At 44.4% G+C, this 121,896-nt stretch overlaps 1 protein-coding gene across 4 annotated transcripts; it reads right to left on the reverse strand.

Annotated features, from left to right (window-relative positions):
* Nucleotides 1-40,821: 40,821 nt before the first annotated feature.
* Nucleotides 40,822-113,059, reverse strand: CBLC (Cbl proto-oncogene C). Of its 4 annotated transcripts, none has more exons than XM_088450911.1 (10): nt 112,439-113,059; nt 78,951-79,097; nt 71,370-71,526; nt 64,530-64,651; nt 52,184-52,321; nt 51,330-51,417; nt 49,854-49,985; nt 45,558-45,644; nt 44,385-44,435; nt 40,822-44,211 (listed from the first exon to the last, which is right to left on the reverse strand). In XM_088450911.1, the coding sequence occupies exons 1-10, from the start codon at nt 112,723-112,725 to the stop codon at nt 43,918-43,920; spliced, it is 1,503 nt and encodes a 500-aa protein (XP_088307037.1). In that variant the 5' UTR covers nt 112,726-113,059; the 3' UTR covers nt 40,822-43,917. The 4 variants fall into 4 exon arrangements, with proteins under 4 accessions (XP_088307037.1, XP_088307036.1, XP_088307035.1 ...); XM_088450910.1 differs by having other exon boundaries at nt 40,822-44,214; XM_088450909.1 differs by having other exon boundaries at nt 44,385-44,438.
* Nucleotides 113,060-121,896: the final 8,837 nt, after the last annotated feature.

Raw genomic sequence — 121,896 nt, forward strand, 5'->3', positions numbered from 1 at the left:
GTGTTCAGTCTCAGAGCCAGGTACAGTTTTAAAATATGAGATATGGTAAGAACTTACCTTTGTTATCTCTATTTCTACGAAGTCCATAGGGTTCCACAGGACACCTTGGGGTATAGGTGATGACGTCAAGCATCGGGCACCATAGAGTTAAGTTTTCAGCCTCCCAGGATGCACTAGGGTCCCCCTCCTATATCCCGCCCCCGAGCCAAGGCATCTCAGTTATGTACCAAGCCATAGGCCGGAGGAGGAGAAGGAAGAGAGAGAAAAAAGATCTGGACACACACAAGAATCACATTCTCACCAGAGGGAGACGGAAAAACCTGTGACCAGAGCAAAGCCCATCTGCAGCACAGGTGCGACAGGGCGGGAGTCCTGTGGAACCCTATGGATTTTGTAGAAATAGAGATAACAAAGGTAAGTTCTTACCATATCTCATATTTTCTATATCAGGGTCCATAGGGTATCCACAGGATACCTTGGGGATGTCCCAAAGCAGTATCCTTCAAGGGTGGGGATACTCCTGTGCTGATAGGAGAATCCGCTGCCCGAAGGAAGCATCCTGAGAGGCAAAGGTGTCAAACGTGTAATACCTCACAAAGGTATGGACCGAGGACCAAGTGGCAGCCTTGCAGATCTGGACTGCAGAGGCACCACGACGAGTAGCCCATGAAGGACCCACAGACCTAGTGGAATGAGCCCTCACAGAGGAAGGAACCAAAAGGCCTTCATGAAGATAAGCTTCTGAAATGGCCATACGAATCCAGCCTGCCAAAGTTTGCTTTGAAGCAGGCCAACCCTTTTTACGGAAGCCATAGAGGATAAACAAGGCGTCCGACTTCCTAAATGAAGAAGTGCGGTTAACATAAACCCTTAAGGCCCGCACAACGTCCAAATGGCCTCACCCACTGACAGATCAGGTGAGTTAAAAGCCGGAACAACAATTTCCTCGTTGATGTGGAAACTTGAAACAACTTTCGGAAGGAATCCAGGACGAGTGCGCAGCACCGCCCTGTTCCTATGAAAAATCAGAAAAGGGGGTCTACAGGAGAGAGCCCCTAAGTCAGACACACATCTGGCCGAAGCAATGGCCAGAAGGAAAATTGTCTTAGCTGTCAGCCATTTGAGATCCACTGATCCCAGTGGTTCAAACGGCGGTCCCTGGAGAGCCCTCAGGACCACAGCTAAATCCCAAGGCGCCACCGATGGAACAAAAGGTGGCTGAATTCTGAGAACACCTTGCATAAAGGTGCGCACATCAGGGATTGCAGCAATCCTACGATGGAACCAGACAGACAGGGCAGATACCTGCACCTTCAGGGACACAAGGCGAAGCCAATGGTCCAGTCCCCCCTGTAGGAAAGCTAACACTCTAGACAGATGGAACTCCCGAGGAGCATAACCTCTTGGCCGACACCACTGGAAGAACGTATGCCACACACGATGGTATATCCTTGCAGAAGATGGTTTACGAGCTCTTAACATAGTTTGCACTACAGAGCTTGAAAACCCCCTGGACCTTAACATGGCCATCTCAACAGCCACGCCATCAAAGACAGCCGAGTCAGGTCCAGGTGAAGACAAGGACCCTGTGACAGGAGGTCCGGGAGTAACGGCCACCGCAGAGGAATGTCCACGGACAGTCCATGGAGGTCTGAGAACCAGTGCCTCCGGGGCCATGCGGGAGCTATCAACAGGAGCGTTCCTCAGTCCTGTTTGAATTTCCGGATTACCTGAGGAAGAAGGGAAAACAGAGGAAACAGATAAGCAAACCGGAACGTCCACCGGACAGACAGAGCATCCACCAGAGATGCCTTTTCGTCTCTTGTGCGAGACCCGTACACCGGCAACTTGCTGTTGTCGTGACGCCATGAGGTCGATCTCTGGAAGACCCCACCTGTCCACCAGCAGTTGAAAGACGTCCTTGTGCAGAGACCATTCCCCCGAATGAACGTCCTGGCGACTGAGAAAGTCGGCCTCCTAGTTGAGGACTCCCGTGATGAATACTGCTGATATGGCTGTGAGATTGCGCTCCGCCCAAACCAGGATTCGGGACACCTCTACGAGAGCTGCCCGACTTCGGGTTCCTCCTTGCCGATTTATGTAGGCCACGGTGGTAGCGTTGTCCGACTGTACCTGCACTGGGTGACCTTGGAGAACCCGATGTGCCTGCTGGAGAGCATTGAACACCGCACGGAGCTCCAAGATGTTTATCGGAAGCTCCGTTTCCGCCCGAGTCCACCTGCCCTGGAACGAGTGTGGACCCGTGACTGCTCCCCAGCCGCGAAGACTGGCGTCTGTTGTCAACAGGACCCAATTCGCCACCCAGAACGGATGACCCTTGTTGAGATGGGTCGTCTGCAACCACCAGGCTAGGGACAGGCGAACCTCCGGCATGTGTACCATGGTCTGGGACCGTAGACTCTGAGGCAATCCATTCCATTTGGACAGGATCAAGTGCTGCAGAGGTCTGGAGTGAAACTGGGCATATTCCACCATGTCGAATACTGACACTATGGAGCCCAGTAACCTCATTGCCGAGTGCAGAGACACCCGGCGGTTCTGCAGACAACTGCGCACCCTCAACTGCAAGGCAGAGATCTTTTCCCCCGTCACAAAGATCCTTTGCTGTCCGGAGTCCAATAAGGCTCCGAGGTGCAGAATCCACTGAGACGGGATTAGGTTGGACTTCTGCCAGTTTATCAACCAGCTGTGCCGTTGCAGTACCGCAGTGGTCAGGTCCAAGTGGCGTAGAAGGAGCTCTGGAGATCCTGCCACCAACAGAAGGTCGTCCAAGTACGGTAACATGCGGACTCCCTGCAGCCGTAGGGAAGCTGTCATGACCGCCATCACCTTGGTGAAAACACGTGGTGCTGTCGCCAGCCCAAAAGGTAACGCCCGGAACTGAAAGTGGTCGTTGCGGATTGCAAACCTGAGAAACTGTTGATGGCATAAAAGAATAGGGACATGCAGGTAAGCGTCCTGTATGTCCAATGACACCATGTAATCCCCAGGTTCCAGCGCCAGAATGATGGACCGTAGGGTCTCCATCCGAAACCTCAGCACCCGCAAAGACTTGTTGAGTGCTTTGAGGTTGAGGATCGGACGATACGACCCATTGGGTTTCTGCACCAAAAACAGATTGGAATAGAAACCCTGGCCCTTCTGGGAGAATGGAACAGGCACTAAAACTACAGCCTGGAGCATAGTGTGCAAAACCTTCCAATGCTTTGTTCCGGTCTGATGGAAGACCCGTGGTGAAGAATCGAGACGGGGGCCTGTGCCAAAAGGAGAGGGCATACCCGTGAGAAACCACCTCGAGAACCCAAGTGTCTGTCGTGGTGACTGACCAACACTGGGCGAACTGCAGCAGGCGGCCTCCCACTTTGGGATCCCCCAAAGGGAGGCCCGGACTGTCAGGCCGCAGGCTTGACATCTGGCTTAGGGTCCGGACGTCTGGTACTCCAGGCCTGCTTCCGGGGCTTGGCCGATTTTTTGGGGCCAGCCTGTCGGGGAAAGGACTGTGCTTTAGGCCTACCCTGGGCCCTGTAAGGCCGAAAGGACGACGTACCTGAACTGGAAGGAACTGCAGCAGACGGGAGACATGCCGATTTGGCTGCCGCCAGTGTGGCTACAATTTTGTCCAGCTCCGGACCAAATAGGACTTCTCCATTAAAAGGCAAAGCTTCCAAGCCCTTTTTGGAATCAGCGTCCGCCTTCCAAGATCGCAACCATAAGGTGCGAGACGCCAGGGTACTGATATCCAAGGCCGCTTCATTGATATAAGTGGCCGAATCCCGGAGATTGCCGATCAATTCGGTCTGTTCAGCCGAACAGTCGGAATCGAAAGACGCCTCCAAAGTATCAGCCCAGCGCTCCATAGCTCTGGCAACCCAACAAATGGCCATAGCCGGCCTAGCTGCCCCCCCCCCGCAAGAGAATAAACGGACTTTAGGCAGATCTCCACCTTACGGTCCGTAGCATCCTTCAGGGAAGACATGGAGGGCATAGGCAATGTGGCACTACGGACTAGGCGTGTCAAATGAGAATCCACCTGTGGAGGGGATTCCCACTTAGAAAAATAATTATCCGCAAACGGATAAGCCACCGCCAAACGCCTCTGCGGCTGGTACCGTTTGCCAGGCTGTTTCCACGCTTCCTCTAAATGGTCCACCAACTGACCCGAAAGAGGAAACACTGTGGCGTCACCCTTAATATCCTTAAAAAAGGCATATTTAGATTTGGACACCGGAGGATCCTCGTCCTCAATCACCAAAGCTGTGCGGACTGCCCGAATAAGCCCAGGAATATATACCTTGGACCTAGCGTCCGACTCTTTAGTACGGAGAGGTTCCTGGTCCAAAAGATCCAGAATCTCCCCATCATCAGACGTCACATCGTCATCCTCATAAGGAGCAGACATAGACGCCACCGGCTGCTTATGTGGCCGCAACACAGACTCCCCTTGTAACACATCCGACAAGTGCTGTACAGAACTTGTCAGAGAATTAACCCGCGCAGGCTCCTGAGAGGCCTGGGGGGGGGGGAATAGGGAGACTGTGGGGTACCATCAATTGCCTCGGGAAACCCTGCATGGGTGACGACACCACTGACTGCTGGGACAATCCCTTCTGTGAGAACGCAGGCTGCTGAGCTAACTGGCCCACCAGGGTTGTAAGCGCTTTGGCGAAACAAGCCCAGGGCGGCTCCTGTACCAGTAATTGGCCGCGCCAATAAATAACACTGCCGACATAGCCCCTCCGCGCTACCCATCCCCTCCGCTATTGGTACCTTACACGTAGTACATAGAAGCTGGAGAGGAAAGTCACTCTCAGACATGATGGTAAGTATGTGACCCCTCTCACAAATACTTGTTAGTATAGCGAGAGACCACCCTGCAAGCACCGCACCGCAAGGGCTTTAGCAGAAAGATCAGGGACAGTGAAAAGGCTGACAGAAGAAGTTAAAAGTACAGGCAGCAGCGCTAGCAGCAGTCACATACAATGCAAAGAAAATCAAATCCTGCACTATCAGCGCAGATACTCAACCACTCAGACACGGAGCCTGGTAGGACACAGCGCTGCATACACAGACCTGACCAAGCGGAGGAGAGGTATGCCGGGGGACCCAGACCAGGATGCCTCCGTTTTAAGCTTCCAGCAGCGTTCACCATGCGTTGTGAAAGATGGCCACCGAGGAGCATAGAGGAGGCTGGCCTGGGGGAGTAGCGCTGCCACAGGGCCAGTCAGCGTGTGCAGAGAGGGCTGTGTGCAGCGGGGGAGGCGCCGGCTGTGAGACAGGGAAGGCGCGCTCCCCTGGCATGCATTTAACCCCTGGGACGCCACAGCGCTACCGCTCTGCCGTGGTTCGCTGTTTCAGGGGGGTAGTGGAAGCGCAGGTTAATACCTGGCTCCACGCTGCAGCCAGTCCCTAGGGAGCCCCCTGCCTGGGGACTCTAGACCATGTTCAGCAGGGTCCCACCGCTGCTTACCTTCTTGCCCCCCTTAGATCCTGCCATGGTCCCAAACATCTGGGGTCACCGCTAGCTGTGACCGCAGATGCCTACCAGCATCCCCTGATCGGTACCGGCGTTCTGGTACCAGTGGGGGTGTAGGGAAGACAGCATGGACGTCAGTACTGACTGTCCATGCTGTACTGCCAGATGTGTAGCCACAGCTGCATTGAAGAAAACTTCAGGGGCTCTTCTTAGCCCCCCTCTAACAGGTGCATCCGACTCCGGCCGGGCACCAAACAAAACTGAGATGCCTTGGCTCGGGGGCGGGGTATAGGAGGGGGACCCTAGTGCATCCTGGGAGGCTGAAAACTTAACTCTATGGTGCCTGATGCCTGACGTCATCACCTATACCCCAAGGTGTCCTGTGGATACCCTATGGACCCTGATGTAGAAAAGTTAAGTTTATTTATTAATTTAGAGATTTTTGGAATGATTAATTGAGGTCTTCTTAACTGGCACCTCAATTAATTTGAACTGTATTTTACTTAAACAGATTTCCACCAGCTGGACTTCTGCCATTGTCCCCTTATATCTATACTTGGAGATTGCCTTAACATATTTGAAATGGTGCCGTAGACTGTTTAGAAAAATACTTTTTTTTTTAAATAAAAGAACAATATATCATAGAAAAGTTGGCATTAATTCAAATACCAGGGTGACTGTTCCGGCTGTTTGATGTGGCGCATGCTTGTGAATGGCAGGCCCTGATTTAGCAGACCTCCGTGAAGAACCTGACACGTTCTGGGCATATCTAGGCATGTTTCACATGCACATTCATCATTCTGAATTTTCTCTTTACAGAAAGTGACTTTCTTGTATACAGATATACTCCTCTTTCCTTGTACCTCTTTCCTTTTGCTTTAGCACTATGACTTGGGGGTTTATTTATCAAATAATATTTGTGGGTGTTTTCATGGGGTACCTGCAAATATTAAGGATCTCCTTGATGTGCCATGGATGGACTGCAGCAGAGCAGAAGCAGCTGTCATTAGTTTCTTGGATGGCATTAGCCCGTTGTAGCCTATGGTCTACATTTACAGAATTTACCAGGAGAGGGATCCTTAGGATCCATGCGCAGTGTGGCTCAGAACCCATGCGCAGTGTGACTCAGACCATGCGCAATGTGACTCAGACCCATGCGCAGTGTGACTCAGACCCATGCGCAGTGTGACTCAGACCCATGCGCAGTGTGACTCAGACGCATGCGCAGTGTGACTCAGACCATGCGCAGTGTGACTCAGACCATGCGCAGTGTGACTCAGACCCATGCGCAGTGTGACTCAGACGCATGCCCATCAAGTAGAAGAAACATCACCCAACTTTGGAAACAGTGGCTTTGCATCCACCTCTGAATGGGCCTGATTCAGAGCCGGACGCAATGCCGATATTTTCACAGAACATGCTATTGTTTGCTATTGCGCATGTGCGAATGCCGCGATGTACATGCGCATTGCGATCACTCTTGTGCACAGGAATCACTAGCAATGGAAGTGAGAGGTGGTAATGTGGGGTAGTTAGGAAAACGCAGGCATGTCTGACCGTTTAAATGCTGTTTCATGAGCGTGCATAAATTAGCCATTGCGATCACATTCATGAGAGCTCTCTGCGTGTCAGGAGAGCTGCGCCATTTGCGACTGGTCAGACTTGCCTTACATGCTGCGTGACTGCCCGATGTGCTCCGATAGTACCGATGTTTACGCTGTTGTACGTTGTCGGACGGATATGAGAAGCGCCAGTGGGTGTCCTGTGCTCTGGTGAGCTTTGGAAACATTAGCATATTTTCAGAGATGCGTTCCGTGAGAAATCGCAGCTGCGATTTCATTAGCATAAATCTCTGAATCAGAAGTTATCTAAACTCCGTCATATTTCTAAAAACAATAAAACAATAAAGTCAGTCTAAATAAAATAAACTATCTGCTATAGAATTAAGTTAGTGGTGCAATAACATCAATATTACATGACAAGGACAGGACAGCCACTTTACACTGTAGATTATTTAAACAGTGCAGAATTTAATCAATGTAACAGGATACTTTCCACTGCTGATTCCTGTCCTCTGGGATGATGTATTTCTAATGTAAACATCCATTAAAGTTCTGTGCAGTCAGTGCTTTCATCTAACATCCAACAACTTTCTCTTAAAGTAACCCTATCAAATAAAAATACTGTAAAGTCTGTAATATCTATCTACATTACTTTATACCAAGAACCAGATTTATGATAAAACCTAATCTACTGTACAGCCTGAAAACATTATTATTATTATTATCCTTTATTATCATCCTTTATTTATATGGCGCCACAATGGTTCCGCCGCGCCTTTACAAAGTACATAAACAAATGAGCACACAAGAAAAACAGTTATTAACAGTACAAACAATGCAGGACAAATACATGATTTATAAACACTTAAATAAGCAGCAGGGTGTCAGCAACCAAGTGTTAGGTGGCGATGTGGGGACTTAGCAGTAAATGAAAGTAGTAAGACAAAGAGAAGCACGTGAGGGAAGAGGGCCCTGCTCATGAGAGCTTACATTTTAAAGGAGAGGGGCAGACAGGCAGGGGCGACACAGATGGGGTAGATATAGATATTGAGGAAGGAACATGGAGTAGTGGGTTTGGAATAGTGCTGAAAAGCTTTGAGGAAGAAATGGGTTTTGAGAGCCCATTTGAAGATTAGGAGCCACAAAGCACAGTTATCAAGGAATTTTGAGCTTAGGCCAGGAGGATGAAAGAAGTCAGCTACCCGAAGAAGATGGAAGAGGCAAATATCATGAGCATCTAATGAAAAGAATGAAAGGGAGAGTTCAGAAGGTAAGAGTTGGTAGGAGTGACCAGAGGATAGAAGAACTCCAAATCCACCACCATGGCAACCCCCAGGCCAGGATGTGTGAGTCAATGGCTCTGATTCAGCAAGAAATGCAATTGCATCCTTGCAATAATGCAAATGCAGCAGGAAGTGTATGACACCCCCTGCTGCATTTGCGATCCCAGCACTGCGACGGAGGTCACAGGCTGGGATCAGCATTGCGACCATCAGTGGTCAGTGGTCGCGATGGTGGACAGCGCCGGGTGGCTGGCCAGCTGAGTAAGCCTCAGCTTACTCAGCCTGGCCAGCTTGCAAGCTCAGGATACTGCGTTGATCGATGCAGATCCTGGGCTTGCTACTCCCGGAAAACGAGGCGGATACACCCCCGTTTCCAGGAACGGTGCCCGACCCCACACCACCACTTAAATGCCTCTGCCTGTCAATCGGGTAGAGGCATTCAAGGGCTAGCGTGCGTGTTAGCAGGACCCATTCTGCACATATATTCCTGATAATTGGGAATCTGCGTTAAATTAGCCTTAATGTGAGGCCCCCAAAGGAGATAGCTGCTGGAGAGGTGGGGTCAGATGGGTAAATCCAGGATTTGGTGATGGCTAGGAGATTCAGGGAGTTGGAGATGAAGCTGTCATGGACGGAGACAGATGTGGCTTTCCAGAGGGCATAGAAGTGGGACAGAGTTAAGAGGAGAGAGCAGAATGAGATTATTAGGGTTGCTGTAGTGTGGTGTTGAGATTGATTTGGAGCAGAGGGATAAGTAGAGTGTGGCGATGGGTCGGGCTTCTGAATGAGGAAGGGAGATAGCAGGAGGTAGGTAAGGTGGAGGTTTAGTGTGGTGTGGGTGGGTGACTTGGAGAAAAGGGAGGATGCAAGGCTTAGTGGTGTGTAGCAGGACCATGGTGGAAGAGAAGTGAATAATAATGGAGTTATGAGAGATGCGGTGAGGAGTGCTAGATGGGATGAAGGGAGACAGAGGAGAAGAAGGAGGTGGAGGAGACTATGGAGGGTGGAAAGAAGTGGGAACTGCCGAGCTGCTGAGTGAGTGGGAAGTAGACGAAAAGAGACATGGTGTAGATGAGGGAATTGGGGGGAGGAAAAATGGCGGTAGAAGTGACGAGCGTGAGATACAGGAACAGTACAGGTATAATGTCTAAAAATCAGATAAAAGGAAGAACTGTACTGGTAGATGTAAAGGCAGAACTACAATAGTATATTACAAACAAAAGGAATTTGGAACTGTTAAAGTTGTAGGACTTTAAAATTAGGATAAAGTATTCTTAAAAATGTATTGGTGTGACACAATGGTAGATTCTACAGTGGTATAGAGAATCGACAGTGGTACAGGATCTATTTAAACAGCGTAGAGTAGAAAAACATACAAAAAATAAAAGTGCAGCAAACTAACTGGTAGGTGCTTGCAATGTAGAAACAGGGTGTTGCAAAAGGTGTGTAAAGGTTATAATGAAAGCAGGTGAATGAGTTGCAGGGTATCCAGAAGCTCAGAACATCCTTTTCAATTGTTTCCAAGTTGTAGAAAGTTCTTTTTAAATGTTGTCCTCCTGTGTTCCTCCTGTTTAACTCCTGTCTAACTCATTAAATGATGCTGTACATGTAATACCACTTAGGAAAAAAAACACTTTGAAATAAAAACATCTGCAGCCTTGAAACAGGCCTGCAGCCTGTACCCTACCAAATATATATTGAAATGGATTTCTGGAGCATTTTCTGCATCACTTACAAATCACTATGGGCCTGATATAAAGTTGTACGCCGATGTTGACACAGTTGAGCAGTAATCGGCAATCTGCGCATGCATCTAAGTTGCACTGCGCATGCATACCGTAGATTACCGTAGTCTCTCGCAGCCTCCTTTTACTCACAGTGTGATTGACAGTCAGGGAGCATTTCGGGAAGGTAACAGAGAGGTGCAAAGAACACAAGTGTGTTGCAACCATTTTGGGGGTATGTCACATCCTGCAAACTGTCTCCGGCGGCGTCTCAGTACATGTACCCATTTTGCGGGACCATGGGGCTACTCAGAAGTCCAATAATCAAAGGATCTGCGGCCGATGCTGAGTCTTTGTACGCAGATGCTGGGATTTGCAAGCTGCAGGTGGGAGTCTCAACACACATCCTGGTGTCTGCAGCATTTGCATATTATCGCACATTCATTGTATACATAGACACAGCAGCAACAGCCTTAGCGTACATCTCAGAATCAGACCCTATGTTTGCACTGTGTGATAATAGTGATATCTCAATGAACTGGTGATATAGGGTCCGATGCAGAGTTATACTCTATTGCACAGCTGCTGTGAAATAATCTGCTGATAATGTAAATAGACACCTCCTGCTGGCTTCTGTAATCTGCGGCTGTGTCTGAGGATGCAGCCATCGCATCACTCACGTGGACATCTGCCAGGATGTCCGTGATATTCACACAGCAGTAGCCAGTCATGTCAATTATGCTGTGGCATAAGGGGCATTGCAGACACGGATTGGCACATGCACAGTACAGATCCTTTGCATGCGCCGATCGGCAACCATTGGGTTTGCATATAACTATGGATCAGGCCCATGGTCACACATTGCACTGTAACAGTGTCTGACCCTGAATCTTCCATCCCTGTTATTATTTACTTGATTTCTAAGTTTGGTTCATTTGATGCATACTGAGTACATCTACTGTACATTAGGAGGAAATCATGCAACTCAATAGTGGATCTGGTCCTCCGCTTACATCCCTTATTTTACATCAGTTTCATCTGGCCAGATCTCCATTCAAATATTTAGGCATCCAAATCCCAGGGAACATTGCTAACCTATATAAAACCAATTTTACTTCTGTGATTGACATAGTTTCAAACGTGCTGGTCACTTGGCGTTTCCGTGCTTTATCTCAAATGTGAAGAATCGCCCTTCTCAAGAGTGTCATTGCCCCAAAATGGTTGTACCATATTTAAATGCTCCCCATTTGTCTCTCTAAGGGTGGGATGTACTAAAGGAAAATGTGGTAAAACTCAGTAATTGCTGTTTTCTGGGGTTTTACCTAGAGATGAGCGGGTTCGGTTCCATGAGAACCGGACCCACCCGAATTACTGGGATCCGAGGCAGATACGTGTCGGCTCGGGTTTTCCCGCCTGTCTCGGATCTGAAAGTGAGGCAAAACGTCATCATCCCGCTGTCAGATTCTCGCGGGTTTTGGATTCTATAAAGGTCCCGCGATTAACCACCATTTTTCATTCCGGCTGTGGAGAGTGAAGAGGGAGGGAGCTGGGAGCTGTGCTGTGCTGTTGTGTTAGGAGCTGGCTGTTGCCTTCTATAGAGGGGCTGGCTTTCGTTGTCCTGTCCATATGGGCTGGCTGTCATTGTCCTGTCCATAGGGGCTGGCTGGCTGTCGTTGTCCTGTCCATAGGGGCTGGCTGTTGTACTTGTTCTGTCCATAGAGGCTGGCTGTTGTACTTGATCTGTCCATAGGGGCTGGCTGGCTGTAGTGCTGTGTTGTCCAGGGGGTGCTCTGTCTTTCAGGGGTGCTCTTCACCCAACCCCAGTTTGAAAAAAATAGAAAAAATGAGTGTTAGCCACACATGTCATCAGTGCAGGGGTGCTGTGCTGCTGTCTGTTAAGGGGCTGCTGCCTCTTTTCAGGGGTTCACCCCAGTGTTAAAAAAATAAAAAATAAACAATATTTTTGGTGTGGCGTGTTAGCCACACCTGTCATCAGCGTAGCTGCACAGGGGTGCTGTGATGCTGTCTGTCGAGGGGCTGCTGTCCAAAGAATAAATAAACACTTTTTTTGTGTGCGTGTCAGCCACACCTGGCTGTCACTGTTATCGGCGTAGCTGCACAGGGGTGCTATGCTGCTGTCTGTCAAGGGGCTGCTGCCTCTTTTAGGGGTTCACCCCAGTGTGAAAAAAACAATTAATTTTTTTCTGTGTGTGTGTTAGCCACACCATCAGTAAAAAAATAAAAACAATTTTTTTAATTTTATTTTTTTAACTTTAATAAAAAATTTTATTGCATTTTGTAAACAAAACCAGTAATAAAAAAAAATCTCTTTTTTAAAAAAAACAAACATGAATATTGCAATGAAAACTTTTTTTTTAAGGTTATTGCTTTACAAAAAATTTTATTTTAAATCTTAAACATAGCAGAAATGTTATCCTAACAGCTTATAAAGTTATACAGTATGCTCTAAAAAACTAAAGCCTATATTTACAAACCTATATAGAGTGGACATCCTAAATTCTAAAACTGTTCTATTCAAAAACATAAACAAAAGCAAAGATTATAAGTCTAGTTTGTTATAGTGTGTTATTATGATGTTAGAATGTAGAAGGGCAAAAATTGGGTGGACCACACATGGCTGATTGATCAACCATGGTGACTGGATTAGTGTTATAAGGAAGATGAGGCTGCAAACTGGGTGTCATGTTATGAGTTGGCCATATGGGGTATGTTGCTGTTAAGGGATCAGGCTGGTTATCAGTGGACACATTATTATAGTTGTTGTTATTCTGGGTTGCCATCTCCTGAAGGGTGTCAACCAACAGCCAGAGACTACCTATAATCAGCTCAGGCATAGACACTTCCTGAGGAACAGAGCTCTGCTATCTGGAGGGAAGCCAAATAGGTGGGAGCCCCTGTTTCAACATCTGAAGCTCTTCTCTCTCCACATCAACTATCTATTATAGATGAAAACAAATGTCATCGGGGACATCTAGCTCCTCTTTCTGTACCCTGCTCACCCTTTTTGGACAGGAAGTCCAGGATGGATGGTTTGGAAGAAGAAGGTCTAGCAACAGATGGGGATGGTCATTATCAAGACCTGGTCCCCCCAGTGTGTGTAGTATGGAGGTATTGGTTGGCATGTAGGCAGCGGAAAAACAAAGGCCTCCATGTTGTCTGTGCTCACTATTCCGTATTTCAGTTTGCGATTCAGGTACGAATAAAGTCAGCTACAGAACACAGAATCACTGGATGTCTTAGTGCATTCAGGCCAGATACGATCCATGAATTCCCAGACAGATTCTGGACAGATGAATCCTTTGCTTGTAATAATCTTTGGTAATTCCTGGCAAAGGTGGGTGTTATAGCCAGACACTTTGAAGGCTGTAACTTTGAACTGCTTTATAGAAAACATGTTAATGAAACCTTTCCACACTGCAGAACATGATGGAGAAATCCCTTGAAGCTCAGCACCTAGAGCATCTTTTTTCATGTTCTCTGAGGCCTCTCTTGACTGTGAAGAAAGATTCTCCACACTGTAGTCTTCCATTGTGACTTTTTAATGGTGATTTCAATGTTGTCAGCTGGCTGAGATCCATCTCATCTGAGGGTTGGGTTTTCCCCATGCAAATGAGGCAATTCACATCCAGAAGGTGACTCTTATGTTTACTAGCCGTGGTGTCAGTCTCTCTTTTGGCAGAATTTGCACAATCATTGGTCTTGGGGGCATCATGATGAATCAGACAGATCCTCCAGTAAACATCTGATCTGGTATTGTATCTATTTCTATTAAACCTTTGTGTGTGAGTTTAGTCATCTGCCGCTTGTGGTGGAGCTCTTTTTCTGCTTTCTAAATGATCTCCAGACACAACGTAAAACTTAAACCTTAAACTGAAATGTTGCATTTAATGCTCTGTTCCGCTTGTTCACATAACAACGACAATTTGAAGGCCACTAACTAACTCTGGTTTTTTTTTTAATGTCCCTGTACAGGTTGGGAAATTCCTTTACAGAACAGAAGGTTTGCAAAGGATTATTTAAGGCAATTGTTTATCTATTTTTGGAAAGCACGCTTCCTGTTCCTGGGGCACTTCTGGGATTAAAAATATCGACTCCCAGCACGCAGGCATGGCGCTCAAGAAAGAATTCCCAAGAAAGACACAACATAAGACTTAAACCTTAAATCTGAAATGTTGCATTTATGCTCTGTTCCGCTTGTTCACTTATCTGATATGGTTAAGTGGACAGTGGGAACAATGGCAGTTTGAAGTCCACTAACTAACTGTGTATATTTAATGTCCCTGTACAGGTTGGAAAATGCCTTTACAGAAGTTTTGAAAAGGATTATTTAAGTCAATTGTTTTTTGGAAGCAGTCTTCATGGTCCCCTTCTAGGATGAAATTCCACTCCTAGCCACAGAAGCAGGCACTGGATTCTCAAGAGATACACAACGTAAGGCCTTAAATCAGGGGTAGCCAACCTTGGTCCTTGAGAGCTTATGTTTTCCAGACGGTGCACAGGTGTATTCATTACTCACCAAAACATTTAGAAAGATCCACAGGTGGAGTTAATTATTAGTGTTTATTATTAGTTGTGATTCTGTGAGGAGACCTGGGAAACATGCACTGTTGGTAGCTCTCAAGGACCAGGGTTGGCTACCCCTGCCTTAAATCATAGATCTTACACTTGTCTACATATCTGTGCTGGTTAAGTGGCACTTTGAGGCCACTAACTATCTATGCTTTTTTTATGTCCCTGTACAGGTTGGGAAATGCCTTTATAGAAGGTTTGCAAAGGATTATTTAAGTCAATTGTTTATTTGTTTTTGGAAAGCACTCTTCCTAGTTCCCTTCTGGGATGAGAAAATCAACTCCCAGCAGCAGCAGCCATGCTCAAGGATTCTTCTGTGGCAAGGACTGATGTGAATGTATCACATTTTTTTTTGTAAATGCCTCCTCCTCTCCCCTTCTCCTTCATAAATTTTCTTCGGAATCAAAAAACGTAATTAAATTTACTACCAATCAGCCCTCCCTGTCCCTGCCCTGCCTTCAACTACATACATATTCCAACTCCCTCAGGCCTCTCTTGAATAATAAAAGTGTTTCCTAATGTGCCATGTTTGAAGTTGAACTGTCATGTGCTTGTGCCGCCCACTGCAGCAGTCAGCAAATTTTGGGCCTAAACTAGATGAAAAAATCAATATTGTGAGCTGTGAGATGGTCAAAATTGACTGGAAACGAGTGGAAATAAATATTGTTGAGGTTAATAATACTGTAGGAACAAAAAAAGGCCCATTTTATGTGATTTTAGCTGTTTTTATGATTTTTTAAGAAAAGTCCAGATCCAAAACCAAAACCGAAAAACAAAACACCGGAGGTGAGGTTTTGGCAAAACCAATCCAGATCCAACACCAGGGGAGATCCAACACCAAAACCAAAACATGGGGGTCAGTGCACATCTCTAGTTTTACTGCATTCTCCATATGGTGAAAGAATAAACAAGAAAAAAACAATTTAGATACACAGTGCGCAATAAATACTGAGGTGCAGCAGGTGATGAAGACACAAAAGGAGTAAACACCCACACAACTCCAAAAACATATAAAATAACAATAATATGTGAATCCACCTCTAGCGCTCCTCTGAACCCAAATTCACATCAAACCATGTGGTAGATATATTAAACTAATGATCACCATGAATGAGTCCACTTGATAGTAAGCAAATGTACACCAAGTCCAATAGGAACTTCTTATACACAGATGATTGATGACATCTAAAAAAATTCCTCCGTTTGTGTGTTATTAACACCAATAGGGGGAATAAAAGAGAAGACAAAAAATAGTGCAGATCAAACTTGGACATATAGGTTTTAATGACAAGTTTGCACTTACAACATGCAGGTTTAAACAGGCATTTGTTTAAAAACATCAATGGTGGTAGGCTGACAGCACTCCCAAGGACTCCATCCTTCACCTTCTAGATGACAAATGAGGGAAGGCAATAGCCCAGCTCCGGATACTCGGATATGCCACACAGGAAGGGGTACTCCAGGAAGCGCTCCACCACTTAGCCCACGCTTAACGCGTTTCGGAACATCAGTCCTTCATCAGAAGCGTGTATATGGCTAAACAAACAGGATAGATATACTCTCAATATTGGATCCAACAGCTGCCCTTAATTGCCGCTAATCGGCATTTGCTTCTGCACATGCATCGATTCTCTAAGTCCCGGAAGCAAGATGGCCGTGCGTTCCACGGCTCCCGGAAATGAATTACATCCATGTGTTATGCGTTCCACTCGTCTCTGATCACCGCGACACATGTGACTGCATGTCAGTCACATGCTTCCACCTGCATAATGAATATGCATTCCAGACACCCGGAAGTGTCTCAATCCTGGACAACACTTGCGTTCCATTCTCCATTTATAACTTTCAATAGATCCACATTCTTTGCTGACAAGTCCATTATTTACCTCATATCTTTATATGAATAATAGATGTCACTCAGAGCATCAAGTCCACAAATCAAAGTCCATGAATATTACATAAAAAACAACAACAGAGAAAAACATTTATTAATAAACCAATACATAAAAAGCAATAAATAAGAGTAAAAATATTTCCACATATATATAGATAAAATGTGCCAGGCAAAGCATATTCCCATACAATTCAGGTTAAAAAGCACTTCAATTCAAAATCCCCATTTAGTCCCCTGGGTACAAGTGTCCCCAGTTGATGGATCCACCTCATCTCTGTTTGTGATAAACGTTTGTCTAGATCCCTTGTTCTCCATTTTGGTAAAATTACTTGTATACCTAAAAAGCTTTTTAAAAAACATTCTTTAGAGATATGGTGTTTTTTGAAATGCATTGAGACCACATGTGTCTCTAAACCTTTTCGAATATTATATATATGCTCTGCCCATCTTGTTTTTAAATTTCTAGTGGTTTTACCCACATAGAATAGGCCACATGCACATTCTAAAATATAAATCGCATTTTTTGAGTGACATGTTACAAAATCTTTAATAAAATATGTCACACCATTAATAGTAAATTCTGTAACCTTTTTTTCATTAGATTTAACCGTTTTGCACATTAAACAGCTTCCACAGCGGTGGAAGCCCTTTGTTCTTATACTCTGTCTTTTTTCAACATCAATACTACTACAAACCAATTTATCTTTTAAAGATGGTGCCTTTCTATAAATAAACTTCGGTCTTTCCGGAATAATATTACCAATGACTGGATCTAACCTCAGTAGGTTCCAATTATTTTTAAAGACCTTCTCTATTTGTTTATAGGCTGAGTTAAATTGCGTAATGAAAGCCCACTGATGTAGATCATTTGGACCTGATTTGACTATTCTCTCTTTGATCAAATCAGCTCTATCCACACTTTCTAATTTTTCTCTTGCTCTCTTAAGATTATCTACTGAATAACCTTTTGATATAAAGCGATCCTCTAATTCATCTATTTGTTGCTGGCATACATCCCCCTCAGTACAGTTCCTTTTTATCCTTACGAACTGTCCATAAGGAATTCCACTTAACCAATTTGGATGATGTTCACTCGTTCTTTCAATGAATCCATTTGAATCAGTAATTTTTCTAAAGGTTTTAGTATTAATTGACCCATTTTGAATATAAATCAAAAGGTCTAAAAAAGAAACTTCTAAAGTGCTATGTGCAAACGTAAACTTGATAGCAAAATCATTAATATTTAATAAAGTGCAAAAATTTAAAAGGGCCTCTTCACCTCCCCTCCAAATAAAAAGAACGTTGTCTATAAAACGCTGCCAGGACACCAGGTTTGTCTCCAGGCTACCATCTTTCCATATATATCCATCCTCCCAGTACGCCATAAATAAATTTGCGTAACTGGGAGCAAACCTGGTGCCCATGGCAGTGCCAATGATTTGCAGATAAAACGTTCCATCCAGATAAAAATAATTATTTAATAAAATAAATTTAATACTTTCTAAAATGAAGGACTTAATTTTATCACTATAATCACTCATATTTAAAAAATATTGCACTGCTTCCAAACCTTTTTCTAAGTCAATTATAGTATACAATGTATTCACATCTGCACTACACAGAATATCACCATCTTGCCAATCAAGATCTGAAATTTTCTTAATACATCGCTAGTGTCTTTTAAGTAAGCTTTAGTATTTTGAACAAGTGGTTGCAAGTAAAAATCTATCATCGCTGATAGATTGCTGGTAAGACTATTACAACCAGACACTATAGGTCTGCCAGGAGGGTGGAGGGGATCCTTGTGCACCTTAGGGAGTACATACATGGTGGGTATAGAGGGCTCCTTAATTAACAAAAAATCAGATTCTGTTTTCGTGATCACATTATCATCTAAAGCTCTTTTAACTAAATCTATAAGGGCCTTTTCTATCCTTGATGTGGGGTCACCCTTTAATTTTTTATAAGTTACCCCATCATCCAATTGTTTCCTTATTTCTTCCATGTATGCATCTTTATTCATAAGGACTACCCCTCCACCCTTATCTGCCGGTTTTATGATTAGATTTTCGTCATCTTTCAAAGATTGTAAGGCTTCAAATTCTTTCTTACTTAAATTAAGTCTTTTTTTATATTCTCCTTTCTGTATAACTTTTTCAATGCCTTCATAGACAGTTTTATTAAAGCAGTCTATATAACTTCCTCTGGCCTGTACCGGATTGAATGAAGATGGAGGTTTAAATTTTGACCTAGTTTCCATTGCTTGTATGAGGTCTGTCTCTTCCTCCTTCTCTTTACTCAAAAAGAAACGTTTAATTGTTAATTTCCTGGTGTATTTTTGTACATCCAAAAATAAACCAAATGAATTTGGTTTATTAGAGGGCGCAAATTTGAGTCCTTTTTGTAGGACCTGTTCCTCATGTTTAGTTAAAATTCTATCAGACAGGTTGAAAATTTTTCCTACATTTGCACTAACCGGAACTACATGCTTCTTTTTACCCATTTTTCTTCTTCCATTTCTCTTGCCCGCTCTCTTTCCCCTACGTAATTTTGTCAGGTTAATCTTTTTTGAAATCTGTTTTTCCTTGGTGTTCTCAAATCCCACTTTAAAAAAGACGAGTAATCCGATGTTGATGGACCATCGTTATTAATACCCTCTAATGATGAAAAACGATTAGATAGCATTGTATTTTGATATCTATTCTTATCTCCATTACGTCTGTTTGGAGGCCGATCATTTCTCCATCTGTCCTCATAATGTCTTTTATTTCTATTTGTTACTTTCCTCCAACTTAAATATTTTGTTTGGTAATTATCAGGGGAATGAACAGTTCTAATCAATTCTTTCTCAGGGTGTTTATATCTTAACACAGGTTCCCTGTTAATTAAGTCATAGTTCTGTTTTCTTACATTATCCTTCATAGTAACACCTATTTCATTTTCTCCCTTACTTGGTGATAATAGAAGATTAATATCTCTCACATATTTCTTTTGTTTTTTATCCCTTAATTCCTTTGTATTTTTATTAATTTTTAACATTAACTCTTTCTCTAATGTTCTAAATTCCTCTGATTCTCTATATGGATGTACTAAAGTTTGTAGAGTAGTTATTTCTTCATTTAATTTTATCAATGTATTTCTTCTTTCTCTAATAATTAGATCAATCAGGGAAAAAGAACATTTTTCCAGGATAGTTTCCCATTCTTTTCTAAACTTATCATCTGCAGCATCAAATGAAGGTGGTTTTACAATTTTTAAACCCTTTCGGAATTAATTGTACAGATTGATAACGTTCCATCGTAACCACCTTCCACCACAGTTTGTTCTCTTTCAACATTACAAATTCTAGTTTATTAAATATAGAATATAAATCATCATCGCTAACTTCTATTCCTTCCATTTGATGTAGGAAGGTACTTTCAATTAGTTCTTGTCTACTTTCTCTATATGTGAACATGTTTGCGGCACCAATTTATCAATAGGGTGAAAGAATAAACAAGAAAAAAACAATTTAGATACACAGTGCGCAATAAATACTGAGGTGCAGCAGGTGATGAAGACACAAAAGGAGTAAACACCCACACAACTCCAAAAACATATAAAATAACAATAATATGTGAATCCACCTCTAGCGCTCCTCTGAACCCAAATTCACATCAAACCATGTGGTAGATATATTAAACTAATGATCACCATGAATGAGTCCACTTGATAGTAAGCAAATGTACACCAAGTCCAATAGGAACTTCTTATACACAGATGATTGATGACATCTAAAAAAATTCCTCCGTTTGTGTGTTATTAACACCAATAGGGGGAATAAAAGCGTGGGCTAAGTGGTGGAGCGCTTCCTGGAGTACCCCTTCCTGTGTGGCATATCCGAGTATCCAGAGCTGGGCTATTGCCTTCCCTCATTTGTCATCTAGAAGGTGAAGGATGGAGTCCTTGGGAGTGCTGTCAGCCTACCACCATTGATGTTTTTAAACAAATGCCTGTTTAAACCTGCATGTTGTAAGTGCAAACTTGTCATTAAAACCTATATGTCCAAGTTTGATCTGCACTATTTTTTGTCTTTTATTCCCCCTATTGGTGTTAATAACACACAAACGGAGGAATTTTTTTAGATGTCATCAATCATCTGTGTATAAGAAGTTCCTATTGGACTTGGTGTACATTTGCTTACTATCAAGTGGACTCATTCATGGTGATCATTAGTTTAATATATCTACCACATGGTTTGATGTGAATTTGGGTTCAGAGGAGCGCTAGAGGTGGATTCACATATTATTGTTATTTTATATGTTTTTGGAGTTGTGTGGGTGTTTACTCCTTTTGTGTCTTCATCACCTGCTGCACCTCAGTATTTATTGCGCACTGTGTATCTAAATTGTTTTTTTCTTGTTTATTCTTTCACCCTATTGATAAATTGGTGCCGCAAACATGTTCACATATAGAGAAAGTAGACAAGAACTAATTGAAAGTACCTTCCTACATCAAATGGAAGGAATAGAAGTTAGCGATGATGATTTATATTCTATATTTAATAAACTAGAATTTGTAATGTTGAAAGAGAACAAACTGTGGTGGGAGGTGGTTACGATGGAACGTTATCAATCTGTACAATTAATTCCGAAAGGGTTAAAAATTGTAAAACCACCTTCATTTGATGCTGCAGATGATAAGTTTAGAAAAGAATGGGAAACTATCCTGGAAAAATGTTCTTTTTCCCTGATTGATCTAATTATTAGAGAAAGAAGAAATACATTGATAAAATTAAATGAAGAAATAACTACTCTACAAACTTTAGTACATCCATATAGAGAATCAGAGGAATTTAGAACATTAGAGAAAGAGTTAATGTTAAAAATTAATAAAAATACAAAGGAATTAAGGGATAAAAAACAAAAGAAATATGTGAGAGATATTAATCTTCTATTATCACCAAGTAAGGGAGAAAATGAAATAGGTGTTACTATGAAGGATAATGTAAGAAAACAGAACTATGACTTAATTAACAGGGAACCTGTGTTAAGATATAAACACCCTGAGAAAGAATTGATTAGAACTGTTCATTCCCCTGATAATTACCAAACAAAATATTTAAGTTGGAGGAAAGTAACAAATAGAAATAAAAGACATTATGAGGACAGATGGAGAAATGATCGGCCTCCAAACAGACGTAATGGAGATAAGAATAGATATCAAAATACAATGCTATCTAATCGTTTTTCATCATTAGAGGGTATTAATAACGATGGTCCATCAACATCGGATTACTCGTCTTTTTTAAAGTGGGATTTGAGAACACCAAGGAAAAACAGATTTCAAAAAAGATTAACCTGACAAAATTACGTAGGGGAAAGAGAGCGGGCAAGAGAAATGGAAGAAGAAAAATGGGTAAAAAGAAGCATGTAGTTCCGGTTAGTGCAAATGTAGGAAAAATTTTCAACCTGTCTGATAGAATTTTAACTAAACATGAGGAACAGGTCCTACAAAAAGGACTCAAATTTGCGCCCTCTAATAAACCAAATTCATTTGGTTTATTTTTGGATGTACAAAAATACACCAGGAAATTAACAATTAAACGTTTCTTTTTGAGTAAAGAGAAGGAGGAAGAGACAGACCTCATACAAGCAATGGAAACTAGGTCAAAATTTAAACCTCCATCTTCATTCAATCCGGTACAGGCCAGAGGAAGTTATATAGACTGCTTTAATAAAACTGTCTGTGAAGGCATTGAAAAAGTTATACAGAAAGGAGAATATAAAAAAAGACTTAATTTAAGTAAGAAAGAATTTGAAGCCTTATAATCTTTGAAAGATGACGAAAATCTAATCATAAAACCGGCAGATAAGGGTGGAGGGGTAGTCCTTATGAATAAAGATGCATACATGGAAGAAATAAGGAAACAATTGGATGATGGGGTAACTTATAAAAAATTAAAGGGTGACCCCACATCAAGGATAGAAAAGGCCCTTATAGATTTAGTTAAAAGAGCTTTAGATGATAATGTGATCACGAAAACAGAATCTGATTTTTTGTTAATTAAGGAGCCCTCTATACCCACCATGTATGTACTCCCTAAGGTGCACAAGGATCCCCTCCACCCTCCTGGCAGACCTATAGTGTCTGGTTGTAATAGTCTTACCAGCAATCTATCAGCGATGATAGATTTTTACCTGCGACCACTTGTTCAAAATACTAAAGCTTACTTAAAAGACACTAGCGATGTATTAAGAAAAATTTCAGATCTTGATTGGCAAGATGGTGATATTCTGTGTAGTGCAGATGTGAGTACATTGTATACTATAATTGACTTAGAAAAAGGTTTGGAAGCAGTGCAATATTTTTTAAATATGAGTGATTATAGTGATAAAATTAAGTCCTTCATTTTAGAAAGTATTAAATTTATTTTATTAAATAATTATTTTTATCTGGATGGAACGTTTTATCTGCAAATCATTGGCACTGCCATGGGCACCAGGTTTGCTCCCAGTTACGCAAATTTATTTATGGCGTACTGGGAGGATGGATATATATGGAAAGATGGTAGCCTGGAGACAAACCTGGTGTCCTGGCAGCGTTTTATAGACGACGTTCTTTTTATTTGGAGGGGAGGTGAAGAGGCCCTTTTAAATTTTTGCACTTTATTAAATATTAATGATTTTGCTATCAAGTTTACGTTTGCACATAGCACTTTAGAAGTTTCTTTTTTAGACCTTTTGATTTATATTCAAAATGGGTCAATTAATACTAAAACCTTTAGAAAAATTACTGATTCAAATGGATTCATTGAAAGAATGAGTGAACATCATCCAAATTGGTTAAATGGAATTCCTTATGGACAGTTCGTAAGGATAAAAAGGAACTGTACTGAGGGGGATGTATGCCAGCAACAAATAGATGAATTAGAGGATCGCTTTATATCAAAAGGTTATTCAGTAGATAATCTTAAGAGAGCAAGAGAAAAATTAGAAAGTGTGGATAGAGCTGATTTGATCAAAGAGAGAATAGTCAAATCAGGTCCAAATGATCTACATCAGTGGGCTTTCATTACGCAATTTAACTCAGCCTATAAACAAATAGAGAAGGTCTTTAAAAATAATTGGAACCTACTGAGGTTAGATCCAGTCATTGGTAATATTATTCCGGAAAGACCGAAGTTTATTTATAGAAAGGCACCATCTTTAAAAGATAAATTGGTTTGTAGTAGTATTGATGTTGAAAAAAGACAGAGTATAAGAACAAAGGGCTTCCACCGCTGTGGAAGCTGTTTAATGTGCAAAACGGTTAAATCTAATGAAAAAAAGGTTACAGAATTTACTAATAATGGTGTGACATATTTTATTAAAGATTTTGTAACATGTCACTCAAAAAATGCGATTTATATTTTAGAATGTGCATGTGGCCTATTCTATGTGGGTAAAACCACTAGAAATTTAAAAACAAGATGGGCAGAGCATATATATAATATTCGAAAAGGTTTAGAGACACATGTGGTCTCAATGCATTTCAAAAAACACCATATCTCTAAAGAATGTTTTTTAAAAAGCTTTTTAGGTATACAAGTAATTTTACCAAAATGGAGAACAAGGGATCTAGACAAACGTTTATCACAAACAGAGATGAGGTGGATCCATCAACTGGGGACACTTGTACCCAGGGGACTAAATGGGGATTTTGAATTGAAGTGCTTTTTGACCTGAATTGTATGGGAATATGCTTTGCCTGGCACATTTTATCTATATATATGTGGAAATATTTTTACTCTTATTTATTGCTTTTTATGTATTGGTTTATTAATAAATGTTTTTCTCTGTTGTTGTTTTTTATGTAATATTCATGGACTTTGATTTGTGGACTTGATGCTCTGAGTGACATCTATTATTCATATAAAGATATGAGGTAAATAATGGACTTGTCAGCAAAGAATGTGGATCTATTGAAAGTTATAAATGGAGAATGGAACGCAAGTGTTGTCCAGGATTGAGACACTTCCGGGTGTCTGGAACGCATATTCATTATGCAGGTGGAAGCATGTGACTGACATGCAGTCACATGCGTCGCGGTGATCAGAGACGAGTGGAACACATAACACATGGATGTAATTCATTTCCGGGAGCCGTGGAACGCACGGCCATCTTGCTTCCGGGACTTAGAGAATCGACGCATGTGCAGAAGCAAATTAGATGCCGATTAGCGGCAATTAAGGGCAGCTGTTGGGTCCAATATTGAGAGTATATCTATCCTGTTTGTTTAGCCATATACACGCTTCTGATGAAGGACTGATGTTCCGAAACGCGTTAAGCGTGGGCTAAGTGGTGGAGCGCTTCCTGGAGTACCCCTTCCTGTGTGGCATATCTGAGTATCCGGAGCTGGGCTATTGCCTTCCCTCATTTGTCATCTAGAAGGTGAAGGATGGAGTCCTTGGGAGTGCTGTCAGCCTACCACCATTGATGTTTTTAAACAAATGCCTGTTTAAACCTGCATGTTGTAAGTGCAAACTTGTCATTAAAACCTATATGTCCAAGTTTGATCTGTACTATTTTTTGTCTTCTCTTTTATTCCCCCTATTGGTGTTAATAACACACAAACGGAGGAATTTTTTTAGATGTCATCAATCATCTGTGTATAAGAAGTTCCTATTGGACTTGGTGTACATTTGCTTACTATCAAGTGGACTCATTCATGGTGATCATTAGTTTAATATATCTACCACATGGTTTGATGTGAATTTGGGTTCAGAGGAGCGCTAGAGGTGGATTCACATATTATTGTTATTTTGCATTCTCCATATGTACTAAGCACTGGAATGCGATACATTCGTACCGGTGGGTAACGCTATCTTCAGGTGGCATTACCCGATAGAAGCCAATGGGCTTCTTTTTGGGATGCTCCCATGAGAGGGAACCCTCCCAGCTCCCCCTGTGGCGTTCTGCGCATGCACAGAAGGACACCAGAGGGACTTCTGGGTGTTAAACCTGGAAGTCCCTTTAGCCGGGGGCATTGTACAGGACAGCTCTTATTGGGAGAAAATTAAATTTATTTTTTTCGCCCCCAATATGAGTTATTTTTTTGGATGTTCTTAAGTGTTTGTTTGTTTGTTTTTTTAATTTTGATGCAGTTTACCTTTGGGGGACTCTCTGAAGGCTGCACGGGGGTTCCCGCAATGTTGCACACCAAAACTCCAATTCTGCACTTCTTTCCGCCTGCTATTCATAAGCGAAACTTTTCCGCCTATTACATTGCATTGTAGCAGAAAGTCTTTCAAATTGAATACGGCGATACTTTTCCGCCTGGCGAAATGGCGTCATTGGCTAAACTTTTTCGCCGATTCCGGCTTTTCGCCTCAAATTGAATACAGGCCATAGTTGGTAAGTGATAATCATGGGTAGAATGATTGGTGGATTAGGAGAGTAATTGTATTTGGAGCTTATAGGAGTGGGAGGAAGATATATTTATAGGCCATTGATATGTTTTTAAACATTTGGTCCAGAGGGCTATTGTGTAAGCTGGCTGAATTGTGTAGCAGCCGGTGAGAATGATTGAGGTGTTTGGGGTCAGCAGCCAATGGATGGAGTGAGAGTCAACAGATGTTGCAACACTCATGTTAGAAAATAATAGATTAGATTTGTGCCAGCACATTGGCAATAATGGGCACACTGTAGAGATGTTTGATGTCTGCAATGTCATTTTACCGAATCACTTTTCTTGTACCACCTGCCTTAAACAATAATAGGTAAAGAGGCTTCAAAATGGCTTTCCAGGGAAATTCTGCATTAAATTATTCAGGGAAACAGGGAAAACATGATATTTAACATGTAATTTATTTAACAAGTTAAAATCAAGATTTATTTATTTATTTATTTTTTGTGTATATTTTATCATGTTTGAGTGGTTTTTGTTTTTATAAGCTTTAAACAGCAGTAACCAGGCGAAATTTGGAAAGGGTAGACTTTTTCAGAAAACTTAGTGGGAATAATTGCACACGCGCAGTGCGACTCGGACGCACGTGCAGACTGAAAACATTGGACGCTTGCGTGCAGCATCGACACGCTCTGAATCAGGCCCAATGTCCTTATCATGTCAGTGTATAGAATATTTTGCAGGTTTATTTGTGTATATTTGCATATGAGCAATTTCTGTTTTAGCTACAATATTACTACTTGTGGGGCATGACTTACAGTATTGATTGTTAATGCATAACCATGTTTCCTGTCTCAGCAGGAAGAATACAAGAGTTCCTGGGTAATGGCTCATATAGGGTGAGCTGTGTCAGAAAAAACTAACAATAAAACAAGCAAACACTGGTATTTCTTTTTATAGACCCACCTGAAATATAGCCAACACACTATAGATCAGCAAAAAGAGAGCAGGCATATGTAACTTCCAAAAAACACAATTCCCCAGACAGTAGTTCAGAGCCCTTACTGGAACTAGGAATATAATAATAGACCTATTAAAAACTAATAATTATCATTTACCATAGATCTAGGGAATATTTAAATGAAATAAACAGCTCTATGCAATGCTGAGATAATATTTCAAAGACAAAATATTATAAATTCACCTTAAAGTCACTTTAAAAGCTACCGAGTTTTTGGGTAACCCCCCCGCACCCCCGGAAGGGTAGGCACTTCTCATGCATTCTGCCCACTTCCTAGTGAAGTGGGCAGAATAAGGAGAATTTTCTTGCGGACCGGCGGGTCCGCGAGTAGGTGGCGTGACCTAAATAAGCAATTCTACGAGAATCGCGTCATTTTGGCCCTTCCCCTTATTTAAACATGCGCCGTTCGCGGCAACTTGTTGCGAGGGGGCGAGGCTTAATGACACGACCCATCCGGCCCCCACCCCAACACCTCCCACCTGCTTCTACTCGCCGGGCTTCTCTCGGGGAGGAAAACTCCAATGTCGGCAAGTATGCTTGTAGCACTTTAGGACCATCTGCTTAGAATAAGCCCTTATCTTATACAATAGGTTGCATCTCCCACCTAGAGTACTCCAACCTCATTCTATTTGGCAATCACCCCCCAGACATTAAGACAGTTCGGACAACATAAGCTCTGCCCCAGATCTGCCCAAAACACACCAATTTGGGGTGAAATGCTTCCTGCTTTTGTGCAAGTCCTGCCATTCTGAGGACCAAATCTCGGGAATGTCCAACCAAAATCAAGACAGTTGGGAGGTATGCTCAAACTTCATCTCAAAGATCTACCTCTGACCTTCACTTCACATGTTTCTCTGCCTACTAGTTGTTGGAAGTCTGTTTTGCATTGTCCCACTGCTGTATGATTCCCTGTCGCCGGGGTTTGCCAGGCCTCTGGTTATGTGAGTTGCAGTACTGGTCCTTACCAAATGTGCTGATCTTTGGATTCTGTTTGGATTCTGTTGTGCCCAGGTGTCAGGTAATTAATGACTCAATTACCAGCATGGACTACACCTGACAGCTGGCTATTTAGTCTGTATGAGCCCAGCAGTCATTGCTGGGCCATTCATGTTTTATGTTTGGTTTCTGCAGCGTCCTGTTTTGCTGTCTGCAAGAACTTTGTATTTCAGTGCCTGTTTTGTTCCTGCAAGCTCCTATTTCTGCCAAACTAAAAGAACTCTGCCATTTATTAAGTTACCTTTCTGCTATTTGTTCCTGGATGCTGTTTACTCATGCCAGTCACCACATTATAATCCTGCTATTTGTTTCTGTCATTACTATTGCAATATTACAGTAATCAGCCTTGTCAAGTTCATCAAATACCAAATATATCTGTATTGCTTATGTACCCACATTCCCAGTATTCATGCAGTTTCCAGTAACCTGTGTTTTCTACGTTTACCTGCAACCTCCTGCCATTGTGTTTTCCCACAATAAATATATTTATGTTTCTTTATACTCTGTGACTTGTGATTTAATTGCACCCAAGGGGTTCATAACACTAGACTGCAGCCTATTTCTACCTGTGCTACTCACAAATCCTCATACCCCTTGCTACTGTCACGATATCCATTCGGAGTCATTCATTTTCTCCACAGCTTTGTCCATTACTTACTAGAGTGCAAACTACCTCTTTACCCTTTCCTTTTGGATCTGCATTAATTGTAGATACCTTGTACTGTAGCATCAGAAAAGGCTACAGCAAATTTAGCATATGCTGCAATCTAGTCAAGTAGATTCATGTCGGTACCATAGAAATAAGAGTATCTATGCTGATATTATAAATCTGTCCATATTGTTACTCTATATTATCCCAAGTAATAGGAACCATAAAAGAACTCTTATATTGGTGTCCTTGTATCCTGGCAAGACAGAGGGGGAGATTTATCAAGCCTTGGAGAGTGATAAAATGGAGTAATTGCCCAAAGCAACCAATCAGCTTCTCACTGTCATGTCACAGGCTGTGCTAGATAAACAACAGTTAGAAGCTGATCGGTTGCTTTGGGCAACTTCTCCAAATTAATATAATTATAAAAAAAAAATATTATTTTCAATCTTAAACTCATAGTGAAATGTGGACTAAATCATTAGTTTAGGGGGGGGGTTACATGACAGGTTTCAGGCAAGGAACATTGGTTTGGAACAGAGTGAAGAGAGTTGGGTTTATTTATCAAGCAGTGAAAAACTTAGAGAAGTGTGCCAGTGGAGAAGTTGCCCATAGCAACCAATTAGCTTTGAAGTAACATTTATCAGGTACAGTCTATAAAATAATAGCTAGGAGCTGATTGGTTGCCATGGGCAACTTCTCCACTGGTCCATGTCTCTTAAGTTTTCACTGCTTGATAAATATACCTCTGGGCCTAGGGCTGGACTATTATCAGTTCCCTGGCTGTCCTGCATTAGGCCCAGCACCTGCATCAGCGCCTCTATCAGCTACCCAACAGTCCTAATTTATGTAAGCGATCAGGAAAAGTGCAGTCTGAGTAACCAGCAAGGAAGTGCGGCCCCAGCTGTACAATGCACAAGATGCGTAGCAGTCCCAGGTGTTGGTGAAGGAGCCTTGTGGTGGCATCAATATCTTCCTACAACTGGGGACATCCCTCTGGTTCACTTCACAGTTGACACTCACAGTTGGTCGGTTTGGCTAAGTGGTGCTAGTATGAACAGTTCATGACAACTTGTTGCTGACAACCAGGGAAATGTTATAGGGGGAGATGTATCAAAGCTGGGAGAGAGATAAAATGGAGAGAGAGAAAGTATCAACCATTCAGATCCTGTCATTCTTCAAACACAGCCTGTAAGATGACAGTTAGCAACTAATTGGTTGGTACTTTATCTCTCTCCAAGCTTTCATAAATCTCCTCCAAAGTATGGAAGAGAAGGATGGAGGAAAATGCCCATCTTATGTCATTACACAACCAAAGTCCTGACTGTTAACCAAGCTCAAGCAATATAGTGCTCATGCTAAATTCCAGCTGCCACCCAGCAGGGAGTCTGTCTAATATTGGTTATTTTGCATAGAATTAAAGTATTACTTTGTCTATCTGGGGAAGAGGTCAATGACTGTTTGTTTATCCTTTTATATCTGGCCATAAAAGAATTTAATTCTGGGTGATATTATAACATAAATTTCTCTGGTAGATTAAGCATTAAAAATTAATGTCATAATGAAACTTTAATGAAGGTGATTATTAGGAGAAAATTTACTAAGAATAGAGTCTGATCCAGTTTTTTTTTTATCTCGATTTGCAGGTTTATGTAATAAAGTTATACTTTCTACGGTGTGTGTTGTGGTTTTTTAACTTTTTTTTCACAGCGGGGGTACGGGTGCCGGTGGCCTGCTGGTATTTGTAGTTCAACAAGTGCCAAAGGGCAGGCATGCTGGCACCTGTAGTTCCACTGTCAAAAAATTATTTTTCTAATTTTTGACACTACTATTACCACCATACCCAACGCTCCAAGGGTGCGGAGAAGATCCCCGGGCTTCAGGCTAAGCCTCGCCTCCCCTGAGATCCCTGGCTTGGGCTGACCGGCTTGGGGTGTTAATGCTTTGGCCGGGGAGACCTGGTGATAAGGTCCCCTTACTGCGGCATTACACCCCGGCCGGATTTGAGTCCGGTGCTGATTTTAAAAATAGGGGGACCCCCACACAATTTTTTTCCCCCTTTTTTAAAATCCAGGATTGGTCAGCAGCCAGGTGCTGGTTCCTAAAATACAGGGAAACCCTAAATGTTATTTTCCACGTTTTTTTTTATACCAGTACTGGCTAAGGTGCCCGGGACTGGTTATGCCTTTTTTTTTTTTTAAATGAACCCTTTAAAGAAGGTTACCATGCAGAAACATACACAAATCACACTGATCTGTGTATGTTTCAGGTAAACTCGCAGCTCAGGAGGTGGTCTATTTAAAACTTCTATTTAGCTGCGAGTTTGCTACAATTACACCCGAGATTGTCATCTCGTTTCTTAGTAAATTCCCGAGTTGTATCTTTTTCATGAAAAGTATTTCTGAGTTTGGCCGATGGTGAGTTTATTTGAGTTTGCAATCACCGAGTTTTTCAGTGAAAAGAGAGACATCTCTCCCGAGTTTATCTTTAGTAAATTTGCAAGTTGAAAAAATGCGTAAACGCACCCGATATTGCAATCTCGATCAAACTCGAATCTTAGTAAATACTGTAAATTTACCCCTTATATTCTAGTTTTCCAAACATGTATAAAACGAGTTCAGTCGGTTTTTGTTTGCAAGTTGTGTGTATTGTACTTTTTTCTGTTGCTTTATCGCCCTCTGGTGGTTTTTGAAGATTGTTACAGTTGAAATTGCAATGCTTGTATGGAATATATTTTGCTCTTGCAATTCTGTCCCAAGTATAGATTTATTTTCTAATGTTTTACAATACGCAGTTATGGGGGGGGGGATGTACTAAGCCTTGGCGAGATATAAAGTGGAGAGAGATAAAGTGCCAACCGATCAGTGCCTAATGCTGGGTACACACTGGCAGATATATTGGCCGACAGTGGCGTATCTATAATGGGTGCAGTGTATGCGGGGCACACGGGCTTCCAGGTCCAGGGGGGCCCCGCACCGCACACCCTGCACCCATATTATCGGCCATTTTCCCGGTGTTCTGCGCATGCGCAGTAGACTCCGGGCACACTCTAGTGCCTGGAGTCTACTAATGCTCCGGTGGGTGGCCAGCCGCGTTAGTCGGCTGCCGGCCACCGGGGGGAGAGGAGGTGGCCCCGCATGGGGAGTGCACACGGGCCCCCTCCTCTCTTAAGCTGCCCCTGTGGCCAATCAATTGATTGTCCAATATATCATGCGCCCGTCAGCCAGTGCATACCAGCGATATCTCGTCGGCTGTGCTGCACAGCCGATGCGCAATATATAGCTGCAGATATATTGGGGCATCGTGCTGTGCATACGGGCAGTCAGACGACAGCCCGTACACTTGCAGCAGAGGCCACAGGGAGGGGGTTGCGACCCCCCCGGCCAGCGGGACCCACGGCCAGATGACAGATGATGGTTGTTCAGTGTGTATGAACAACCATCAACAACCATCATTTGCAGCTATATCTGTTAGGTGTGTGCCCAGCATAACTGTCAGTTTACAAGCTGTATTTGAAAAATGACAGCAGCTGATTGGTTGGTACTTTATCTTTCTCTACTTTATGGGGTGAATTTACTAAGAATCATGTTGGTCCCGATTAGCATTCTCGTCATAAAAGTCGGGTAGTCGGGTGAGTTCTTCATCTTTTGGTGTTGAAATCGGGTGGTTTAATGCTGCAAATTTGAACAATAGAAATGATATCACCATCGGCTCAATTCGGAAGTACTTTTCACTTATTTCTGCCTATTTCGGGAATTTACCATTATTTGTTTTGCTAAAGTTGGTCGTTTTACACTCAAATCGGAGACTCGATAGAAGTTTTAAATGCACCATCTCCAGAGCTGCGAGTTGTCATCCAACATACACAAATCAGTGTGATTTGTGTATGTTTTCTAATGAAACATGTGTTTTTAGGGTTAATTTTTATAAAAAAATAAATAAAACACTAGTCTGTCAGCGTCAGTGTATTGCAGTAAGCAGATATTTATTACAGTCTGACAACAATAGAATATTATTGTGGGTGTGGTAGACGCTCTGATCAATTAATGGAAACAATCTTTATGGGGTAAAATTATCCTTATTCACAACTTTATAATTTCCAGGTCTGTCTATAGCAACCTCAATCAGATAGCATACCTCCCAACTTCACTACGGTAAGTTGTGGGCATGACTGAATTATAGAGGATGTGGCCACATCCCCGGTCAGCATTTTTCACATAAAAACACTCTTTTCTTTTATTACCTCCAAAGCTACCACAAAATTGGAAGGAACGTCCTCATAGCGGGATGGTGGGATACTCTCCTGACATTGGGACTGTTCGGCTGAAATCAGGATGGAGGGGAGGTAATTGGTCTCTAAATGACAAGACTAGGTACCAGGAATTTATAGTGAATGTTGCTGTTTCTGTATCCCACCTACTGCTCCTGTATGTCAGTCCTTTCCATTCCATTACTTCCCCATTCCGTGCTGATCCTTTCCTAAAAGTCTCTCCATGATTCTTCTATCACCTTCATGCCTAACCTCAACCAGTAATACTGACCAGTCTGTGCTTGTGCTGTGACCTTCCAATATCTAGTCTTTCTCACAACTATGGGCCTGATTCAGACCCACTCGCAAGCGGCTGTCCGCTCGCAAGTGGGTCGATGTTGTGCACTGCGCATGCGCACGACGGCGGGAGCTCCGTCGTGCGCATGCGCCAGACGCGACGAGCGAAGGACTTTCCTTCGCTCGTTGTGTCTGATCAAAGGGGGCGTGCTGTCGATGTTGATTGACAGCACGCCCCCTTTGGTGGGCGTGCCGGGGGCGTGCCTCCCTGACGGGGGCGTTCCCAAGGGAACGCCTACCGTCAGAAGCCGGCCCACTGACATCACTAGTGATGTCAGTGGGAGTGATTTCGGCTCTGATAGAGCCAAAATCACTCCGGGCCTTGCGGTTGAAAAACTCAACCGCAGGCTCCGGCTCGCAGTGGCGATGGTCGCGATGGTCAAGACCATCACGGCCATCAACCTGCACGCTCGTATAGGCTGTGGGTGGTGACCCACAGCTTTACGAGCGTCCAGGAGGACGCTCCATAATTATGGAGGGCGGCCCTCATTCAGAGCGTGCGCTCTGCTCAGAGCGTACGGCTCTGAATGAGGGCCTATGTTCCATGCATAGTACTGTTACCCCCATCTATGGCGTGCTCTACCTTCATTATAAAGAAGGTTCCAATAACTGTTCCTGTTCCAATGCAAGGTGTAAAATGCTTCTGTAGTATAAACCTACTACAGAAATACATTTAATACACTGAAGATGGGTTTTCATTCTGTCAGACATATTATTGTAAGTAAATGGCCAAATGCCACATACAGTAGGTACCTTGGCTGGAAACCGTGCATATGAGCAAAATAAATGTGTATATTTCACAGCATGCAGAGTTGTACGGATCTAGTGGCGCTATAGCCGCCTATCTGTGCGGTTGCAGCTAGATCCCCTTCAGCTACAGGACCCTGATGTCATTATTTACTATTCACGTGGGAATAGTAACCTTTGGCAAGTGAAGCGAGCCACCATGCCCGAAGCAGCACTGTCAGGACATGTAACCGCACTTCCGCCCTCACTACATGTCACGTTCGGGTCCTTTAGCTGAAGGGGAACTAGGATCAACCTTATCTGTGCGCTCCAGACCCCAATTTGTGCACTCCTGCCACCTATCCACAATCCAGCCATTTCTGCGAGTGCTCCAGCCACCTATCTGTGCCCTTGGTTTACTAATAGTTATTATCCGTGTGCACTTGCCTCAGCTCTGTACTAGGTGCACATAATAATGCCTTACGGCCAAATCTGTGTGGCCCTTTGTTTCCTGTACACACCCTCAGTGAACTTTGCCTGAAGTGTTACAGGCCAGCAGTAATGAGAGAAATGTCCCTTATGGAATATGATTTAATGCAACCGGAAGGCACGGCAAAACAGGACATTTACAAAGCTCCCGCCTTCCCAGGTTTATTATAATGCATATGAACCAGGAGAGCATGTAGTGCCCTATCACTTGTCAGACCCAATATAACTGAGGCTGCACCACAATATTTAAAGCCAGCTCCCTTGATTACTCACTGGCAGCAATCCCAGTTTATATTTGTTGATACACTCTCAGCATTTACAGACAATGCATATAACAAGCCTGCAAAACAGTCAGAATAACTGAACCACCAGTGACCGAAGCTTCTACTGTGCAAACAGTGAGGCAACACAATGTAGTTCATTAATACTCAATGCCAGTATTTCTGATATACTTTCTTATGTTGGGGGTTGGGGAGAATCCTTGTAAGTGCATTCCATGGTGCTGTGGACCTCTCTTCTCTAATAGGCGTTTGCAGAAGTCCCGAGTCCAGGAAACTTCATATAATAATAAACTTTATTTTGTGCAAATAAGTAAATTCAATTTATATGGATCAAATGAAACAAACTTGTATCCCTCTTTTAGCTGCCTCCTAAGACACATCTTGAGTAGTGATAGGTGAATAGAAAAAACTACAGTAGGTAACTAACTAATGTTTGCTTAAAAATCAGCCAATCCCAGTGCATGGAACATTAGGAGGAGCCAATTGCCAATGATTAATAAATGTCACATGTCGTAGCTTTAGAGCTCCTCAGACACTCACTAGGGATGGCCATTGGTATGGTATCCAATGATGGAAATGGTGACACAAACCATCGAAGGCCAGCAACTATTCAGTCTCATGCTATCGATGGTTTTACTATTGTTGCTTTTGCATCTGGCTCTGCTTCTGATAGCCGAGGGCAGGGCTGAGCTGTGAATGACAGCTCAGCCTGTAAAAGAGGTGGGATATCAACCATCGGGCATACAGCTACCATTGATGGCTGGAAACCATCTGGTTCTCTGCTATTGATGGTAAAAGTATTCAACATCAACCATAAACCATCAATGATTTTGGATCATCGATGGTTGATGGCCATCCCTAACACTCACTATTCCTGGACTGTACTGGTGGGAAAACCTACATAGGCTACATGGTTGTAAGCAGTACTACAGTATTGCCTGCTTGGTTTACCTTTCTTTTCCTTACAAATTTTACATTCTTACTACAACAACACATATTTTATTTTCCATAATTGCCATTAGCGCCATGAACTATAATGGGTGCAGGATGTGCGTTGTACGCAGGTCCCTGGGTCAAGTAGGATCCAGAATGGTGTGCCCGCAGTGGGTCGCAACTATTGCCTGCAGTTCCATTTATTCATATGATATATTGGGAAAAATGGTGCAGGTGATAGTATCGACTCCGGAAACATGTCAGATCTTTCCCATCTTGTCCGCATGTGCCAACCTCCGAAAATATCACACGTAAGGTGGTGGTGGGTGAGTTTGTTTGGAAGGAGGGGTTGATGCACACGGGCCTTCCTTGGCGTTAACCAGTATCAGATTAAGGTTCACATGGGCCTGGAGCTGTAATTGATGAAGTGCCTATATTGTGCAGCCACAGTGAGGGAGTGGTTAGTGATGTGGGGGTTGTAGATAGAAAGATATAGTAGAAAGGTAGCACTCCCAATGAAGTGTAAAATGGTGTACTTTAATCAACGTTTTGGGAAGAGACTCTCTATCCTCTGAGGAAATGTTGATTAAAGAACACTGCATTGAGAGACTCAGGGGTAAATTTACTAAGATGGGAGTTCTATTAAGAAGTGATGTTGCCCATAGCTGACAATCAGATTCCAGGTATTATCTTGTAGAAGGTGCTAGATAAATGAGAAGTAGAATCTGATTGGTTGCTATGGGCAACATCACTTCTTAATAGAACTCCCATCTTATACCCCTTTTCCACCTAAATTCCGGGTCTGACCCGGAGTTGGAACAAAGGCCCTCATTCAGAGCCGGACGCTCTGAGCAGAGCGCTCGCTCTGAATGAGGGCCGTCCTCCATAAATATGGAGCGTCCTCCTGGACGCTCGTATAGCTGTGGGTCACCACCCACAGCTCATACGAGCGTGCAGGATGATGGTCGCGATGGTCTTGACCATCGCGACCATCGCCAGTGCGACCAGAAGCCTGTGGTCGGGGTTTTCGACCACAAGCCCTGGAGTGATTTTGGCTCTATCAGAGCCAAAATCACTCCCACTGACATCACTAGTGATGTCAGTGGGGCCGGCTCCTGACGGTAGGCGTTCCCTTGGGAACGCCTCCGTCTGGGAGGCACGCCCACCAAAGGGGGCGTGCTGTCAATCAACATCGACAGCACGCCCCCTTTGATCAGACACAACGAGCGAAGGAAAGTCCTTCGCTCGTCGCGTCTGGCGCATGCGCACGACGGAGCTCCCTCCGTCGTGCGCATGCGCAGTGCACACCATCGACCCACTTGCGAGCGGACAGCCGCTTGCGAGTGGGTCTGAATGAGGCCCAAAGTTCCTATCCGGATCAGACCCGGAATTTTGCCGGCGCCGACTCGGGATATTCCTGAGTCAGCGCCGCTCACACCGCAGTCGGGTCTGCATAGACCCGGCTTTTGCGGAGTGAAAGTGGTCGCTTGGAGATGACGTCATCTCCAAGCGCCACTGAAGCCGGGCCAATCGGCTGGCTAGCAGCGCACTCCAGGTCATCGTGACCTAGAGTGCGCTGTTCTCACAGCAGGGTTTCACGGGCTATGCCCGTGTTAAACCCTGCTAGTTACCTGGGTTGGATTGCCGGGTCACTCGACCCAGCGATCCAACTCTCTCCCCTTTTACACCAGGGAGCTGCCCGGGTTAACCCTTCAAAAACCCGGGTTTTAGCTCCGGTGTAAAAGGGGTATTAGTAAATTTACCCCTCAGAGTGCTACTATTGCTACATGTGGGGTGACTTGCTCCTAAAAACCAGCAAGTGTGAAATAGGCCTAACAGAGGGTCACGCCAGGCCACGCCCCAACATGTTTCGGCATTAGACTTCGTCAGGAGGCTGGCTGGCGTTGCTCAGAAGAGGGTTCAAATAGCAGTTCTTGTTCCAATTAAGCAGATGTATCTTCTTATACAAATTTAATTACTGCTTGTCACAGATTGCAACAGTGTTCATTTAAAAAGTATCAAACTTCTACAGCGCATATGTTTACAACAATACATCATTACAAGATATATGATTACAAATATACAATGAAAAATTTACTATCTAAAAATATCAGATTCTACAATCAATTGGTTTAAATAGCAGTTATTGTTCCCATTAAGCAGATGTATCTTCTTATACAAAATGAATTACTGCTTGTCACAGATTGCAAGGGTGTTCATTAATACCCCTTTTACACCGGAGCTAAAACCCGGGTTATTGCAGGGTTAACCCCGGCAACTCCTTGGTGTAAAAGGGGAGAGGGTTGTTAAGTTGCAGGGTTTAAAATGGGAGTAACCCATGATACCCTGCAGTGTGAATGGCGCACTCCGGGTCACGATGACCTGGAGCGTTCCATTTGCCGGCCGATTGGTCCGGCTTCAGTGGCGCTTGGAGATGACGTCATCTTCAAGCGTCCACTTCAACGCCGGAAAAGCCGGGTCTATGCAGACCCAACTCCATTGTGAACGACGCTGACTCGGGAATGTCCTGGGTCGGTGCCGGCTCCGTCATGCGCATGTGCGAGACCCGGATAGCGACGGGCAAACCGTCGCTCCAGGTCTCGTACCAAAGGGGGCGTGCTGTTGATGTTGAGTGACAGCTCACCCCCTTTGGTGGGTGGGCCGGGGGAGTGGCTGCCCAAGCGAAGGCGTTCCCATGTGGACGCCTTCGTTTGGGGCCGGCCCCACTGACATCACGAGTGATGTCAGTGGGAGAGATTTCGGCTCTGTCAGAGCCGAAATCTCTTTGGGGCTTGCGGCAACGAGACCCTACCACAAGGGTCTCGTCGCAAGTTCGATGGTCACGATGGTCCTGACGGTGCCAAGGAGTTACGGTGCTTTTCATTTATACACAGAGGGCTACTGCCAAAGGAGTCACAGTGCTTGTATACACAGAGGGTTAAGGCCCAAGGAGTCGAGGTGCTTGTTTACACAGAGGGCTAAGGCCCAAGGAGTCACAGTGCTTGTATACACAGAGGGCTAAGGCCCAAGGAGTCACGGTATTTGTATACACAGAGGGCTAAGGCCCAAGGAGTCACGGTGCTTGCATACACAGATGGTTAAGGCCCAAGGAGTCACAGTGCTTGTATACACAGAGGGCTAAGGCTCAATGAGTCACAATGCTTGTATACACAGAGGGCTAAGGCCCAAGGAGTCATGGTGCTTGTATACACAGAGGGCTAAGGCCCAAGGAGTTACAGTGCTTGTATACACAGAGGGCTAAGGCCCAAAGGAGTCACGGTGTTTGTAAACTCAGAGGGCAAAGGCCCAAGGAGTCACAGTGCTTGTATACACAGAGGGCTAAGGCTCAAGAAGTTACAGTGCTTGTATACACAGAGAGCTAAGTGCCAAGGAGTCACAGTGCTTGTATGCACAGAGGGCTAAGGCCCAAGGAGTTATGGTGCTTGTATACGCAGTGGACTACAGCCCAAGGAGTCACAATGCTTGTATAGATAGTGGGCTACGGCCAACAGAGACACAGTTCTTGTATATGTAGTGGGGTACAGCCCAAGGAGTCACGATGCCTGTATACACAGTGGAGTACAGCACCAAAAAATAAGTTTTTAATTTGGATTGGATTCAAATCCAACAAGTTCATGGGGTAGATTTACTATGACGCAGTTTGGGAAAATATTCAAATGTCGCAGCTGCCAGAATTTGAATTGGGACGCCCACAAATCTTGACTGAGGGCCTGATTCAGCAAGGAATGCAGTTGCTAATCCGCACGCAATTGGACGATTTTGCGTTCTGCGCACGTGTACGCATCGCAGTGCGCATGTGCAAACTGGCCACTGCGATCGGGACTGCGATCACAGTGACTATGCAGACCCATTACAGAGCGATTGACAGGAAGTGCCATTCGTGGGTGGTGACGGGGGGGTGGTGGCCATTAAACGCAGGCGTGCCAGTGAGTTTGAATGGCGTTGCATAGGCGTGCATAAATTAGCCCTACGCAGCCTGAGGCCTGATAGCGTGTGATGAAGTTAGCAATTTCTGAGTAAGGTCAGGGTTTGTGCAAGTGTGCGTGAGGCTGCGATGATACTCGATTGTACCGATGTTTTCTCAGTCTTGCTAAACATTACGGATGTGTGTAAGATAAAGTGGGTGTCCTTATGTAGTGCAGCGGTGGTGTCGGGGTGCAACACAGGAGCTGTCTGGATGTACCAGGGGGTTGCCAGCCCTACCCTAGATTAACGCACTTGTGTGACAGACATGCAGCCAGCCTGTCTGTCATGGCACAGTAGCATTCAATATTAGCCTCTTCTTAACCTCATGAGACAGATCTCCCCATCTGAAGAGGAGCTGGGCCAGAGAGCTGGTAAGTAGTAGTGCACTGCAATCTCTGACTGGGGTCACTACATAATTGTATAATGACGCATACAGTATGCGCACTAACAAATATGCCGTAACTTGCATATATGTCCAACTCTGAATGAGGTCCCACGAGTGCCTGGAATGCTGGACAGCTTTCAGTAGTGCAAGGTTGAATGTGTGTATGTAAACCTGTTTATGACAGTGCACAGATGGTGGTTTTGAATGCATTTCTCCACTATAGGCAGCAAAGAAAAGTGCATTTTCCAGCATACTCATCACCTATAGTAAAACGGGCTCCATTGCTATTTTCATTTAGACAGTGCACTGCATATGGGAACTGCTTTGTCCCATCACAAAATAGTACAAGTTACAGTAATGGGGGAAGTATATCAAATCTTCTAAAGAGATAAAGTGGATATGTTGCCCGTATCAACCAATAAGCTTTTATCTGTTACTTTATAGAAGGTGTTAGATAATGATAGGTAGAAGCTGATTGGTTGCTATAGGTAAAGTCTCCACTTTTTCTCTTTAGAAGGTTTTGATACATCTCACCCACAATCTCCACAAGCTGTGACCTGTTGTAGCACACAGGTCGTTTTGTGGAGCTGGAATTCCCGTGCATGACAAATGATATTCCTGACAATGTGCTCTCTCCACTTCATTATCTCATGTCAGTCATATTACTCCGCCCACTCCTCACCTTTACCTGTGCAAGCCACAGCTCCTCCGCAAATGCAGCATCATCTTCTGGCCAAAAGTTCAGTGTGATGGATGATGATGGAGGATTAATACAGCAGCAGATATGTTATGTTGGGTGTGACTAGGTTTTATAACTGTATTCTATATAGACTTATATATTTTTATTAGTTTTCAAAGAACTTATGGCGTACAGAAGAAACAAGGAAGAGGAGGAAGAGGTGTAGGAACAGGTATACAAGGGGTTATTGGCAGACATAGGCATCATTTAACATTCACGGTCACAATAATAAATACAACCAACAGCAATGATATAATGTATTAATAAATATAATAACTCATGATGTATGTAAAATACTCAGTAAAACAACTTATAAATCTTTTTATAGTTTACGGAGTTTCTCCGCAGGGTAAGCTTGGCCAAGCCTGGTGGACCGACCACTTTAGATTTCACTATAAAGTTGTATTGCACTCTGTATGCCTTTATTGTCATCGGTCTTAGAAGATAAAGGACCTGGTTCAGAGGTGGAAGCAGTGTCAATGTCAGACGCAAGCGGGCGATATTTTCAGTCTGCGCATGCATCTGAGCCGCACTACTCATGCATCCCACCTAATGGTGCATACACACGATCAGATTTTTCCTTCAGATATGAACGATAACGATTTAAAAATCGTTCAGTCGTTCATATCTGAAGGAAAATCGTTCATATCTGACATGCCTGAACGATGGACGATCAACGATGCGCGTTCCCGTTTGTCAGATAACGATATCTGACATCTGATGGGTTTGCAGTCAGACTTGGACGATTCCATTCATTTTAATGCAGTCAAAAATCGTTCAATCGTTCAAATCGTTCAAAACTTTGGTAAAATCGTTCAAATCGTTCAAATCGTTTAATCGTTCATCTGACAAATCTGACAAGTCTGACCGTGTGTACGCTCCATTAAGCCGCAGAATGAATTTGGACGCAGCGAGAGGCCATTTCAGTGGTTGTTCCTAAGTGGTAACAGAGGGGTGGCTAGCGAGACGCGGGTGTGTTGCAGTCAGCGACTGCGGCTTTTTCCACCATTGCACGGATTTCAGTGCCCATGTTCAGATGGACATTCTGCTCCTCCGTAGGGCTGGTGTAGTGTTAAATGCTGCGATCGATGGTGCATCTTTATACGCAAAGAGGTGGATTAGCACCACAGCCCTTGGGCATCGCTGTATGTTCCATTTACTATGCTATTAGGATAAAGATACATTCATGCTGCAGAAAAGAAATCAGTAGGGGCTGCATTGCGTCACCAGTGGGGGCAATTCAATTGTTGGGTGGGCGGCGATAATTAATGGCCAATTTAATTGTTCTGGCGTCTATTAGACTGGGTTTAGTCGTGTAAAATGGATAAACCCATCTAAAGTTCTGGTTAGGATGCCCTAACCATGGGTTTATCGCACATTTTTGCTCGCACCCTCCCCTCCTGAGGGTTCTTGGAAAGACACCTTTCATATAAATAACAAATACAATAATTTGTGTTACCTCCACACACTTGTGTCCTGTTACATTGGTGGTGGTAAGGGCTGTGCGGATGGAGCAAAAGCCCCAAATCCTGCACTACTTTATAACAGGCACCATTCCTTCTGCTAGTGGTCCCCAGCTGCTGACCCCCAAAATCATGTGGAGATCATTAATAGTCCTAGAGTAGGAGCCTCTGTAGTTCCATGGTCCATCTTGTGTATCATCCAGAGGTGTTATCAGAGGGCAGAGATGCCTGACCTACCTCTCCGTGGTGTCTACTAGCAGGGACTGGGACAACTTGTGGCTGAAGGTCAAGGTGATTTCTATTCATTTTCCTACACATTAGCTGTACAGTGCATGTATATAAAAACTAACACAAACAAAACAAATTGAACTTTAAATGACTAATGAAAAAAAAAGATAAAAAAGAAATGAATTACCAAACTTCTTTAAACAGCACAATAAAAAAATCAATACGCGTACAAATAAAATTCAAAATAGTACATGTAAAATGTAACAAAATACATAATTACTTAATTTGAAATAAAAAACTTAGTAATGAGTTTGGGCCTCATTCAGATATGAATGCAGTTTCAACCGTAGCTGATAGTTAACAAGTTGCAGAGGTGCAAATCTGTGTACAAAAGCACCCGCCTCCAAAAAGCATAGAGACACCCACAGCAGCCATCGCACACAGGGACGCCACTGTGTACACCTCCACAGCTCACACGCAAGTCCACCCATTGTTGAAGTCCTGAGTAGGTCCATGGTCACACAGCATAGCCGACTAGAGTGAGTCACTGGAGCCACAAGCAGTGCATATGGGGTTCACAGATGCCTCAAGCTACCTGCCCCCTAAAACCGTCCAACCACGCCTGTGTTTTTATGTCACCTCCTGTGATCTTCTGTGATCCCAGGAGGGTTCCATGCGAGATCACAGACGGAACTGCACGCATCAGCAGTCTTCCGAAAATCGCTCAACAGCATAAATATCGCATCTGCATTCATACAGTATCTGAATCAGGCCCTTTGTGTGCTTTACTGCTGGATATAGGAAGCCGCTAATGTGGCAGCAATTCACAAATGTTGAGCATGAATTCTGCCAAATCACATGAACTGAATTATTTGATCGTCCTTTATATTTTATGTTTGCCTAATAGAAGCCTCACCATTTTATGTTATATTTCTATAATATATTTTTTTTATTTCTGCTTTCACTACTAAGTCCTCATATGGATCCCACACAAAACCCAACAATCAGACACATAACTTTTCTATTATGTCTATTTCCCATATTATTGATCTCCAACTATAAATTATATCCTATGGTTCTTATCAGTTAGTGCTGGTACTTCTGGATTAAAACCAGATACTGTGATCAGCAATCGCTCTTTCCATGGCTTGAATAAGTAAATAACCATGGTGCCTATGTGTACCTTATCTATAGCGAGTCTCATATTTTTGTTATTCCTCCTACTTCTTGTAATTACTGTTTTCCATTTTTGAGTCAGACAGTTTATAATACAGTAGAATGTAAAAATGGCAGAGGGTTTATCACCTACTTGACCAATATTCTTACAAAAACAAACAAAAATGTCCATCAGTTATAGTTTTTGGTGCAGGTTCTATGATCCAGAACAGATACGAATAATAAGGATGTGCTCTGCAAAGGCATGCCACCAGAAAGGAGCTTCTGTACCACCCAGGACTGTGACATCTGGTTATTAGGCGCATTACGCGTTTCACTTTGCCCTTTATGTACGCCGTGTTGCAGGTGACCGGTTCCCACTGATAACATCTTGAGCCTGCAGTCTCATTCTTCGAGGAAGAGGGGGCAAAACTGGCCGAGTAACCAAATGTGTAGCAGATGCCGTGGTAACGGTGGGTGCAGCAGGACAAGTCGATGCACCAGGCACACGACTAGTTGTAATATGAGAACCTGGAGAAATGTCAGGGGGTGGTGGAAGGGGTCTGTTTTTAATCCATTCTATCTCTTCATCGGTAGTGTTTCCGGAAAATATGCTGCCCCATACATTTGAGGCAGCGCTCTGCTGGCACAAGACAATGTCATTGTTATAAAGTCATTCACTACTCCACCTCTGCACAGATAACCAAGTAGAGTCTTCTACGGAGTCAGACAACACGAGACAGTACTGCACAGACGACAAAACAGAAAGAGACAGGCGTACAACGGATTTGAGTCACAGTGATCGTTACTCACTTCATGGGGTGGCTGCTCAGGGGAGTTCGGGGGGCTCTGAGTTGGTGTCTGCTGCTGAATGGCAAAAAAGTGAGAAGATAAGAATTGCAAAGTTACATGCCAGAGCATGGACTCCATTCTAACAGCACAGAAAAAAGAATGTGGCACCAAAAACTTCATAACCTCTAATATATACAGTATTTGGGATTTTTTAATGTTTATGATGCAGGGCAGACAACCACATTATTATACCTGTGAGGTCAATGGCTGTGGAGGAACACATGGAGGTGGGTCTGAGTGCTGGGAGCCTGTCTCACCCCATACTAACTGTAAGTCTCCACTCACTACACTAAGCTTCAGTGTCCATTGATTCTCCTACCTGCATCACTGTCTTTTCTTGCTGCTGACTGAGCTCCGATCTTTTAAACACTGCAGTGGACTTCCTGGTCACATGACATATCCAAGGTATCCATCAGTGCTCAAGGCACACTTCCCCATACTCAGATGCATGCCTCTATTAGCTCTCTGTGCAGCTTACTGCCGTGGTGTGGCTCCGCCCCCAGCTCTGCAAGCAGTGTCTTTCTATACAGAAGCGAGGCTGAGCTGTTGCTGACTCATCTCTCAGCTGCCTGCAATCCCAGGGAGCCCCACAAAGCTGGTGAGTGTTAACTATAAAAATTATTACAATAAACAAAGAAGATGTTTATAAATTATAAATATCTTCTTTGTATTATTCTAATCATTTCTATATCAAATCTCAGGAGTATGACAGGGGTGGCTCTGCCTCCCCTACCTACCCTGATTGCACATCCCTGCATTATACAGTATTTTAACTAAACAAAACTGCTTTGGAAATGGGACAAAGATTGAACACTGCATTTATCTCCATGATTTTCCTGTACAAATTTTAAATTGTTCTGGTTATCCATCTTTTGTGTTTGTATGATTTACATGTCTGGTCTGCATAGGCTGTGCTTCCTGAGCTACTGTATTCACCGCTAAACCAATCTGAGATTTGTCACAAGACAACCAGAAGTGTCTGCTTAGCCGTGGTGCACTACAATAAACAATGCTCCATGTGCATTGATTCAGCATACAGACCTACAAAACATATTTATTTTCTTAACATTTATATAGTGCTAGCTTATTCCATAATGCTTTATAATGGGAAGAGCTATAAGACCATTTACTGACCTCTTCAAGCTCTGGCTGTCTGTTAATGTGAATCTCCTCGCTGCCGGTGATATTGGTGCGACAGAACGGGCACGTGTTATCAGATTTCTACAAAAGAAAGAAATATCATCAGGTTGTGGCAGAGACAACTGGAAATAGGCAGAATGCTTCATCACATTACCACTGACACCTACGTAGGTACTCACTCAGCATGATTATACTGTATAATACTTAATAGAGATGTGCAGGGACCCCCGTGTTTTGGTTTTGGCAAAACCACTCTGAAATGTTTTAGTTAAGATTTGATTTTGTTTTTGTTTTAAATTGATAAAAACAGCTAAAATCACATAATTTTGGCCTGTTTAAAATCAATCCAAAACCCGAGATTCGGTTTATAAATCAGAGTTCCGAACTTACAGTAGACCCGAGCCGGCACTAGGTTCTACTTGGAACCCCAAAAGTGAGCTGAGCCGGGACTCGATTGGACTTCGAACCCCAAAGTTCAGGTGTAGTCAATCAATGGGAAAACCAAACCGCACATCTCTAATACTGACATTAATTGTGAATATAGTGGACATTTTATATTAATGCTGGTACCAGTATACGCTTTGTATTGCTCCATATCTTGGTGTGACTTGGTGTTAGCTGTGTTGCATCTTCAGCGCGGGGGAAAGAGACACCATTTACTTGCATGCTTTTTTATGCTTTTGTGAATGATGTACTATGGGCGTGATTCAGACCTGGACTTAATGCTGATGTTAACGCAGTTTGAGCAATTGTCGGTGATTTGTGCATGTATCTGAGTCTCACTGCGCAGGGCGTCATGTTTCATTACCAACGGCACTCGCAGTGACGATTTATTCGCAAAGTGATTGACAAGTACTGTAGGGACCGTCAGGGCCGATGAGAGCCGCACCGGGCCCAGGTGACAAGGCGCATGGCCTTAATCACGGGTGGCATGGCGCACAACCAATGGCATAGGAGACTGCTGCTTTAGCAGCCACTAGCAACCGGGGGGCGGGGAGGGGCTGTCACAACAGTTTTCGGTATTGTATCAGCCTGCGACTGTGATCATGTAAGCAGTAAAAATGGCTCAGGTGTCTCAGTTTCCGGAGCCATTCTGTGCGACCATAGCTGATCTGCGACTGATGCAGCGCCGTTGTACACCGGTGGTTGTCTCTATACAAATCCATGTACTTTTCTTTAAATTAAGTGTTATTTGTCTTTTTATTTTTTCCACCTCTTCTTCCCTTCTCCTTCTCTTTTGTTACTTCTTTTTTTCACCTTCCCCTTTTCCTCTATTTCATTGTTCCCTATTTTAGGAACATTTTAGAACATAAAGATTAAATAAAAAAACGTTTGCATTGCTCAGACCAGGGGATAGATTTACTAATACTTCTAAAAATGGTGGTGATCCCTACATAACAGTTTATGGGCTGGATTCAATTAGAGGCAAAATCGGCCAATTTTCATCAAAAACAGGCAAAATGGGAGGTGCGGAAAAAAAAACAGGCGAAACTGGCGAATAATTCATGAAATTGCATCTGTACCCCAAAAAATGGCTGACGTACATCGGAAAATAAATTAGAAGTGTATTATTGGTCATAAAAAAAGTATTTATGGTACTTAAATTGTATCGGTTGGTTGTTATTTGCGTATACGAAAAAAACATAAAAAATGATAGAAAGCTATTTTTTTTCCAGGAAGTTACTGTTCTACGCAAATTTGGGGTACATTAAAATGGGTGCAACACTTGACACATCCATATCGCCCCCCGAAATAACAAGCCCAATACGTTAACCCCATATTCAACCATTTTTTTTCTCCAAAAATGTTAATGGTCGTTTCTCTCCAAATTACGCAACTTTTTAAAGAAATTTAGGCTAATTTATCATTAGGGGGGGGGGGCTCCAAAGGGTTCTGATGGGAATCCCCAAATTTTTTGTCGAAAATATGGATTTTGTGTTTTATTTTCTCCTGGTCTGCAATGGAGAAAACTTTTTGCCTGTTTTTTGGCAAAAAATGTGTTCGCCATTTTGGTGGGCGAAAATCGGCTGATTTCGCTGATAATTGAATCCAGCCCTATGTCTATAATTTTCTAGGATGCAATAGAGAAATGATTGTTGCAATCTGAATGGTTGCTATGGGCAATATCTCCTCTTTTCCTTATTTAGAAGCTTTAGTAAATCTACCCCCAGTAGTTTAGGTTTAAAATAAATGTATAAACCTATTATTTTCAGTTTTTAATGTCTACAGTTTTAGAAAATGAAATGTTTTTAAGGTTTTCAGCAGTGGTAGGTAAAGTGCCTGATCTGCTAGATTGGAAAATGTTTAATGTGGAAAAAAAAAAACCTTCCTCATTCCTACTGTGCATATAAGCGCCTACAGTACATATACATGTACTTTACTGTTTATTCAATGTGGTGCCAGATTATTATAGTGATGCAGAGGCTGACTGTGTGCCTGACATGCTAGTAAACCAATTTGGAAAGGGTGTCTATGAGAAAGTTCTTAAGTAAAGTGAAGCAATACCTGTTATGGATTATGGATGATGGTCATATTATACTCGTATGTATAATGGAGGGGAGGCCACTGGGAGCCACAGAGACCTCCGCAGACTACAGTAATGGACGTTGATGATTGCGCAGTGTGACTCAGACGCAAATGCAGATAGTCAATAATCACTCAACTGCGAAAACATCGGCATAGCGTATTTCTCTGAGTCAGGCCCAGTGTTAATGGTAAAAAGTAAAGCAGCATTACCTTATTTATATGCAATCTAATAATATAATGAAGTGTCATATACACAATAGAGAATGATTTCTTGACAGTTAATAGTGACCGGGAGTTATTTCATTTTTGGTGCTGCATGGGGCAAGTGCCACAGGTGCCCATTATGTTTGCTCACTGATGTGGTGAGCAGAAATCTGGCCAAAAATTAGCTTTTGGGTGCCCAAACTGTTGACATGTGCGATAAGTAATAGGCACCCATGACATTCGCAGGCAGTAGCGCGAGCAATTGAATTGCACCCTTAACTTTAGACAGGAGCTGAGGGCACGAGAAAACATTTGAATTTCCCCCTAAAAATTTAAATCGGCATTTTATTTCCTGCAGCAGTCTAAATAGAAACTTCAATTATGTAATGTACATAGATGACTGACTCAATCTAAGCAATGTAGAAGGTAGGTCTGCAAAGTTAGGGCAACGCATTCCGCTCTTTCCTCCAATGCACAATAATATGAATCACATCATTGCACAGCTGTGAGTGAGGTGTGAGAATGTGAATTATCACACAGGCCTCCATCACTGTGTGATAATGTGATACTTTCCCATGCAGGCCTCCATCACTGTGTGATAATGTGATACTTTCCCATGCAGGCCTCCATCACTGTGTGATAATGTGATACTTTCCCATGCAGGCCTCCATCACTGTGTGATAATGTGATACTTTCCCATGCAGGCCTCCATCACTGTGTGATAATGTGATACTTTCCCATGCAGGCCTCCATCACTGTGTGATAATGTGATACTTTCCCATGCAGGCCTCCATCACTGTGTGATAATGTGATACTTTCTCATGCAGGCCTCCATCACTGTGTGATAATGTGATACTTTCCCATGCAGGCCTCCATCACTGTGTGATAATAATGTGATACTTTCCCATGCAGGACCCAATCATCAAGGTGTGATAATGTGATACTTTCCCATGCAGGCCTCCATCACTGTGTGATAATGTGATACTTTCCCATGCAGGCCTCCATCACTGTGTGATAATGTGATACTTTCCCATGCAGGCCTCCATCACTGTGTGATAGTGTGATACTTTCCCATGCAGGCCTCCATCACTGTGTGATAATGTGTTTTGCATGAATTACTTAGCGGTGAATGAACATTACAGGACCATACCTCCCAACATTTGAAGAACCCTAATCAGGACAGCCGCACACGTGGTCTACCCATAAAGGGGCATGGCCTAGCGGCACGCCCCATTTACATCACTGAGGGGTGTGCCCAGCATCTCCGAGATGCTGGGCTGCCCCCGGGCTTCCTCCCGTACTATGAATAGATGTGTGCGCATGCGCACAGCATCTATTCTCACTCTGCATACACACTGCTCTGCTAAGCATAGCAGCGGTGTATGCTTCCCCCCACCGCGGGACACTGCGGCCCGCGGGTGGGACAGTCCCCAAAAAACGGGACTGTCCTGCTGAATGTGGGACAGTTGGGAAGTATGCAGGACAGTTGGCTAGGGGAGTCTATTTATATACCATACGCTACAGTAAGTTCTCCCACTATCTTGCATATATCTGTATTACCTGCCAGGCTGTGAGACACTTGTCACAGATTAAGTGGCCACAAGGCTGTATACGGGTGTTTTTCTGGCTGTCTGCACAGATCTTGCACAATTCAAAGGTGGTTTCCATATCAGAGTACACTTCCCACTGCTCCTGCACAGACAAAGACACAAGGTCCCGATTAGTAACATTGCAAATTTTGTGTAAACCATAACCACCAATCAGACGATTAATTATGGAGACACGCTGCACACATGGGCGTAACTACCTTAGATGCAAGGGGTGCAGCTTCTATGGGACCTAGAGCCTTGGGGGCGGGCATCTTTCCTGTCAAAGTTACATGTGTTATATACATTTTTCACCATTGAGTGGTACATATGGGCCCTTCCAAACTTTTGCTATGGGGCCTTCAAATACAATTTTGAGACAATATTCAGTTTTTTGGACATTACATCAAGTTAGTGTTGTGTGGGAGGTGAGATTGGTGATTTCCTTGCTGAATGCAGGTTATTCACAGTACTGCTCTCGACACCAGGTCCAAATGCAAAAAATTAGATACATTTTTTACATGACAAGATATTCTAATCAATTTGCATGAATGGAGAAAGTTTAATATTTACCTCCTCCAATGTACAATTTTGATGCCAATAGAAAGTTTTTTTGGACCATCTAGGTACACTCTCAATGTATCCACATTTATGGGTATATGATCAAAATCGATTAACATCGATGTTGTGTTTCTGGGGCTAAAGCACACATTTACAAACGCTTAAAAAAAAACTAAATCAAAACTTGTCTGTTAGTAAATGTGTCATTTGGCCCCAGAAACACAACATCGATGTTAATCGATTAAAATCGACCTTTAGTAAATATACCCCTTACAGTATATGCAGGTGTGCCAATAGAGAAGGGGATGAATATGCAGTGCCTGGGCCAGTACCACCCTCGTTGGCCCGGAGGTGCCATTGACGATGGCCCAATTACATTCCCATCTAAGATGTCTTTTGCAAGGAAGAAAGTGACCACCCCCGAGTCTGTACACTCTGCAGCTGCTTTTGTTGAAGCTGTCTATGCAGAGTGCAGACTGTGGGTGCCACAACATGTGGCCTCAGCAAGTCCTGAGTCAGCTCTCTGGGGCCAGTATATACTGTATAATAATGTAAATAAGACAACAACATGTTCAGTTGTGTCACATAAAATAAATACAGCACTGATGTTTCGTGATATAAATCTGATAGAAATGATGCCTCAATGGGGAATATTTGAATATTTTAGAAAATATAATTAGTGTAATCCACTGTTTGTTCTTCTGGTTTGTAAATGAAACCCGCATTGTTAGTAGATGCTGGGTGGGTGTATTGGATGGACATGATATACAAGTGAAACCAATATATACATCAATAGTATAAATCTACATGGGGATACCTCTTGCATCTACTTTTCATAATTCCATCTCCTAATCCCCACATGTAATGACTGTGGTTACACTTTGCATACCTTTGTGACGTGAATCACTGTGTTAGATGTTGGGTGGGAGAGTGCTGATAAATCATGTTTAATGTTCAAACCATTCGGATAGAGATACCTATAGTGACAGAACAAATGCGTTAAACATACATGCCCAGCCTTACATACTGTAAGTGTGACTATTGCAGATATAACCCATTGACTGTAGTAGAGTGAACGTTTGCTCAGTTACAAAGTGCAATAAACAGCACTTTGTTCACCTAATTGGGGGTTGACTAGCCCCATTTCCAACAGCAGCTGTGGAAACAGAGCCCATTGGAGCGGCTGTACAGAAATAGCTTATTTTCTCTGTGTTTGCTCAATTACAGCTGTATTGTACAGCACACATATAGAAAAAAAAGAAACCATTTAAAGTTAAGCGCAAAACTGCATTTACTGTATATCGGACACTGAAGACAAAACTTCTCTGACTTTGGTAAAATAATAACACCGTGGTGCTTAGGAAAGTTGCATTAACACAGTGGATGCAGCTATTTTGGGATCATCATTATTTATAAGATTGCAGTCTAATATCCTGGCAATCAGTGACATCACTGAGGCATGCTGGTTCCTGGGGGAATTGATGAGCTGAGCAGCAGTCACAAAATGGCTGCACACACTGGGGCTTATTTTGCGTGGGTGCTAGTAGCAATGCACATGGCATGGCAAATTGCGGCCAGCAACTTTGTAACTTTTTCTTTGCACCCCATTGAAGTGTTCAGAAAAAGCTATGTTGAGGGTACTGTATATGGTGGATATGCGCGCAGTTTTTACATTGAGTGTTTTAGGGGCAAACTCTGAGGGGCTAACTCACAGCCCCTGAGCAACCCACGCATTTCACTTACAGGCCCTCTCGTTCTCCTTCCGTCAGGGCTTCATATAAAGACTTGTTATGTGGGATGGTCTGCAGGATGCTACCTCCAGTTGTCACATAGCCGATTGCCCACTGTCCGAGGTGAGTGCAGCTTAATCGGAAGATATAACTGTGGGAAACCACAAGAAGATGTAATAAATCAGCACAACTGTATCATCAGGAGATAATAACCGGCCAAATCTCAGTAATTGGATATAGTATTCCTATGACCACAGAATATGCACAGAAAGAACACATTATACAACTATTTGCCTCTTAACTGCAGTCAAGCTGGGTACACACTAGATATGTCACCCGATCCTGCGGGTCGGGTCGACATATCGCCCTCATCGGCCAGTGTTCACCCACTATGCATGGCCATGCACGCCTCCGCCGGTCGTCCACTGGGATCGTTTCATCGGCCTGGATGTAGGGCTAATGGAACGACCCAGATGCCGACGCCGGCGTAGTGGATGGAGCTGGAGCCTGACATATCGGGCAGTCGGTCACCGCATCGTGCAGTGTGCACTGACTGCCCAATATATTGTGTGGTCAGGCTTCGCATTGCTGGGTACACACATTGACAAGTGTGTACCCAACTTAAGACAAAGACATAAAATGCATAAATAAGGGTTCAGTTAAAATCCACCTGAAATCTCCAAATCTGCAAGAGTGGCAGCTGGTGGGACTCTGAATCCACCTCAGAGAGGAGATAGGGGTCAATCCAATTAGCTGTGAGTCCTGTCACAGCGCAAATTAGTGGTGCAGCAGCTGTGCTTTACGGCAGCCTGAATTCGCTCAAGAATTCAGGCTTGGAGAGATCAGTGAGGATTGTGAGATGCGTTGCTGGCATTTACGGCAACTCGAACCCTTCGCAGCTAATTGGATTGACCCCTTATTTCTTGATCAACCAGATGTACCTAATCCACCTGGCGGTATTGTGGAGCGCATGTCTGGCATTCTGTATTCCTGGTCTCTGCATTTTCCTAGAATTCTATTTCTGATAATTAGGAAATTCTGGTCTTAAATTGTTTAAAAATAGAAAAAAAATATTAAAACAAAAAACATATCTTAATTTCCATATAAACAAAATGCTTTGTTTAATTAATAAAACATATTTTTAGTAATTTTTTTCTGCTGTCACCATCCTGAGATAGTGATAACAGAAGAAGGATTGCGGTGCAAATATTTCAACAGGTGCATGGAAGTGTGTGTGTTGCAGCAACCTGTTTTTGCAGTACGGCTTTTCTTCATTTGATATATAGGCCCGAAAGTCTTAAATTAAAAAAACTTTATATTAAGATCAATGGTCTGCTGACAAAAATCTTTAGGGGTATATTTACTAAAGGTTGATTTTAATCAATTTGAAATAGATAAAAATCGATCGAACTCGCTCAATATCGATGTTGTATTCTCTGCTAAATCACACATTTACTTCAACTTAAAAATGTGTGATTTAGTCCCAAAAACAGAACATCGATGTTGATCGTTTTTGATTGATTTTACATTTGAAATGATGGTGATATATTTCCTGGGAGACTACCCAGGGTATATGGCAGCAGTATAGTATATTGGGCCTGATTCAGACCCACTCGCGAGCGGCTGTCCGCTCGCAAGTGGGTCGATGTTATGGACTGAGCATGCGCACGACGGAGGGAGCTCCGTCGTGCGCATGCGCCAGACGCGACGAGCGAAGGAAAGTCCTTCGCTCGTTGTGTCCGATCAAAGGGGGCGTGCTGTCAATGTCAATTGACAGCACGCCCCCTTTGGTGGGCGTGCCGGGGGCGTGCCTCCCTGACGGGGGCGTTCCTAAGGGAACGCCTCCCGTCAGAAGCTGGCCCACTGACATCACTAGTGATGTCAGTGGGAGTGATTTTGGCTCTGATAGAGCCAAAATCACTCCGGAGCTTGCGGTTGAAAACCTCAACCGCAGGCTCCGGCTCGCAAATTCGATGGTCGCGATGGTCTCGACCATCGCGACCATCACAATGCACGCTCGTATAGCCTGTGGGTGGTGACCCACAGCTATACGAGCGTCCAGGAGGACGCTCCATGAAAATGGAGCCCGGCCCTCATTCAGAGCGTGCGCTCTGCTCAGAGCGTACGGCTCTGAATGAGGGCCATTATGTTGGTTTAATACTAAATTACTTTTTGAATTTTCGAGTATTGTGTACACACCACACACAGGGATTAGCCCTAGACAGCGCCTAACATTTGTGTTTTTCACAATTTTTTCTTTTTTCAAAAATAAAAAAAATGCTTGCAGAGACTTGTGACGTGTCGAGGGATAGGTAAAAACTAACATTTGCCATATTTGCCTACACGTTCTCCTACACATAAGGATGCATTGTAGCATTTTTACACAAAGGTCACTGCCACAAAACTGGAAGCAGGGTCATTGAAGTAAAGAAAATAATAAAAGTAATCATCACAGTTTAAAGTCCATCAACCTAAGAATCAGCATCTCAGCAACTGATTTACTGAAAGGAGATTGTGTTTAGCATGCCAGAAAATTTACATGTGAAGACATACCTACTGTTTTTCTGTCCCCTTTGGGGAGAGTTCCTGGAGATGACATGTAGGTGGTCACTGTGGTAGACAGGGCGGGGCAAGATGTTTTAGAATGGAAATGTCCGTGCTGTACAAAATGGCGTACCGTGTTACCACAGAGAGGGGGCAGAGCTATAATGATGCGTTTCTCTGAAAATTGCATCATGTCTACTCAGCCCACAATTTTCCCTGGGAAGTGGGTAAGATGCGGAAGGGTGACCTGCTCTCCCCCGAGAGTCTGAGGGACTCCCCATAATTCGGGAGTCACATCAGCATTTGGGAGATAATGAGGAAATGTACAGTATAACGATAAAGTAATATAACAGGAAATGTACAGTATAAGGGGGAGATTTATCAAAGCTTGGAGAGAGATAAATTAGGATGAAGTACTGGTTGATGAAGATTTTATACTTTTTCGAGAAAAGCGTAAATCCTGACAGCCAGCAAAATGAAAAAAAAAATGTATAAAAATAAATGTAGTGTGTTTTGGTTCTACATCATTGTCGTGTTTTGGTTCAGTTTTGGTTTTGGATTTCTTTAATAATTGATAAAAACAGCTGAAAGCATGTAACGTAGACCTGTTTTTGTTCCTATAGTATTATTAACATCATTAATTTCCAGTCACATTTGACCACCTCACAGCACCTGAAATCATGAGGGAGGGACTTAAATGCAATCCAAATCACGTGAGATCCGGTTTTTAGATTTGAGTTCCGAAATTACAAGAAGACCCGACTGGGACTCGGTTCGACTCGAAATCCCAAAGTTTGGGTGTGTTCAGTTTTCAGCAGAAAGGAGGGGGGATGCCTGCGCACTGAGAATTAATTGGGTTTTGGCGAGCTGCAGTATAAAGAATAATAACTGACTTTATTATAAAGTAGGTAAATCAAAATAGAATTATCATTTATTTATTCATTTATTTATTTAGTGCTATTCTGCCATTTATTTGTATATCAGTAAAGCATTTTTTTTCTTTCAGATTTGTGACTGAAGTTGTATATTCCCCCTCTTGTTATTAGTGGGGTCAATACCTGCATTAGTATATTCACGCATTAGTATATTCACTATCAATTTCCTCCCATAATCCACCAGGACGAGCATATTATAATATTATAGTGCTATATATAACGACATTTCAGATACTATCATCACCTTCTACGACTACATACCATACCAGAACGTTCTAGTTTGACGTACTGTAAACCGAATCACCAGGATAAATAGATCTGAGCGCAGTATACATTTGTCTATTTTAGGATAAATAGATTTCTGTAAATAATATATGAGTAACCAGTACGTTCTGATGTCATCGCTAATAATTGCTGAGTTCTTCTTTTAGTGTTCATTAGAAAACCTAGGACCCTTATAGCTAAAGTAGTTAGGTCCTCCTTTCAGTATTTAACAAACACCACTAAACTAAGACTCCACTATCGCCAGGGCCGTTTCTAGGGGCGGGCGACCCGTGCAATCGCACGGGGCGCTCCGCCCTGACCTCTTCTGCTTAGGCGAAACTGCCTCGGCCGCCATTTTGCAGCTGTATTGGCCGGGAATCAGGGCAGCGGTAATGCTGCTCAGACTGACAGGGAGCGGAGAACCTTCACAGTATGTAGCTCCGCCTTCCCTGTGTAGCACCAATCGAATCAACCCTCTGGTGTCTGGTGCACGAGCGCGCGGTGACGACGACGTCGGACTATGCGCGCTCGCGTGTCAGTGAGGAGCGGAGGAAGGTGTTTTAACTTGGTTACCTACAACCGGAGGAGGAGGAAGTGCCGCCGTAGCCTCACCCACGCTGTCTCCTTACAGAAGGAAGTGTCAGGTGAGGGAGGGGGATGGTAGTGTCTAGTGAGGGAGGGGGATGGTAGTGTCTGGTGAGGGAGGGGGATGGTAGTGTCTGGTGAGGGAGGGGGCTGGAAGCGTCTGGTGAGGGAGGGGGCTGTTAGTGTCTGGTGAGGGAGGGGGCTGGTAGTGTCTGGTGAGGGAGGGGGCTGTTAGTGTCTGGTGAGGGAAGGGGCTGGTAGTGTCTGGTGAGGGAGGGGGCTGTTAGTGTCTGGTGAGGGAGGGGGCTGTTAGTGTCTGGTGAGGGAGGGGGCTGGAAGTGTCAGGTGAGGGACGGGGTGGAAGTGTCAGGTGAGGGACGGGGATGGGAGGAATCAGTGGAGTGAGTGGGGAGTGAGGAAATCATGGTGTTAGGAACCAGATAATGGAGGCTGTTTAATCTGTCAGGTTTTGAAGGGAGATAAATAGAGACAGGTGGTGGAGGGGAAAGAGAGGACTCGGATGACTCGGATAATGGAAAAGGTGGGAGGAATTAGTTAATGTGTTGGGGTATATGGAAGTCGGCTAAAGGAAGGGGATGAGCAGAATAAGATAATGGCACAAAACCTCTGAACCACCACCCGGCCTCTTGCGTGTGTCGGGTGCCCGCCTGCCCGTGCAGGGCACTTGGTGCCTGTCCCCCGCCAGTAGGTCTCTGCAATGTCCAGTACATGATGCAGATTCCGGAATTGTACCTCCGCCGCCTGCCAGGTAGAGGTGTGCTCGTCCTGTGCTTTTAGTACAACTAAAGGATTTATGCTTGCACCCTCCTGATCATGCGAGCAAAAATCCAATTAAAGTGCTGGACGCGATGCTGTTTTTCAGTTTAGCACGGCGCTGACAACATCGCAGCACTTCAGTTGGAAAATGCACACTTAAACATCTGGCTCAAGGTGCGCTAACCGGCATTTCCCAACTAAGTGTTGGGCACAGGAGAAACAATTGAATAGCTGTGGGAACTTCTTTTTTGCGTGGCCAAACCCCTCATGACACATGCCCCTTATGTCTTGTGACCACGACCATTTTTTGGGGAGTGCACCTTCTGCACGCACACATATTAGTTCTCTATACCCCTACATCAAAATATCCACTTCAACCACTGTGTATGTGTGTATATATTAGGGGTGTGCACCGGCCACTTTTCGTGTTTTGTGTTTTGGTTTTGGATCTGGATCTTTCTTCGTGTTTTGGATCTGGATTGGTTTTGCCAAAACCACCCTTCCGTGTTTTGGGTTCTGGGTTTTGTGTTTTGGATCTGGATTTTTTTGAAAAAAAGCATAAAAACAGCTAAAATCACAGAATTTCTAGGTTTTTCTGCTCCTATGCTATTATTAACCTCAATAACCTTAATTTCCACTCATTTCCAGTCTATTCTGAATACCTCACACCTCACAATAGTGTTTTTATGTCCAAAAGGTTGCACCGAGGTAGCTGGATGACTATGCTAAGCGACACGAGTGGGCGGCACAAACACGTGACCCATCTAGGCGTGAAACTGCAGTGGCAGACAGGATGGCATTGAAAAACTAGGCCCCAAACTGTACATAATGCAAAGAAAAAAAAGAGGTGCAAGATGGAATTGTCCTTGGGCCCTCCCACCCACCCTTATGTTGTATAAACAGGACATGCACACTTTAACAAACCAATCATTTCAGCGCCAGGGTCTGCCACACAACTGTGGCTGAAATGATTGGTTCGTTTGGGCCCCCACAAAACAAGCTGGCAATTTATCTGTCCCTGCACAAACTGGCTCTACGGAGGCAAGATGTCATCCTCATCCTCCTCATCCACCGATTCCTCACCCTCTTCAGTGTGTACATCCTCATCCTCACAGAGTATTAATTCGTCCCTGCTGGAACCACAGGTTCCTCTGTACGTTCTGGAGGCTGGTCTCCCTGGAAGAGTTGATAATTCATTTTATGAACATCATCTTCTCCACATTTTGTGGAAGCAACCTCCTACGCCTTTCGCTGACAAGGTTCCCGGCTGCACTAAACACTCTTTCGGAGTACACACTCCGAAAAAAAAAGAACAATATTTTAATTGTTTGTGTAGCAACTCAGGTAAAATAGAGCCAGTTTGTACAGGGACCTCCAAATTGCTTCTTTTTCCTGCCAGTACAGGTACGGACTGTCTGACATGCCTACTTGGATGCTGTCACCGATGTAATCCTTTAACAGACAGACGCACGCTTGTCGCTGCTGCTTTGAGGATTCAAGTGCGGCTACAGCCCACACAATTCACAAAGACAGAAAAAAAAAAAGAATATTTTTATTGTTTGTGGAGCACACTTTGAGGGTTACACCACCCTTTAACAGACAGACGCACGCTTGTCGCTGCTGCTTTGAGGATGCAAGTGCGGCTACAGCCCACACAATTCACAAAGACAGAAAAAAGAAGAAGAATATTTTTATTGTTTGTGTAGCACACTTTGAGGGTGTCACCACCCTTTAACAGACAGACGCACGCTTGTCGCTGCTGCTTTAAGGATGCAGGTGCGGCTACAGCCCACACATTTCACAAAGACCGAAAAAAAAAGAACAATATTTTAATTGTTTGTGTAGCACACTGTGAGGGTGTCACCACCCTTTAACAGACAGACGCACGCTTGTCGCTGCTGCTTTAAGGATGCAGGTGCGGCTACAGCCCACACAATTCACAAAGACAGAAAAAAAAAGAACAATATTTTAATTGTTTGTGTAGCACACTTTGAGGGTGTCACCACCCTTTAACAGACAGACGCACGCTTGTCGCTGCTGCTTTGAGGATGCAGGTGGAATCTAGACGGGATTTGGAACCGAGGACACACTACCTCCATCAATTGTCTAAATCCCACTGCACTAATGTCGGATACCGGACACACGTCTAACACCAACATAGCAGTCAAGGCCTCAGTTATACGTTTTGCTTCAGGATGACTGCTGTCGTACTTCATCCTCATCGCTAGGGACTGTTGGAGGGTCAATTGTTTAGTAAAAGTAGTGATGTTCCTACTTCCTCTCTGGGATGATGAACAACTCCCAGCAGCAGCAACAGCACTAGGAGGAAGTGGTTCTTGATCTTTCCCTATTTTATTTTTATCGGAGAAAGTTTGGTCCTCCATTTATGTTATATTGATATATATACGTGCGGCTAAAGCGCACACAAACACAGAAAATATTTTTTTATTTTTGCTGGAGAGTAGTGCACTTTGTGGGTTACACCACCCTTTAAGAAATGAGCCAGCCGGCTCTTTACTTATGGGACACAGGCGCACGCTTGGCGCTGCTCCTTTGTTGATGCACGTGCAGCCACAGTGCACACAAGTCACAAACACAGAAAATATATATTTTTTTGGTTTGGAGTGTACTTTGGGGGTTACAGCACCCTTTAACGGTCAAGCCAGCCGGCCTTTTACTTATGACACAGGCGCACGCTTGGCACTACTTTGTTGATGCACGTGCGGCTACTGCGCACACAATTCACAAACACAGAAAATAATTTTTTTTTTGGTTTGGACTGGACTGTACTTTCGGGGGTTACAGCACCCCTTAACGGTCAAGCCAGCCGGCCCTTTACTTATGACACAGGCGCACACTTGGCACTACTTTGTTGATGCACGTGCGGCTACTGCGCACACAATTCACAAACACAGAAAATAATTTTTTTTTTGGTTTGGACTGGACTGTACTTTCGGGGGTTACAGCACCCTTTAACGGTCAAGCCAGCCGGCCCTTTACTTATGACACAGGCGCACGCTTGGCACTACTTTGTTGATGCACATGCGGCTACTGCGCACACAATTCACAAACACAGAAAATATTTTTTTTTTTGGTTTGGACTGGAGTGTACTTTGGGGGTTACAGCACCCTTTAACGGTCAAGCCAGCCGGCCCTTTATTTATGACACAGGCGCACGCTTGGCACTACTTTGTTGATGCACGTGCGGCTACTGCGCACACAATTCACAAACACAGAAAATAATTTTTTTTTTGGTTTGGACTGGAGTGTTCTTTCGGGGGTTACAGCACCCTTAACGGTCAAGCCAGCCGGCCCTTTACTTATGACACAGGTGCACGCTTGGCACTACTTTGATGATGCACGTGCGGCTACTGCGCACACAATTAACAAACACAGAAAATAATTTTTTTTTTGGTTTGGACTGGAGTGTACTTTCGGGGGTTACAGCACCCTTAACGGTCAAGCCAGCCGGCCCTTTACTTATGACACAGGCGCACGCTTGGCACTACTTTGTTGATGCACGTGCGGCTACTGCGCACACAATTCACAAACACAGAAAATAATTTTTTTTTTGGTTTGGACTGGAGTGTACTTTGGGGGTTACAGCACCCTTTAACGGTCAAGCCAGCCGGCCCTTTACTTATGACACAGGCGCACGCTTGGCACTACTTTGTTGATGCACATGCGGCTACTGCGCACACAATTCACAAACACAGAAAATAATTTTTTTTTTGGTTTGGACTGGAGTGTACTTTAGGGGGTTACAGCACCCTTAACGGTCAAGCCAGCCGGCCCTTTACTTATGACACAGGCGCACGCTTGGCACTACTTTGTTGATGCACGTGCGGCTACTGCGCACACAATTCACAAACACAGAAAATAATTTTTTTTTTGGTTTGGACTGGAGTGTACTTTCGGGGGTTACAGCACCCTTAACGGTCAAGCCAGCCGGCCCTTTACTTATGACACAGGCGCACGCTTGGCACTACTTTGTTGATGCACGTGCGGCTACTGCGCACACAATTCACAAACACAGAAAATATATTATTTTTTTAGCACTTGGGGGGAGCACCCCTGATGGACAGAGCACCCCCTGGACAACACTACAGCACCCCTTTAGGACTGGGACACTGCACAGGACTTTGGAGTGGACACAGCCCCTATGGAGAACTGACTGCACAACACAGTCCAGCCAGCCCCTATGGACTTTGAAGTAGTGGACACAGCCCCTATTAACAACAGCAGCACAGCACAACACAGCCAGCCCCTATGGACTTTGAAGTAGTGGACAACAGCAGCACTACACTACACTACACTACACAGCCCTAACTCCCACCCCCCCTCTTCACTGTCCACAGCCGAGTGAGAAAATGGCGCCGACGTGGGTACCTTATATAGGATCCAAAACCCGCGAGACTCGGAAGGCGGGATGATGACGTTTTGCCTCGATTTCAGATCCGAGTCAGGCGGGAAAAGTCGAGCCTGATTCGCATCGGACTCGGATCGGGGGGGCTCGGGGGGGTTCGGATTTCAGAAATCCGAACCCGCTCACCCCTAGTATATATATATATATATATATATATATATATATACTGTGTATATATCTATATATATATATATATATATATATATATACACACACAGACACACGCACACGCAGCAACTAAAAGCTTTTGACAGTTTTAGTGAAAATATTATAACAGGGGGGGCGCATTTTGAATGCTCGCACTGGGAGCCAGATTGGCTAGAAACTGCCCTGACTATCGCTTACACCAGGGGTGAAGCTACAACTTTGTGAGCCCCATAGGAAAATTTTGAAGGGTCCCCCTTCCATTACTGGGCACACTTAGCACTCCCCCTCCCTTACTGGGCACACCTAGCACCCCTTCCCCAGCTTGCCAGGGACACGGCTGGGCCCAGTATTGGCCACACCACCTTGACTTACGCCATCTATAGATGGCAAGAACGATATAGTCCTCATTGCTGGCAATGACTACCCATACAGCCTTTCTGACTTCAGCGACTAGCCCCCACATGGTGAAAGTGTAATGCGCAGACTGCCCGCTGTGCTATAGGCTGCCAGCAACAGAGCGCAGGATGCCACCGAGGAGAAGGACGTCGATGAACCTTGACAGAGGAGTAACTAATGTTACATTCAAACGGCATATTCATTACTGCGATTACTGCCATACTAAATGAAATATGCCGCTGGTTATAAGATTTGTTGATAAATGGGGCCCCTAGTGTCTTATAATAAATAATGCACCACATCCTGTAAAATATTACAAATATTAGAAGTCACCTTTGGATTTCTCATTCTTTTGAATAGACATAGAACTCTTCAGTAACTTCTAATATCCATATAATTTGCAATAAAAAGTGCGTTATACTTATTATTTCATATACGACATCTGTTCTCCTTGACAATATGAAGTTCACAATGAGTTCACAATGAGCTTTCCTTCCGCCCTCATAACAATTTGTCAGGCCCAGCTTTGTGGAGGAGCCACATAGGCCTCACCTACAGTACCGTGTAAATGTTTTAGGCACGTGTGGAAAAAATGCTGCAAAGTAAGATTGCTCTCAAATATAGAAGTGTTAATAGTTTATCTTTATCAATTAACAAAATGCAAAGTGAATGAACAGAAGAGAAATCTAAAACAAATCAATATTTGGTGTGACCACCCTTTGCCTTCTAAACAGCATGTGCTCATGTCTTCCCTCACATCCTTTTGAGTTTTCCAAGCAGTACCAAAACTAAACTAGTATAATTCATATGTCGCCAGATGGCCTAGATGCGAAAGTGTTGCCACCATAAGGGCTGTTTAGACTCTGGCACCACAGAGCTATTGGCCCCAGCCTGCATCAAGCTCTATATGTGTATACTATATATATATATATATATATATATATATATATAATAAATGTCTTTAATCACTAAAGGGGCCTATCCACTAGCAGACATGAAAACGACCGCACGATTACGACATTGTTTTTTTTTTTAAAACATTTTATTGAAACATCTGAAGAATTCACAAGGTTATTAGTTACAAAATAAATATGAATGTATTCGAAACAGATATAACCTCATATATACTATCAAAATAAGGTGAAATTTGATGTTATTTTTTTTTTTTACTTGTTCCCTACATAATACAATACAATATTATTACCAAATAAATTGAAAATAGGAACAAAGGAAGAGGGAGGTCAGTCTGAGGAGCGAAAGAAAAATAATAACCGGGTTAAAAATGAAAAAAATAAAAAGCGACATTAGTATTGCCCATACTATTAAACCATTCAGATATGTCTGGATATTGAAAGGATCAAATGGAAATATGAAGGGATATAGCACTATGTCGTACAACATGTTGGAGAAGATACCAGGTCGTATTTTCAAATACTTTGTTTATACCAGTCTGCAATTGTAATGGGAGAGTGAGAAGGTACGGCTCCCACTTAGTATAGAATCTCCGCACACCTTCTCCATTATCAGAAAGAGCATCATGCCTATCAAAATAGATACGTTCCAATATCATTGCTTTGTAATCGTGCAGTCGTTTGTCAGTCTGTGATGAGCCTGCACTGAACGAGCAGTCGTTCAGTGCAGGCTCATCCATTATCTGCAAACATGCTCAAGCTGATGTTACTGTCAGGATGACCAGCATGTTTGCACGATGATAGATGTCTAAACGACTGGCGGGCATGCGCATCGCTGGTCGTTTTAGACATTTTTGCAAACGATTTATGAACGATATCGTTATCGTTCAATTGCTCATTTAAATCGTCTAGTGGATAGGGGCCTTAACTTAAATGATTGTCTGTTTTGTGATGGGAGTAATAAATGCAAAATAACCATTTGATAAAAAGATAAAACAAGATTGCCGGTGCTGTAATTCTGGAGTAGTATACAATACTGCGCAAAAACTTTAGGCAGGTGCGGAACAACCTCCCTGCCGAGTTCCTTCAAAAACGGTGTGCAAGTGTACCTAGAAGAATTGATGCTGTTGTGAAAGTAATGGGTGGTCACACCAAATATTGATTTGATATAGATTTCTCTTCTGTTCATTCACTTTGCATTTTGTTAATTGATAAAAATAAACTATTAACACTTCTATTTTTGATGGCATTCTTACTTTGCAGCATTTTTCCAACACCTGCCAAAAACAATTACTAATTTTTTATTGAAAATAATAATGCCAACACTGCCCCGAGGCCATTTAAATAGAGGCAAAACATTGAAGCATGCATTACCTGCCAGGCTTGTGGATGAGGCCATGCAGGAGCTCCTTGACTTCATCATAAGTTAGGAAAGCCATGTACCCAGGATGTGTGACTGCAAGCAGCATCCAGTTCTGCAGCAGGATCTCCCAGGGCTGAAGGAGAATTACAAGTCATTGTTACAAAATAAGTTGGCTGAGCACAGCAACAGTAACAAGTACAAGGTTTTAATAAATAATCCACTTTGGATACGACAGTATTTCATTTTAGCAGTCAGTGGCCAGTATTTCCTAAACAATTCACTACTTTTCACATTCATCAAGAAGGTAAAACATGAGATATCACAGGCCCGCTGTCCCCATACACTAGTATCACAGATATCTCCTGCTTACCTTCCTCTGGCAGAATGGCCCACTGTCCCCATACACTAGTATCACAGATATCTCCTGCTTACCTTCCTCTGGTGGAATGGCCCGCTGTCCCCATACACTAGTATCACAGATATCTCCTGCTTACCTTCCTCTGGCAGAATGGCCCACTGTCCCCATACACTAGTATAACAGATATCTCCTGCTTACCTTCCTCTGGTGGAATGGCCCGCTGTCCCCATACACTAGTATCACAGATATCTCCTGCTTACCTTCCTCTGGCAGAATGGCCCACTGTCCCCATACACTAGTATAACAGATATCTCCTGCTTACCTTCCCCTGGCAGAATGGCACGCTGTCCCCATACACTAGTATCACAGATATCTCCTGCTTACCTTCCTCTGGCAGAATGGCACCCTGTCCCCATACACTAGTATCACAGATATCTCCTGCTTACCTTCCTCTGGTGGAATGGCCTGCTGTCCCCATACACTAGTATCACAGATATCTCCTGCTTACCTTCCTCTGGCGGAATGGCCCGCTGTCCCCATACACTAGTATCACAGATATCTCCTGCTTACCTTCCTCTGGCGGAATGTCCCACTGTCTCCATACACTAGTATCACAGATATCTCCTGCTCACCTTCCTCTGGCAGAATGGCCCGCTGTCCCCATACGCTAGTATCACAGATATCTCCTACTTACCTTTGTCTGGCAGAATGGCCCGCTATCCCATACACTAGTATCACAGATATCTTCTACTTACCTTCCTCTGGCGGAATGGCCCGCTGTCCCCATACACTAGTATCACAGATATCTCCTGCTTACCTTCCTCTGGCGGAATGGCCCGCTGTCCCCATACACTAGTATCACAGATATCTCCTGCTTACCTTCCCCTGGCAGAATGGCCTGCTGTCCCCATACACTAGTATCACAGATATCTCCTGCTTACCTTCCTCTGGCAGAATGGCACGCTGTCCGCATACACTAGTATCACAGATATCTCCTGCTTACCTTCCTCTGGCAGAATGGCACGCTGTCCCCATACACTAGTATCACAGATATCTTCTGCTTACCTTCCTCTGGCAGAATGGCACGCTGTCCCCATACACTAGTATCACAGATATTTCCTGCTTACCTTCCTCTGGCAGAATGGCCCGCTGTCCCCATACACTAGTATCACAGATATCTCCTGCTTACCTTCCTCTGGCGGAATGTCCCGCTGTCCCCATACACTAGTATCACAGATATCTCCTGCTTACCTTCCCCTGGCAGAATGGCCCGCTGTCCCCATACACTAGTATCACAGATATCTCCTGCTTACCTTCCTCTGGCGGATTGGCACGCTGTCCCCATACACTAGTATCACAGATATCTCCTGCTTACCTTCCTCTGGCGGAATGTCCCGCTGTCCCCATACACTAGTATCACAGATATCTCCTGCTCACCTTCCTCTGGCGGAATGTCCCACTGTCTCCATACACTAGTATCACAGATATCTCTTGCTCACCTTCCTCTGGCAGAGTGTCCCGCTGTCCCCATACGCTAGTATCACAGATATCTCCTACTTACCTTCGTCTGGCAGAATGGCCCGCTGTCCTCATACACTAGTATCACAGATATCTCCTGCTTACCTTCCTCTAGCGGAATGGCCCGCTATCCCCATACACTAGTATCACAGATATCTCCTGCTTACCTTCCTCTGGCGGAATGGCCCGCTGTCCCCATACACTAGTATCACAGAAATCTCCTGCTTACCTTCCTCTGGCGGAATGGCCCGCTGTCCCCATACACTAGTATCACAGATATCTCCTGCTTACCTTCCTCTGGCGGAAAGGCCCGCTGTCCCCATAGACTAGTATCACAATATCTCCTGCTTACCTAACTCTGGCAGAATGGCCCGCTGTCCCCATACACTAGTATCACAGATATCTCCTGCTTACCTTCCTCTGGCGGAATGGCCCGCTGACCCCATACACTAGTATCACAGATATCCCCTGCTTACCTTCCTCTGGCGGAATGGCCCGCTGTCCTCATACGCTAGTATCACAGATATCTCCTGCTTACCTTCCTCTGGTGGAATGTCCAGCTGTCCCCATACACTAGTATGGGGAAGGAGTCTTGGGTTGCAGATCCCCTCTGCTCCCGTCCCGCTCCTTCTGCCGGACGTCGGGGCTCTTGTGCGCATGCGTGACCATGTGCACTTGTCTCACTGCTCTGAATGAGAGGAGTGATAGGATTCACTGCTCTCAAAGGAGCAGTGAAGCTGCTCGCGGAGAGAGATGATTTTCAATTCAGCTGTCTCCGTGCCGGAGCAGTGATGAATTGCTCTGGCGCTCGCGGCAAGTTAGTATGTTAATTGCTCTCAACTATCTGGAAGGTACATTTCAAGAAACATGCACTTTTCACTGGCTTTGGTACCATCCTTGTAAAAGCAAACTTCAACTAGTTTTTCTGCTTTTCACATAGAAGTTCAACATACTAAGGGCTCAATCCAATTAACTAACCCCCACACATGAGTGGGGCAAGTTTCCCTTGTAACAGCATGTAAACGCCAGCAACGTCATCGGAACTCACCCCCCTTGCGGCCCTATCTAGCCCCAGATTTGAAGAATTTTGTAAACAGCCCTATGGTCTGTAAACAAAAATACATATATCGGGCGGTACCGTAAGTGTGGCATATAGCTGCACTTATTTACAGTGGCGAGAACATTGCACCTAATTGGATTGAGCCCTAAAACCTTAGGACCACTCTCTAAAAGCAGCACATGGTCATAAGAGCAGGGTGGGTTAGTGGGAGTAAGGACCATATCGCTGGGCCCCAGACAGGGTTGGACTGGCCCACAGGGGTACAGGGGAAACCCCCGGTGGCCCCACTGCCTGTGGGCCCACCCTTCTCCTCTATGTGTCAGGTTCCAGACCTCAAATTATAGGCCCTCATTCAGAGCCGTACGCTCTGAGCAGAGCGCATGCTCTGAATGAGGGCCGCCCTCCATAATTATGGAGCATCCTCCTGGACGCTCGTATAGCTGTGGGTCACCACCCACAGCCTATACGAGCGTGCAGTTTGATGGCCGCGATGGTCTTGACCATCGCGACCATCGTCACTGCGAGCCGGAGCCTGCGGTTGAGTTTTTCAACCGCAAGGCCCGGAGTGATTTTGGCTCTATCAGAGCCAAAATCACTCCCACTGACATCACTAGTGATGTCAGTGGGCCGGCTTCTGACGGTAGGCGTTCCCTTGGCACGCCCACCAAAGGGGGCGTGCTGTCAATCAACATCGACAGCACGCCCCCTTTGATCAGACACAACGAGCGAAGGAAAGTCCTTCGCTCGTCGCGTCTGGCGCATGCGCACGACGGAGCTCCCGCCGTCGTGCGCATGCGCAGTGCACAACATCGACCCACTTGCGAGCGGACAGCCGCTTGCGAGTGGGTCTGAATCAGGCCCATAGATTGTTACTCATTTAGACAGTCAGTTACCAGGAACACTGATTAGCATGGGGGCTTGGTTCCCTTCAATAGAAACTACACCAAGATTTGCCATTGGTTAGCCAAGCATCTGTAGTGGCTGGCCACACCCCCTCTGATGGATGACCACACTCTTTAAGAATAAGCCCCTACCACTGTATTCCCCTGGTGGGCTCTTCATGTCCCAGTCCGACAATGGCCCCAGACAATGAGAAAGGGGGAAAACGTAGGAAATGTGGACAGGAATAGAAAATAAATGTATGAATTATCTAGAAACCAACCAATAAAGTATTAATTTTACAGATTAGTCTTTTGGTGATTTACATAGAAGGTTGGAGGTGCACCATGAAGAGAAGTACAGAACACTAAAGAGCAGGGATGGACCACAATATCAGTCCAAATGAAGAAAACTCACTTTTTGGTGCACTCTTTTGCTTGTAGAATGAATAATTCCAAAATGTAAATTTTAATATACTAGTTAAAATAAAAGTCAACAAAAAAACAATAAAAGTGTGGTACCATAAATTGAACCGTAAAAATACTCGTCAAGTGGTTATATAGTGGTAAGTCTCCTCCAACAGGTGTGTGGTAGGGGGATGCAGCTATGTGAGGTACATTTTCCATACACTGGTTCGTCATAAATTAGCTGTTAAGTTATATTCATATATCATTATGGAGATAAAGGGGCCTATTCATGGTGCAGAGAAAAGTCCTGTTTTGCGTTAAACAGGGCTTTTCTCTACTTGGTGCAATTCACAAAGTGGGTTGCGGTGGAGAAGTTTATTACTTCTCCAACGGCACCCCTGCCCCATGGATGAGTCGTGCGGACCAGCTCGGCTGCAGATCTTACAGGGGCTGGATATTAACAGGGATGCGCCGGACGGAGCTGTGGGTAGGAGGGCATGGGAGGCAGAGCTTTGGTGGCGCAACTCCCTGGCATGTGAAGCAGTCGGTAGTAGACTGTGCATTTTGTGATTTGTAGTCCCACCACAGCGGCAGTCTTAAGGGGCCTATCCATTTGCCGACTTTCTGCACGATGCGACCAAAACTGGGAGGTTTTGGTTGGAACGTGCAGAAAGTCTGCAAGCAGATAGCCGGCAAGGACCATCGATGCAGTGCACGCTGGGTCTTCGCCGACCCCGACTATCTATCGAACATGCCCGTCAACCTGACGACGGTCGTCAGGTTCGGCATGTTAATAGATAGGGAGGTCGGGCTCCTGCACTGAAGACGGTCAGTGAACGTCTTTCAGTGCAGTGCCCGCACCTCAGCGACATGAAAGTCTGAACGCTGGACGTTCAGACTTTCATGCCATTAAATGGATAGGCCCCTTTACAGTATCTTGACTCAGACTTCAGTCTTCAAAGCCCCCACATCAGGTAGTTTTCCCCTCTATCAGGGGTATCAGGAGGGCTCCCCACCCAGCATCAGGTAGTTTTCCCCTCCATCTGAGGTATCAGGAGGGCTCTCCACTCCATGTCAGATGGCTTTCGCCTCCATCAGGAGGACTCTTGAGCCTCATGCTAATTGCACTATAAAGGTCACTATATTTTCTGTGACTAATGCATAGCTGTATATACTCCTATTACCCTCAGGGCTGTATCTGAGGTCACTCTTCAAACAAACATACATTACATTCCTCAGTGCAGTCCCCGGGCCAAATGTGCTGGGTGTAGGGTGAGAGTTTAGAAAATGTGAGAGGAAACTGTCACATTTTTAAGCTCAGCCAATGTAATAAAGTCACAGAACAGACAAACATGCATCTTTTTCAGACTCAAAAAACTCTCAAGATTTAAACTCTCATCCAGGTGTTTCCTGTTTTGACAATACAACTCGATCAATGTATTAGTGTGAGAGTTTTACTGCTAAACTCTCACATTTTCTAAACTCTCACCCTATTACATTTGGCCCCCTATCTTTATAATAGATAATGTTATCTTATGTCTCTGATACAATGTGGGAGAGCTGTATACCTTTGCATGTGTACCAGGCACATTAACTGAAGGGGATCTATACACAACCCTAATGTGAATCCTTCACTTCCCCTTCAGTGCTACTGTACATGAGTGGTCTGAGTAGAGAGTGCCGAGGAGGGATGCTACTGATCCCTCTCCCAGTACTTTTTACGATCTGTAGTCCATAGGCTAAAGCAGCTAAAGCCACCTTGAGATAGCGTTAGTTACCGGGGCCAGTCTCCAGAATGCAGATACATTCAGGGGATTCTATAAATTTACAGACATCTCCCGGAAAAAGTTTTTTTGGGGGGCTATTCTGCAAATTACTTTAGTAAATAGGCCTAATAGAAACAAATTCACATAACTATATTAATGCTTTTGTATAGATAGCTAGATATGCACCATATTTATTTTCCAAAATTATAACTTGCTTGCGGGCATCTGGGATGAAGTTACGCCATTGCATGTGACTGTAGCATCTTAGTACTGTGTAGAATGACATGGTGGGAGACAGTAGTCTCCTGCTTAGCTCATGAGAGACCCCAGTGTATACATGCAAAAAACAGTTCCAGCATCGTTGCACCAGTACCTGCAAGCAGCATATACTCATTGGCTGGTGAGCTGTATAGGACCCCATTTCACTGAAGCTTCGCTTCATTACCAGTGTACATGTAACAGTGAGTACGGCTGTATTTGTTATCTTTCAATAAACCAACACCACTGGTTAAGCAACTGGGCTGTTCATAGTTTGAGTCATCTGCTGGTGTGTGCCTATATAATTATGCAGTATCAACAACTGCACACACATTATTTTCAACACATATGTACACAGAAAACTGACCGCACACACCTCTGACATCACACAGTTCCAAAGGGAACATAACAGAATCATGTACAGCACACACACCAAAACAGAAGGACGGACTCATCTGATGCTATTTCTCAATTCTTTCACAAAATTATTTGACGACCTGTTTACTATCACTCAATAGAGTTGTATACCTGATTGTACTAAATCCTCTGGCTTTAATAAAGTGTCTCTATTAACTTTAGAGCTCTAGAAAGAAATTAGTGTTTACCTGAAAGAGACGTGTGAAGACATCGAACTCAAACACTGACACATGGTCATTACATGTAAGATCCATTGTACTGCGAAGAGCCGATTCCAGAGGTCCCTCTCCCACGGGATGAACAGAATTAAGTCCATCCCTAAACTCTATCCATTTCACCAGACACCTGAAACACATAAAACATTATAGATAAGATGATGTCAAAACGCATTGAACACACTGGGGTGGTTGATACCACAACATAACTCCCAACCGGTGGCGTAACTATAAATTTTGCTCCCCCGTGCCAAAAAAGTTTCAGGCGCCCCCCCCCCCCCCCCCCAAAGATCAAACACACCCAAAGACTACGTTTAAGGTGTGCGGTTACATGATACAGCAACGTGCCTAACACATTATGACACACTAAGTAATGCCACTTATAACACAGTGTGCCACACCGGAATGCCCCTTACAACACATTATGTCACACCAGAGTGCCCCTTACAACACATTATGCCACACAGCAGGTAACCTCATTTCTGCAGATCATCTCATTTTTAATTATTTGAAAAGTGGACTGCAAACTAGGTAACCCCATTTCTGCAGATCATCTCATTTTTAATTATTTGAAAAGTGGACTGCTAACTAGGTAACCTCATTTCTGCAGATCATCTCATTTTTTTTTTATTATTTGAAAACTGAATAGATTACTAGTCCTAGTTCTTCTTAGCTTTGTGGCATTCACTGTTTGTTTATGTTAGGACATTTATTGCTAGCCATATTAGTGGGAGGGTATTGGGGGATGATTGGATTCATTGCATACACATGCAATCACTGACTCTTTAAGTTCATAGCAAGGCTGAAGGCCCCTGGGCTGAGTAGGACATAATTATTATTAGTGCATAATTTGTAAAAGTGCATTTCTTACCGAATTCGGCATTATACCGGCATTAAACCGAAGTTAAACTGAAGGAGACCACTCTAACTTTAAACTATTCTTTAACACGAACATATGGACAAAGTATAATCAAGAAATGTAAGTTCACGATATCTACACTACAAGCAACTGCTGTCTGCATCACCTGGACAATCATCACTGGCCTCTGTTTGCTCACTATAAGAACTTACACCTGCTATTATTTGTACTGACTCGCTCGTTTCACAAACAACTCATAGCTTACTGTATTCAGTGCCAAATTTAGTATATGTATTAGAAATAATATCTTCCCACCTCTCTTATTTTCCTAGCCTGTCATCTGTCTTCTAATTCAGTTTACTTTAATATTCCATTTCTCCTCTTTTCCTCTGCTCAATAATAGTTTGGAAATTTTGCAGGCACATTTTCCTCCATTGTACTATTACTTGCTTCTCTGCACTCATACTTTATTCCTACATCTAGTTTTCCTCCCCCTATCCAACTCTTCCACACCATTATCATGTGTACCTCCCCCTCCACTCACTGTCTACCTAATACTCTGCTCTACCCCCTATTTCCTCCTATATCATTTCCCCCTTGTCTCCTCCACCTCCTCCTTCCTTTATCTCCCCTCCTCTGTCTGCCGTCCTCCCTCTCCTCTCCCACTACTACACTTTCATTCTCTTCTACCCCTCCTTTGTCCTACTACCCCACTGATAATCCTTCCTCCAAACCTCCTCTCCATGTCACCCCATACCACCCCCATCATATTAAACTCCCTCCTTGCCAACCACCTACAGGTTCCCTTCTCAGCACTGGTCCCCACATAATCTCTCCACTACATTCATCTCGGCCACCCATATTAAATTCACCTTCTCGCTACAGCAACCCAAATAATCTAATTCACATTTCTCCCACAAACACTGTCCCTCTATCCTGTGCCCTCTGGAATGCCAGATCAGTATGTAACAAACTCGTACCCACCCATGACCTTTTCATCTCTAAAAACTTGCATCTCCTAGCCATTACTGAAACCTGGATTTCACCCTCTGACACCACTTCCCCTGCTGCTCTCTCCTCTGGGGGTCTCATCTTCTCTCATACCCCTCAGTCTGGGGGTCGCCATGGTGGTGGGGTAGGGGTCCTTCTATCCCCCGGTTACTCCTACCAACTCCTACCCTCTGAACCATCTCTTACTTTCTTTACATTTGAGGTTCATGCTATACGCCTCTTCCAACCAGTTCACCTTAGAGTAGCTGTTATTTACCGTCCCCCTGGCCCTCCTTCCAAATTCATTGACAACTTTGCTTCCTGGCTTCCTCACTTTCTCTCCTCTGACTTTCCCTCTATGATCCTAGGTGACTTCAATATTCCTATTGATATCCCCACAGAAGCCTCTGCCTCCAAACTCCTCGCCCTCATGTCTTCATTTGGTCCCAATGGACCTCCTCACCCTCCCATGTGAGTGGGCATTCGCTTGACCTGGTCTTTACACACCGTTGTGATATTTCTGATTACTCCAATTCTCCATTCCCCCTCTCAGACCATCACCTTCTCTCTTTTAACCTATTCCTCTCTCCTTCCCTTCCTCTACCTCTTTTGGCCACTATCACTAAGCGTAACATTGATGCTATTGACACTGTTTCTTTTTCTTCCCAGCTTGACTCACTTCTCTCCCCTATCCTCTCTCACTCTTGCCCTGAACAAGCCATTTCTCTATACAATACCTCCCTTACTTCTACTCTGGACTCTGTTGCTCCAGCGATCACTATTCACCCCCGCAGATTTACACCTCAACCATGGCATTCCAAATGCACCAGATACCTGCAAAAGTGTTCGCGAACTGCCGAGCGATAGTGGAGAAGATCACGCTCTAAGGCTGATTTTCTCCATTTCAAATTTATGCTCTCATCATACAGTGCTGCCCTTTCCCTTTCTAAACAGTCATACTTCAAGAACCTCATCTCCTCTCAGTCCTCAAATCCCCAACGTCTCTTCACCACCTTCAACTCCCTCCTCCGCCCACCCCCTCCTCGCCTCCCCTCCTTGCTCTCTGCCCTTGATTTTGCTACCTACTTTACATCTAAAATTGACTCCATACGTCAGGACATCATATCCCACCAGTCCTCCTGCCATCCACCTCCTCTCTTCCCAGATCACCCCTCTCCTTCAATTTTACCGACTCTATCTTTCTTCTCCCCTGTATCTGGAGAGGAAGTCATGTCCCTCATCCAGTCCTCCCCCCCTTCCACCTCCCCCCTTGACCCTATCCCTTCACGTCTCCTCCGCTACCTCTCTCCTTCTGCCTGCTCCCATCTTGCCCAACTCCTTAATCTCTCCCTATCATCAGGCACTGTCCCATCTGCATTTAAACATGCCCTTGTCTCCCCCATACTAAAAAAACCAACCCTTGATTCTAAGACTGAGCTAATCATCTTCCCTCCCCCCTACATAACCACACTTCCCACCATTTCTTTATCAATTGATGGCACAACTATCTCCTCTAGCCCCAAAGTGCGCTGTCTTGGAGTTATCCTGGACTCCACCCTCTCCTTCAAACCACATATCCAGAATCTCTCACAGTCCTGTCGCTTTCATCTTAAAAATATTTCCAAGATTAGACCCTTTCTCACCCAGGATGCCACTAAAACCCTCATACACTCATTGGTCATCTCCAGATTGGACTACTGTAACCTTCTCCTATCTGGCCTCCCCAAATCCCATCTCTCTCCTCTCCAGTCTATCCTTAATGCTGCTGCTCGGCTCATCTTCCTCTCAAAACGCTCTGCATCTGCCTCCCCTCTCCTACAAGCCCTCCACTGGCTCCCCTTCCCCTTTAGAACCCAATTTAAGGTTCTCACGCTCACTTACAAAGCCCTCAGCCATTCCTCTCCCATTTATATCTCTGATCTCATCTCCCTTCACTCTCCTGTCCGCCCTCTTCGTTCAGCAAATGCACGCCGCCTTTCATGCCAGCTGATTACTTCCTCCCACTCCCGCCTCCAAGATTTTGCCCATGCTGCTCCCCACCTTTGGAACTCTCTACCGCTTCCCATCAGACTCTCCACCTCTCTACAATCCTTCAAACGGGCTCTCAAGACCCACTATTTCATCAAAGCCTTCCAGCTCTCATCTTAACTTGCTGCTACATACTCCTTCCTCCCTGCCTACCCCATCTGTGTCATTCCTGTTTGTCTGTCCCTCCCCCTTAGAATGTAAGCTCCTATGAGCAGGGCCCTCTACCCTCTTGTGCATCTCCTTACTATACCTTCATCTACTTCTTACTCTCTACCAGGGCACCGAACACTTGATTACTTTGCATTGTTGCTTATCTGGGTGTTATGGTCGTGAAAGTAGCAATGTACATTATCCATGTCCTGTAATGTATTGTATTGTACTGTACTGTAAGTCACTGTATATCAATCTATTTGTTTATGTACTTTGTAAGGCGCTGCGGAAAACTTGTGGCGCCATATAAATAAATGATAATAATAATAATAATAATAATAATAATAACAGCAATGCCCCTTACACATCCCACACAATAATGCCACATATAACACATAATGACATACAGTAAAGCGCTTATAACAAATTTATGCCATGCTGTAATGCCCCTATTTCACATTATGCCACACTGTAATGCCACATACAACACATTATGCCACACAGTAATGCCCCTTACACATTATGCCACACAGTAATGCCCCTAATAGCACATTGTGCACACAGTAATGCCAAATACACATTATGCCAAACAGTAATGCCCATTACATCCCACCCTGACAGATCTACTTCACCAATTCTCCTTTCTGCTCCTGCCAGTCCGTCACCTCAGCTCAAGACAGGTTGCACAGTTTTGATGTCCGTGTAGAACCAGATTATTGGGAACATAGTTTATAACCTGTAAACTGTGTATCAAATTAGTGCCCCTTATACAGTGCCCCCTGTAGTTGTGCCCCAAAATGCAATGCCCCCTATACTAGTGCCCCTTATGCAATGCCCCCTGTAGTAGTGCCCCTTATGCAATGCCCCCTGTAGTAGTGCCCCTTTTGCAATGTCCCCTGTAGTAGTGCTCATTATGCAATGTCCCCTGTAGGTAGTGCCCATTATGCAATGCCCCCTGTAGTAGTGCCCCTTATGCAATGTCCCCTGTAGTAGTGCCCATTATGCAATGTCCCCTGTAGTAGTGCCCATTATGCAGGGCCCCCTGTAGTAGTGCCCATTATGCAGGGCCCCCTGTAGTGCCCCTTCTAGTAGTTAGCTGCCTGTAGTTAGCCCCCTGTAGTTAGCCACCTGTAGTTAGCCGCCTGTAGTTAGCCCCCTGTAGTTAGCCTCCTGTAGTTAGCCCCCTGTAGTTAGCCGCCTGTAGTTAGCCCCCTGTAGTTAGCCGCCTGTAGTTAGCCGCCTGTAGTTAGCCCCCTGTAGTTAGCCGCCTGTAGTTAGCCGCCTGTAGTTAGCCGCCTGTAGTTAGCCCCCTGTAGTTGCTCCCCCCCTCCGCGAGCACACAAACAAACACATACACAAAAGAAAACAACACAAACACTTACCTTTATCCCCGCTCCAGTGCTGCTGCCGTCCATACCCCGGCGTCCGCTCCTGGGCTCTATGGGAGTGATGTCATTACGTCACTCCCATAGTGCCCTGCGGGACACCGGAAGACGGAGGGAGCTCCGTCCTTCGGCTGCCGCCGGGGGTTTGTATAGGAGCCGGGCGCCCGCTGGTAACACACTCAGCGGGTGCCCGGCAGATGGAGGATGCAGGGGGTGCGACCGCACCCCCTGCACCCTCCGTAGTTACTACTACTGCCCCCGTCGCCCCCAGGCTACCCAGCGCCTCCAAGCCACCGCGGGGGCTGCGGGGGCAGTAGTTACGCCACTGCTCCCAACATTTAAACATGCAAACTCAGGACAATATGTATAAAAGACCTTCCAATCCATTATCGAGCAATTAGTGACTAATTTAAGGGAAAAAAAGTTAAATAATTATTTCTTAAAGTTGTCCTGGAAGAAATTCTGAGTTACCTTACACTTAGGGGCATATTCAATTAGTTTCTGCGCTGGAACTATTCAAGTAGCGGGGACTCGAGTCACTGCGAGCGAGTCCCCGCACTCGGACTTTACTTCGCAGTTCATGGAGGTGCGAGGTAAATTCCGCGTAAAAACTACCAAATCGGGCTCGTGTGCGGGAAAAAAAACCCATTGATTAAGCAGTTTACATGGAATCAGTGTGTTTCTGCACGCGAGTGCTTTTCCCTGCACCGCAGGGATTTTGGCCGTCAATTAGTTGTGGGGTAATTGAATACCTGCCTTATAGTATGTATGTGGGACCAAATTAACTAGAGACGGTAGTAGGGAAGGTTATCACACTATTATCCCTAGCCACACCAGTGGTAGGCATGGCCAATACAACATGCAAAGAAGTCACAACAGCACCAAACACACAGTAGCTGGACCTAATGGACAAGTAAGTGAAGCGCTGCACTGTTAGGAGTAGCAAATCCGAGTACTCTAATTGGTGGAGTACCCGCATTGGTTATGTAAGTGTCACAATTAATCTAGCAGCAGGGAGTTTCCAGGTTTAGCACTGAAGTGATAGTACAGTAGTTGCATCTAGGAAGTCCTTACTGTTGCATGAAGCCTGGCCCCCGTAAGACAAATCAATGTTACCGAAGTCTCATCCCCTTTTACTCTCCCACTTTTCAATGTCCCTTGTCAGTTTAAAATAAATCACATTACTTCTGTCTATCTGCGCCCAAAACTTTGCGGTGATCCAGCTCTGCTGTTGGTCATGCCCACTAGAAATGGTTCCACAATCCCAATGCCCTATGTACCTCTTATTGGGGCAGGGCTAATTTTTAAACATAAAGATTATACTTTTTAATAGAACTGTGGTTAAACACTAGATGATTTTTTTGACAGAATTAAAAAAAATATATACCCAGGAATGTGCCATGCCAAATGTATTGTGAATAAGACTTAGCAGGTATGATAATGTTTTGCATAATAATTTCACTGTACTAGTGATAGACATAAAAATCAGAGTGCATTTCAGTGTCACCATACAATACAGAGAGCATTCTAGGAACATTTATACAATGCAGTATCCTAGTGATCACCATACAATTTCTTCTGCATCCTAGTGTCCACCACATATAGTGAGCAAACTAATGAATGCTATACATTGCAAAGAATAAGCTACTGACCACCATACATTACAGAGAGCATCCACTTGAGAGCTACTTACATGCCCAAGGTACCTAAACCCACCCATCTTTTCTATCTGCTTGTCATCACCTCCCCACCAACTCTTTTCGCCACTACAATGGACCTGTCCGCATGCTGGAGAAGGGGCACTCGACAAGAAGCAACAATTTTCAGAGCCGACAGCTAATAGACCAGAGACGGCCCGAATCAGGGGCCCCACGAGCCATTTGGTGATCTTTTAAAAATTTCAGAGAAGCCTGTCCAATTCACATGATCTGGTTATATCATTGGTTCTTATTGAGAGCATGCTTTCAATGAAAATTGGTTCACTTAGCAAAATGACCTTCTCCGCAGGTGGACTTTGATTTGGTCAGGATGTACTGTAAGTGCGACATGATGTGGTAATATGACAGATAATATTTACAGAGCAATGAAGGGAAGGTGACAGAGTGAGAAGATCAGTTTTCTAAAACAAGTTTACATAGTTACCTGGATCCAAACTTCTGTTTCCAGAACTTGGATGCCTCGAGTTTAATAATGTGGTAAGAATTCCCTTGATACCGACCACTGGGGAACAGGGCTCGGAGTTCACATAGAATGTGACTGAAGATCAGCGAGTGCTTAGTAAGGGTCCTCCTGAAAATATAGTAATTGGACACATTTCACATTACTGCAGGTATTAACAAGTAAGGAGGTTGTTGTACACTGTGTAAACTATTAGACAAAATATATAATATATGTCACTCTGTATTTTGCTGAAGAAAATATATATTATGTGCAGTTCACCACAATTGCAACATGCAAATGCTCACTTATACCATGAAGGTAAATACATTGCTCAGTATGTGATTCCCCTGCTACTCGGTGGAAAGTAAAGTGTAACCTCCCCACTACATTAAGCAGCTGAAGCTCCTCCTACAAAGAGCTAACACATTACTATCGCCAGGCATTACAGAATGGGGTTAACAAAAATGCTTTATTTCTTTGAATTAAGCATTTTTTTATTAGAATTTTTTTTTTTAACATTTTTTTAATTATTTTTCTTTTAACTTAATTCAAACTGAAAGCTTAACCTGAGCTGTAAGTTCCCCTGCGCTAGTCGGCTCACTAGTGCGCACATAATGCAGAGACTGGTGTGAAAAGGAGGTAACTTATCTCTTACAACCTTTGGGCCAGCATTACTCAACAGTAATAATGTTATTATTTCTAAAAAATTTTTTTGTAAAATTGTGTTAAATAATTTTTCACCCTCATGATAAGGGGTGATTAATGTATTAGGCTTATTACGGCAATTGGAGTTCTAATGATAAATACGTATGTCCAAATGCCCTAATGTGATCTGATACAGGTTAAATAAAGCTGAAACAGCAGTATCTTGAGGTACTGTGGGCCTGATTCAGACCCGCTCGCAAGCGGGTCGATGGCCGGGCAGTGTGCACGCCGGACAGCAGTCTGGGACAGCAGTCTGAGGGTAGAGGGCGAAGCTTAATGAAGCTATTCTATGAGAATCGCGTCATTTGGCCCCGCCCCTATTTAAATAAGCCGCAATCGTGGCATTTTACCCGCATGGGGGCGGGGTTTAATAACGCAACCCTTATAGCTCCGCCCCCATCACTGCCCAACTGCTTCTCTCTGGGCTTCTCCCGGGGAGGCTTAAGAGAAAGTAGGTAAGTATGGTGTAGATCCTTGCGTCTGAATGTGCAATGTCTGAGACGCACACTTTCAGCACCCGTGCACGCTGTAATACCAATTGGTGCATCCTTATATGCCATAATAGACTGCACCATCAAAATTTGCACCTGCCTTATGGCCATCTGTGACTGCGGCTGTGTATCTGTAAACTCAGCTGCATTAAGTGATACCACGGCACTCCCATAACACACCCACTGAAAAGACCATATTTGCGTTCAGTTCTAGCCATCTCCCACTCACTGCCCAGGAACGCCTATCACTTCTCCATAACATTACCAATACCATCTGTCCCAATAACAACACCGCCTTTGTGTGTGCACTCTGTGGGTCGCATGCCCGGTAGGAGTTTTCAGAGAATGCAAAAAATTCACTTAATGACATGAGCATTTGCATTGTATGTAACTCAGAATCATTGCCTCTATCTGCAGAACACTTACCTCCTAACATGGCGGCCCACTGCAGAGAGTATAAGAGCGGTAGACCTAATACTATTAGAGATGTGCACTGACCCCATGTTTAGGTTTTGGATCTGGATTTATCTTCATGTTTTGGTTTTGCAAAACCACCCTCAAGTGCTTTTGCTTTTGGATCTGAATTTTTTTTATTTAAATGATAAAAAGATTTTAAAAACAGCTAAAATCATGTAATTTTTGGAATCCAAAACCCGAAATTCGGATTTAAAATCCAAATTCCAAACTGCTGAAAGATTAGAACTGCGACTCGGATTTATTCAGATCTCATCAGGAGATTAGAACTGCGACTCGTATCTGTTCAGATTCAGGAAATTCGGGTGGATTCGGATTTTTGGAGAACCGAACCGCACATCTCAACTATCTATACACCTACTAATAAAGTCACAGAAGGCGTTTCTTCCACATAAAGGGTTACACGCTCTTTAGCAAATGTTATGAAACAAGTTAACCAGGAAACAACGTGAAACCCCTGGTTTCCCTCGTGTTAAAAATATCTTTCATTATCTTTTCCTACCAGCTTTTGCTTTATGGTATACTGATTATGCTGGCCTATGCGTTATGCGGTTCATATGTCTACGGCCCCAATTCCCCGCTTTGTCCATCAGATCCGCTGATCGGCAGTTATCGGTGATCTGTCGGCAATTGGGAAAAACAGCATGTTTAAAATCCCTGACTCTGACTCGCCAATCCAATCATTTTTTGGTTCGGATCAGTGAATCGAAGATTTCTAACATATTGAATTTCCCCGTTTCCCCGACCCCAACAGGACAAGGAATTGTGGCAATCAGTCGTAGATCATGTTTGGGCCCCTTAGTCCAAAGGATGAATAATTTTCTGTTCCAAGTTGAAATTGACAACAAAGAATCAAAGCAAATTTAAGCAATGTCAACTGCCCTGTGAATAAGAATCCACCTTCCTACTACCCATGCAGTGTCACCCAGACCATCTGCACAATGCCAACATTTTATTTTTTTTAGTGATTTCTGGCGCAGTAGATCTATGTGTCTGCCCAATCCTCTTTACTAAAACCTGCCCAATCAGGTTAAGAAGCAGTAAATAAGTAAACAGAAGGTGTAAGGGATCAAAGGCGATACAGATATAGACAATCTAAAAAATGAATGATGGAGTATAGGAATCTGGACTGATACAAGCATTAACAAATAATGTAAATATACTCCTAATAACAGTGATTTTTACTTATACCACAGGCCGTCACCAAGCAACGATTCTATTAGCTTGATAGATATTTTCGATGATTGTCAATGTTTGAAAGAAAAAACATCAACAAACGGACCAATGTGTAATAATAACATATTGAAAATGGGTCAAATTTCCTTTTGTGTGTATAAAGGAAGTAGAGCGGTGAGGTAGATACTTCCAGAGCTAGAATAGATCCTCGCCACCACTAATATACGTAGTACAGCGTACCGAAAAACTCACTTCAACTATAAGTGGAAAAAACATATATGGGTATCTTTACATCACCACGTGTGGGTAGTAGGAATACTGACGTACCCCAACTCACATACATTTTTGGGGGTTCTGCCTATAAAGGTATCTTTGATTAACCAGATGGCGTAGTGAATCTCACAGATACGGTAAAGTTGATCATTTTTATTCCAAAAGGTAGTTTCACGATATGTATAAAAAGGCTTGTAAAACCACTTATCAATGTGGACAAAAAATGTTTTCATTAAAAAAGGTCCGGGAATAGAGTCTCAATCACGCTCAAAAATGGAGAGATGGAAAAATAAAATATGCAGCAAATGACTCCCCAAAACATGTACAATAAAGGTCCAGACTTTAAAGCATGTAATTTAGCAGTCGTGCATACCTCCACTTGTAATAGTGATAATGGGCTCTATTTACTACAATCCGCATATTGAATGCAGATTGTAGTGTGATATTAACGACAAATGACAGTTGGGAGCTGACAATATCATAGGGATTTACTATAAATCCCTTGCAGGGACAGAGCTTGCGAAAAAGCTCTGTCCCTGCGAATCCCATCCGCACACTAGTCACGGTATTTTCTAAAAAAATACAGTGACAAAGTGCCCGCGCATGCGCCGACCAGCTGCCACTGCTACCCCCCAGTGCTAAGTTGGTGCTCTAGTGATGTCTTCCATGCCTCCGGTCAGCTGATATCCTATACTGCACTGGGACCCGATCACCTGAAGACCGGGCAGCAGTGCACTATGGGAGACTAGCTGACCGGAGGGAGGACATCACCCGGAGCCCCGATCACCGGTCCCTGGAGTTAGGTAAGTTAATGTTTTCTTTTACTATTTTTTTTACAGTAATCAGCTTGCGGTCTGTTTAGACCACACAGCTGATTACTGGGACCGACTCCCGGCTCTGCTCTCCCCGTTAGAGTTAGAGTCCGGTAACCGGGGGAGACCCTGGATAACGCCACCTCCAGCTGGCGTTATTATCACAGGGCCTCCCTAGGTATTTTTTCCACATTTTATTTTTAGTAACTCTGGTCGGATCACGTTTCCCATTACAATTATGGGAAATGTGATCTGCTTACTAAAAATAAGTGATACTTAGGGGTTGGAGTAGAATTTTACGAATTCTACTCCAATTGCCCTGTAATAACTATAGGTGATACTAAAATAATGTGAAAAGGGTGTGAAAACACCCTTTTTCACTTTATTTTAGTCAAAATAATGTTAATAAATAGAGCCCAAAGTCCCTTTAGTAGTCCAGAACTAGTCCTCATCTCTCTGCACCAACGCCGTTTCGATCCTTCCTGGATCTTTTTCAAGGTGTAACAGAGAGTGAGGAGTGTGGATATTTAGACCACATGACAGGATGTGAGGTCATAGGCACAAATTGACACACAGCAGTGAATAATTAAATAAACAGATTAAAAGAATGAAAACATAGGGCCTGATTCAGACCCACTCGCGAGCGGCTGTCCGCTCGCAAGTGGGTCGATGTTATGCACTGAGCATGCGCACGACGGAGGGAGCTCCGTCGTGCGCATGCGCCAGACGCGACGAGCGAAGGAAAGTCCTTCGCTCGTTGTGTCCGATCAAAGGGGGCGTGCTGTCAATGTTGATTGACAGCACGCCCCCTTTGGTGGGCGTGCCGGGGGCGTGCCTCCCTGACGGGGGCGTTCCCACGGGAACGCCTCCCGTCAGAAGCCGGCCCACTGACATCACTAGTGATGTCAGTGGGAGTGATTTTGGCTCTGATAGAGCCAAAATCACTCCGGAGCTTGCGGTTGAAAACCTCAACCGCAGGCTCCGGCTCGCAATTTCGATGGTCGCGATGGTCTCGACCATCGCGGCCATCACAAAGCACGCTCGTATAGCCTGTGGGTGGTGACCCACAGCTATACGAGCGTCCAGGAGGACGCTCCATGAAAATGGAGCCCGGCCCTCATTCAGAGCGTGCGCTCTGCTCAGAGCGTACGGCTCTGAATGAGGGCCATAATACAGAGTGAAAATAAACAATCCTTACTATTAAAAATAGCCATATTGGTCAGGAAATAATTCCTAAGTAGATAACCAGTTTTGGGAGCACCCTCGTAATCGCGGACTGGAAGTACCGCGTTCCACCTGTCCTCCTAGCATCGCGCTGATACCGCAGCCCGGAAGTGACGTAGTGTCAAAGTCACTGAATGGGGCGGGGGGAAAGGGAGAACAGGGGAATATGTTCTACCAGAGCGCGGAAATAGCGGTAACATAAACAAGAATGAAAGTCAATGGAGAGCAGCAAAAACCAGAAATACCATGATTTATCCGTTTTGGAACATGGCTAGCCGGAAATAAAAGTCAACATGACTATTTGTTAATACAATAGAAAAAACATGATTAGAGTAGCAGACACATATTAAAATATGTTAAAAATTATTTTTCTATATGACAATATAAATCCACAAATAGAAAACTGTAATATGCTGCAAGTTCAATGCCCCATGAATGTCAGAGTGGTGTCTGAGCACTGACACACATGCAACTGGGTAACCACGGCGATTCTGCACATATGATGTTATGCTAGTCATGTTAAAACTTAGGGATCTAAGCAGTGTTAGGAGACAGAGTGAAAAGTGATAAGAAAGTGATAGGGTGCCAGCCAGTCAGCTCCCAACTGTCATTTTTCAAACACAGCCTGTGAGATGACAGTTGAGAGCTGATTGGCACCTTATCACTTTCTTATCACTTTAACTCTGTCTCCTAACACTGCTTAGTAAATAGACCCCTTAAACTCATGTATGTACAGTAACTTCAGCACCATCAAGAAAAAAACAAAAACTGAAAAATTGCCGCCTGCTAATGCAGGTGACTGGTCAATATCTACAATATTCTAGGTCCGCTGTTGCTTCACTATCCTGCACTGACATTTCACCTAATGTATACAACCATTTATCAATGATCGCATACATAATGCGATCTGGGCACGACATTGTTTTGTTTGCATGCTTGTATATGCATTCATATGGACACTGATGCATGGGTTTCAACTGCTATGCTCTTTATTCAGCAATTTGCAAACTATAGACATACTGTACACCAGACTACACCTACTTCCCAGCATTCCCCATGGTCCTAGGGACCGTCACTGAAGCTTCAGGCTTTCACATACAAGTTAGGGGGTGTCTACAAACAATAGGCATATCTAATGCAATAACATCACACACATTAGTGCCCATTATTACATTGCAGTATGCAATTATATCGGCCAAATCAAATGTATCGCAAAGCACCTGCAGGGACAGGGGCTTCAAAAAGAGCCCGTCCCTACGATGTGCCTGGAGTGAAATACCGCGGTCTCTTCGATCCTATGTCTGACTCCTGTGCATATGTGGTCTACAAACTATGCAAGCACCGCCGCCATTCCCGGTAATTTTTGTGATCTGTAGCCCATAGGCATGTTTAGATACTGTTAGCTGTGGGTTCCAAACTCAGGAATGCTTTGGTAAATTCAACAGATTCGACAGCATCGCATGACCCCATAGAAACCTATGGGGGATGTAGCTGCTGTTGGAAATGGAGGAAATGCTATCAGAAATGGAGGGACCGCAGCAGATATTGGAGAACTGCAGCCGGTTGTGAGGTAAAACCCATCTCTATCGCAAATAAAATCAGTGTATCCAGCTCAATTTAGAAAATTAAAGCCAACATTTGATCATGATCTGCATCATTCTGGCTGCGCCCACTCTGTATAAAGCCCTCCTGCACACAACAAGACTTTCTTCTAGCCCCCAAACCTTCAGGCGTTCCCTTAATACTCACCTCGTCAGGCAGCATATCAAATTACAGAGCCACTCATATAACAATTTTAAGCTATTCTACTAATTTCCTCCCCTACTCAGTTCACACATAACTTTTACATAGTATGTTCTAGTTCTACACTCAAACATCCCATTGACTCCAGGCTAGAATTCCTGTGTGATTTGATCACGCATCCCACCCAGAGCCATTGCATTCTGGCTGGGCAGATATGCAATATGTAGCACTTATCTTTTTGTATCAATGCATATTTTCCTATAGAGTGTAAGCTTGCAAGCAGGGCCCTCTTACCTCTTTGAATGTTTGCAAAGCAGAATATGTTGGTGATATATACGGGATTTAGGTCGCGATGCTGCCAGTCTCAATATCGAATGGGAAACCCCAACAAGGGATTTAAGATAGGCGTTGAAATACTGATGCCTATCTTAATCCCAACACCAGAACTAAGGGAGGAGATTTAGGTTTAGGCACGAAGGGGGGGGGTCAGCTTTAGGCATTAATGGGGAGGGTTAGGGTGCGGGGTGGGGAGGGTTACGGTTAGGCAACAAGAAGGGAGTGTTAGAGGGGAAGGGGGGAGGGTAATTATACCTACCCGACCCCTGCTGGGATACCAACCATCGGTATGCCGCTGTCAGTATTCTGACTGGAGGCATCCCGACAGCCGGCATTACATACTCATTCCTCTATATACATAGATAAATACATTTATTCTGACCTAGGAATGCCCACAATTCTGGGAAAGGGGGTAATTCTGCCAGGCTGGTCTACTCTCACTGGATCTGGGGGAGTCTCCCGGACATTCTGGGAGAGATTAGGCAAGTACATATGGCACTGAGTGAATTTGTAGCTATCTAGAATCGGATTTAATGGCACAAGTACTCCACCACTGATTACTTTTACTCTGACATTTATATGAATCTCAAAACAGTCATCCAAATTTGTGTAACAGTGACGATTATTTCTGTTTTCACTTCAGTAATTCGACCTCACTAACCTGTCTTTCCAGTAGCACAATGTACAACTATTTCTGCTTTAGATTGCCTGGTCTGCTAGCCCCACCCCCTCCAAATTCTTGTCCAACCACACATGTGCAAAGAATTTAATGATAGTCTGGGCAACATTCCTTTCTAACAAATTCTATTATATAGTCTGATGTCATTTCTCAAACTACTGTCATATCATAGTTTTTAGAATTTTGGAAACATTTTAAATTAGAGATGAGTGGTTTGGATTCCTTGGAATTCAAACCCGCCCGATCATCGGGAATCCGAGTGGCGGCTCGGATCTTCCCACCTGACTCGGATTCCACTTCGAGGCAAAATGCCATCCGAGCGGTGTCGGATACTCGTGGGTTTTGGATTCTATATAAGGTGCCGCGGACAGGAATCAGCGCCATTTCCTTGTCAGGCACGCTGCTGTATGCTGCGCTTAATTCTGCTGTATAGGCTGTGCTGTGTCCAGACTCACAAGTGGCTGTGTTGCTTAGTCAATGTGTATAGGAGGGTGTGCACGTTTCTGTATGCTATGCTGTACTCTGTTGTATACACTGTTTCCAGACTCACAAGTGGCTGTGCTGCTTAGATAAAGTGTAGTGGTGGGTGCACGCTGCCAGGGCCGTAGAGAGCCCTGGCGGGCCCAGGTACAGAGGGGGCATGACTTCATCACGGGAGGCGTGGCCACGCCCCCTCGAGCAAAGAAAAACAACGTTGCAACGCCGCAAAGCAGCGCTGTGCGCCTGGAAGGGGGGCGCTGTTAGCCCCTCAGCCCGGTGGAAAGCAAGGGGGGGCACGATCAGTGTGATCGCTCCCCCCACAGGAAAAGGAGACTGCTGTGGCTGCTGCTCAGCAGCCACAGCAGTCTCCCACTGCAGTACAGCACACACTGTATGCTGGGCTGCTGTGAGAGAGAGAGAAGGGAGAGGGGAGCTGCATCTTACCCGGGCCCCCACCGGGCCCCTCAGGAAGCCCGGGCCCGGGTAAACAGTACCCGCTCCCCCCCCTCTTGGTGCCCCTGCACGCTGCTGTATGGTGTGCTGTACTCTGCTGTATACTGTAGGCTGTGTTCAGACTCACAAGTCAAGTCACAAGTGGATGTTCTGCTTAGTCAATGTGTATAGGGGGTGCACGCTTCTGTATGCTGTGCTGTACTCTGCTATATAGGTTGTGTCCAGACTCACAAGTCAGGTCAAAAGTGGCTGTGCTGCTCAGGGGAGCCGAGAGGGGGGGGGTAGCGGGTACAAATTGCCCAGGCTTCCTGAGGGGCCCGGCGGGGGCCCGGGTCTGATGCCGCTCCCCCCCTCCCTCACAGCAGCCCAGCACACAGCGTGTGCTGAGCTGCAGTGGGAGACTGCTCGTGGCAGCTGAGCAGCAGCCATAGCAGTCTCCTATGTCTGTGGGGGGGAGCGATCACAGTGATCGCGCCCCCCTGGCTTTGCACCAGGCTGAGGGGGCTCAGAGCTCCACCCTCGCCAGCACGCAGCGCCACTTGGTGGCGCTGAAAACCTTTTATTTTTTTCGAAGGGGGCATGGCCACGCCGCCCGTGATTAGGCCACGCCCCCTGTTACCAGGGCCCGCGGCTTCACAGTGCAGATGGACAATGACCCGAAAGCATACTGCAAAAGCAACCAAAGAGTTTTTTAAGGCTAGAAAGTGGAATGTTATGCAATGGCCAAGTCAATCCCCTGACCTGAATCCGATTGAGCATGCATTTCACTTGATGAAGACAAAACTGAAGGGAAAATGCCCCAAGAACAAGCAGGAACTGAAGACATTTGCAGTAGAGGCCTGGCAGAGCATCACCAGGGATGAAACCCAGCGTCTGGTGGTGTTTATGTGTTCCAGACTTCAGGCTGTAATTGCCTGCAAAGGATTTGCAACAAAGTATTAAAAAGTGAAAGTTAGATTTAGGATTGTTTAGTTTGTCCCATTACTTTTGACCCCTTAAAAAGTGGGAGGCACATATAGAAACCGTTGTAATTCCTACACCGTTCGCCTGCTTTGGATGTAATTACCCTCAAATTAAATCTGAAAGTCTGCAGTTAAAGCACATCTTGTTTGTTTCATTTCAAAGCCATTGTGGTGGTGAATAGAGGCCAAAATATGAAAATTCTGTCAATGTCCCAATATTTATGCACCTGACTGTATATAAGCCCTGTGGCTCTAGTCCACGCAGGAATAGAGCTGTGACATAAAAAAAATTTGTATTGTTTGTACCGTTTGGTGCGCTTTGTTCACGTGCATATATAAACCACTTAGTTATCTGCGAATTGAAAAATGGATAACGTTCCTTTTAGAGAAGAGCAAACAAATACTGTTGCTGCAGCTGCTGCCACTAGTAATGATGAAAGCGCTAGTCCTTTAATGTCATCTACTAAAGCCGATGCTGAAGGGCATAATAACGGGAAGGTGTGGTGCAGAAAAACATAAAATTGCCAACATGCCATTCACCACACGCAGTGGCAAGGAAAGACTGAGGCCTTGGCCTTTATTTATGAGTGGTGGTTCTGCAAGGGTCAGTGAGGCATCTTCCTCTGCCTTTCATGATGATGTAAGACCTTATCACTCAGAGTGTAAAAGAGGTGTAAAAAAAATGAAAACCACTAAGGCAGTAGAACAAACTGTGTGTTTAGAAACAGAAATGTCACATATCCCTGAGGAGAGTTTAAGTGTGTCCATGAGTGCGATGTGTGAGCCTGACCTCTCTAATACTGTTGTACTAGCAGAGAAGTCACCTTCCACCATTGCTGCTTCCTCTGCAAATGTGGGGAAAAGCAACACAAATATAGCTGATGACATAGAAGTTGAGGATTCCACTGATGAAGTGCAAAAGGATGTGGGGGATATTTGTGTCCGGTGCTAATGAGAATGTTGAGGATAAGGATGTTGTTTGTGTAAGTCAGGCACCAGGGGAAGCAGCTCTTGTGCATGATAAGTGGAAGGCCAATGTCATGCCTGGGTGTAGGATCAACAAATGCACCTCTTATATGTGGAATTGTTTTTACCCAAATCCTGACAACAGCCATCTGTAGCGTTTGTTAAACTACGATAAGCATAGGTAGGGATATTAACCATCTAGGAACCTCCTCTCTGTTACGTCATTTGCAGCGAACTCATTAAAAGTTTTTGACGACATCAGAAACTGGTGCTAAAAAAATAACAACAAGCAGTCCAGCATCAGCTAGCTCCCTTCTCTCAGCTAGATCCCAGAGCCTGCAATCTCTACCGCCAACACCTTCATCTTCAATATCCACAGTAATGATCGGAGGTAGCCCTGCATCCAATTTGTTAAGGCTAGGTGACTCCTTTCCTATCCAGGATTCCCCAGAAGAATCTTTCAGTGCTAGACCTGCTGCTGCTGCTGGGGATGGATCTTCATCCCATAAGGGGACCAAGAAGACTACTATTTTTAAAATACAACTGACTGTGAAACAATCCTTTGCAAGGATAAGTATGACAGCTCTCATCCAGTCGCAAAATTAAATATTGAAAACAATATTGTGAGCTGTGAGGTGGTCAAAATTGACTGGAAATGAGTGGAAATTAAGGTTGTTCACATTAACACTCCACAGAGACAGCACTGGCTAAGGTAGTAATGATCTGGTCACTGCCAAGGCTAAAGGCCATCATACACTCATACAAACATTATAATCCCTAGGTCTTAAGGACACAGCTCTTTCTTGGTTCTCTTCCTACCTGTCTGATCGCTCTTTTACTGTTCGTTTTTCTGACTCCACCTCCTCTTTGCTACCTCTATCAGTTGGAGTACCGCAAGGCTCTGTCTTATGTCCTCTGCTTTTCTCAATCTATAACACCTCTCTTGGCAAATGAATCCGCTCTTTTGGATTTCAGTACCATCTGTATGCGGATGATACTCAAATCTACCTATCCTCCCTAGATTTATCACCATCTGTATTGGTCCATGTCACTGAATGTCTTTCTGCCATTTCATCTTGGATGTCATCCCTCCACCTGAAACTTAATATTTCTAAAACAGAAATAATTATATTTCCACCTGCTAATAACAGTTACCAACCTGATCTCTCGATCACGGTTGATAACTCGACAATCCACCCTGCTCCACAAGCTTGCTGCCTTGGTGTCATCCTTGACTCTGAACTGTCCTTTGTTCCCCACATTCAATCTGTCTCAAAATCATGTTACATAGATCTATAAAACATATCCAAAATTCAACCATATCTCACACAAGACACTGCAAAAACTCTAATCCATGCACTCACTGACTATTGCAATAGTCTCCTTACTGGTCTTCCCAAAAATCCATTATGAATGCAGCTGCAAGGCTTATCTTCCTTGCCAATCGTTCATCGTCTGCTGCCCCGCTCTGTCAGTCCCTCCATTGGTTGCCGGTTTTCTACCGTATTCATTACAAAATACTTATACTTAAACATAAGACCATTAACCAAGCCACAGCAACATACATTTCTTCACTCACCTCAAAATATATCCCAACCCGTCTCTCATCCCCACGCATTACTTGCTCCCGTTCATGGTTACAGGACTTTCTTCAGGCGGTACCCACTCTATGGAATGCCTTACCACTCACAATAAGACTTACATCTATGCTCCAATCCTGCAAGCATTCCCTGAAAACTCACCTCTTCAGGTAAGCTTATCAGATTCCAGAACCCCCCACATGACCTTCATAGCTTCCATGTCTAATTACATCCCCTTTCACAGTCCACACATAACCTCACACATTGTCTTTCTTTCACATCATCCTGACAATTGGCCGACATTCCTGTGTGACTGGATCATGCAGCCAACCAAGAAACTCTGCATTCTGGCTGGACCAAATTGCAATATATAGCACCTATCCTTGTGTATCAATGCCTATTTCCCTATAGATTGTAAGCTTGCTGGCAGGGCCTTCCTACCTATATATCTGTCTGTTATTACCCAGTTTTGTTCTATTAATGTTTCCAATTGTAAAGCGCAACGGAATATGCTGCGCTATATAAGAAACTGTTAATAAAAAAATAATAAATAATTAATGATACTCTAGTACCAGAAAAAGGGTAAAATTATGTGATTTTAGCTTTTTTTGCCAATTTCTGGAAATAATCCAAAACCAAAACCAGTCACAGCGGTTTGGCAAAATCAAAATCAAAACCAGCCGACGAATTATTATGACCAAACCAAAACCAGCAAAAATGGTCCCAGTGCACACATCTATTTTAAATCAGACTTATTCAGACCAGCAGGAGCTAAATGTAATAGCTTACGGACGTCAACCGATGCGGGGAGGTATTTTTAAAGCGGCAATCATTTTAAAGGCTAAACCAGCTTGGTTTAGCCTTTAAAATTATTTCCACTTTAAAAATAATTCAAAGCAGCTCTTTACACAAAACACCAATTACACCGCCCCCCTTCCCCCCCCCCTCCTTCCATATCTCACCATGGCCACCCAAAGCACATAGGACCTCATTCAGAGGCGGTCGTTAGTTGCAAGCGGTCGCCCTGAATCAGGGCGGCCACTTGCATCCTGAACGGCCACCACCTTGTCGATCGTTAAGCTGTGGGTTACCACCCACAGCTTAACGACCGACCAGGTTGATGGTCGCGATGGTGATCACCATCGCGACCATCGGGGCTTACAACCAGACCCTAAGGTTGGGTCTGGGCACTCGTAAGCTGCAGGGAGCTTTCTGCTCTGATGGAGCAGGAAGCTCCCCACTGACATCACTGATGATGTCAGTGCGGCCGCCCACAAAACAGTAGGCGTTCATAAAGGAAGGCCTCAGTTTTGGAAACCACCACCCCCGACCCGCCTACCAAATGGGGGCAGCTGTCGATCAACATCGACAGCCGCCCCTTTGGTAGCGAGCTCCGGAGTGACAGTTTCTCTGCGCACGCAGGCCAAATCATCGAGTCGGTTACGAGCGCATCGGCGCTCCCGACCGGCTCTGAATGAGGTCCATACTCCCATGGTCATTTTTTATACACTAACCCCCACCCCACACCCCACCGTGGTTCTTTTTAACCACTGTAGTTTACTTACCTTAATATACCTCAACATATCATTGTGGACTACATTATGGACCTCATTCAGAGTCGGTCGTAGCGGCTGCACGGTCGTACGCCACCGATGTGCGCTAAACTGCGCATGCGTAAAGTTCGCAATGCGCGTGCGCAAACTAGCTGCTACGATCACAAATTTCTCTCTCCTTGAACACAGCCAGGTCGGTAGTTTGAGTGACAGAATGAGGCGTTTGTGTGTGGTAACAGGGGAAGGTGCTTGAAAACGGGGGAGTGGAGATCTGAACGCAGGTGTGCCTAATTATGCGAACAGCGTTTTATGGGAGTGCATAATTAACAAAGTAACGTCATGGCACATGTGACATGGGAGGTTTTTACACTGACATGATCATAGAGCTTAAGAGAGGGTATGGTCAACCTTAACCTACGACCAGTTCCGATAGTTCTCGATGGTCTCAATTAATCTCGATTAATCCTTAATCCTTATATGCCTGGAGATGACGTGTAATGCGTACGAGAAGGGGGCGTATCTTTTGTCTTCCGGCCACTTCCTCCCCTTGGTCGGCCAGCTACCGATCCGATCTTAGGGACGCAACTTGCGAGTGCATCATTTGCATATCCGGGCCCTTTTCCCGTATGACCGTGCGGCCTTAACGACCGACTCTGAATGAGGTCCTATGTGCTTTTTTGTCATTGCAATTATTAAACTATTTTATTGTGGTCTGCTATAGTCAGAAACAAGATATTACTGTATGGTTGTCTAATCAATCTGCCTGAATGTATAAATAATGTAAAAATATAAATAAATCAATAAACAGGCTCCGCCCACTGCATGACATCACTCATTTTGGGACTAATCTACAGTGAAATGCAGGACAGAATATGTATAAAAACTCATCCACCGGCAACTTTGATCTACCTAGTACAGCTTAAAAATAGAAAGCAAACGTCTCATCATTAAGGGTTAACTTTTTCTTTTGTTTGTTGTACAGTTTAGTTACCCATGAACCTGTTTCCATAATTGCCCCTAAATATTCAGTCAATAATACCTACTACAGTACAGTATGTACAGTATCCTTTCCTGTCTAACACTCACTATGCAGCAAAACCATAGCACAACTACTATAAAAGACATATTTTTTGTGATTGTAAAAGAATGGCCTTTTATTTGTGATACTATTATATATTTATTTTATATATCAACATCATAAAACTATTGTCTTGTTTTAAAAGTCTCACCTTGACTTGAACTTTATGAGTCAATTCACAGACCAGAGCAAAATAATAGAGGTAAGGACGTCATTGCAATACACAAGAATGCTAAGTATTTTAGAACAGAGCTATCCAAAAGACTATTGTATAAAGCTGAACCAATGAAGGGCAATGTAACAATGAATACAATTATAACATTATATTGACAGGTTACTGGGCATTGCTGGTGAACAATATACAGAGCACAGGCCAAGAAAGGATGTCTCTGGGAATCCTGCATTATTGCTATATTCTGATTGGATGACCCTTATACACCCCTTTACTGTTTGTTTCCATGCACACATTTAGTGACTATTAAACTATTAATAGTTTACTATTGTGTAAATAAATCTTTCCCGATTCTTAGATCAGTCTCGGAACCTGTTGACTGGCTTGTAAGATCAGTGTATGAATGTAAGGTGTCATTGGAATGGGAGGTGACCATGCTTTGTACCTCTTGGCCGTGACCTCTACTACTCCCAAAATCCTTTCTTTAGAACAGGGGTGGGGAACCATTTTTCTGACCAGGGCCATTTTGACATATATAACATTATTCTGGGGCCCGCTGCAGGCGACGCTCCCTCTGCATTACATCACACGGGGGCGGGACCACAATCGCCAGTAATTACAGCAATGCCTGGAGCATTCTGGGGATGCTCCGGGGAGCTGTAAGGGCAGCGGTGTGACAGTCTGAAGCATCCTAAGGATGCTCCAGGCGGCACTGCTGCATAGATTCTGGCTGCAGTGTGCCATTCTAGGCACCCTACTAGAGAGATGAGGCTAGCAGAAAAAAAGCTCAAAGGGCAAGACCAAATTATTCTGAGGGCCTTATACGGCCCCCGGGCAGGAGGTACCCCATCTCTGCTTTAGCAGATCACAAGGTGATTGACGCTGACGTGAGTCTTATCTGGCTGTTTGTTCTAATTTGGCACACATGTTGGGTGGCCAAATTGAACAAACCTGCCCATTCAGTAGCCATACTAAATGGCCAGATCCTACAGTCCCCATCCTACAGTCACTGGCCAACTCCATTTTTTCCTGGAAAAAATTAAAATCTGGATATTTTTCAGCCATTCTCTGCCATTTTTGATGGATGTTGGAGCCACACACACCGGCTTCAGGCCAAAATGATCTATAGTAATTTTGCAAAGTTGGCACACGAAATGGACATGCATGGTCCACCTACTACAGTTTAATTCATAAAGTATCATCCCCCCCGTATGTTACTTACATTGTTTATTAATATTATTATTATTTAAGATGAAAAAACACTGATACAAAGTGATACAGTTGGTTCATCCTGGTCATTAGTAGAGTAGTATAATGAAATAACATAATCAGAATAATAAGGGCCTAGTTAAACAACTCTTATGTGATAATAATAGGCAATCAGCGTTGGCTATGGCAGGGTACCTATTATTGGGTTGGCAGAATGTGATGGAAGTTCCTAGTGATACAATTTACCAATAAGTGATCTAGTGGGTTAAAAGAATGGTACTGTAGTAGCATGTCTAGGCTATTATGTTGATTTCTTCCCTCCCAGCAGCAGCATGCTGCAGCAGCCCGAATACACAGAGAGAGTCACGCACGGCACTCACAGGTCTTGTTAAAGATAGTTATAAATAAGGAGTCACTACTCCATAAAGTTGATTGACATTTCAGTTGTTAAAGTATCGTAAGAAAGTTTAATCAACTTTATGGAGTAGTGACTCCCAGTGTTGGACTGAGGCATGAAGGGCCCATCGGGGGAATGCAGTGATTGGGGCCTGTGGTTAAGGGAAGTGGTCAGGGGTGTATCTAGAGGTCTGAGCGCCCCTGGCAAAATAGGGGCCTGGTGCCCCCCCACCCCATTGGCAGTTAGCAACGCAGGATTTTTAGTGGGGTATATATATATATATGAGTGGGACAAGGACAAGAGCCTTATAGTGGCAGAGGCAAGTATTATTAATAAGGAGGAAAATCACGTGTGTTTGTGTGTGTATATATATATATACAGTCAGGTGCATAAATATTGGGACATTGACAGAATTTTCATATTTTGGCCTCTATTCACCACCACAATGGCTTTGAAATGAAACAAACAAGATGTGCTTTAACTGCAGACCTTCAGATTTAATCTGAGGGTAATTACATCCAAATCAGGTGAACGGTGAAAGACTTACGACGGTTTCTATATGTGCCTCCCACTTTTTAAGGGGCCACAAGTAATGGGACAAACTAAACAATCCTAAATCTAACTTTCACTTTTTAATACTTTGTTGCAAATCCTTTGCAGGCAATTACAGCCTGAAGTCTGGAACGCATAGACATCACCAGACGCTGGGTTTCATCCCTGGTGATGCTCTGCCAGGCCTCTACTGCAAATGTCTTCAGTTCCTGCTTGTTCTAGGGGCATTTTCCCTTCAGTTTTGTCTTCATCAAGTGAAATGCATGCTCAATCAGATTCAGGTCAGGGGATTGACTTGGCCATTGCATAACATTCCACTTTTTAGCCTTAAAAAACTCTTTGGTTGCTTTTGCAGTATGCTTCGGGTCATTGTCCATCTGCACTGTGATGCGCCGTCCAATGAGTTCTGAAGCATTTGACTGAATATGAGCATATAATATTGCCCGAAACACTTCAGAATTAATTCTGCTGCTTTTGTCAGCAGTCACATCATCAATAAATATAAGGGAACCAGTCCCATTGGCAGCCATACATGCCCACGCCATGACACTACCACCACCATGCTTCACTGATGAGGTGGTATGTTTTGGATCATGAGCAGTTCTTTTCCTTCTCCATACTCTTCTCTTACCATCACTCTGGTGCAAGTTGATCTTTGTCTCATCTGTCCATAGGATGTTGTTCCAGAACTGTAATGTCTTTTTTAGATGTTGTTTGGCAAACTCTAATCTGGTCTTCCTGTTTTTGTGGCTCACCAATGGTTTATATCTTGTGGTGAACCCTCCATATTCACTCTTGTGAAGTCTTCTCTTGATTGTTGACTTTAACACATATACACCTACCTCCTGGAGAGTGTTCTTGATTTGGCCAACTGTTGTGAAGGGGTTTTTCTTCACCAGGGAAATAATTCTTCTGTCATCCACCACAGTTGTTTTCCGTGATCTTCAGGGTCTTTTGGTGTTGCTGAGCTCTCTGGTGCGTTCTTTCTTTTTAAGAATGTTCCAAACAGTTGATTTGGCCACACCTAATGTTTTTGATATCTCTCTGATGGGTTTGTTTTGATTTTTCAGCCTAATGATAGCTTGCTTCACTGATAGTGACAGCTCTTTGGATCTCATATTGAGAGTCGACAGCAACTGATTCCAAATGCAAATGTCACACCTAGAATCAACTCCTGACCTTTTACCTGCTTAATTGATAATGAAATAACGAGGGAATAGCCCACACCTGTCCATGAAATAGCTTTTGAGTTGATAGTCCCATTACATTTGGCCCCTTAAAAAGGTTGAGGCACATATAGAAACCGTTGTAATTCCTACACCGTTCACCTGATTTGGATGTAATTACCCTCAAATTAAATCTGAAAGTCTGCAGTTAAAGCACATCTTGTTTGTTTCATTTCAAAGCCATTGTGGTGGTGAATAGAGACCAAAATATGAAAATTCTGTCAATGTCCCAATATTTATGCACCTGACTGTGGGTCTGATTCAGAGCCGGATGCTATTTGCGGCCGCTCGTTCAGAAAAAGGGGCTGGCTATTTAAATTAACCGTTCACTCTTTGCGGTCTGTTCACGCCTCTATATCTGAACGAGCGATCAAAACATGCGCCGCTCGCATCATACGTCATGTCCGCTATTTATTAGATTAATCGAGTACATCGGACGGCGTATGAACTGCTCGCTATTCTTGTGGTTGGTTTTTGCTACCACAATCATGCGAGCAGTTCTAACTATAAAACAATCAAGTGACGTGGTCGATGACGCTGCTTTAGTAATTATGCACACCCTTAAAACGCCCGTTTTGACCTTTAGGCACGCCTGCGTTCTGATCTCCACTCCCCGTTTTCAAGCACCTTCCCCTGTTACAACCCACAAACGCCTCATTCTGTCACTCAAAATAGCAGGCATTCGCTATTTAGCGAGCACGTGATTTTCGGCCGTACTGACTGGTTCGCGCATGCGTATTAAAATCCGTACACATGCGAAGTTGTGCGAACATCGGTCGGAACGAACGAGCGCCCGCTTACGAGCGGCTCTGAATCAGGCCCAGTATATATATAGATATATATATATATATAAATATACACAAACACTGATCATACACACACAACATTCAGTAGAGCACACATAACATTCACAAACTTACAAACAAACACACACACACACAGGGCATACTTACACACACACAGGTGTGGGCTCTGTTGCTTGGACTTCCTCCTAGGTGTCGGGCTGCTGGGCGGCCGCAATCTGCCTTCTCCCACGAGGACATGCTCCCTCTGTTACTGCAGCACAGGCACGCTGCTCGGACCCTGCCGGTTCAGCTGTCAGTGCTTCCGCGTCAGGTGGTATGACGCGGAAGCGCTGACAGCTAAACAGGCATTGGCCGGGCAGCTTTAATTATGGTAGGTGGCTTGTGGCCGGAGGAGAGACGGAGACAGTCTCTAAGAAAACAATTTGTTCCGTCAGGGGGGGTTCCGAAGCTGCTGGCCGCGGGTGGCACTGTCGGGTGGTGCCAGCACCCCTCAACCGGCTGGCGCCCCTGGCGAGTGCCATCCTGGCCAATAGGGAAATACACCCCTGGACGTGGTCATCTACCAGTGGGGGTGTGGCCAGCCATCACAGACACTTGGCTAACAATTAGGCAAATCTTTGTGTAGTTTCTTTAGAAGGGAACCAAGCACCATGTTGATCAATTGCCCTGGTCAATCAGGTAACTAACTGCCCAATAGAGTAACAATGTATAATTCAGAGGAGGTGGGTGGGCCCTCAGACCTCAGACAGTGGGGCCCACCGGGGATTTCCCCTCTACCCCTGTGGGCCAGTCCAACCCTGGTGACTCCTTATTTCTAGCTATCTTTAACAAGACCTGTGATTACTGCACGTGACTCTCTCTGTATGTGTGTGTGTGTATATATATATATATATATATATATATATACAAGAGATCCAAGGGTGGCACTCCAAATAATCACAAATAAAGTGTCCAGGTGCCTTCCAATCAGGTCTGACACCAGTCAGCCCAAGTACAATTCCAATTAGGCGGCACTCTCCTCAATGAAGACAATTGTACACAGGTATGTCACCTGTGTACAATTGTCTTCATTGAGCAAAGTGCTGCCTAATTGGAATATATATATATATATATATAAATATATATAAATATATATATATATATATATATATATATATATATATGTATATATATAGTATGATGAGTAATTATCAGCATTTTCCTTTCTCCTGCAGCCACAAGTCTGGTGTAACATCACAATAAGGCACCACCTGAGCTTGTCCTTGTTGCAGTGTGTGTGCACACCAGTGGATGCCCAGAATCAGTGAATAGCCCAGTCCTTAACCACTGGGGTTGTTTATTTAGCAGTAATGTGACTGATCAGCAGTACTCACAGGTAAGCTTAAACACACTTTCTGTATAGAGCGGAGCTTGGCCGGAGTTTACAGGTCACCAGCCGGTGACTGTGTATGGGTATTTGTGCAGGGTGCAAGCAGTACCAGTGGTTATATCTGGATGGCACTGTTGAAAGAGGAATGTGCTACTCACTGGGCACATCTTATATAGTACACATTTGCAGAGGACATGCTCCTGTATGTACTACATACACCACATACACCAACCTGTACACAGCAGTTCAAGAGCGTGTTGTAACTGATAGGTTTCACCAGATATCTTGGCAGCTCATTACTCTGCCAGTTTAGAAGTGTAGACAACCATGAGACTTAAGATGGCCACATTTGGGAAGATCTTGCTATGTGGTTTGAGCAACAGGCGGCAAGATCAAACTCCACCTTGGTTGCAGACACATAGGTGACCAAATTAAATAAGGGAGACACTCAGCCCATCGGGCCTAAAGCCGGATAACTTCCAGTATGACTGGGGCCTTTTAATTAGGGATGAGCGGGTTCGGTTCTCAGAGAATTTTGGGGATCCGGAGTGATCCAAGCAAAGCTCGAATCTCTCTGCCTGCCCCGGTTCCCTCTCCCGAGGCAAAACCTTGCGATCTGCTGTCGGATCTCGAGGTTTTGCCTCGAGCGGCCATTTTTGAAAATCCCTTTTCCTTCAGTGGGTAAAGACTGCGACTGCTCTGTCAGCCAATCAGCATTAAGCCCATTGAATGCAGGGAAAAAACAACTAAAAGAAGATGTCGCTGGTTCCCGCAGCCGACACCCCCCGCTGCCGACACACCTGCTGCCGGCACCCCCACTGCTGACAACGCCGGTAGCCTCACTGCTGACACCACTGGCTCCCCCATGCTGCCGACACCGCCGGCACCCTGCACTGAGAACACCTCTACACTGCCGACACAGTCAGCAAACCTGCACTGAGGACACAGCTGACACCCTCGCTCTGCCGACACCACCGGTACCCTGCACTGAGGACACTGCCAGCCCTCCCACACTGCCATTCCATGTACTGAGGACACCGCCAGCGACCCCAGCACTGCTGACACAGTCAGCAAACCTACACTGAGGACACCTCTGGCACCCCTGTTCTGCCGACACCACCGGTACCCTGCACTGAGGATACTGCCAGCACTCCCACACTGCCATCCCATGTACTGAGGACACCGTCAGCAACCCCCGCACTGCCGACACAGCCAGCAAACCTGCACTGAAGACACCACTGGCACTGCTGACATCACCGGTACCCTTCACTGAGGATACTGCCAGCACCGCAGCACTGCAATGCCATGTACTGAGGACACCATCAGCAACCCCTGCAATGCCGACACAGACAGCAAACCTGCACTAAAGACACCGCTGGCACTGCCGACATCGCCGTTACCCTTCACTGAGGACACTTCCAGCACAGCAGAACTGCAATTCCATGTACTGAGGACACCATCAGCAACCCCTGCACTGCCGACATAGCCAGCAAACCTGCACTGAAGACACCGCTGGTAGCCCCGCTCTGCTGACACTGCCGGTACCCTGCACTGACGACACTGCCAGCACTGCAGCACTGCCATTCCATGTACTGAGGACACCGTCAGCAACCCCGCTCTGCCGAAACTGCTGTCACAGTAAGTGCATTATTGGTGTATCCAACCCATACTGTATAACACACTGTATCCGTGTTGGAAATTGGAAGCTGAACTGCCACATGTTAGTGCTGCCCACTGTGTAACTTAGCTTACTCAGCCAGCTAGCTGGATGCAACCTTTTGGCCTTAACTAGATGAAAAAAATAATATTGTGAGGTGGTCAAAATTGATTGGAAATGACTGGAAATAAATGTTATTGAGGTTAATAATACTGTAGGAACAAAAACAGGCCCATTTTATATGATTTTAGCTGTTTTTATGATATTTTAAGAAAAAATCCAGATCCCAAAAAAAACCCCGAAAAACAAAACACCAAGGAAAAGGGACCTTATTCAGAGTCAGTCGCGAGCGCTGAGCGCTCGCAACCGACTCGATGTTGGTCCACAGGGCATGCGCACGACAGAGATGGCTCCGTCGTGCGCATGCGCAAGCCCCCGCTAACGACGGATCACCCGTCGTTAGCGGGCTCGAAGCAGACGGAGCGAGCTGTCGATGTTGATTGACAGCTCGCTCCGTTTGCTGGGCGGGCAGGGGGCGTGCCCGGCCAAACGGAGGCGTTCTTTTCGGAACGCTAGCCGTTTTGTGGGCGTCCCCACTGACATCATCAGTGATGTCAGTGGGGAGCTTCCTGCTCAAACAGAGCAGGAAGCTCCCTGGGGCTTAAGGTTGACGAGACCCTACCCTAGGGTCTCGTCGTAAGCCCCGATGGTCGCGATGGTCTTGACCATCGCGACCGTCTCCCTTAGCGGTCGTTAGAGCTGTGGGTGTTAACCCACAGCCTAACGACCGACATGGAGGCGGCCGTTCAGGATGCAAGAGGCCGCCCTGTTTCTGAGCGACGGCTTGCATCCTACGACCGCCTCTGAATGAGGCCCAAAAATCCAAAACCAGATTCAGATCCAAAACCAGGGGAGATCCAGATCCAAAACCAAAACCAAAACACAAGGGTCGGCGCACATCTCTACTTTTAATGCCAGTGGTAGATGATCATACATATAGACCAATAGCAGTAATCTTTCAACAAGCATGCCTGATCATGATCTCATAAATGTCTTTCGGATTACCAGACATCAGGGGAAATGTGCTGCGATGTCAGGCAAATAGCCCAACGGCGACCAGCAAATATGGATAAACCAGTGAGGATACGTCTTGTGATAACAAACTCCATTCCCTCACTGACTGAATATTCAGAAAGACTTTCCTGTTCATCATCACTTTTATGAAAAGCAGGTTTACCAACATCAGTACATTTGCTGACAGTCAGTAAAATGTGGAAAATGTCCATGTTTAACAAGAAGTCTATTCAGCAATGTTTTTTTACTTAAAGAATGCGGAAACTATAATTTACGCATATTGTAAGTATTTCAACTATTCAGTAATGGGTTAATGGAGAAGATAACACAATCTCCATTAATTCCCATATCTCAGAGTATCGCACTGTGGGGAGCAAGCCATCGCTCCCTACAGTCCTCTAATGCTTTTTGCAAAAAGTGTTAAATTATTCAAAAAATCTTTACTTTATATAACAGCATCTCAGAATAGTGTTATATGAAGAAAGTCCTTAATTATCATGAAAACTGCAGGGACAGCAGGAAATGTTCCCATAGGTCCCTGCAGGATCTTGAAACTCTGCCCCAGTCTCCGGCCCACCGCTGACTGTAAGTCCAATTCCAGCCTGTCAAAACTGTTTATAAATTGATTGGAATGTGTACACAGGCTTTATATTAGTCTGTATACATTTATATTTATGTGCTTTTATATTTAAAATTTATATATAAAAGTTAAATATAAAAGCACATAAATATAAATGTACACAGACTAATATAAAGCCTGTGTACACATTTCAGTCAATTTAGACAGTTTTGACAGGCTGGAGTTGGACTACTTGCAAGCGCATGACTGAGCATGCACAGAAGAAGAGACAGATGGTATTGTTCGAAAACAATAACATTGCAGGGACAGCGCGTTAACACAACCGCTGTCCCTGCATAAAAAAAATGCTGAATAGCAAAGATAAAATTTAATAATTGATGAAAAAATTGTGATGATGTTGCCTGATAATATTCGAGGCAACATCGTGACTCTTGCTGAATAGAGCCCTTAGGCCCCTATTTACTACACTCCGCATTTCGAATGCGGATTGTAGTGTGATCATTTCACCTAAATTAATTATCACATCAACATCTTCAAGCAGGGACAGAGCTTGCGAGAGAGCTCTGTCCCTGCGAATCATCATCGCACTATTCTCACTGTATTTTTTGCACTATTCTCACTGTACTACAGTGAGAGTGCCTCCGCGCATGCGCTGACCCAGGGTGTGGTGCTGAGCCGTAACCAGACTTTTTGTTGCCCTGTGCCAGAAAGAACATTGGCACCCCCCCTATTTTTCAAATAGGGATATAACACGTGCACCCGATAAAAGGCAATGGCCTCATGGGGAAGGGCCAGGGAAGAGATAGGGGAGGCCAGGAGATGCTGGGGATAAAAGGAGAGGAAGCTACAAGTGAGAATAATAATAAACAGAAAATTGACAGGCCCAAACTGCACCCCCTGCCCTGCGGTGCCCTGTGGCCCCAATGGAAACTATGTACACCACACAGGCTAGCACTAAAACCCCTGCGGTTGTCTCCTTCCCTGCGATCACCCTCCCCCTTTGACCACCCCCAGCTGTCACTTACCTCCGGTCAGCTGGTCGTCAGGGCTCCTGGTCTGTAACCGCGATCAGCTGTGCTGTAAACTGAGATGCCGGTTTACAGCACAGCTGACTGGGGTCACAGTGCAGGAGCCCCGGTGACTAGCTGACCGGAGGAGAGAGATCACCGATCACAGGACCCCCGGCTGCAGGTAAGTATTTTTTTTTTTATTTAACTATTTTTGTTTTTGCAATGATCAGCTTGTGGTCTATTTAGACCACAAAGCTGATAACAGGGGGCTTTGCCTGTCAGAGCGGAGCAGGAGTCGGGGAACTGGGGGAAACCCTGCTTAACGCCATCTCCAGATGGCGATGTCATAGTAGGGCTCCCACCTGGTATTTTTTTTACCATTCCCCCTTAGTAAGTTTTAAGAAGACCACATTTCCCATTACAAGTATGGGAAACACGATCTGCTTGCTAAAGAAATGAGAATTAGATTTAAAGGGCTTGAAGTAGTTTTTCACAAAAACTACTCCAATTGCCCTTTAATACATTTCAGTGAAACTACTGTGGAATAATGTGAAAAGGGTGTGGAGACAGCTTTTTTCACATTATTTTAGTAGAAAAAATATTGATAATTGGAGGCCTAAAGTTCAGGAAAAATCTAGCATCTTCACAGAGCTTATATACTACACAAGGAGGTCCCAACCCAATGATTATAAGATACTTGTATATTTACTAAACAGCGATTATCAGCGTCCACTGGTTTTAAAACGGCAATAGCAATAAAGGCAAAACAAGTCTGTTTTAGCATTTATTACTATTGCTGTTTTAAATTCAACGATCAAAGCTGCCGTGAATCAGCAGATTTGCAAACCCGCTGTTTAGTAAATATACCCCTTAGACCTAGTTGTTATCCTTCCTGATCTTTTGGGGAGATGTATCAAGCAGTGTAAAGAGTGGACAAGTGGAGAAGTTGTCCTTAGCAACCAATCAGCTTCTGTCTATCATTTTATAGAGTAAACATTATGAGTGTTAGCTGGAAGCTGATTGGTTGCTATAGTCAACTTCTCCACTACTCCACACTTTACACCATTTGATACATCTCCCCCTATGTCTTCTAGCCATTGTACTTTGACCTTTGGAGAAATGTTGGTATAATATAACAATGAGTCAGTAAGAGTACTTGTACTACCGTCATCCTTGTTAAATAGGCTTTTGCCGGTGAAACCTGTCAAATTTTACCACTGCTTGGGGCTACTGTTGAAAATGGCACTATCACTGTTGGTGGTCCTTGATGAATAAGGCACAGCCCTATCACCCTTCAATAAATAGAGCCATAAGGTGATGGCGAGCAAAGTAGGGTATAGATGGAGAAATCATATATTTCTCTGGTACCCTTTGTAAATAGCAAGCGATGGGATCTAAACACGATGACAAGCAGTGGCTTTGCCACCGCTAAGTAAATAACCTCCTGGGTGACTGGGTCTCATTTGCAAGCTGTGTTACTGCCATAACTTTACTACAAACATTCACCAGCCTACTGACCCAGCTGGAACCTTGCCTAGCCAATAAAAGATTATGTTAATCATAAGACATAAGATACTAATTAATCATAAAACAAGCCATAACAACACTGAAAGTTTTCTGAACCTGTTAAATACTGACTGATAAAAGTCGATGAACCATTTAAAATCAAATTAATATTGTATGCCACTGTTTCTAAAGAACAAAACGGGTGTTAAAACATTTAGCGGTATATTTACTAAAGTGAGAGTTTTTAGGAGTGGAGATGTTGCCCATAGCAACCAATCAGATTTTACTTAACATTTAACTAGCACCTTCTAGAAGATAATAGCTAGAATCTGATTGGTCGCTATGGGCAACATCTCCACTTCTAAAAACTCTCACTTTAGTTATTGATTATAAGGGAATACACTTGAGGAGATGCCTGGTAAAAACAACTGACAACCTCTGATACAAAACAGAAGCAGCGATGACACCTAGTTTATGGAATGTGGCACAAACAAGAGAAGGGTCACAAATACTTAAAAACATTTGGAAGTGAACACTCAGTTACAGAGTACACAGCGTAAGAGGCAGTATGTGTGCTTATCCTTATCACACAATCAGAAAGCTTTTTTCAAAGAGCAGTAATAGTTGGGCAACTTTTTCCCTTCATCTGATGCTAGAGCTGAATTAAGGGCCTAATTCAGCTTGGATCGCAGTTGCTAATACGCACACAATCGGCCGATTATTGCGTACTGCGGATACGTGAGCCGGCCACTACGATCGGTACTGCGATCGCAGCGTCCACGCAGACACTTCGCAGAGTGATTGACAGGAAGTGCTGTTTGTGGGTAGTGACAGGGGGTGTTCGGTGAAACGCAGACGTGCCAGTGCATTTGAACGCCGTTGCAGGGCCGTGCATAAATTATCCACTGTGATGCCATATGCAGCCTGAGTAAGGTCAGAGCTTTTGCAAGTGAGGCTGCGATGGTACTCGATTGTACCGATGGTTTCACAGTCTTGCTAAACATTACGGATGTGTGTAAGGTGAAGTGGGCGTCCTTATGTTGTGCTGTGGCAGCATAGCGATCGCATTGGATTAGCGTACTATAGCAGTTTAACTGCGTGCGGAATCACTATTGTGATCGGTAGTGAATCAGGCCCTAAGACCACATTGGGCTCAGGGCTAAACTGGACCAAAACATTCTATGTGCATACCAGAGTAACCTGTTCTGTTCCTGTTCAGTCCTAGAAAAACAAGAAAATGCCAAATAAGCTCTGATGTAAAGTAAAATAATTGTATAGGCGTCAGACTGACCTTTGTTTCATAATCACATTGTTTGTCTTGTGTAGGCTCAAAAATAGTAATTTTATTAGCTTGTAGAATATATATATATAATATATATATATATATATATATATATATATATATATAATTTCTTTAATAAATAATATGTATAGGAAACGGGGCTGGCCAGGTAGAGGGGTTCACTTGGAGCTCTGCGCCGGCTGAAGTTCGGAGAAGGTGGTGGAATCCTGGTCTACAAAGGACGACTAACCTGTGTCACCATGTGTTTTCGACTCACAACTGTTCAGCCAGGGAAGTCCGTTTGCAGAGCATATCATAAGTGTTTTCACACTGCGCATGCTGCGGAGCGGAGTGTATACAACTACGGGTGACACTGAGTCATATACAACTCAGTCGATTCTCCACTTGTGGCTGGAGGGGCATAACAGGGTGGATATGAGCAGAGGCGTCATACCTGGTGGTGACACCCTGTGCGGCACCTCCTTACACCCTGTGCCCAAGGGGGACATGAGGACACACCCCCCAGAGTTGTCCCATTTCGAAGGCATTACAGCATGTCATGCCCCCATTGTCGCCACGCTGGGGGCTTGCCCAGTGCTCTGGCAGCGGCTGGGAAGCCCCCACCCTCTTGAGCCACAGGCGGCTGTGTAATGGGCACACACGTCATCCATCACCGCTGCTAACCGCTCTGTTATTTGGGTGTCACCCCCTCGGATGGTGTCACGCGGTGCGATCCGTACCCCCACACCCCCCTAAGTGACACCTGGATGTGGGTCATTTGCACATAGGCAAAGTTTAATGAGTGCGTGTCGAGGAAATTGTGAACTATGCACACTTGTTCATACGCACAATTGTCCCTGTTTTCAGGCAGATCTATTGCACCATGGATAAGGTTGGTGCAAGTGTGCACCGACAATGATGGTGGGTACCATTACAACCATACTGATAGGGGCGGGCCAGCTACATAGGTGCCTACAACTCTGCATATGGACTTATATATTGCTTTAGCTCTGTGTAATACACAATGCGGGTGTAATGAGGGTAAGTTGTGTTCAGATCTGCATAAGCCCCTGCACGGGGAGAGCTTTTGTGTGCATTACAGAAGTGACGTTGCAGTGCCAAATCAGTACTATGGGCCTAAGGGCCTGATTCAGACCCTCATAATGGCCGGCCGCTCGCAGGTAATGTGGGCGTTTTTATTTATTGATTTTTTTTTTACACACAAAGCGACCATTGGCCTTGCGACGAGACTCTGGGGTAGGGTCTCAGTTGCCGCAAGGCCGAGTGGACTTCAGTTGCGATGTCAGTAGGTCCTCCCTCAAACGCCAGGCTTTCCTAAGGGAATGCCTGCGTTTGTTCGGCCACCCCCCCTACCCGCCCACAAAACGAGGCGAGCTGTCAATCAACATCGACAGCCGCCCCGTCTTGTTGCGAGCCCCGTAGCAACTGACCTTCAGTCGCTCAGGACGCGGCGCATACACAGTGGACAACCATCGGGCCACTTGCGAGCGCACCGAGCTTGCGAGTGGCTCTGAATAGGGCCCTAAGTCCGTGGTTATGTACATCTACGCATGTGTAGGATCCGCCCTGTGTATGTGCAGATCAGGTTCTGCTTCCACTTAACGGTGCGGCTGCAGACGTCAGGTGAGTGACAGTCTGCAGGAATTTGGGGGCACGGAGGGGCAGCGACAGGGAACGGTCTACACAAGTGGGCATTGGCCCCATTTTGTAGGCGTGCTGAAGCCAGGGTCTGCGTCTTCCGATGTAACCTCACTGGCCCAGGCAGTGTGAATACACCAGCCAACGTTCATGCAGATGATCCGATGCTGCATCTTTGGACACAGCAGTGCATCACAAAAGCCGGGAGTGGCTGTCTTCTTACTACAGACGCCTCCTGCTGCTTTTACATATTGTCGCACAGCTGCTGTGTGAGCTCCGTCCATCTCAGAATCCGGCCCTACAGTATGTTGCTGGGAGAAGTGGAGAGATATTACAAGCCTGGATGCTGAGTAGTTGTTTTTCCAACATCATCTGTTGCTGAATTAGCATTGACTCAATATGGCGGGATCTGTGCAGCAGTAATAAATGGCCTCCTACACCTACACTGTTCAATATTTGCTTTATAATTACATACAGCTGCTTCATTGGGGTTTATTTGAAACATTGCAAAAGTCCTATCTACTACTGTAATAAGGAAGTTTGTGATCATATTTTAAACACTTTTAAACTGCAATGTATTTCCTAGTTGTATAGTGGCGGTTATAGTGTACAGTTATGCCATACTGGAGCATGGCTTTCCGAAAAGGGCCCGGGGCATCTAGAAAACTGGGCAGGGTCTTGCGGAAACCCCCATTTACGCACTATAGGGGGCATGCCCAGCACTCTCCGAGATGCTGGGCAGCCCCCCAGGCTCTCCCTACACACTGTTCACCTGCTGCACACCCGCTGCCACCGCGGCCCGCGGGTGGGCTAGCGGGACAGTCCCAGAAAAATGGGACTGTCCCGCTGAGTGCGGGACAGTTGGGAGGTATGGTTATACCCAGTGTTAATGTACAGTGGCGGTTATAGTAGAGAGTTATTAACAGTGTCAGTGTATAGTGGATGTAATAGTGCACAGTTATACTCAGTGTCAGTGTATAGTGGATGTAATAGTGCACAGTTATACTCAGTGACAGTGTATAGTGGATGTAATAGTGCACAGTTATACTCAGTGACAGTGTATAGTGGATGTAATAGTGCACAGTTATACTCAGTGACAGTGTATAGTGGATGTAATAGTGCACAGTTATACTCAGTGACAGTGTATAGTGGATGTAATAGTGCACAGTTATACTCAGTGTCAGTGTATAGTGGATGTAATAGTGCACAGTTATACTCAGTGACAGTGTATAGTGGATGTAATAGTGCACAGTTATACTCAGTGACAGTGTATAGTGGATGTAATAGTGCACAGTTATACTCAGTGACAGTGTATAGTGGATGTAATAGTGCACAGTTATACTCAGTGACAGTGTATAGTGGATGTAATAGTGCACAGTTATACTCAGTGACAGTGTATAGTGGATGTAATAGTGCACAGTTATACTCAGTGACAGTGTATAGTAGAGGTAATCAGTGGTGGATCTTACCTAGGGGTGCGAGGCTGCAGTAAAATCAGTAAAATCAGCCACTTCAGTGGCTACACTGTGACTGGTGGTGGCTCCCCATTGGATGCGCCACCTGCCAGTCACACTCCTCCCTCTGGGACTGCCAGTCCGGGCTGTGATCAGCTCTGTCTTTCAGCTCTAAAGGGCTTCTTTGGGCTGCAATCAATGCAGCCCCAAGAAGCTGGTGTTAAGCGTGTGCATGCACCGGTCCAGACGTCTGCCAGATTCATTGAGCAGGCGCGGGACCCAGGCCAGCAGCAGCGGCAGCCCCCCTCAGGTAAGAGGGCAGGAGTTGCTTGCTGGAGGTAATAATGGAGTGTATAGTGGATTATTATTATTATTACCAGTTATTTATATAGCGCACACATATTCCGCAGCGCTGTACAGAGAATATTTGGCCATTCACATCTGTCCCTGCCCCAGTGGAGCTTACAATCTATATCATATTTGCAAAAAACATGCACACACACATACACCTACCAATTAACCTACCAGTATATTTTTGGGGTGTGAGAGGAAACCAGTGCACCCGGAGGAAACCCACGCAAGCACAGGGAGAGTATACAAACTCCACACATTTAGGGCCGTGGTGGGAATCGAACCTACGACTTCAGTGCTGTGAGGCAGTAACGCTAACCATTACACCGTCTGTCGACGTAATAGTGCCTGAGGCTGCGGCTGTTAACTGTCCTCCTGCTGGGTGCCGCGGCTGCGCATCACGCTTTAAGCAGTGGCCGCCCAGCACCAGCAGAGAGACTAGAGAGAAAATGAGGTGGGCGGTTGGTATTCCGCCCTCAGGGCAGTTTCGCTCTGTGCGGTGGCACTGGTCGCACCATCCTAGCTACGACCCTATGTCAGTGTATAGTGGAGGTAATAGTGCACAGTTATACTCAGTGTCAGTGTGTCATGCCAACAGTAAAGTATCCTGAGACCATTCATGTGTGGGGTTGCTTCTCAGCCAAGGGAGTGGGATCACTCACAATTTTGCCTAAGAACACAGCCATGAATAAAGAATGGTAACAAAACATCCTCCAAGAGCAACTTCTCCCAACCATCCAAGAACAGTTTGGTGACATACAATGCCTTTCCCAGCATGATGGAGCACCTTGCCATAAGGCAAAAGTGATAACTAAGTGGCTCGGGGAACAAAACATCAACATTTTGGGTCCATGGCCAGGAAACTCCCCAGACCATAATCCCATTGAGGACTTGTGGTCAATCCTCAAAAGCCGGGTGGACAAACAAAAACAGACAAATACTGACAAACTCCAACCATTGATTAGGCAAGAATGGACGGCCATCAGTCAGTATGTGGCCCAGAAGATGAATGACAGCATGCCAGGGCGAATTGCAGAGGTCTTGAAAAAGAAGGGTCAACATTGCAAATATTGACTCTTTGCATAAACTTAATGTAATTGTCAATAAAAGCCTTTGACACTTCTTACAATTCTTGTAATTTTACTTCAGTATACCATAGTAACATCTGACAAAAAGGACTAAAAACACTGAAGCAGCAAACTTTGTGAAAACCAATACTTGTGTCATTCTTAAAACTTTTGGCCATGGCTGTATAATAGAGGTGTTAGTGCACAGTTATACCCAGTGTCAGTGTATAGTGGAGTTAATAGTGCACAGTTATACTCAGTGTCAGTGTATAGTAAAGGTAATAGTGCACAGTTATACTCAGGGTCAGTGTATAGTGGAGGTAATAGTGCACAGTTATACTCAGTGTCAGTGTATAGTAGAGGTAATAGTGCACAGATATACTCAATGTCAGTGTATAGTAGAGTAATAGTGCACATATATACTCAGTGTCAGTGTATAGTGGATGTAATAGTGCACAGTTATACTCATGTCAGTGTATAGTGGAAGTAATAGTGTACAGTTATACCCAGTGTCAGTGTATAGTGGAGGTAATAGTGTACAGTTATACCCAGTGTCAGTGTATAGTGCAGGTAATAGTGCACAGTAATACTCAGTGTCAGTGTATATTGGAGGTAATAGTGCACAGTTATACTCAGTGTCAGTGTATAGTAGAGGTAATAGTGCACGGTTATACTCAGTATCAGTGTATAGTAGTGGTAATAGTGCACAGAGATACTCTCAGTGTCAGTGTATAGTAGAGGTAATAGTGCACAGTAATACTCAGTATCAGTGTATAGTGGAAGTAATAGTGTACAGTTATACCCAGTGTCAGTGTATAGTGGAAGTAATAGTGCACAGTAATATTCAGTGTCAGTGTATAGTGGAAGTAGTAGTCTATAGATATACTAAGTGTGACTGCACAGTAGAGATAATAGTGCACAGTTATACTAAGTGCACACTGGAGGTGACAGATTTAGGTTATGCTCATTGTCAGTGGAGCTGAGAGTGTGGACATACTGAGTGACAGTGTGCAATGGATATAGCAGTATAAATTTGCTGCATGCTGAGTCTCAGCATACAGAGAAAGCTGTTATAGTCATCACCAATATACAGGTGTGCGCACACTACACTCACCTGGACAAGGTGCCCTCCTTGTTGACCATCTCGGCACACTCAGCTGTCTTGCTGAGCAGACTGGGCACTGTCACCTGCAGGTAATGGTTATGTCCCAGGCTGGAAGTCTTCTCTAGGATTAGACGTAGGTGCTCCTTTATATCCCGGCTGATGTCTGGAAGGTAAGGATGGCTCCTCTGAAGCTGGGGAACCCCGCTGAGGTGGGACAATCCATCCAATTTGTGTATGACCCTCTCCACAGTCTTCTTGTCCACAGTGGCACTGCGCCCGCCATGTGATGTGTGCATGGGTACAGGGTGGCAGAGGAGGAAAAATCTTATAAATGCAGGGAACGCTTGGGGATTGAGAATTAGGAGAAATTTAGATATGGATGAGTTTAGATGGCAAAGACAAGAAAAGGAGTTGAGGAAGTGGGTACATAGAGAAAAGAAATCAAGGAGGTGGATAGGCACGGGCAAGAACTCCTGAGACTGTAGCACTGGTGATTTGGGGGGCAGCAGTAAAGAAAATTTGAACACAGAGGAAAAGAAGTCTATAGATAGCTGAAAGGATACAAAAATGAGTCTATTCCTGAGATCTGATCTGAGGGTTTATTTCCTTGTGAGCTAAGTCCAGAGAAAATGACAGTTCAGCTCGGCAGTATCTCTTCCTGTTTGTGGAGCAGGGACACTCCCTCTACACGTGAGGTTCACCTGTAGGACAGGTATTGTGGTGAAGTCTGTGGGTGTTTCTGAGTTGCACTGATACTGTATCAGGCATGATAAATGCAGCAAGAACTTGCTGTCACTATATAGACGACACTCTATAGTTTCATACAAACACGGGCTGTCGCTATGAATTAATATCTAGTGTGGTTCATTAATGGACTGAAATAATGACACACTATAAACCACCTGTACGGAAACTGTGACTTTGCACTTAGGGCAGACGCAGAGACAGAACGCAATAATGATGTTTGCGCAGTTGAGTGATTTTTTGCTAATGCGCATATGCGAAAACTCTACGAAACCCCGACTGTGCACATACTAACTGAGGTGTGCGATGGCGTGCACAATTGCGTACAACATCGCTATCATTAAAGACGGCATCTGCGATCCATGGGTGTTTCAGGGCGGGGACTAGGGGGGTGAGCTAAAGTGAACACAAAATCAAGGCCGTCTCATGGGCGTGTTATGGGAGTGTCAAGGGGGTGTCTTCTATCACGGCTGCGTTCCCTCTCGCGCATCCACGGCCTCAGAGGCCACCTCAAGTACTTGTGATGAATAGCCTGAATAACCCCCTAGGCTACCGCAAGTGCCATGGTGCATCCGACGGTGCAGTGTTTACAATCACCATCACAGTTGTACAGTCCACGGAGCCGGTGCGTCTCAGTACTCTCCGTCGCACGCTGGTACATAAGGGGAAGGCTGAGATTACCATTTGCATATTTACGCAACCGCTGTTGAGATAGCAGTCATACTAGCAAATGCATTAACGTCCATCTCTGAAGCAGGCCCTTATAGTATAAACTTTTTCTTTCCTCCCTAATATATTGGCAGTCTGTGGCATCAGTCATAAAACAGATACAAGGTAGAGAAGAGTGGCAGTAACAAATAGCGGGGGCTTCAGTGACATCTGTTACTAGGTACAATTATGGATAGTAGTCACAGGATGCGGTTAAAATGCAGACGGGGGATTCCTTCGTTCAGAATGCTGGTGCCGGAATCCAGACACCTGTCAAAATCCTGGCGCTGACATCCCGACCGCCGGAATCCCGAAAGTAAGTAGCGGGGTTAGGGGAAGGGTTAGCATTAGAGTTAGGGGTTAGGGTTAGGCACTAAGAGGGCAGGGTTAGGTTTAGGGAGCGGGGAGGGGGAGGTTAGGTTTAATCACTAGGGGTAAGGTTAGGTTTAGGCACCGGGGAGGGGGGGTTAGGGTAGAGAGAGGGTTACGATACTGACCAAGTGTTGGTGTTCTAACTATGTCGGGATGTCGGCATTGGGATTCTGACCGAAGGGGGTTCCCGTATCCATCCCAGCGACCACTATGTACTGCATAGACTAAGGGCAGACATGAGAGGAGAACAGGTGTATAGGTGGTCCTATATGAGAACTTGACCCATGAAACAAGATCTACAAGAAACTATCCATCAAAAACTGGCCATTGACCGACGAGATATTTCACAGCTATCTGACCGTACGTCCTCCCTAGAAGAACGCCAAGACTCAACAGATATATTTATGGCCTCTTGAAGGACATTATTTCTGCTCAAACAAAACAAATTTGCTCAATGCAATTGAGGATGGCAGACCTCGATAATAGGGGAAGGAGAAACAACATTCAGGTCAGGGGTCTCTCTGAAGACGTAACCCAAACAGGCCTGGTAGATGCCTTCACTGAAATATTTAATGACATCTTCGGAAATGATTCTAATGATCTCATCACTTTTGACAGAGCTCATCGTGCACTTAAACCGAGAGGACTTCCTGCTGACCGTCCATGTGAGGTCATCCACCGTCTACACTACTATTCGCAAAAAGAGAATATTATGGGAAAGGTCCGATAGTTGGAGGAGATCGATTTCAACGGTACGGTTATTCATATCTATCAGGATTTGTCCTGGCATACCCTCCAGCAACGGAACCGCAAACATCAATTGAAGTACAGGTGGGGATTCCCCTTTAACCTACAGGTCTCCTCTGCCGAGAAGTTACACACCCTGACCTCGCCTACTGATCTTCCTTCATTTTGCTCTGGACTCGGGATACCAAAGATTGAGATACCTAATTGGGAATTTGATTTACCTGAGTTGCCGCTTCCCCAACGGGCTGAGTGTAACCCCCCATGGCAGGAAGTCCGTAGCTCTATGAAGAGATCCTGGACCTCATTCAGAGTCGGTCGTAGCGGCTGCACGGTCGTACGCCACCGATGTTCGCTAAATTGCGCATGCGTAAAATTCGCAATGCGCGTGCGCAAACTAGCTGCTACGATCAGAAATTTCTCTCTCCTTGAACACAGCCAGTTCGGTACTTTGAGTAACAGGATGAGGCGTTTGTGGGTGGTAACAGGGGAAGGTGCTTGAAAATGGGGGAGTGGAGATCCGAACGCAGGCGTGCCTAAGTATGTGAACGGCGTTTTATGGGAGTGCATAATTAACAAAGTAGCGTCATAGCACATGTGACATGGGAGGTTTTTACACTGACATGATCGTAAAGCTTAAGAGAGGGTATGGTCAACCTTAAGCTCTACGATCAGTTCCGATGGTTCCCGATGGTCTCGATTAATCCTTATATGCCCGGAGATGACGTGTAATGCGTACGAGAAGGGGGCGTATTTTTTTGTCTTCCGGCCGCTTCCTCCCCTTGGCCGGCCAGCTACCGATCCGATCTTAAGGACCCAACTTGCGAGTGCATCATTTGCATATCCGGCCCCTTTTCCCGTACGACCGTGTGGCCGCAACGACCGACTCTGAATGAGGTCCTCTGTGCCTTACCGTCCTCTATTGCGGACGTTACCTGACTAATATTCTCCCTTTAGAGGTTGGATTTTTCCCATGTAATTTATTGGTGATATCTATCTAATGTTCTCTTTTATTGCTCACATTTTGATTGATGTATCTACCAGTTTTGATTTTTCATATCACGTAATATTAGGTGCATCTAGGTTGCATTTTGTGTCACAAAATGTTTTCTCTTTAAATGTTTTAAAGTATATTTCTTAAATATGAACCTTTTCACGGTGACTCCCTCACCCCACACCCGCATCCGGCAATCATGCCTATTGGGATTCTGGTGACTCAGTATACCAGCTCCCCCACAGTGGGCTTTGTATCTTTGTTACAGTTTTCCCCCCCAATTTCTTGTTTTTCCCTAATAACCTCCTCATCTCTGTTTTCTTTTTTTTTTCTATCCTCCATGACCATTTTGGGAGCTGAAGCTTACCCACCTACCTTGTGGCCACCATGACTTTCCTTGGTAAACTCAAAATCCACTAGATTAATGCAAGAGGACTTAACGTCCCAGGGAAAAAGTCCACATTGCTTAGATCCCTATGGGCTGACAGGGTTGATGTTGCATTAGTTCAGCAGACGCACTTTAAAATATCTTCACATATCCCGTCCCTAATAGACGCTATCCCTTAGCCTTTTATTGTAATACCCCAGAAAGTAAATCTAAAGGTATAGCAATATTGTTCTCTAAAGACCTACAGATCTCAGACTCCTCTGTACATAGAATTGTCCCAGGTAGGATACTTTTCTGTAAAATCTATAACGAAAATGTCACCTTTGTAGTAATTTATGCCCCTAACCAAGATCAGGCTTTTTTTCTTTTATTCCCATCTTTTACACTTTGAATCTCTCCTCACGGGAATTGTTGTGTTAGGAGGGGACCTTAACTGGACTATAGACCCTTCTCTTGATACTTCTGCTAATACTCCCAGATTTTCTAAGGGAAAATATAGGAAGGGTAGCAAAGCTTTTCCATGATCTCCAGTTGGCCGATTCCTGGAGGGTCCACCACCCGAGATGACGTGACTATTCTTTTTACTCCCATCCCCATCGAGTATACACACGACATGACTATTTTTTTATAAGCCATAGACATCTCCCACTCCTTCTAGACGCATCTATTGGTTCAATCACTTGGTTGGATCATGCCCCGATGTCGATGACTCTGTCGGTTCTGCCTTGTTCCCCCGGTCAGAGGACACGGCGATTAAACGAGTCTTTGTTGCAAGATGCTTGTTGCAGGGAAGAAGTTGTCAAGACTCTTTCTGACTATTTCTCCATAAATGATTCAGATGAGATTTCCAAGATAACCTTGTGGGAAGCACATAAAGGTGTCTTACGGGGCAAACTTATACAACTTGGCTCTCGTATGAAAAAACAAAAAATTACAGGTATAACCAATTTATTACAGTTAATTCACTCATTAGAGATTTCACACAAGTCCTCGCTGCCTGGGGAGACGTATGTAGAGTTGTTGGAAGCCCGCACGCAACTGAAAAAATGACTCTCTGATAGTATCCAGCTTTCCATCCGCAGGTGTGGTTGTAAATATTCCCAATGGGGTAACAAGCTGGGTCGTTTGCTGGCATAAGCACATAGAGCACAGAGAGCGACCTCGTTTATTAGCGTCATGAAAGATGAAAAAGGCTCCTTTCACTTTAAAACCCCTGAAATAGCGTCTTGTTGTAAAAGGTACTATTCGACCCTGTATAATTTAAATATAGTCCCGACCGGCGTAAACTCTTCTTCGTACTTATAGCAGGTTAAGGATTACTTGGCAACTGTAGCTTATCCTACACTTACACTTCCTGACCGTGAAGCCTTGGAAAGACCTTTCACTCTACAGGAATTGGAAATTGCTATCTCCTCCACGCCTTTGGGCAAGAGCCCAGGCCGAGATGACGATCTACTGGCCATAGTATCACAGCCTGATACCTCTCTTCCTCACCTCATGCATGAGTTGGACACATTCGGAAAACTTTCTAACTTTAAAATGAATATGTCTAAATCATGTGCCCTCAATATCTCAACTCCTCCCCCAATTATAACCAGTCTGAAGTGCTCTTTCCATTTTACATGGCAGAACTCACACATAACCTACTTAGGAGTCAAACTGCCTCGCGACTTAACCCAGTTGGTCCCTTTGAATTTCCAACCACTTCTTAAAGTACTACATGCAGATTATAGTAGGTGGCATTTAAAGCAACTTCCCTGGCTGGAAAAAGTGAACGTCATTAAGATGAATACTCTCCCCAAATTGCTTTATATCCTTCAAGCCTTACCGATACATGTTCCGGGCTCCTGGTTCTGTTCCGTTCAACTCCTGATCCAGCAATTTATATGGTTTCACAAGAGACCCAGAATTAAGCGCACCATCCTGACACGGTCTGTCCGTTATGGTGGATTCCAATTACCTGATATTAAAAATGATTACTATGCAGACTTATTAAACAGGGTTCTGGACTGGACTAAGAGGCGGGGCATTAAGCAATGGGTAGAACTGGAAGGAGTATGTACCCAACAATACCCAGAGATCTTTCCTTGGCTCCCCTCCCTTCCCAAGCCCCTTCTCGCACACCCGACTGTTTCTCCTACCCACTTCTTTTGGGGAGTTCTAAGACGTTTATCCTATATATCCTCAGAATTTGGCCCTGTAACGTCTTTCTTAGCCAATCCTGATTTTTCCCCTGGATGGGCGGTTGAGGGGCTCTTTAGGGTCGGTCAGCTGGTGACTTCCAAGGAGGTGAAGCAATTTTCCGACATCAGAACTAAGTGGAATATTCCTTAGAGAGACTTTTGGAAATTTGTACAATTTAGACACTTCCTCCACTCTGGCTCTAGCCTCCCACAAGCGTCCCGAGAGTTATCACCATTTGAGAGACTCTGTGTTGCCCCTTGTAATCCTATACACATGGCCTCAACCCTATGTAAATTGTTGCAGCACTATAACTCCCAAACCCTCCTTCCTTTTGTATTGGCTTGGGAGAGAGATTTAGGGCTTTCCAAATTAGAGAAAATTTCCAAATTAGAGAAACCCAATACAAAATTATTACACGTTGGTATAGACACCCTTCTCTTTCACATGCAATGTACCCCTCGGTCTCAGCCAAATGTTGGAGATGTTTGAATGCAATGGGATCCCTATTGCATATTTGGTGGTCCTGTCCTCTTCTCAAACCCTTCTGGGATGATGTTATTGCAATTTCCCAAGGCATTCTCTCTACATCTGTTCCCACAGACCCTGCTTTCAGGTTGTTAAACCATTCTCCTCTATTGCTATCAAAATATAAAAAAAATCACTATTACGACATCTAAGCAACGCCGTGCGTGCAATAGTATCTACCCTTTGGAGATCGTCCTCTCCACCCACACTCAAAGCTCGGTTCTCTAGAATTGACTACAATATGAAAATAGAGGACTTACTTTTAGCGTCAGTAGAGGGAGTATCTGAGTTGACGCCCACCTGGTTTCCTTGCTTTGAATATAAGACTATGAATGAATATAAAGATTATAATACTGTAGATTGCTATAGCTTATTCTTTTTTCTTTCTTTCTATAGAAACTCCCTCTGTTATGGTCTCACATCTCTTCCCCTTTTTCCCAATTTGTCTTTCTTTTTTACTTTTATAAAATTGGAAACTCAACATTTGTATGATTTTTTACTATTTTAATTTTCCCTATTTATCAATGTTTAGCTATATTATTATATCTTGGTGCGTCGAGATTTGGTGGATTTGAAATTTTGTTCACGTGTTTTGCAAAAGTGTTTTCCATGTTTCTTTCAATAAAAACAGAATATACAAAAAAACAACAACATTGTTGACAGGGTTAGTAAATGCAGTGCCTATAACCATTGGTGACAGGGTTAGTAAATGCAGTGCCTATAAACATTGGTGGCAGTGTTAGTAAATGCAGTGCCTATAACCATTGGTGACAGTGTTAGTAAATGCAGTGCCTATAAACATTGGTGGCAGTGTTAGTAAATGCAGTGCCTATAACCATTGGTGACAGTGTTAGTAAATGCAGTGCCTATAACCATTGGTGACAGGGTTAGTAAATGCAGTGCCTATAACCATTGGTGGCAGTGTTAGTAAATGCAGTGCCTATAACCATTGGTGACAGTGTTAGTAAATGCAGTGCCTATAACCATTGGTGACAGTGTTAGTAAATGCAGTGCCTATAACCATTGGTGACAGGGTTAGTAAATGCAGTGCCTATAACCATTGGTGACAGTGTTAGTAAATGCAGTGCCTATAACCATTGGTGGCAGTGGAACTGGTGCAGTCAGTGGGAAAACTGGTGAAAGCCCCTCACACTGGTGCTGGAAGCACTGTGGGCCTGATTCAGAGCCGCTTGCTCTGACAGAGCGCTCGCTCTGAATCAGGGCCGGGCTTTTTTTTTTGGAGCGGCCTCTTGGCCGCTCGCATAGCTGTGGGTGACCACCCACAGCTATAGCGAGCGGCCATGATGATGGTCGCGATGGTCAAGACCATCGCGGCCATCGGGTTTGCGACGAGATCCTTGTGGTAGGGTCTCATTCATCACAAGCCCCAGAGAGCTTTTGGCTCAAACAGAGCCGGAAGCTCTCCACTGACATCACTTGTAATGTCAGTGGGGCCGCCCCCAAATGGCAGGCGTTCTCATGGGAACGCCTCCGTTTGGGCAGCCACCCCCCCGGCCCACCCACCAAAGGGGGCGAGCTGTCACTCAACATCGACAGCTCGCCCCCTTTGGTGCGAGACCTGGAGCGATGGAGTGCCCGTTGCTAGCCAGGTCTCGCGCATGCGCACGAGCGCTCAGCGCTTGCGACCGGGTCTGAATCAGGCCCTGTGTGCCATGGCTGAGCTCCCTTGTGGCCGGGAACTATAAAAAGAAAAACATGCCCGCCAAATGGACATTTTCTCTCCCACTGAGGAGTATCTGATCGACTTGGTGACATTCAGAACGTCGACAGGTTCGACAGCCAGAATGTTGACATGATCATTTCACTAAAATGTCAACATATTGTTTTGGGTGAATTTTAGGGTTAAGCAACACAAGTACATTAATAGTCACTGTTATCCATACATGCCTACTCTCCGGGAAGTTGCGGGAGGCTCCTGATTTTTCGGGTGACATCGCTCGTGCATTGCTGGGTCGCACGGTAGTAAGGTGTATACATAACTTTACTACTGTGCGACCCAGCAATGCACGAGCGATGTTACCCGAAAAATCAGGAGCCTCTCGAGATCCCGACGCCTGTCATTTTACCTACCCCGGGAGCCCGACACCCAGCTTACCAATCGAAGGTAAGCCGGGCGTGGACAGTCGACCATGTATTACTCTCTGACAAAACTATTTTCCTGAGGCAATATGCAGATTAATCTCAATTCTGATTTCATTTGATATAATTTACTATCCTTTTACACATTCACAAATTAGAGCAGATAACCTCCAAAGGCAGATAAAGGGATTTCAGTGCCATTAAATATTTCAGGGTTTTCTTCCAGTTAACACTTTAAAAGTCCCCATAGCAGTTTTTCTTCTATGAAAAAAAGATAGAACTTGTATCCATCAGAGCAAGCTTAAGGTGGCCATACACGGAACGATATATGTGCCGATCCTACGGATCTGCACGATATAGTTGCTATATCGTGCCGTGTATGGGCATGATATCGTTCCTGATATCGTACTGCGCGCTCCCGCGGGATCGTAAATCGCATCCCCAGATCTTCCCGCAGGTTCATATGATCTGGGATGCGATGTACGATCCCATTCAGATGGTGGAGGGGGGAGCCGGCATATCGTGCGGTCAGCGGGGACTACACGATTGTCACCGGGGACAGCGTGATCTGTCTGCCAGTGGATCGGCAGTCGCCCTACACGGTGCATCGCACCGTGTATGGCCACCATTAGAAACAAATGGCTACAGACTCTGATCCAGCATGTACTGTGTTTCCCCGATAATAAGACACTGTCTTATTTTTTTTTT

The sequence above is a fragment of the Taudactylus pleione genome, unplaced genomic scaffold (assembly GCF_031769625.1).
Source record: "Taudactylus pleione unplaced genomic scaffold, aTauple2 ptg000535l, whole genome shotgun sequence".
NCBI classification, from domain to species: domain Eukaryota; kingdom Metazoa; phylum Chordata; class Amphibia; order Anura; family Myobatrachidae; genus Taudactylus; species Taudactylus pleione.

What these genes read in the sequence shown, in the direction of transcription:
- CBLC (XM_088450908.1), bottom strand. Translation starts at nt 112,725, where the DNA reads ATGCACACATCACATGGCGGGCGCAGTGCCACTGTGGACAAGAAGACT. An exon ending in AAACAGAAGTTTGGATCCAG is followed by an intron (nt 71,527 to 78,950) that starts GTAACTATGTAA and finishes TATGTGTTTCAG; the next exon opens with GTGTCTGGTGAAATGGATAG. An exon ending in CAGTGATTCACGTCACAAAG is followed by an intron (nt 49,986 to 51,329) that starts GTATGCAAAGTG and finishes TTGTCTGTGCAG; the next exon opens with GAGCAGTGGGAAGTGTACTC.